The sequence below is a fragment of the Melanotaenia boesemani genome, chromosome 1 (genome assembly GCF_017639745.1).
Source record: "Melanotaenia boesemani isolate fMelBoe1 chromosome 1, fMelBoe1.pri, whole genome shotgun sequence".
NCBI lineage: Eukaryota > Metazoa > Chordata > Actinopteri > Atheriniformes > Melanotaeniidae > Melanotaenia > Melanotaenia boesemani.
In genome coordinates this window covers 20430785-20574963 of record NC_055682.1, presented here as the reverse complement: position 1 = coordinate 20574963, position 144179 = coordinate 20430785, and the positions used below count along the sequence as shown (strand labels likewise).

General features: G+C 37.2%; 1 protein-coding gene across 2 annotated transcripts; it reads left to right on the top strand.

The window, feature by feature from the left end:
• The first annotated feature begins 44110 nt into the window (after positions 1-44110).
• On the top strand, positions 44111-136183 carry galnt18b (UDP-N-acetyl-alpha-D-galactosamine:polypeptide N-acetylgalactosaminyltransferase 18b). 2 transcript variants are annotated; one of them, XM_041994266.1, is made up of 11 exons: positions 44111-44814; positions 85687-85882; positions 88094-88260; positions 96592-96775; positions 98486-98683; positions 98906-99020; positions 116943-117128; positions 120364-120501; positions 126143-126238; positions 128546-128710; positions 135442-136183. In XM_041994266.1, exons 1-11 carry the CDS (start codon positions 44577-44579, stop codon positions 135586-135588), a joined length of 1830 nt encoding a protein of 609 aa, XP_041850200.1. In that variant the 5' UTR covers positions 44111-44576; the 3' UTR covers positions 135589-136183. The 2 variants fall into 2 exon arrangements, with proteins under 2 accessions (XP_041850200.1, XP_041850208.1); XM_041994274.1 differs by lacking the exon at positions 126143-126238.
• Positions 136184-144179: the final 7996 nt, after the last annotated feature.

Sequence of the window (144179 nt, the reverse complement as noted above, 5' to 3'; positions counted from 1 at the left end):
CAGCTAATTAGTATACCACCATATGAACGGTGTAAAAAATGCCATAGACATCTATGGGAAACAAATAAATGATGCCTCAGGGTGGAGATGCTGCATTCAAACAAGAATTATTCACTAGGGATATGAAAGCCTTTGAAGATGCTGCAGCAAAACTATTCAGATGACTGAAAGAATAAGTTAAAACAATGGCTGTCCATGCGTGCTAGAGGTAAAGCCCCGGGGAACACAACAGAGCCATCATCAGAGTAGTGGCAGCAAAGCAGTAATTAGACCTTCCCCTGTGAGCATTTGCATTAATTGGAATTATTCAAGGATGTCACTGGAGGTCAAAGACAAGGTAAAAGAAAGCCAATTAAAGAAGTAAAAGACAAATGTTAAAAAAAAAGTTTGAAGAAAACTAAATCACACATCAGAGACAGATAAAAAAACACTCACTGTCCTGCCTTCAGAATGATGATATACAACAACCAGCAGCCATTGCCTATGGAAAAATACTTGGACTATCAATAAATTATTTCTCATCTAAAAATAATAAGAAATAAAAATCTAATATAGTGTCAACATTTTTCAACTAGGGATAAATAAAGTATTTTATTTTTAATTTAATTTTCAGTTCATTCATTTAATTTCAAAGCTCCTGTTGAGCTCAGTGTTTGTCTGCCTGGGAATTTCTAATAGCTACAAGCCCTTAGCTCATACTTTAGCTTACCAATTTGATATTCTAACCTATAACTTTGCTTTTCAAGGTCATTCTTTGATTATTATCCGGTGAAAACGTTTCCTTGTTTACTAAAATTATTGTTTGATTTTAATCCAAGCAGAGTAAAACAAGGACCAGGAGATAAAGCTATGTGGTAAATCCTGAAAAAATCATTGCAACTTTTTATTGTTTTCGTGCCCAGCTATTTGATGAATAATTATATAAAAATTTTAAATGGAGGCACCGAAGTGCTCTTGCAACTGGGGTGCTGAGCCTCTGAGCCACTGTGTAAATGCCACTGATTCACACACTAATAATTTCAAATAATGTATGTGTGCTCTGTGTAGGTTCAAATTGCCTCATTGCTCATTCCTAGTCTTAAACCAGACCACCCTCCCCTACATCACCTCTACAGACTAAAACCTATTTGGAGACTCTCATTTATCCAGATAGCATACGACTATCATTGCTGGACTAGAAGTGCTGTGTATGCATATCTATCTATCTATCTATCTATCTATCTATCTATCTATCTATCTATCTATCTATCTATCTATCTATCTATCTATCTATCTATCTATCTATCTATCTATCTATCTGTCTGTCTGTCTGTCTGTCTGTCTGTCTGTCTGTCTGTCTGTCTGTCTGTCTGTCTGTCTATATGTCTGTCTGTCTGCCTGTCTGTCTGTCTGTCTGTCTGTTCGTCCGTCCATCCATCGTAAATCTTGGCTCCTGATGGAAGTGGATGTTTTACTTATAAAACAGACAGGGAGATGATAGCAGGGATTGCATAAAGGGGGAAATAAGTGCAGTAGTTGTTTTCATGTGCAACTGTGTGCTTTGATCTTTATCTGGGTATGCAATCAGGATAAGTGGACTTCGCATTTACACTGGGTATAATAATGCATTCTCCTTTTCTTCACTGCATCTGCTTTGTGATTTGATATAAAAATGCAAATTTGCTGTTTGGACTGGCACACTTACACTGTAGTTGTATGCAGTTCTGTTTTCTTCTTTGACAGAAAAAAACATCCATTTGACTTAGCTTTTGTTAAATTTGCTCAATTTGGTTAGAGGGGTCAAAGAAAGGTGGCTCTAAGGTCATAGTTTATGTCATTGGCGTTGCCAGACCCCATTTACTGGGGCACGTGCCCCAGTATAAATGAGCTGTGCCCCAGTATAAATGCTATGATTAATTTTTGACAATAAATATTTATTATACATTAATTCAGATAATTCAAATGGGAAAAGATATATATATTTCAACTCAAACGCATAGACAGAGCGTTAACTCTTGTAACGTATCATAACAGTCAATTTTATATTATTTTTATAAATGAAACCAAATGACCTTATACTAACCGAAACATATTAATGCATGACTTCTATAGATGGATATCAGGAAATTCTTCACGTGAAGCAGAGACAGTGACGCAGCAATGAGAGATGAGAAAGAGGGAGGTAAGACTGAGTAAGACATAAAACAATATTTTCATACTAAAGAAAAGCAGACTTCTGACGTAAACAGAGATAAATAACACGCATTTCTTGGTTTTCATACAGGGGGCCAAATCTTTTGAATTGCTTCAAATCCTAATTGAGATTTTAATAATTTCTTAAGAGAGAAAAAAAATCCAATAGCTTCTAAATTAAGTGACCCAGTCACTTCAAACCTTAGCTGAATTAAAGCAGATGACCATCCAAACAAGACACAACTCTTCCTGACTTTCTTAAAACTGAGTCACAGTCAAGTGATTGACCACTTTGTGGAATTAAAAAATAGACAGTACGCTTCAATGCTCAAAAATTTAACAAACTTGCCATTGTTTGTTATTGCATTTATGCTTTTGCTGCCATGTTGAAAGTGTTCATGTTTGTTAAATATGTCCTTACATTCATTAATATCTCAATTAGTATTTCCATAGGAATGTGGCAGTGGCACAGAGTAGTGTGTGTGTGCGTGCGTGTGTGTGTATGGGAAAGGGGAATATGTGGTAGGGGGGGGCCTGTGCCCCAGTAGAGCTTTATGCCTAGCAACGTCCCTGGCTTATGGACCACTGTATGAAACAATAGGTGGGTGTGACAGATTGGCCTGTGTGAGTGGCTGGAAACAGTGACACGATGACAGCGGAAACCAAAACAAAATTATTTTATTTATTAAATATAAACTTGGACCATGAACTCACACCATCCCATTTTGGAACAGTTCGGCCTCCACCAGCAGCCACCCCCAATGCAAACAAGCCCAATTTATCTCCCCTACTGCTGACTGGGGTAAACCACTTCCTGTTAACAGAGGTGTTTCCCAGGTTATAAAACAAACTCTACATTTTAAAATTTTACTATACAACAACCTCTAAAAGATATACACAGCCCGCTTACTCACATAGTTATATAACACACGGTAAAGTAAACCCAAAACCAAAGTACCAATAATCCAATAATCTCCTCCTATCCACCTATCTCATGGCCTCTCCTGGAACCTTAAAACAGTGTTCAGGCCCCTGGGGAAGTGTTTTCCCAAACACCCTGGAGAGGACATGAGTCAGGTGAGCTAGCAAACCATTGCACTACTAATTTCCTTATGCACTTAACATATACACACAATATGTCCTGTTCTTCACCATTTCACCATTAGAAATCTACACTCTTAATTCAAATATAAAAAATATTTTTTCTTTATTTACCTTAAATTTAAACTTTCTAGTAAAATCTACTGTTTTTATTTTATTATTATTTTTAAATATTTTTCTTCCTTTTAACATTTTCTCTTCAGCCACATTCATTACTCATTTTTTGACATGGGCACATGACTTGATGTGATGCTGCAGCAGGATCAGTAAGGTAGGCCAGGCAATTTTGTCCAAAGCCATCTGCTCCATATTCAGAGGAATCTTCAGGCATGCCCAGACCAGATGGGATGTATACACCCTGCAGTGTGTTGCTGCACCTGTCTCTATAGAAATGTATCAACCTCTTCAGATCTTTCACCTCCAATCCCATCAGTTTTTATTTCTAGATCTTCAACTATAAGCTTTTCCTATTACTAAGATGCTTTACCTTAATATGCTCAATTATATAATAATAGTAATATACAATATATAATAATGATATACATACATCTTTGTACCATAACAAAATACTAGTGGATGCAATAAGATAACATTTTCAGTACATTTGAGGATTGTTGTGCATACTTTACCAGTACCACCTTAAATGACTGAAATGCAGCAGGTGTTGAAAGGAAGACACATGCAACCAGCTGAACACACACTGCTGCCTTAGGCAAGTCCCACACAATCAGATGAGTCTTATGTAAGCAACACTTGACTGTCACACAGCAGACTGGCAGCAACTTTAATGATACAGCCCAGTCTGGATTCCGAATAGTCAGTGGCTTCGTGTAATAATGTTGTGTAGAAGAAAAGAGACTGTGAGAAGAGGAAGCATACCCAAACAGGGTTATAAGACAAAGAAATACACTGCCTTTGAGTCAGGGTTTGAAGATTTTCATTTTTGAAGAATAAGCTGTAGTTGGATCCACTGTTAATAAGCTTGGCAGGAGAATTTTGTGCTCTTCTTTGTAAGAAAGAAAAAATCCTACACAGACACAAATAAACATAAAAGGCCTCTAAGTAGGATGTTGAGCCCTTGCAGTGATTGATACACTGAAGTAGTTTAAAGTAAAATCTGGTTTTATTATGTATAGTGTACTGAAGGGAATCTTTCGGAACTAATCGTTATTCACTAACTGAATAATTAGCTTACACTGGATCATATTCCCGATGGCAATATAGTTAGTTTTTTAATTAAAAGCTTGAGATACACTGAAAGCAGCAGAGACAATCATGATGCTGCTTGCAGAGCAATTTGCCGGATGAGTAGTTTGAACTGGTCAAGCTTTACATAGAAGTCACTTGAACAGTTTGGACCAGAATTTACAGTCAGTATTTTCACAGTAGTTTAGAGTTGGGGGGTAATGATGCTCTGAGATATTTTTCTTAAATGATCTGTTTAAACGATGCTGGTCAAGATGTGTGTGTGTGTTGATTCTGTGGTTTGAAAGAAAAAATATCCAAGCAAGGGCTACATTCCTTCTCTTTACCATCCTGTTTTCAGAGGAGGCAGAAACTGTTATGGATTGTTGTATAAAAGCACTTTATGGGTACTCGATAATTTCATATAGCACTTCTATAACACAGCAAAAAGGATCCCCCCCCATTTTCTCTTATTTTAAACAAGGGAAAAGCAGCAGCAAGTTTTTTTTTTTTTTTGTCTTAACTAAACATCTGTTTTTTATTGCATCTCTAATGATTTTGTCATGCAGTTTCAGAAACAGTTTAGGTAAGCTTGAATAGAGAAAACAACTGGGCTGCTGGGGCCTTGTAAACTCATTAAACTACTTGTTTGACATCCAAAGTGATCCCAGAACCAGTAAATGGACTTGTTGTGGGATGATGTGCAGGGCTGGCTCATCCATTTAAAGAGCAGAAGCAATGCTTGATGAATTCACAAGAGTAGAAAAATAACATGCATGGTTTCAATCTGCACACGTCTGCCATAATTATTTTAATAATTAATTTTAATAATTAATTAGTTTACAAAGCATTGTAAGAATCACTACTGCTTCTACATTTGTTCTAAATTCATCCTTGTATTCAGATTAGAAAAAAGAGTTTTAACTCAACATCTTTCTACAACCTTCTCACTTTGAATAAACATTATTGTAAATTGTAAGCACAAGCAAATATGCTGGCAAGTAAATTCAAAATAACGTTAAAATTGCATTGTTTAAAGCTTATTGCACACCTCTGTGGTGCAGCTCTTTTAATTTTAATAAGATGCAAGTTGCATTAAATGATGTACTTCGAATTTTAGTGAAGGTCCTTCGGTGGACGAGTGCCAGTCGGCTGTTTGTGCAGAACGCTGTGCCCACCTTACATGCTGGTCTTAGAAATTTTGTATATAAATTATTATGAGATTGGAGGATTCTAAAAAATGATATTATAATGGTTTTAACAATGCTTAAGAAAAGCAGTGGAAGATATAACTGGAATTCTCAATTGTTTGTTCATTGATTTCTTTCTAATCATTGAGTAAATGGTCTCTGCACTTTGTCTAAACCTGAAAACTAAACTGCCTGAAGGAAATACAAATATTTGGGCAGCTTTGTGTACAATGCTGTCAAAGTAAGAGTTGTTTTCATTACCTTTGAATAAATAATATGTGTATGAAGACGGAGTGGGCAACCCTTCTCACTCCTATCACAGTGCACTTCTATGTCATCATAAAATTCAGAAGGTGCCACTCAAACAGTGGCTTTGGCAAACTTTTTACATTTCTGATTTGGAGGTTTAGGGGTATGTGAGAAGTATTCAGCTGTCTACTCTGCAAACTTGCCCTAAAACCAAGAGTTTCTGCTCCATGTCTATGTGAAACAATGTAAAAACTAATCTATAACAAAGCATTGCGCATAATTTTCACAAGTTACTCATAGTTTTATGACATAAATATCTAAAAATACAGATGCCAATAGAACTATCCTTTCCTTAATAAGAAAAACAAAGCACATGCATTTAAACTCGGCACTCTAGCAACATTCAGTTGGGGCAATTAGTTACATACCACTTTGATATGTTAGTTTACAATCTGAAAACCAATCTGAAGTAGCCATATGCAGCACTTTTTTTTCTAAATTAATTAAATGAAATGAACCTGTGACTCCACTGGATTCAAGCAGGTAATAATAATAAAGGATTGTATTTAATAGCGTTTTATTTCAGGGCACTCAAACTGTTTTTTACATTGAATCTTTTATTCATTCTCTCCACAGTCCCACTGGTGTTGGTAAGATACATGTGTAGCCATAGCTACCCTGGGGCAGACAGAGAGAAATGTGGGAGCCAATCCACACCCCTCATAAAACTTTCCTTCACATTCATACACCAGTGTCTGACACTGAGGGCAAGGTGGATAAAATGTCCTGCCCAAGGAAACAACTGCTGTACCTCCTGAGCCACAGCCACCCACAAGGTATGAAAAATGAATGTATTGAATAAATTAACTGACATTATATCTGCTGAAGAAGTGATGCAATGTGAGCAAAAAAAAAAAAAAAAAAAAAAAAAAAACTTGAAAGAAGAAGAAGAAGTGACAGATGACACTGAACAAAAACATAATGATGTAAAGGGTTCTAAGATTATGTTGTAAAACACATTGCATTGCTTATTTTGTCTTCAAAATGAGATGAGGAAAAATGTATGAGATAAAAAACAAGATGTAGTAAAATGGAAACTTGCTGAATATCCTGCATGTGTCATGGCCCATGCTCATTTCCATTCCCTGCTTCCTGCTGACCATATTTGGATCACCAATCACTGCTATTAGGACAGTGCAGCTGGAGGATATCAAGTCATCATTCTCATCTCCATATAAACCTCACCCGGACCTCCAGTCATCGCTGGATTATACTACTCATCGTGGTAACCAGTCGTACACGTTATCAGATTCTGTTGTGTCTTCCTGTGACTAACCTGTTGACGTCTCTCTTCCAAAGAACCAGTCCGTGCCTCGCCTGCATCCTGGAAAGCCCTGTCTGCCCGCTCCAGCCCGTCCGTTCTGCGAACCCAGCCAACCTCATCTGCACCCTTCAATAAACTGTTCTTTGTCATTCTCCATAAGCTTACTCCTTGGATCCATACACCACATCCTTGACAGCATGTGAATGGGTTAAATCAATGTACAAGCTTTTCCGTAAACAGCCCAGTGAATCGAAACAGCAAAGGATGAATGGATACAGTGAATATAAAGAGCCGCACTACGATGGATCCACAAATGTATACATGTCCTGCACTGGAGTCTAAAGTGAGACAAATACAAACATTTCATGGAACAAGTTGTTTTCTCTTATTCCAGGCTCTCAATAAAAACAGCTCTAAATAGGGTAAAAGTGTGATATGCATAACCCTTTGTTATGTGTATCACATATAACAAGAAAAGAAGATCAGATAAAATGAGTATGACACAATTTTTAAAGCCAAAACACATCAGTGGCTGCTGCCAAATTACACAAAGAAAGCCAGAAGAAAGCTGCACTTGTAAGTAAATAGTCTAATCGTTGCCAGGTCATTAAAGCCCAGTGGGGATTTTTCCCATTAACACAGTAAAATGTTTTCACACTGAGGCAGCAGAGGATTATCATTTCACAAAGTTTGCTCTGCTGCGTGTCCCCCGAAGGTTGAGCTGATGAGAATGGGATTGCAATTCATCCCTTCAAAATATGCAACAGAAAGTTTCGTTGTGTAAATACACTTCAATGGGGTGGCTTCCTTTTAAAGTCTAAAAGAACTTAATATTTGTGACTACTGATCATCACATTCCTTCTTTTGAGCCCTTGACTCTGAGTTTACAGTATTTTAAGTTTGATCTGCACACCCTGAACAAGTTGGCTTTATGCTGTGTCATTTGTATAAGACAGAAAAGTCACAGCTAAGCCTAACTGTAGCAGGGTAACCCACTAATCCTGCTTTGTGAGGAAGGCCCTTGAAAACAAAATCTTGATGTTACATCTAATCCTGGAAGTCTCCATCATCCAAAGTTTTTTTCAGTTAAGCTTATCCATGTACCCACTTACAGAGCAAAGATGAAACTGAAAATAAGAAATAAGCTTTCATTAGTGTTTCATATACATTTTTATGCATCTCTTAACATTTACAAAGTGGATTCATGCTAATATTTAACATCTTACACTTCACATTATGAAACAAACATGCTCTTGGCAGAAAGACTGAAACACTCACAGTATCAGTGACCAGTAGTAGGATTACATCCTGCAGAGCTGAATTTGAATTTGAAAAGGTCAAATTAAATCAATGCAACAGAAATGTGGCGTTTTCTAAATAAAATCCCGGTTTAGGGGCTAGATGCATCTTTTACTCTTAGAACTATATTTCATAGATTTTTTTTTAAAAATTCAAATCCTTAGTATCTTAAATTTAATTGAAATAATGTCACACTGGGTTCTAAAGATAAAAAAGTTCATATAATTTTCTCCTGCGATGGGAAACAACCTCCCCAGCTGTCACAATAAACAATGCCTCCTTGAGGAACCAACCCACTAACCTCAAACTCAACTTTTTCTGCACACAATGTCTTCTATGTTCTTTTATCAGTACACAGACTCACACTTGGTCCTCATTAACATACCACAATGCCTGAGACACGTGAGACGCACCTGCTCCCCTGTAATCTCTCTGAGTGCAGGTGTTGTAACACGATGCAGGTCTGACTGGTCTTATGTAGTGTGATCTGATTTAAAACAGGTGTGCCACTCATATTGATGGTATGGGGATGGAAAAAAAGTCATTGCTGGTGGCAAAAAACACAATATTTCTAAAGCTGGATGACTTTTAGATGTACTACCCTGAAATAATTTCTATCCTGAGCACTTGATCGTCTAATTTTCTTGAAGTCATACTCATCCACAGCAAATAAGACCTCATTATTTTCAGAGCATAAAATGGAAAAGATCAGTTTAACTTTGTACATTTTTTTCATACAAAAAATGTCAAGTTGTTCATAGCTTTAATTAATGAAGAAATTAAGATTATTCTCATTAACCTCCTCTGTAAAAAGTGTGCTTTGCACTAATGAGCAAATGTTGGCATTCTACATGTGAAGCTAAACACTGAAAAACAAACAATATCCCTCTGTAAAGTTCAGCATTTTAGAGTTCTGTATTTAAGCAGGGTTTTCTTGCAATATAGTTTATTAACTACAATTAATCAATTTCTGTGCACATGCACAAAAACAGACAATTCTGACTGTTTATTCTAAATACAAGAATATTCCAGTTAATGGTGTTTACATAAGCTGCAGATAGGATTTTTCATATCTATTCTTCTTAACAAGTAACATGGTTTAGTCTAATTAATGACTCATCCCACATGACATCACTCTAAAAATTATCACTGTCACTCAAAACACCAAGCGTTGGCTTCCTGGACCTTCTCATAAATCTCAAAAGGTTGTTTTCTTCTTCTGCAGCCTGCAGTGGTGGTAGTGTTGTCGGGTCTTGTGACAGAAACAAGGAACATAATAAGCCCAAAATAAGAATTGGCATTTTAAAGAAAGACAAAAGTCAATAATAATAAGTGGATCTGGAGCCTAGAGGATGATCTGCATTATGCAGAGTGTGAAAGTTGCAACGAACATATAATTGTGCAATTAAGATGCAAACATGTCTACATAATGTGACAAGGAGTGGCATGCACCATACTAATTCAAGCTGAACTGCTGCCTGCTTTTAATCATTTTAATTTAGTTATTTTATAGAACCCTTTTGATTATGTCTTAAAATTATTTTTTCTCTTCATATTCTTTTAAGAACTTTTAAATGCTTCTTCTGCATCCCTCTATAATGTTTTTCATGTTAAATGTAAAGCACTTGTAGTCTTGTACATGAAATGTGATATACAAATAAACCAGCCTTGCTTTTATTTGTGTTTGATACATTTGTCTAATGTATCATTGGATTCCCTACTTCATCCTGCTCCCTTGGAGCCTGCATTTGACTCCTCCAGCTACGCACAAAAAAAATCCTGCCCTGTTGCCCTCACATTCAAACCAACAAAAGCACCATGAGGAAGTTGTAACTTCATCCTATTATGTCCGTTACCAGCCAAGAACTGAATCTCTGCCAAGATGTCTTTGATGGCAAGAAGGGCACAGCTGCATTCTGTAGTCTCTCGTTGCAGCATCTAGACTCCTCAGACAACTTCACCAGGATGCTCTTTTTGGACATCTACTCTGCTTTCAACACTATCCAAAGCAACTGGATTATTCAGAAGCCAGGCAATCTCAATACTCTACTTCATCTGATCCATCTACTGCGGACTTCCTAGGTGACAGATGGCAAATCGTTCTGTTGGCACAATAACATGGATTGCACTCACTCCACCCACACAGGTGCACTTCAGGGTTGCATACTGAAACCATTTCTATACACAGTGCACACCAGTGACAGCAAAAGTCTCTCACCCATCACCACTGACTACAAATACTCTTCTCACAATCTTCTCACAAATAACAATTCTATTCTGGACTTTCATGAAGTTGCACACTTATGTCAACCCTCTATAGCTAGTGTAACTATGTTTGTGTCAGTCTGTAATCAGAAGAAATTATATGACAAGTCAGCCCATCACAGTCTCCTGCTTATGAACAAAATCAAACTCTTCAAATAGGTGACCTGCTCAGGGACCCACTCATCTGCTTTTTATTTTAGTCTATTGGTGTGTAGAGATGATGTAGTGAGCGATGAAAAATAATATCCAGAACAATTTTTTCTGTCAGGATGTTTAGAGAATTAATAAAGCTGTTAAAATAATTAAAATTTTACATTAACATTTCAAAAAAGTTCATGTTTTTTCATGTTTTTCCATCCCCTTTGTGACTGGTGGGATTTTTCCTATTCAATAGGCACATCACTGAGGGCTTTTGCACAAAGCCTTTGTGCTCTTTATCTCCACCCTGTTCCCAGGGTAAAGAAGAACCTGATTTGCTGTCTTAAGCTGGCCCTATTTAGGCAGTTTGGCTCCTTGCCTATATCCTATGCTGACCTGAAAATGAAAAGCATGGAATGAGGGCTCTGGAGAAATGACGGAGCTGTGTCCCCATCTTCCTGACAGAGCTGATCTCTAATGCCGCTTTGCTTCTCCTTAGCTGTCAATCTGCTCTCCCTCCATCCGATAACTGGCTGCTCTTGCCTTCTCCTAATTGTGTCTCTTAAGCTTAGGTTTGTCATAACATATTGGTGCATGGCATCGAGGCAGTTATGAGCATGGACAGCCCTGACCGCTCTGACAGCTTGGTGCTTGTCAAGCTTATGCCTCAGATTCCCTATGGTAAAATTGAAGTTTTTTTTTTTCTTTTTTCTGGATCCATGTCCATATTTTAGTAACATATTTTGTTGTGCAATGGACAAAAGAGTCAGACCATCTCCTACCTCATCCTGTGGTGTCACAGCAGTCCAGCTTTGGTGTAGTGTTTGCAGAGAAATACTACACTTTGCTGTGATCACTGGTGTTTAGGAATCAGTATTCCCTGGGAGACTGTCACGTAAGAGAGGCTTAATCAAACGCGAAATAAGGGAAAAATGGGTATCATTCAGGCAAAGATGGAGGATGGCAATAACTTACTTATTTATATGCATGGTAAGTAAACATATTAAAAGCAATAGTGTGAGAGCAGGGCTTGCCAAAGGGAAACTTAAGCAGCAGCAATATACACAGCTCATAAGCTCTTCATTTACCATGAAACGCATATGAGTAAATATGCATCTCTCAACCTGCATGCCCAAAGTAATCAAATTAATCAGGAGAGGCAGAAGCTGTCTTTCTGATGGCATGATCTGCTAAATGAAAAGTAGCTGAAATATGAAAGAGACTGAAAAAGCAGAACTCTGAATTTTCCAAAATATCAAAAACTGATGTCTCAGCTAAAAAATGAGAAAGATTTAATGACTGAATGAGATTAGCAAATACAATTGAAAACAAAGAATCTAAGTTAAATGAACAAACAAACAATTAAGTAAGTAAGTAAGTAAATAAATAAAATCTTTATCTGGCTCATTGTTTATCAATCCAATAAGTAAGAAACTCTAAAAATATATATATATTATAATGAAAATAGATAAATAAGGTTTTACAAGCGTCATCTTTGTTCTGCCTTTGTTGCTCTATGAACTAAAACCAATAAAAAAAATTACTGATGCTGACACACTTCTTGGCATAAAATCAAACTATCATCATAAACTTACGTCAAATTTAATAACTTCAGTTTTAATAAAGAGAGACCAAATCAAAGGTTGACACAAATGTATTGCCATTCAATGATTAGAAAAAAGTCAGAATGAAGTTTGGTTGGTAGAATCAGATGCTGCATCAAGGCAGAATGTGATGTGACACATGAGAGGAAAGGCAGAGTCTAGATCAGGGATCACCAACTATTGACCTCTTGGGCCAGTGTCCTGCAGGTTTTAGATGTTTCCCTGCTTCAACAATCCTGACTCATATCAATGGGTCATTAAGAGGCTTGTGCACAACTTGACAACAATCTGTTGGAAAAACATTTTATTTGAATCAGGTGAGTTGCAGCAGGAAAACATCTGAAACCTGGACACCAACCTATGAGGTCCTGAGTCAGTGATTCCTCGTACAGACTCTGAGGAGGTTCCATCTTGGGGAACTGCAGAAGATGGAGTTATAGAGGAGGTGGGATGCACCACACACTGTCTGGAAAGAAAATGACAGCAGAGGTGAGATTTTAAAAGGTCAGGAAACAGACTGATTGGCTAGGTGAGGTAGAAAACTGGACCAGAGTTGTGACATCTTAATCAGCATGAAAGGTTTGACAGCATTCAGGAAGAAGCAGGAGGGTAGCAGAGGAAAAGTCCAAGTAACAAGTAAAAGGTGAATGAGATGGCTCGTTTGTCCCTTATTGAGCTTTCACCAAAATTTCATAAAACTGGTACCTTAAATCAATTGCTTATTACTGTATGAAACATTTGTCTATGCATTTGTAGTGCATTATATGAAATCTTCTCAACATTGCAATCAATACATTTGTAGAAATCTGTAATAAGCACCTCTTCAAAATGTGACACTGACACATAATGTGTTGAAACCATGTGCCAGTAACACAGAAACAATAGGAGTCATGTTGGACACACAAATACAGGTTACTCAAGTGATGAATTAAAAAACCCATAAGAGTAAGCTGTTTTGGCCAGAGGAGGAGGGTTGTGTACAATGTTGGTTAAAGCCCATGTAGGAGCATAGTTGAAACTTTTTCCCCAGCACTCCATAACATTTACCTTTCTTTAAGTTAAAAACAGATGTCCAGGTATTGTAGCCCCCCGCCAGCCACCTCCTGCAATCCTGATTTGAACACATAAGTCAGTGTGACGTCACATAAAGAGAGAGAGAAAATATCAATACAGACTAATACACTGTCACAAGATGCTTACAACAATTATTAATGTTGCCATTACAGCTTCTGACTCAACAAATAATGCCCAGAATCATTGGCAAAAAAAAACAAAAAACACTTTACAACATGACATCACGGGAGATGTTAAGTAAACTAACGGCTAACCCAGATGCAATTAAAAAAAAAATCTATTTTTTCAAAAATTCAAGCCTATTACAGCCATTTTCTTCATCTGGTGTGTGAAGGTACGTTTCCAGGGCCAAGGATTCTAAATAAAATGTGGCATATATCCTGATGATATAGATAGTGATGTTAGCTTGAAGTATACAGAAAAGTGTTGAGGTTGGTAACTGGGCGGGCCTTTTGGGCTTTTTGTGTGACCTTATAGCTTGATGGAGGTCTGCGCTCTGAGTGTTTCTAGTTTATACTATGTGCTTTTCTTATGCAGTAGGGAAAATAAAGCCATTTTTCATCTCCTATTCCTAACTCTGGAATTTGAGCTCAGTCGGTTTTATAACTCACTTTAAAGTTTACAGAACAATGACTACATAGTTGCTGTCACTGCAGGGTTTCATGGTCTGGGAGACAGGTAGCCTCTCAAGACTCAGCTTCTCATAACATCCAACACAGTTTTTTGTTGTTGTTGTTTTCTTGCTTTTTTATTTATTTATTTATTTTGCTTCTTTGATGGTCTTGTTTCTTGACTTAAAGCAACAAAATATTTATGCCGAAGGTGGAAAAAGGATTTAAGCAAGTGTCCCTGCTGTTACTCTTTCACAAAATTACTTTTATTTCAGTTTCTTCCTCCAATCCATAAAAACAAGCATGCTAAACTCTAAACCCAATTCTTTATCGCTGGTAACAATTATCTGATTTAGCCCCATTACAGGTTTATTCAGGGTAATGCTGTTTCTGACCAATTTGCATGGTTGGTAGGAACTTTGTTCATTAAGATCCCGGATGTCAAGCTGCTGTCTTCGAGGGCCACAGTCCTGCAGGTTTTAGATATTTCCTTTCTCAACACACCTGATTAGAATCAAATACCTCCAACAGCTTGTTGTCAAGTTAGGCACAATAACATTTTAATTTGAGTCAGGTTTGTAAGCAGGGGGACATCTAAAACATGCAGTAGACCGGAGGACCAGAGTTTAAAGTCCCTTATTTAGATATTCTTGGTTGCATTTAGTAGAGTTGTTGTGAATGTATGTGATTTTCTTTAACCTTTCCTGTTAAGCTACTCTAGGAAAATTTTCCAACCATCTCACCATTAGCCTTCATCATGGCAATGGAAGTAATCATTCGGGCATCCAAGTGGGTTGTAGGAGGAGAACGTCTTAAGAATGGACATCGGTTACCACCTGTTCATGTCTACATGGATGATCTGACCACCCTGACCTGCACTATCCCATGCACCAAGTGATTGCTGGGAAAGCTTCACGAGAACATAGCATGGGCTTGGATGAAGTTTAAACCCAGCAAATCCAGGAGCATATCCATTATCAAAGGAAAACTTGTAGACCACAGATTCCACATTGGTGAACCCCCCATACCAATGGTGTCAGAGCAGCCCATCAAGAGCTTGGGACGCTGGTACAATGGCAGCCTCGGAGACTCAGACCAGAGTAAACAACTGAGGGAGGTAACCATCAGAGGTCTTACCACCATTGACAAGACCCCCCCTTCCTGGTAAGTTGAAAGTGTGGCGCCAGCAGTTTGAACTGCTCCCTTGCCTGATGTGGCCCCTAATGGTCTACGAGATCAGTAGCATCAGTTTGTATGGACAAGGTGTTCTGGAACCACCTGTCTCCAGCCTCACTGAAGAATACAAGTGCACAAAAGTGAGACTGGACATGACTCTGACTGAGTCTAATGATGCAGCAGTACGAGCAGCTGCCCCTCAGACTGGCAACTGGGAGGAAATGGACTCTATCAGAGGCTGTACAGCAAGCCAAATCTGCTCTAATGCACAGAGACATAATGGGGCATGTTCAGCAAGGAAGAGCAGGATTTGGATTTGGGACAAGTCGACAAACATGGCATAAGGCTTCATCAACCCAGAGAAGAAAACTAGTGATCACGGAAGTTCAACACCAAGAAGAGGTAAAAAGATGCGGGTCATGGGGAAGCTGAAGCCTATCCCAGTAATTAGCAGCCTCACAGTCCACACAGGGATAGTGAACTAATCGGGAAAATCTAAAACATCGTAAGCACACCTGGAGGGATTTTTGGGAAATGGAAGCAAGCAGACTCAGCTTCATTATCAGTTCCACCTACGATGTTCTTCCAACTCCCAAAAATCTACACCAGTGGCTGGGAGAAGATCCCACATGTGCGCTGTGCCAAACACCTGCAACATTAAGGCATATCTTTACCGAGTGAAAAACCAGCTTGTCCCAACCAGTTTTTAAGACAGCTGGCTATTACTCTAGAAGGAAGGAGAACCACCATCAATGCCCTCCCTCGTATCACACGCGAACCCCAAAGCATCACTCCTTTTCTTAAAGCGGGCGAAGATCCGGGCAAGACATTGCTGAAAGCAAACGTGACCCTCCTCGACCCCTCCCACGATTTGGAAATGCAGGTCGACCTTGACCAGAAACTTGTCTTTTCAACAGAGATACTAGCAACTAATCTCAGGCCAGACCTCATCCTGTGGTCAACTTCTAAGAAACTCCTGTACATCTTGAAATTATCTGTACCATGGAAAACTGTTACCGAAGAGGCACACGAGAGGAAAAGCTTGAAGTATGTGGAAATAGCAGCCCAGGCAGAACAACGTGGCTGGCGTACTAAGGTTAACCCTGTAGAAGTTGGATGCAGAGGGTTCGTTGCCAAGACCACAACCAAGCTCCTGAAGAGAATGGGGGTCAAAGGACGGGCCTTACAACAAGCAGTGAAGTCACTTTCTTAAGCTGCGGGACATGATATTTATTGAGTCCATAATTTAAAAACTACCACTTGCTGCAGTTTCATGTTTGTTTTTTGCTACTTAACAGCACACAAAACCACCAAAATGAGACAAATTTGTGAACAATAAATTGTAAAAAAAATCTCGATGGGGCCTCTGATTGCACATATTTATTTTTGTCATAAATCTCAGTATTCATCAGTACAATTTAGTGTAGCTGATTGTTTTTTCTATGTCCAATGTCTTATTACAGATCCCACCACCAGCAGCAGGTGTATACCTCAATAACCTATCCAAAAGAAGGAAAAGCATGTTAGAGCACAGTTTAAAAACATTTTAAACACATTCTTAGTTACCCTCTTTGTCTTGTGTCTGTTACACAAGCAATAAAAGCAATCAAAAGCCAGTAGCAATGAAGGCAGTGCATTAATGATCAGTGCAACAGCAATGCTTTTCTTAAAAAGCTGTATTATCCTCAAATACGTATAACCCAAAACCTCCTTATTTTGAAATTTTGAAATTTGATCAAATTTCACCCACAACTGAAATAACTGTTTTTTTTAATACTGCAAAAACATGTGGAGCAGATGCCAATATCCAGATAACTTAACAAGAGACTGCTTACATAATAAAACCTGGTGTAAATGTCAAATGTCCCGAGCCAAGCTTTAAATAAAAGAGATGTTATGAAGTTTTCCTGCTGGAAAAGTAATTCTTATGAATCTTAACAGAACCATCCATCTAACTCCTTCAGTAAAACCAACTCTTCCTCCTGAATGATGAAACCAAGGTCAGAAATGGTGGAATTGCTTTGAGGGTGCTGTCAGATTAAAATTTTAAGACCTTACACTGACAACTGTTTCACTTAAAAAAAAAAAAAAAAAAATCAGTAGTCGGACATGAGCCAGAATTTTGACAAACTCAGCAGCAACCATTTGGTCTTTGTACAGGCTACTGCACCAAAACGGTGCAAAGGCCTATTGAAAATTGTGTTTCTGCTGGGAAAACTGCATTTTGGGGGACTTCATCATGTCATAAAACTCACCATATTCGACATACCCCCTAAGGGAATATAGAAATGTACGTATTTTAGGGTGCTTGTGCATTTTTGGGAAAACTGACTCGATGGTGCCACCCACACTGACAGCACTGTCATTGCATCTCATCAATGTTCATGAAATTTGGCACACATGTTCTACTTGCTAGCACAAATCAAAAATCCTCTTGAAGTAATGCCGTCAGCCCAACAGGAAGTCTGCCATTTTTGGGTGAATTCATCATTTTGGCGATTTACTGGAATCAAATTTTACTGATACCCATTTCTCTGATCGTTACACAACCAACTCCAGATTTGGTGAAAGAGCTGAAAACAAGTTGACAATCGTTTCTGGTTTGCAGCAACTGGTTGTTGCTGTATGCTGCAGGGCGTGTCCATGGCAAACTTCGATATGACCTGTGACATCATAAATCAAATATATTTGTCCAATTTCATCAGATCACCATCTCACAGTGATTAATCAGGGTCATAAATTCTTCCTGTATATCTGATTCAATAGAGTGTCTTCAAGAAACAGACAACACGTTTGGAAACTAATTTTCCATCCATCCTAAACTGAAAGAGGTTACAAGGAGCTCATCCCTAATGATAGAAACCTGCACAAGTATCCTTCAGCCTGCTCAAGGCTGGCTTGAAGTGTTTCCATTAGTAATCGAGCATGTGCCCATCCATGCTCCGAAAAGTGTTGCTTTCACCTTATCTAAATAAAAAGCCTTTTTAAAAAAAATCTGTCTTCAGGTATTTCTTTGGGGAATCTTTATGCAGCAGCCTCTGAATCTTATTCAGAGTTCATCATGATGTGGCCTTCTTTACCTTGACTATGCCTCTGAGCTCTTCACACCTCACATCTAGTCTTTGCACATTGTAGTGTCATGTTGTGATGATAAGTTCCCAGAACCACAGCTTTATGTTTATCTTCTTTTGCATTTAATTTGCACATTTTAACCCTCTTGTGTTTTACGTCAGAAGATAGCATCATCAAGTGGTCAAAGAGTTTTGCAGAAGTCTGGAAAAATGCGGTGGCAGATGTAGAAAGTTTAACATGGTGGCAAAGGAGTAGCAAGAGGTCTCAGCAGGTTGGCACTGGGAGTGCATAAATTCATCCACAAAAACACTAGAAAACTATTCAGGTTACTCCATCATTATCCCTTCTAAGAAAACAAAGACAATATTTAGGCTTTAATTTAAAATCAAAACAGCAAAAGAACTTAAATCAAAGTATAAAATAGATATCAGACATCTCCCTGTTTCTCAGTACTGAGGAAAAGATTCTTCAGATGATCCAGTTTTGTTTTGATAGATATGTAAAATTAAATAGAGAGTGATAATTAAAAGGATATAGTTCTGTTTCACTGTATTTCTCTTCTATGATTCACATATATTTTGTTTAATCATAATTTCTAATGAAATAAACTGCCTACATTAGCAAAGCTTCACATGTCTAACCTTACAACATACCTGTAGGCTTTTACTGATAACATGTTGATTTAATCATGTGAAATCTTATGTTGCTGCACTGGAATTTACACAGAGAATGAAAACATTGCATGTGGTCCATCTGGAATAAAGTGTGAATCTTCTGACTTCCCTCCATCATTTGCCTCTTCCTCACTCTCTGCTTCTGTCCCTCTCTGAATCTGAAATCTTCTCTTCTTCATCCCATCACATGTTTTACCTCATCTTCACTTCTTCATGATTTGCTGTCTCAGTGGCCTTTAACTGTGACGTTCATGGCCTCGCTACTATTCTTTCTCCTTAATCTCTCTCTCTCTTTCTCTCTCTCTCTTTCTTCCTACTCATTTCTCTCTTTTTTCAAGAAGCTATGGTCTCCACTTCTAAGAAGACGATGAATCCAGAGATTATTCATCACACATTCACAAGTGGCACAATCTTTTTCATTTAGACTCCTCATTCTTATTGAAGTCTATTGTTATTTTTCCAGTTTGAATGAGGATGTAACCTGGTTTAATTATCAACCTTGTTGCTGTGATCATATAGACTAGGAACTGTCGCTGAAACTTCAGCCCCTGAAACAGCAATTCTCCATTTTTTTTTTCCATTTCTAAATGCTTCATAAACTGCTCTCTTGTTTTTTGCCATTGACATTATCTTACTGGTGAAATATGCTTCAACAAATTCATGCAGGCAGCATTATCTTGGTGAGATAAGCTGATTTTGGACAGAGGCGACACAAGATCCCACTGAGCATAAGTCACACGAAAGTAGGGTCACTTATGCCACCTGAAAAGGAAATGTATAAAAAAAAATCGATCTCCGAGTTTTATGAATTGATGTTGGTTGTAGATCCACCTCTGAATTGTGTCTTGTATTATGAAGCACTCTTCCAGGAGGAATGTATTAATTAAAAAACATTAAAGATGCTATTTTTAACTTAAAACTCTCTTTACTTTTATTATGCAAGTCATTTTACAAGCCAGTATTAAAGTAGTGTTTTCCATCTATGACTGTAAATGCTGCTTCTTCTTGTCAAATTGTGTCTTTTTAAGCCATTTGTTTCACGAAATTAATTAGTATTGTTCAGGTAAATTGGTCAGCCTCAGTCAAAGTGTGGTAAGAAGAAGCCATGAGTGAATAAGAAGGGGTTTAGACTAGAAAAGGTTGTAGATAAAACCTGAACAATAGAATCACTGAATGCAATTAAGCATCCGAATTATAAGTCTCTGCAGTGAAAAAGAAATGTCCTGCCTCAGTAGAGCCTTTCATTCATGCCAAAAGAAAGACTTTTGGAGTATACACAAAGTACAGGCTTATATTCCCCTGCTCCCTGAGCAACTGGTACCCAAGGATGGGGGAGAATTTCAAACTTAAGAGTCATGCTGTGAGCTCAGTAATATTAAGAACACCTTCACTGACTGTTGCTATATTTTCCTTTCAAAGCTCTTTCAAAAATCTTCCATGTAAATAATAGCAAATATGCTGTGCAGTCCATGATTCTACTACATTTGCTCATGAGTATCTGTAGGAACTGAACCAGACTGAAAATTCTGGTTGAAGTTTAAATGGTAAATTAACTAGTTACATGTTGACCAGTCTAAGCTTTTACACTACATGTCACATTCACACACACTCATACAGCACTATTATTGCTATTATAGGAAAGGCAAGGCAAAGTTATTTGTATAGCACATTTCATGTACAAAATAGTTCAAAATGCTTTACATAAAAAAATTACAGCAGGGTGCAGAAAGCAATAAAAGTGCATAAAAAAACAGATTAAAAGAAATGCACATTATAATAAGTACTTTTTCACTAACACGCATTCATACCCTGTGAGACATATCGAGAGGCAACGAAAGGTCCAGTCTCTTGTCCAAGGACACTTTGGCATTAATTCAGGGGAAGCCAACAATTGATCCATCACCGTCCCAGGTGGTAGACTGCTCTTCAGGTGGACTGCTTTTCCAACTGAGCCACAGCTGTTTAGAGGTGCTTGCACCTCTCCTGAAAAAATGTAATCCCAGCAGAATAATGAATCACTTGCAGTGTAGTCCAGATAACAAGTGAGGATTGAGTGATGCTTTTCTCTGATATGAAATTTAAGTGTTTTCCCATTGTTGCCTCCCCATGAGGCCGTCCAGCACAATGTTTGCAGCATAGACACAAGAAACATGCAGTATTATGCATCATATTAAATATTAAATTCTATGCCACTTTGTTAAAAAAAAAAAAAAAAAAAAAAAGAAAATGAGTAAAGAAAAAGAATGAATTAGGATTATTTTCTGTATATACACTACTCACAAAAAGTTAGGGATATTCAACTTGAATATGAATGAGTAAAATATACGGGAAATGTAAAAAGTGTCTATCTATCTATCTATCTATCTATCTATCTATCTATCTATCTATCTATCTATCTATCTATCTATCTATCTATCTATCTATCTATCTATCTATCTATCTATCTGTCTAATTAATTGAACTAAAAACTAACAACAGCGATGGGTATACCACAGCACGTCTCAATAACATGTCATGTTTTAGGTGTTGTCTTGGTCTGAACAGTATGATGAAGAGACCTGTTTAGATACAAGTGTTTAACTTAATCAGAACAAGTGGTTGATTCATGGTTCAGACGCTTCTTTAAAAAAAAAAAAAAAAAAAAGTTTTACATTTTCTGTATATTTCATCCTAAAGTAGAATATCCCTAACTTTTTGTGAGTACTGTATTCATTGTAGACAACCCTGTTGAAAAAGACAACAAATTCAGCCATGTTAAAAGGTTTGACTAATATTTGTTTTTTTCTCTCACTTTCACATAATAGAAATGATTTGTGGTGACATATTCTTTTAACTAACCAGTGACAAATCAGTAACAAATGTGTTTATGCAGGATTGCTGTGGACTGTGTGCACTCTGTTGCTGATTGTTCCAGTTAATGTGCACATGTGTTTGTGAAGCATACATTCTGCACTTCATTGTAAGTGCTTCAGATCAAAGTGACTTTTGATGATGTAAAGGAGGATGAATAGTTTTCTGAGACAGCGTGTATGTACGTATGTATTTGCATAATTCATTTATTATAGCTGATGTGATGTAAACATGAACACATCCAACAGCACTACTGATGCTGTAATAAAATGATTAATGTTTCAGACCAGCGGGCTACATATGAGGTTTTTGGTAAAGAAACCGTTTGAAATCATTTTGCTTCTAAACACAGAGCAAACAGCAGGGAACGGCATGGCCTGAGGGGTGGAATTACTGCAAATAGGGTGAGGACTGACAGTGCAATCAAGCTCTGCTGCTTGCAGAATGATGCAAACCTGCTTACAACACTGGATATTCACACAAAATATAGATAATTCAAAATCTATGTAAAGCCCTTTATATGATATTAATTGTGTTTTTTTCCTCAACAACTGTGAAGGTAAGAAAGTAAGTAAAATTTAATTGTAGAACCCTTTTCACAGAAAGAATCCAAAAGTGCTTCATAGTGAGATATCAGTCAGAAACACAAACTAATGTTCAGTTAAAGGATTATTAGTAACATTTACCTAAAACAACAGTCTATTTTATTTCTGAAATTATGTCAAAAAAGAATCATAGAAAAAACGGTCAGTCTTCCTAAAAAAATACAGAGCAAGTCTTGTCAGATTTTTTATCTTACAGTAAAATCTCACAGTTGTACATCATCATTCATTCATGTTATTGTCTTTGTCATTTGGCAGATAACACTTTTCAGACAGATGAGTAGACGTACACTTTGACTGATTTGATGTGCAGAGGAGAGACATGCCATACGTGGAACATTACATCAGGCATGCATAGTTAGTCAGCTGGTATGAGACAGATGTTGGCAGGAAACAGGATGACTAAACTTCTAAAAGATCTCCTCTGGTTTCTATTTCCAATGGTAACTCAGAAAAAAATGTGGGTATAACTTGTAAAGTTTGAATCTTTCTGAACCAAACATGATTTTAACATTAAATTTAAGATCACCTCAACACATAAATGTATTTGAATCTGACATAAAGTGGTCAGTTATTTAATTAGGTTTATTGTTTGTAGCTCCAGTTTTTTTATTTAATTGTTTGCAAAGTGGAGAAAGCATGTAGGTATCGTGCTACTGCCTTTAGGAAAAGATTTTCAGAAAAGCCTTGATGTCTCCATTGCCACCGCTTTTCAGGCAATCAGTCATAGCTAAAAGTGTCTCCTTGGTAACCACGAACCAGACGTAGTTTCTGCCATTTCTGTCTATTCAGAACTGAACTTGTATGTTATATCTGACTTTAATCATCAATACAAACACAGAAAAGGATATTTCTATAAGCACATCCTCCAGGCTCTGAATGTTTTGGTGTCAAAGGAAAGAGAAGCCAGTCACTGTCAGGTGGTTGTACCTACTGAGGGGTTGGGCTCTGTCCTCTCAGCAATTGTTTTTCTAAATGAAAAAACCAACAAAACCATATTGTTTCATAGAAAACTACACATTACAAGGCATGCAATAACGAAAAATACCAGTATCCATGAATAAATTTAGTCATTTGAAAATAGTTTCAGAAAAGCTTATTTATTATTGCTTAACACCCCTACTACCCAAGCAATGTCAGATGCCGAGGCACGTTTTTTTATATATATATTTTTTACTTATTTATTTTCTATTAGATTTTATAAAGGTATGCAATTTCTAAAATCTCAGCCTTTTAAAAATCACATCCTGAGCACATTCATTCAGTTCAAGGCTTAAAGAACACCCTTTGTTAATGTGCTGAGCTCTAATACCATACACTTAGAGGATTAAAGCAGGTGTGTGGATGGATGTGGAGTCAGGTAAGTGAGACTGTTGGGTTCAGAGAGGTCCACACCTGAATAAAGCCCTGTCAGTCTGACACAGGTTACTGGGCAGTGACAAACAACATGAATAGCCCTGGAGGAGTATCAGTTCACTGCTTCTTTGGTAACAAAAGACCCAGTAAGATCCAGTTTGATAAAGTCAGCCAAATTCAAGGACTCATTTTTACTTTTAGCTTGCCCTTATATAAGCTCAATGGATTTAAACATTTATGTAGAGGGGATACAACACAGTGGTAAATATTACCCTGTCCTAACTTTTTTGAGATGTGCGACCATCAAAATTAGCTCATATTTTCATTTGTTGTTAAAATGTCTTTTTCCAACAGTTGTATTGGGAATGAAAACCTCAGTTAATAGGATTTGCAAATAATTGCATTCTGTTTTTATTAACATTTTACAAAGCACCCCTCCCCTCTTTTTATTTATTTATTTATTGATTGGTATTTGGGTTTAAATTATTTTAATACATTTGAAATTATATTACAAAGCATCAGAAGCATAGCTTGATTACATGATTCACAGGTGGGTTTTGTTTTTGTTTTTGTTTTTTGTTTTTTGTTTTTGTTAAAACCTAATTAATAGGATTACTCTCTTTGTTGTTGTTACATACCCTTTTGTCTAGGGGTAAAAAGGGTATTAACATAAGAGTCAGAGACTGGTTATAAAAGAAAAATTCCACAATTTAATAACAAAAAAACATTATCCACATAATAAATATATACAACTCCGACAAACTTAAACTCACGTAAACACAGAATATAATCTTCAACAAAAAGACAAAAGGATTAACTAAAGGTGTCCGTTTAAGGAATAAAGCCCAAAATGGCAAGCAAACAAAAAAAAAGAAATCAACCAACTCAAACACATCAGGTAAACTCAGGTAAATTCACACAAACTCAGGTAAGGTTTAGTCCTCCATAATCAAATCAGGTCAATATTAGCACTATCGAGTTTTAGCAAAAAGCACACACAGGGTACTTCAGAACCATACAAAAAAAGAGCCTCTCCCAAAGCTGGCGAACTGTGTACCACCTGTACACAGCTGCCCCAAATGAAGGCAATCCTTAGTACATGTAGACGGTCCTGCGTCATGATTGGGCAGCCTATCCGGAACCTGTAGACCAATCATCCAATCCTGGCAGAGTAAGGGAACTCCAAAGTGTAGAACCAGCCAACCACCGCGAAGCGCTGGCACAGTCCTCTTTGAATATGGCGACCACAAGCCGCCAAGCCAGGGGCCCGTAACAGTTGTCGTTAATTATCCTGTATCAACATACTCCTGTAACACTTTAGTCATGTGTGTGTGTTTAAGATCAAGATTTGTTAATAAAGATGGCAAGACTGAGATGAAAGCTGTGTAAGTGTGCTTGTCACTATGAAGCAAAATTTGACTACTGTGCATATATGTCATATATTATGGCAAACATCAAAAATATATCACAGTTCTACAAATATCTATATGATAAAGCAAAATTATTTACTCATATATGTGACATGTTGAAGTCTAGAATTTTTAATAGTGTGAAGAAATATTTGAGCTTCAAAACTAAAAAAACGGTTGTTGAGGTGAATAATTCTTTACAAGCTGCTAGTAGGCTATTTTTGTTTCTCACAACTCAGAGTGAACATTAAAATAACTAATGAAGATAGCCTTTCAGTTTTAGATTTAAACAAGTCCTAACAGTTTTAGCAACTTACAGAGAATGATGGGATCACGTAGAGGAAAAAGAGGTGGAAAAAAAATCAATAGAAGTTGTTTTGAAATGATCATCGACATAAACCTGCTCAAGCTTTGAAGAGTCCAGTAGATTGATACACCTAAAGCTTAGCTTTTTGGGGAATTCGGGGGCCAAAGGATCATGATGCAAGCACTATGGTAACTTTACTCAGCATACATTGTCAGTGAATGGCAAGACGATCCAAAACTGAAATTGTCAGTGTGTGAAGTATGAAATATATTTATGTACAAAAAATACATGCAGGTGGAGGCAGTATTGAATTTTTTTATATGTTGAAAAGTACTTTAGTTAGTCCTGATCAGTTAGTTCTTAAATCAGTGTACAGTCACCTCTAAGCAAATTATGTTGCTGAAAGCTGCTTAAAATCCTGCTTATCAGGTTTCTGTGTCTTCTCATCCTCAACAACATAATGGTGTTTCTATCAGCAGTAATACATGAACATAATAGACTGCCTAATGTCTTCTGCATCTGTTGCCAGTTGGAGAGTGACACGTTGATTTATAGTGACTTGAAGGAGCTGTAATGAATTAATTAGTTTGATAAGATGTGCTTGTCAAGGTCACAGTCCAGTGATTCGCATGCATCAATCCAGTAACTGTAAATCTCATTAATGCTTGACAAGCAACAAACTACAACCTCCTGACAACTGCCAGCATCATAATGTGTCAGCTTCTTGTTTATTTCAGTGTAGTTTAAAGTCCTTAAAAACTCTTTAAGATTGGCTGTCATTTAGTTTGAGGACTTGAATTCTTGGCTTACGGAGCTGCAGTTAAAGAAAGAATTTTTAACATTTCAAGTTGCAAAGTTTATTCATACATAAAAGATTTTGAGTTTACATTACTTTTGAGTTTTTATTGCCAGTAATCCTGACAAAAACAAGCATTAGAAGCTTTTCATTTAACACAGAGTACAGTAATAAGGCAAAACCTGAAGAGCAGTGAGGTTTACTTTTACATTTATTTGTAATGATTATGATTATGTTGTCATAAGGAACAGAGAACAACTAATTTTAACCATTTTTAATTGACTGGTAGTATGTAATAATGTGTCAGTCACAGATCTCTACCTCAACTCTATCAAATATCTCCTGCTATTAATAGCTAACATAAAAAAGTATTTTTATTTAGATTTTTGCTTATAATATGCACACTTTGATTTAGCTAAAATAGGAAAGAATAGAATATATATAGTCAGTCATCTAGCAACACCTTAAAATTCTAAATACACATAAACTTCAATACCAACAACATACTATTTTGAGCAACTTTTGAATTAATTTGGAGTTATATGTTTGGCTACCCTGCATCAACACTTGGATGTGTTTTTGCTCTCTGTTTCTCCTAATGGAAATATCCAGCTCCTCAGCTGTTAAACGTCACAATATTAGTTGATGTCACTTTTTCTCTTAAAGCAGGTGTCTACCAACTGAACTATATGGTTACAGGATAATACATTTTTAAGATATTAAAACTAAACATACAAACAACAAAGTCATTTTAACTTTTTTATTGGAAAACACAGGATGTACAAGTTTATTTTTTCCTGGCACTAAAATTATTTTATTAGCACACTATCCACCCCATAACAACCTTTTTATTAATTTATTTATTTATTTATTCTGAAAAGTAGGTATGCTGCATAGATTGCAGCAGCTGAAGCTCAGTGGGTGTAGTGGCTGTCTTCGACTCTGGTTTAGATCTCATTCCCCTACCTGTATAGGTGTACATGGACATGAAAACCAAAGCTACTCCATTTGCTTATCAGAGCGTATTTTTAGAACATAAGTGCTGCATATAGATAGCCTGCAAAAGTATAAAAAGCACTGTTTGAGTCTTTATTTGAATTGGTTAAAAAGAGAGACACTATAAAGCACTTAAAATGTGGACCGTTTACTATTTAGATTAAAAAGGAAAAACAGAATGCAATAATTTACAATACTACAAATCATTGCAGTTATATAATTTAACAGGAATTGAGTTTCTTCCGGTACTTTGTGCTCCTGGGAAACAAATCCAATTTAAGCACAAGATGAGTCTATCTCCAGCAGTTATTACCAATTTCATCAGCATAACAAACCCACAGTTTGCTGTGCAGTTTCCATTTATTAGTTGTAGGAAAGTAAGAACTTCCACTTCACTCACCAAAACACCTTGGACTCCTTTCCTGTGGAGGCCATTAGGACTCTGATCAGAGAGAGTTAAAATGGACAGACTTTACTAAAGCTGAGGCTGTTAAACAGCCAGCCTGAGGGTTGCAGCTTTCATTGATGATGTGACTGAGTGTGTTCAAGCTGTGTGACACCTGTCATGACCCAGCAGGGAGCTCAGGGGGAGAAACTATTTAGCCTTCTCGGCATGTATCCAGAGCAGACACCATTATATCCCTGTTGCAAGCACATTCATTGGGTTTTGAAGCTGTTATTTGAAAGATCCAATTTAATTTAGCTGTTTAATATTCCTCAAGGATTGTATCAGTTACTTTGTCTGCAAAAACATTTGGCAGTGTTTTTGCTTTTGTTTCTATAATTGCATATATTGTGTCTAATCTTTTTTAGCCGTAATGAGTCGGCAGCCATTGCTCTGAGGCTCCTGAAAAGGAAAAAATGTGGAGTTGCAGTAATAACCTGCAGCATGTTAGTGTGTGAGCCATTCAAAAGATGGATTATTTTAACTTGATTCTTTATCCAAGAAAGTGAAACAATAGTGTTTCAATGGTGTAAAATTTAAACTAATAATCCTCACAATGACTTTAAATTTCTGCTGAGGAACTGAAAATAGATTGTATAGCTATAACTTTAGACTGCATGAAACATATCTGAGACAATTTATTGTGCAGCTTGTGCACGTGTTCTAAATGCAAAACACTTAATTTATGGGTTCTAAAATGTGTGGAAAAGAAAGCATCCACAACAGCAGTCTGTGTAGGTACAAAAGGGCCCCTTTGTGTCCTTCTATTAAACATAAGTTACACTATTTGTAAAATCATTTCCTGAAAAAAAAAAAAAATAGACTGGGTGAATTAAAAAATTTTTTTGGAATGAAGAGCATATCTGCAGTTACAAAACTATAAGCACTCAGAGAGTGAAGAGCTCTGCCAAGCCATAGGGTCACTCACCTGAGAAAACCCCCAAAATCTCAACAGCCCACCTCCCTATGAATCATCTGGATCACCAGATCCAGAATATCAACATGATTCAGGTCACACAATTTCAGATTATAACATCTACCATGATCATGTTTTGTTGTTGTTGTTGTTTGTTTTTTGCCAATAATTCTGGGCATTATCTGATGAGTTAGAAGCTATAATGGCAAAATTATCCTTATCTCCCAATAGTAAAGATTCCTTAAAAAAATCCTGGATCGAGACGGTGATTTGGGTCACCCTTAACATGTAATCACTTGTTCCTTTGTTCCATTTTGGACATTTCCTGAAAATTTTATTAAAATCTGTCCATAACTTTTTGAGTTATGTTGCTAACAGACAGACTAATGCTGCCAAAAATATAACAATAAAAAAAAAAACAGAAGTAAAAGAACTAATACAGAATAACCTCTGGCTATGCGCCAACAAATGAATGAAGACTCTGATGGGGGGGGGGGGGGATAACTAAATAGATAAATAAATAAATAAAAGTTGCCCAGTTTAGAAAACCCAAAGTAGGTAACTACTGGAAAAAACAAAGAACACGATGTTAGCTTGCAGCTTTACTGTACTGGGCAAACAAATTCTCAGGTCATGGTCAACTTGCAGTTTTGCTTGTCTTGACGGATTTATACATCCCCTCTCTTACTGGAATGAATACAAAGACCTGCAAAAACATGTTTTAAGAGTGGGAGAATGTTGGTGAAGTGGAAAGAAAAAGTTTCTGGCTCATATTTTAATGCAGATGTTATTCTATTTTCATGTTCTTCAGTGTCTCTTTGACATTTTTTTCTTTCACTTTCAATGTATGTTTTGGTAAGGTTTAGAAACTATAATTAACTACTAAGTTTGGGATGGGAATGTATATATATTGGGTCCCCTTGTGCAACCTAGAAGATTATAATATGATTCAACATCCTCCCTTCCTTTAATTTATACACTTCAGACTATTTCACAGAAGTGGCAGTTTCATCACCACCCCATGAAGTGCGTCTCATAGTACTGGTATCCCAACAGATCCGTTTGATAGACATGAAATGAGCATAATCTCAATGCTGTACAGTCAGTGAAGCATAAACCTTGTGCTGAATGTGGTACCAGCGTAAATCTTTTACACTTTATGCTCCTCCACCATGTAACTGCAGTATTAAGAAATCATGTATTTCACCGCCTGGCAATGAGAATAATCCAAATAGTATTTCCACTTTCCTCAAAAGAGATTTGGTAAAATAAATTAGTTTTACAGTTATTATTACCCAAGAGGAGTATTTTTGTGGCTTGTTTGGACTTGTAGTATATGACCAAATGCCAAATGGTGAATCAATTAAAATTCACAAATCTATACTTATACTAACTGCACATAACAATCTGATAAAAGAGTGGCATGGAATATATACCAGGAAATATGTTTTCTGTCCCTCTTTAATGCTTTGTAGCTGAGAGAAAAAGGACAACAGTGATGTTGTTGCAACTGCAAAACATAAAGTCAGGATTCAAGGGGGCTCAATGAAGCCCCTACAAACATGTTTCTAAAGCTTGTAGCAGCCTTGTTTGTCACCTCTTTGCACAATATAGAAAGAAACTTGAGGACCTCTCTCAGTTACAAGAAAAATATGTCAACAAAAGACACAGTTGAGATTAAACAAACTTTAAACAAAAGTGACATTGAAAGAGGACAACTTAACATTTATTCTGTAATCATTTAAATTAGGGTGTTGTCACTCGAGCATAATATTATATGAAATAAGTTTTGAATAATGCCTACAATTTTGGATGGTAATAGTTATTTATTAGGTGTGGAAGGATAATTGCATCACTTGGGATAACACTAAAAACCAGTGGGTATGAAATGTGACTCAAGTGTACAGATTAAATTAAACTTATGCATGCTTTGGCAGGTTAGACGAACCTTTGCAAGAAGATTAATCTTTTTCTCTTGTTAAGTAAGACAAATGAAAAGCAAAGCATGTTGTTGTTTAATGTTCCTATGGGGCTATGCTGTAACAATTTCTCATTCAAAGGCAAACGCTAATTGCAATTAATTGAGTTCCTTCAACATTGAGGAAAAACAATGTGCTTCCTCTGTACAGGCTACAAATTGCATGTTCTTGCTTTTGCTTCTCTTTGCTTCCTCTCATGGTTTCAAGAATGATGTTGGTCATTACACTTTCTCTAGTAATTACAGTTGATCTAAATGAGCTCTTGTGTCCTATCCACCTCATATCTGCAGAATAGACATCTGTGCATGGCTGTCTGCTGAACAAAAAAGCAACATTTGTAGTCATGTTGTTTGTCAGGGGTGAATGGTTTACTGTGAAATAGAAGCTGATGCTGAATTTGCCCAATAAAAGAAAGAACATCAAAGTCTCACTGAGGATCTAAAGACTAGGGTAAAACTAAAGTATATAATTTGGTGTTTATATGTAGGGAGTTGTTAGTGTTTAGTCAAAAAGCAGAGAACCTGTGTTGCATTATATAAATTAAAGAAGCACAGAAAAAAATAATGCATAACGATGTTCATGTGAACTTTTCCCAGCTGTGCAAGATAAAATCTCTAGAGATAGATGTGTTGCAGGCTGTTCTTGATCCAGTTTGATGTAAAATAAATAGTTAATTTTAGTTGTTAGAATAAGGCCAGAGCTGTTTTACGTAATTCAGCATCACCTTCTTCTCTCTGGGGTTAGTCTTGTGTCCAACAAAACAGGCACTTTACTTTTCAGACTTTGAATCAGTATCTAAACTTTAGATCAGGGCTACTCAATTCGGTCCTACGAGGGCCGCAATCCAGCAGGTTTTCCATGTATCCCTGCACCAACACACCTGAGTCAAATTAGGTGACTCTAACAGCCAATCAGGTTCTACACAATGACTCATTAATTTAACTCAGGTGTGTTGGTGCAGGGATACATGGCAAAACTGCTGGATTGCGGCCCTCGTAGGACCGAATTGAGTAGCCCTGATCTAAAGTTTAGATACTGATTCAAAGTCTGAAAAGTAAAGTGCCTGTTTTGTTGGACACAAGACTGACCCCAGAGAGAAGAAGGTGATGCTGAATTACGTAAAACAGCTCTGGCCTTATTCTAACAACTAAAATTAACTATTTATTTTACATCAAACTGGATTTAGATATTTGTTTCCCTTGGAGCAACAAAGAAAACAAGAAGGATAGAAACAGAAGGAGCAACATGACTGATAAGCTGGAGATCAACTTACCGGTACAAGCTACGCCTGAATCTGTAACTTTCCAGCTGTGCGTAGAGAGCGCTCTCCACAGCTCATCCTAATGGCAGAAACAAACTAACCTGTGGTGAATGGAGGCAGCATAGATGCACACTTAGATTTACTTCTATTAAGTTCTCTTGCTTAATGAAAATCAAATCATAACTAAGCCATGGGCCACTCAGTCTCTTTCCTTCTATTTTCCCTCTGTCTTTTATTTTCTCCCTCATCTCTTTTTGCGTTGCTTTGAAGTGTAAATCATATCCTACTTATGTATGTGCAGACTGCACACCAGAGACCATTTTATAGCACTGAGGGCATGCAGGGTGTAACCAGACGTAAATTTGTATTTATCATTAAATGTATGGGTCAACAACTGTGTATGTGTGTGTTTTTACTTTTTGCTTTTGTTTGATTGCTCTTCCTTCATTTGTTCAAATTAAGACAATGTTTTGCTTGAATTTTGTGTTTAAATCAATGTTATTTTTCCTTTTAGGATAAAAAAAATAGTGCACTTAGTTAAGAAAAAAAGAGTTGGAATTCAACAAACAAACCATAGTCTGATGTTGAGTTTAATTTTTTTCTGTTATCCATCTGTCTTCTAATTCCTTTAATTTCCTTATGACAAAACCAGTCACACAAACTACTAATGCTTTAATATAGATCTGAATAAGCTGTGTATTATAAAAAAGAGCAGGTATTTGTAGATCCTCCCAGTCAGTCAGGCAGGCCCAAGAGCTGTTTGGCTCTTATGTCATGTTACAAACTGTCTTGTAATAAGGTATTGATTCACATCTTGTTGTTTATTGTGCAGAGGCTCACATATTGTACAGCACTGGTTCATATTTGAATTCACATAATTTCCACATAAATTTCATAAATCAAGCATGGCATCAACATTCAGTTGTTGTAAGATATTTTTCAAAAATGAAACCACTAAAATCTGAGCATAAATGTGTATCTTGAATTATCTCAAATCACCGGTATCAAATCAGTGTATTACATGGTAAAGGTATAGGCTTAATGGTCCAAATTTGTACTCACTGCAGTATCAGTCCAGAATTTAATACGGCTGTATTAATCCAAAAAACAAAAGATTCTGGATACCAGTTTAAAAAATGTGAAATTACTGCAGTTTGAGGCTTCAGCATCATTAAATGTTGGAGCCTTTAAAATAAGCTTTCTTTTGTCTTTAGAGTGGCACAACTTTTGAAAGATTTCCTTCTTCTAACAAAGTCTTTTTCACCATCCCTTTTGGACCCAATCTCTTCTCTGAGCTCTCTCCAGCCAGTAAAAGCCAGTCTTTTGTTGACAATTGTCTTATCTCTTGCTCTGACAGTCTCTCTCTCTCTCTTTTTCCCTTGTTTCATCTGATATTTGTCTTCTTGGGTTTCTATGCTGAATCAGCCATGGTGTGTGTCAAAAACAGCCTGTGGTGATATCTAGTGACTGCCATTGCTATAAAGCAAAATGCTGTTATTGTGTGATGCACAAAAACAAATCAAAGCATAAACTCACCTAAACATGCTCACTCACACACACACACACACACACACACACACACACACACACACACACACACACACACACACACACACACACACACACACACACAGATTAAATGGACATAGAACCCCTCCTCCCTCTAAAACAAGCTGTCTCTAAAAATTAACCGTATAAACAAACTTCTTGGCACCAGGTGGGGAAACAATATCCTTCCACAAAAAACTAATAAGTAAATATAAAAACTTAGTTATAAGCTAAACTTATATGTAATGTAAAGCTGTGTATTATCAGCATAGCTGTAAAAATCAAAGCTGTCTCCTGATGTCACCCCCAAGTGGCAACATATACAGATTTTAAAATGTTGGGCCTAAAACTGAACCTTGGGGAATGCCACATTTTTTATGGGTCCTTGAGGAGCATGTATCCATGTTTACAAAAAATTGTCAGTCTGTGAGAAAGGAGAGAGATGTTTTAAAAACAACACCTGAGAGGCCCACCAGACTTCTTAGTCTCTTTAGTAAAATCCGGTGACACTTAGATCCAGTAAAACCAGGACAGAAATGTTTTGTACATCCATCCATTTTAAGTTAAAGTGGCGAAGACACACCAGTCTGAAGAGAGTAATTTACTATATTTAAGAGCTCACACTCAAATAAACCATAAAGTGTTTTTAAAGTGGGAATTTAATCTGAAAGGTAGCGTCTTTGCCTCAACCAGGACAAAACAATCACTTCAGGTATGTTAAAATCAACATTAAATTGAGATAAAAGGCTGGATCTGATAGTACTGATTTTATTTCTGAAGTGGACTGCAAAGTTGTTGCATGCAGGAGTTGATTGTGGCATGGAGGATTTGGTATTGTTTTACTTGTCATTTATGAGACTGGCAAATTGACGTGTTTTTGTCCATTTCAATTCCTTATTGTAGATTTTGAGTGACAATTTCATAATAAATAGTTTTGTTTATCTCAATTTTCTTTCTGCTTCCATGAAATTTTGATTCGGTTATTTAATTTTCTCACTTCTCCACAGTGGCTTTGGTTTGCATTTTTTGTTCTCAGTGGAGCTGTTAAATCATTTACTGATTTTAAACTGTTGGTAAAAATATCAACAATAAAATCCCAGGAAGCAGGTAAAATCTGAGCAGGAGTGTGCTTTAAAATGTCAATAAAATCTGCAGCCACTCCAGAAGTAATATATCGTTTCCTCACTTTTCTCACAGGGGCTTCCTATTGGCTAAAACTGGTTATGTTAAAAAACACACTGTAGTGGTCTGACACAGTCAGGTCAACAACAGAGGACACAACAGTGGACAGACCATAAGTTATGACCAGGTCCAGGGTGTGTCCTCTGTTGTATCTTGGCTGTGTGACACGCTGAGTAAAACCCATACTGTTTAAAAGGTTTAAGAAGTTGCTGGCATACATATCACCACTATTTCAGATATACAAATTAAAATTACCAGTTACTATAATCTTGAACTTACAGTGTACAGCTAATAAAATCTCAGAGAACTCTTGGATAAAACCAGAAGGAGGTTTTGGTGGATGATAAGCTGTAATGCAAAAGACTGGTGGGCTGCTAATAACAAATGAGTGATGCTCAAATGAAGAAAGATTATCTAATGATATTATTTTTGCTGCAATTGAGCTATGAGCTAGTAAAGCAGTTCCACCGCCTTTAGTTGTACAGTGGACAAATATTACATGTTAGATGGTGAAGCTTATAGTAAATAGATTTAATTTCTTGTACCTTTTACTGGTTAAAGCATTTTGTTTTCATGTTTTAGGTTTGAAAATTTGTGCTTAATGTTTGATGTTTATTTTACTTCCTGCCGCTCTCATTGACTCCATCAATGACCCCATCATCAATGAGGCTTGTTGCATTTCTCCAATTTGTGCCTCTCCTTGTTTCGTCTCTCCTCTGTCCTCCTGCCTGTGACCCAGAAATCAATCTTAGCAAACTGCTTTAAAGGATGTCTCAGTTCCAAAACTTCAACCAGAGCAGAGAGAATGGAAAAGAAAGGAAGGTTTATTATAAGCTCTGTCTGTCTGTCTGTCTGTCTGTCTGTCTATCTATCTATCTATCTATCTATCTATCTATCTCTCTATCTGTCTGTCTGTCGGTCTGCCTGCCTACCTACCTACCTGTCTGTCTGTCTGTCCGAACATCCATCCATCTATCCATCCACTCATCCATCCATCCATCCATCCATCCATCCATCCATCCATCCATCCATCCATCCATCCATCCATCTTTCCACCCACAACAACCATGTTAAGGCCCATTTATGCTTGACACAAAGATGGATACACAGACGAACACACAGTTTTGTCCATCTTTTTTGCCTCAGTTACGTATGTAATTTGGTCCGTTTTCAGAAAGAGAAGCTATCCATTGCTTGACACAGAAGACATGGAAATCATGGGTACAGTGTTGAGCTATAGATGACATTCAACCAGGGAAAGAAGCAAACTAGAAAAGATGAAGAAAATCATGAAGGGAACAAAAAAAGAAGAAGAAGAATGAAGATGGTTTGTTGGCCGGTTTGAAATAACTTTATAGCGATGCATTACCACTGCCAAATGGTGTCTGAAACTGATATCGGCTCGCAGGAGTGAACTCTAAACTTAGCATTGCTCTCTAGTGGAGGAATTGACTTAACCATGGCAACGCAAAAGGCGAAAGGAAGTATGATGATGATGATGTATGACATGCGGACTCCAATGACTCTCATTTCCATCGGTATTGTGAATGTGGACACCTTGGAGGTCTACAAATACCTTGGAGGGGTCATTGACAATAAACTGGACTTCACCAAAAACATTGATGCCATCTACAGGAAGGGTTAGTGCCATCTCTATTTTCTGAGGTGGCTAAGGGCCATTCAATGAGTCTGTGGTGGCCAGTGCCCTTCTTTATGCTGTAGTGTGCTGGGGCAGCAGATTGAAGGTTGCTGACACCAGCAGACTCAGTAAAATGATTCGTGAGACCAGTCATGGTTTTGGAGTGGAGTAGGAGTCTCTGAGGGTGGTGTCAAAGGGGAGGATGTTGTCCAAGCTAAGAACTATACTGGACAACCCTTCCCACCCTCTTTATTTTCTCCTTTTCTCTTACTGTATGTCATCGTTTTAAGGAGCACTGCAATGCAACAGTTTCCCTCTGGGATCATTTAAAGTATTATTTATTCTGATTCTGATTATATTTATATACAACACAACTGATAAATTACATGTACATAAAGCCCAAATCTTTAGCTGAATATCATCCTGTGCTGTTTAGGTATTTGTGATGCATCAGAACTAGATGACCAAATGGTTTCAATGGGAAAGACTTTGATTTAAAGGTGAAAGCTGGAAATGGTTCTCAGTATGAGCTGTGTGGCAACGTGCCTGTGGAATAATGCTTCATACTCACTTTCACTGTGTGTTAACACATGCTGTGTTTTTGCTTGTTTGCCTACTTTGTATGTTTAGATATTGCAGAGGATCGTGATATACCACAGTGGCAATGATTTACACTTTACATCCTTTTTGTTCTTTTCTGAGAGATGAGTTGTAAGATACAACTATCTGTCATAAGAAAATCTGTTGCTTTTCAAAGGAGCTGTTGATTTGTCCTTAGCAAGAGTGCTACAGATATTTTCTGCTTCAGTGTGAACTTTTATAATTCAGTGTCTCCAAGCACAGAGATTAAGTTTTTAATATCAGTCCAAACAAATGTTTAAGTGGATTTTCTGCTTGTTACATTTTAAAGGTTTTGGTTTTCTTTTTGGCTTCAGATAAACTGGGGTTCAGAAATAACCGTTTAGGCTTGTTTGGAAATGTGAATCACCCCTGGCTTAAAGGCTTACAAACAAAGGGATTTAAAACAGATTAAGTTTTTTCTACAAAACTCATGTAATAAGGATTACACTTAAAGTGCCCCAGGGTTAGGACAGTAAGGCATTGTTTAGGGAAGTAAATGTTAAGGGATAAAAAGGGCTACTTTATTTATTTTCTGTGACAATGACAAAAGGAAACCAATTTCTGAACAACAGATTGGTAGCTAAAAACAGAAACATGCAAATTTTTGATAGGGGGTCCAGGCAGGGGCACACAGTCCAGGAAAAGGGTGGTGTGTGTAAATGAGACCTTATAGGAGGTCTAGATTGAGGAAATAATTATTACAACTAAATGGTAAAATAAAAAGCAAACACTATTGATAATTTTCTCAACAACTTTTTTACTAAGTATGGTCCTGAGCTGTATGACTTTAATCACCCCTGCCCAAACACTAATACTAATGTATATAACAAGAAAGTCATATCACAAGTTTTATTGTGCTTTTTAATATTATTGACTGTTAAACTTTGTACAGTTGGCACATCTGCTGATTTTATGAGTTTTACATCCTTTTCATAAAGTGTGAACAGTTTGACAGACAAATATCTTTGCAGTTATGTAGCAATAACTTCATAAAGACTTTTATTAATTTTCAGCAAAGTGTGTTTTAAACACTCATGTACACACTCAAGCTCCCCTGGTTTCATTATTTGATGTTTTCATAGTACATTGTGTTTTGTTGATTAAACAGATTAATTATATTTGGTTAAAATGATTTGGATGTCTTTGCTTTCTGTCTTTTACTTATATATTACATTTTACACATATTTTTGGAGACCACAATTTTGGAAAAAGTCTCCTTCTTTCTCCCAGAAGCCTTGTCTAGTGTGTGACAATTTTAGGATGTGGTTGAGTCACATTGTAAAGGAGCAATGTGTCTCTGAGTCAAGACAACTTTTTATTTTTTCTCAGACAAAAGAATATTTGCAGGAGTGCAGCCGTTGTAATAATGTATTTAAAGATTGATCCTCTACCTGCAAGTTAGCAGTTCAATCAAACTCTCTCTTTTCTCTGACTTTCCCTTTTTTTTTACTTTTAAGTCCATTGTGTTTAAGTACAATACAACAACAAAGGAATCTATGGATGAGGAAAAAACATGTTTTTGATTGTTTTTTTTTTAAATCCTCCAATAGACACAGATAGACACAGACCTTACTTGATTCCTTTTTGCCACCATAAACAAGCTGTGCAACTTCTGTTTCAGAGAACTAAACTGAAAGAGTAAACTATTTTCTTTAAGAACCCTTTTTTTATTATTATTAATCTGCCAAACTAGATTTCTGCTCTTCCTCAAGCTCCCTGTCACCATGTTTTGATCCATTACTAAAGTTTTCTACATCAAAGAAACACCCCAGTGCCCTCATCCTGAAGAGACTTTTCTCCCCAGCTGAGAAGTTCAAAACCATCATCTCCTTTGTTTCTCTCTGGCTTTTCATATACAGTTCTCTTCTGAGCAAATTTTCTCATCAAATACTTGCCAAAAATTAAAGACACATGTGACTTCCTTGGTCTGTTAATGCCTATCGACTCATGACCGGGTGGGTGAGTGGGTGGGGGGGTGATTACATTTGAAAAGATTGGCTTTGGCACTCCACAGGCAGCTTGTAGAGCCACAGCATGTTAATAACACATTAAACCTTCTGACACAAAATTCAGTGCGAGATGAGATTATTTAAATTATTTTGGGTGACAGAAGGTTGAACTTCAATGAAATTTCACCAGCGGGACATCCATTTGATTGTGCTGCAGAAAGGATGGAGGGCATTATATAAACACGTCTGGCTGTTGTATGCATTAAAAAAAAAAGACCAGACCGGGCCACAGTGTGTTTGTGGGTTGATCACAGTGTGTCTGGAGTTTAATAGAAACTTGTGAAAGAACCTGCAAATATTCAACAATATAAACTGTTTTAACATTTAGTCACCAGACCTACAAAGTTCAGTTTACAAGAACAATTTAATCAGTCTTTAATTTAAAAAAAAAACTATGAAAGGTAAGCTTTAATATGTTTATTTAATTAGTATTCTTCATTGCAGGATTGTTGAATTGTATTAAACTACATAGACAGGTATTTGAGAAATTGGGTCCTTGTAGATTAATTAGAGGTGTAATGCCAGTGTGAATTGTCTTTGTTGCCTTGCATTTCACTTGTTTCATCATGTATTACAACACCTCACTTTGTCATTTGGGTGATCATGATTAGAGCGGTGTGGATGGATTCACTCGTAATTAAAAGAAAGACGGTGCTGACCTGAATTTTGGCCCTGCAGCTGCTGGAGGTGAACACTAGTTACATCTCATGTATCCCCTCAAGTCTTAACAAGACATTGGCAAAAGTCAGACAAACTAAAAGTATGTGAAGAGTCTCCATTAAAAAGAAACACATCTATCTTAATTCTTTGTAAACATGGAATGTATATCACTGCATTTGACGGTTTTTATGCTGATTGCACAGTTGAGAAAATAGTTTATTCTCAATATAAAAAAATCTAAAACTGCACAAGGAACCTGGAGTGCCTTGATGCTTACTTCACATGGGCTTACCACCTGCAGGGAGGAAGTTCGAGGTTGGTGCAGTGCAAGCTGGGTGACAGGCAAAGGCAGTTGTATCCCTAGCAGCACAAACTGGCTCTTTGAACACAGAGACCTGGGGGGAGACCAGGAACATGCTGGAGGGGTTATAAATCCTTTCTGACCTTAGGTAAGACTTGGAGGATGTCTAGGTATCCCTCCTGGACCTGTTGTCTTTGTGATCTAACTTCAGATATGTGGAGGGAAATGAATGGATGGACAGTCAGATGAATGGTCAGACGGATGGTTCAGACGGATGGACGGATGGCTGTCCAGATCCAATCTGGAGTATTAGATCAGAGCCCCATTCAAAGCAAACTATAATGATCATTAACCGAGTTAATGAGTGAGTACACTTCAGCTTTGGGTGCCTGCTTTTCCTTTCCTAAATAAGTGTGGGAATATTCTGAAGTGGAAAATTGGCATATCTACTCAACATTAAGATGTGAAAGGAGCACATTCTTCACATTTGAAATAATTCAGTCCTCATAAACATTAAAAAACTTAACTATCTTCCTGTGTAGCACAGAGGTTTTGCCCACATGTGCATCCCTCGGTCAAAGATTACATGTGGATGTCTTTCCACTGAAAAAATGTAAAGCTTCTCTTCGTCTTTTCTACTACATTATGTGCTAACACATAATGTAACAGATTGTCAGGGGGAAAAGAGGGTTTTCTCACACTTGACATAAAATTATTTACATCATAGCAATAAAGCAACATTTCAGAAGATGGGTGACAAGTCGATGCAAAACTTTCCAATTTGCTACTCATTTCTTTTATGCTTTCAGTCTAAATTTTGTCTAAATTTTGTTAAGTGTGTGGTTTGCTGAATAATGGTTGCTGTCTTTCTGATGAGGGAATTTACCATGAAGTCCTACAGATAAAGCGACTACCATTTTATTTGTGGGATTTTACAGAGATGATTATCAAATAACCTCTTGCACACAGTAATTAATCAGCCAAGAGGAAGTCCGTTCACTCAGACTATGACATTTGGTGGTGAGGCAGATCATTCAGTGAGAGCATAGTAAAGTGTCACCGAGCTTGGCCCCAGTTCAACGATGTTGATGGAAGTCGCATGTCTAACACCTGCAGGTGTTTATGATTTGTCAATTAAAAATGCACCAGAATTTGAGGTTGTCATAGTAACAATATTGTGAAACCAGGATAGCAAGTGATTAAAGGCTTATCAGCAAGCATCATTTCGCATTTTTGCCTTATAAAGAGGAGTTCTAAACAAGAATAGCAGCAAAATGAAACTGGAGCTGAATCTGCACAGATGGTATTCACATGTGATGGTGCACTGGTGTTAGTCAACAAGCTTCTTAAATATCAATCTCATCCAGTGTAAGAAGTTCCACAGGATCTTGGTCCTGTCTCTCTTCACCACCTTCAGAATCTTTCACTTGACTTCAGATGTTCCTGAATAACATTGCTGCCATTCGGTGATTGTACTCCGTGTATGCCTCATCCAGTATAGCTCATTGCCTACTTTTACTGCCATATTTAGTCTTTCTGTCATTCAAACCAGAATTTCTCTGGCCACCAACAGGACTTCTTGATGTCAGCCAGTGTTTCAATCTGTTGGTAATACACACAATGAAGGGGCTTATCCTTCCACGATGGTCCCTCCTCTCCCTTCCAGGGTTGCAGCTGTCTGAGACTTTACTCAGTTGGGGATCATCTTCCTGATGTGATTAACTTGATATATTTCTTGCAGGATAGGGGCCCCGGCTCTCACTTTCCCTCCTTTCTTTGACTTGATATATGATTTGAAGGTGCAAGATTTGGGGTGAAATCCTCCATGTAAGAAACTTTCTTTCTTGTCAGTGGCAAGTTGCTGTAGTGGGATTGTTGCCACCTTTGAAAAAGAAAATCAGTGGTGTGATTTCAGGTGAAAGTATGCCTCCAGGATGTGTGAGCTTTAGGAACAAAATGTTCATGGACTACAATGGAGAATAAAAGAGATATAAAATACGACTCTTCTATTTTCATGTTCTGTAGTGAGCACATAGCTATAGCAATGGGTTACTTTAAATACTACCCTGAAACTGTAAGTGACTTTTCTTTTTAGCTCTCACAGACACACAACATATTTAATGTTACCTACAACAGGACAAACTATATAATGAACATTTATGCAAGAATGGTTTATTTCAACTTTGGGGCACACAAATAGTGTATTGATATTTTTCAGGAGAATCAAATGGCAGAGGACAAGTAAAGTTGGAATGAAAGCAAGAAAATGCTCTTTTATCGCATCTATATAAATAGCAAATAATATTTATGTAGGCAAATAACCTAAACAACAGAAAAAAAATCCTCCATTTACTGCAAAAAAAACAAACAAAAACAACAAAAAAAACAAAACAAAACAAAACAAACAACAAAAAAAAACTTCTATATACTTTGGCAATTTTATAAGCTGAGATGAATGAGCAGAAATCTCCTGCAACTAATCATCTCATAGCTACCAAACAAAGGACAGTTTTGCAAATCTGTGCCCTGAAAAGGTCAACAAAAGTTAAGTATTGCAGAACAAATGTAAACTGTGCTAAGTAACTCAGTTATACTATTACAATGACCGAACGGCGACATAAACAAATTTCAGAAAAAAAAAATTTATACAAAGACTACGTGTTTTTTTTATTCCCCAAAAAAATAAAAGAAAGAAATAAAAACAAAATGTGGTTAAGTGCAAAAGTCTTGAGTCACCCCTCGATTTCCTTCTATTTTGCTTTTAAGGAGGCAGATGTTCTTGGAATCTTTTAAAATGGTCTTGGACATAGTTATCCAGGCTCTATGAAGGTCATTGGCTGCTTTTTCACTCCTTTTTAGTGAAATCCTTGTAACAAGGAATGTGTTTTTTAAGCCTAACACTGACCTATCAATCAAGAATAAAAAGAAAATCTAAAACAATGGCTGAAGGGAGTGTTGGCTTCATTCAAACAAGTGGGAAGAACCTATTTCAAATTGTGCAGTTTTATGTATGCATTTATTCATTTATTACTAGCAGCGCGTCCCAATCAAACATTACTTGTTCATCACTTCTTTGAGTTATATCTACAAAAAATATCAAAGGTTGTTTTGCTGTTTTGTTGCTTTTATGTTGTTCCAGTAAAACAAGACTGGATTTGAAAATAATTAAGCTTTTCTACATTATTTTAAGAGACCACATTACTTACTATCTATAACCCTGCCATATTACCTGATTTATACTGGGATATGAACACTCTATTTATTTTTATTTGAATCACTGGATCCAAAGCTTTTGTTTTGACAGCCAGCTGTATTGTAGCTGTCTGACAGATTGAATGAACTACTATTCTTTGCAAATAATCATCAGCCGATAATGACACTAGAAAACTGTAAAAACATGAGGATTTTTCTCATGAAAATGCAGTTAAGAATCTGGATTAATTCCTAGACTCTGGAATCTGAAATACAACCACAACCAAATTCCAACAAAGTATGAATGTTACCTCAAATGAAAATAAAACAGAAAGTAGTAGTCTTGTAAAGCCCAATAAACAATGTTCAATTCACACAAAAATATAGAAAACGTATCAAATAACTGCTGCACATAACACAGAGTCTTTGCAACACTTTGCACTCATTCTGATATAATAATTTAATGTGCCCATATTCTCACTGGCTATACTTGGCCTAGCCTTCTGGATGTGGGGAAAGAAAGAAGGATGGAAGTTGGCACCTGCTTAACCTTGTCATTTTGCTTTGCCTCAGAAAGATGAGGCGTTCACAAAAACGAAGAGCGCACAAGCTGCCTGAAAGGTGCGGCTATTTAAAGGTTAAGGTCACGGTCCACGCGTGTCTACAGCAGCATGAAATGATGCTGCTTCTTTCCTGCAACCCGTTTACAAACCACTGCCTGCACGTAGATCTCTCGTGCAGTCTCGCTGTCTCCATCTGGTGGTTTGATCCAGTATTGTAGCTCATAGTTTAATTAAGATTTCACTAGTGTTCTCTGCGCAAGCATGGGAAAAAACACCCTTTGAGAAATTAATCATTTCACTACGCTTCAGCTGCATTTGCTCAAGCCATAAAGCGAATACGCAACGTAAAAGTGCAGTGTGTACATGTTGATTTTAAGAGCTGATAATACTCAGTTTCCTGGACTACTCGGTCCGGCCAGATCATTTTTCAGAGAATCAGTGCGCAGCGGAGACGCGTGCAGCAGGGAAGCTGTCAGTCCTCACCATCCCTCTCATTGGCTGCAGCAGGATGCTCGCTGTCCCTCCTGTTTTTTTCAATCCTCAAATGGAACTGAGCTGACGGAGGTTTACAATGGAGCGATAGAGAGAACCTTCACCTGTAGATGTTAGCTATTATCCAGTGTATTATTCAGCAGTGTAAATAAAATAAACCCAGCTGTACTTTTAAAGTAGCCGCTTTGCGCTTCTGACATTGCACCGTCGCTGGAAATAACTTCATTATTCCAGGAGGAGGATTTTTGCCGGCGCCCGTCGCCCAGTGCTGAGGTTTTACGGGAGACTGCAGGCTGTGCTGTATGGAGGGATGTTGGAATGGCTTGCACAAGAAGAACCAAAACTTTGGTGTCCACATGCGTGATCCTCAGCGGCATGACCAACATTGTCTGTCTGCTCTATGTCGGATGGGTTACTAACTACATCGCCAATATTTACATCAAGGTCCCGATGCCTTTAACGGAGAGAAAGTTGGAAGGTGACAAAAAAGGTGACACTCTCCGGATCATGGAGCGGCTCGATCGGCTGGAAAATGTAGTGAACCAGCACATACAAGGTAAAGCTTTAATTATCCAACTTAATGATGGAAGAAAACTGCGCTCCATCCATTACTTCACATGCACCCACACTATTAGTTACACGTTGAGAAAGTTTGAGCTGGTTACCCTTTGCTTCAAAGAGCAAAGTGTGTGTTTAATTGTTTTTAAAGAAGGTTACGTGTGATGCCATCGTTTCATTTTTGGAAAAGAAACACTTCCTTTGTTGAGGGATCAGGTTATATGGAGAGTGTGATATAGGACGAAGCACATAAAAATGCTGCATGCCCTCAGAGGATTAATACAGTGAGGCTGTAACCTTGACAATGATCCTACAGTACAAAAGCAACTGTGAGCTATAAATGAGCTGACATATAAAGATATTTCACTGCAATCCTTTTAATTCAAATAAGGTCTAATCAGCATTTTTCCTGTTAAAACTAAATAAATGTGATTCTCAACTACACATTTTTGCCCTTTTAGTTTATTTAAGATATTCCTGAAGTTATTTGCATACTCTCATAAAAAATCTAACTTGTCATCCCTTAAACACACCTTATTCAGTGCAACATAATCCTTTTTGAGAGTCTAAATCCAATAAATCATACCATGTCTACAGATTAAATCTCATGCACTAAATTTGCACCACAGCCAGCTGTATAGATTTCCGTCTGATTATTCATGTGATAAAGACAATTTAATAATTTGTTCCCTTGTTCATCCCTTGGTTACCTCATCTGAACAAACAGGATTTTCTCTAATGAATCTGTTGTAAAGTAATTCTATTATCCTTAAACACTTTCTAACTCACTCTCATTCTTTTAGGAATGTCAGGAATTCCTTTTTGCTCAAATTCCTTGTTACTGGTGCAGTTACTTTATGCTTCATCACACACAGTTAATTTCTCTCAACCCTGTGCCTTTAAATGAGCTATTCTTGTCATCATGGGTGAGGGGGAGCTCATTCTGGGCAGGTCCCAATCTAAAATGGCACAGAGCTGGTGCAAAACAGAACCAGACAGAAATCTATTCATGCTTCTTTGAGCAGTAAGGCTCTGTGCTAAGCTTGGGTAAACATTCCTCCTGGAGGCAGGTCTCCATTTCAGCTCCGCACCAATAAGCAATGGCGGGGTGGAGCTTTGTTGAGGTGTCCCCAGTGACTCACCTCCGAAGTACAGGTTTCAGCTACTTCTTTTACTGTGGCAGAAAAGACCATTTCATGCTAGGTTTGTGCTAGAAAAATCTACGTCATATACAAAGTCGCTCCTTCAGTGATTTTTTATGAAACCTTCTCTCAAATGGAAACTTTCTAAGAACATGTAAACCTCTACCATTTATACTGCTCATTCAGGACAAAAACGTCAGTCTAAAGAATAATTGATGCTTTGTTTTATGCAACCTTTTATGACAAAGTACTTGGACTTTTTGCCAGTTTAATTGCAGCTTATTTCTGTGCCAGCAGACGCTAAGCCAGTTAAATAAGAAAAGAACAGATTTATTTTTTTTTTTATTTTCAATGTGCATGTAGATTTTTTTTTTTTTTTTTACCTTACTCTTTCCCCAGTTTCAGTACAGTTTAAGTCTTTATCCTAAGCCTGCAACCTTTTGCAGCTTTTACTGTATAGACATGACTTTGGTATTAGTCGTGCCATCTTCTGCCAGAAAGGGAATAGATTTATTTTCCCCAAATCTGAAACTCTTTCATTAAAAATTGTCCGTGGCTCATTGTCTTTTTATGGTGCTTTATAACTGGGACAGTCATTGTGTAATTAGTGTAAAAACGTCATGCATATCAAACATTTCCAGTGCCTCTGCACTCAATTTCTCATAAGCTCAGTCAGTCAACATCATTACCAGCAGACTTTGGTCTCTGTTCTCAGTTCAGATTGTGAATCCTTTTTTCAGGACCCTGACATAAGCTGCATGTACATGACAGAGATCACATTAATAGGAAAAGTCTCCATGCTTGTCAGTTTTTAGAGTTCACATTTTAGGTGAACATTTCCAAAGATAAAAAGTGTTTGAACAAAAGAACCAGTCGCATTAAGTTAGTATTTGGATTTACCAGATAATTGCTTTGAATGTATTGGTTGTAATCACAGACTTATGATCAGAAACTCATGTGGCAAACAGCATCTCATTTACACTTGTGAAGAGTGAGACATTTGACACCCCTAAGAATATTCTTTGATCAGAATTTGAAACAAGTGCATAAAAGAAAAATTTTTTTGCTCTTGCATTCTTTAGATTTTTTTTACACTGATTTTGATACTGAAACAAACATATATTATTCAGGCAGTCACAAACTCTGTGTGTGCTTAGTTTTAGAGAACTGGAAGCCAGTGTGAGTGCCCACTCCATAGAGCATTTCAGTATGAGAGAATGGAACATTCACTGCAAACTGACGCGCTGCAGACAGTAAGAAGAAACGTGTCAGATGTCAGCTTCTCACTTACAGCTGAGACAGAAATATTCCACTATGTGATGAAGTTGAGTACTTACCAGGACAAAGCAACATGGCAACAGCATGTAACCTGAACTTTCTCTCAGCTTAAGTATAGTTAGCTGTGTAGAATTTATGGGAGGGCTGGACTGAGCAGGTTCCCACATGCCCACCATGGGGGCTGTTTGCTGCACTCTAAGCATTTTGCAAAACCAAAAATCAGGGAAAAATGTTGCAGCTGCATGTTATTGCCTTTTTGACAATTTTCGGAACTTGTCATATTATGCTTCTGAAAGTTTAATATTGCTTAATATGTAGTAAATTGTGCATAATGTATAACTTATATATATATATATATATATATATATATATATATATATATATATATATATATATATATATTTTTTTTTTTTTTTTTTTTTTTTCCTGAATATATTAGCATGACTCCCCCCACCACCCCCACCCAACACACACACAGCCACATCCACACACATGCACACATAGTTACATAGTTATACAGTGTTACATTACATGTATAATGGTTCTGAAACAGTGCTATGACCATTCACAGGCTAGTATCATCTGAACTCAAACTCCACCAACTTGGTGCTGTTGAGCTCTTGTTACATTATTAATGCAGATGATGACAAGACATTTAAAAAAAAAGTGGGGCTGTAAAGGTTAAGTGAAGTGCAAGAGCTCACTGCATGAACTTAAACACAAGCACTTCAGGATTATTAGTGCTTTAGGAGAGGAAGAAATCTTTAACCATTGACGCAGATGCCTTCTATTTTTTTCTTTTTTTGCATTGCAAGAAACAAGGACCATTATAGTTCTTATAACTCGGTGCGTAAGGTCTAATGAAGCTCCTTAGTTAAAATAAGTAACTTTCATGTGTGCAGTGACTGATTTAATATGTTGAACAAATGACTGCAGTACCAGCTATATCCATTATATGCACACACACACACCTACACACAGATTCAAACAAAAAAAGAGGACACAGTAAATATCTGTGAATCACTTAGTGAGCATTTAGTGGTAATGTGAAGATATCACTTCATTGGTTGTACTGCTAGTGTGAATGAAATAGAAAAAAAAACCCTTTAAGATCTAAGGAAAAAAACATACTGCCCAGATACCCTCAGGGTTTCTTCCGAGGTCTGAAATCATGTTGTGTCCATGAAATGAGAGGATTGCTTTAACAAATAATTGAACCGTCTTTATGTCTCAGGTTTTGGTGATTCCTTGTATATGTTAACTAAAACAATCAAACCTGCTGTGTTAATATAATTCCAAAACAAAACTAATTAGTCTCATTAATCTACACTGTAAGATGCAATAACATACATATTGTTCTATAAAGTCATGTTTCATAAGGGTTATGTTCAGGAGAACACAGCTTGTTATCCCTTTGACCTGTGATGATGTGTACATACTGTGTCTGCAGTGTTATCAGATATAGCAGCTACAACCCTTGAGAGATAGTCATTACCTCACTGCTGATGTAGCAGCAAATGACTGTAACCGTTCCCATGATCTGCTTCAAGCAAATCTAGTCATTAAGTCAACTGGGAATCTTAGTAAATCAGGGTTTCTGTTAATACTCAGAGGACAGTTATATTTGAAAATGTATCTGATGTCAAATTTCCAGAGGTAATGAGTGCAGCATTGAAAGAAATGATTGACAACATGTTTGTCCACTTGAGTGTGTGCATGTGTTTATGTGCATGCTTGTGCAAGCTGTGGTATGCAGCTATTGGATTCACAGCCCTGTGTGAAGAGAAAAGGGAGGAAGAAAAAGCCAGAAGACTTTCATACAGCTTTGGACAGCGTCAGTGTTATCATAGAACAAGGATTTACTCAAGTTTTCAGTGGCAAGGTGATATGCTTTAACTGGTATAAAGGGTGTATGAAAAACACTCTAAAGGTAAAACAACTTTTCAAGACACAGTCAGCATGTACAGACTGAAATATCAGCATCACGGCAGAGACCTCTTAATTGGTCTGTTTCAATTTATCATGCAACTTCTTTTCAAACTGATTTTCACCTGGGAACTCATTACCTCAGCAGGTTGGAGATTGACGCAGCAAACTAAATAAATGCTGCTGTCATGATTAAGAGGGATATTGCAGCTCTTTCCTGACGTCTACTGATGCGACCTGACGTCAACATTTATCAAGTAAAGCTGTAAATGGATGAATGCTTGTGGTGCTGTTCCCTTGACGCTGCACCTGGTATTAACATGGCTTTTTCATGTAAAAGATTATTGTTATTTAAGCCTGCTCATGTGTTGTGTTGACAGGAAATGTTGCCAAAATAGAAGCTAGGAATGCGCAGTTAATTATTTGGATCTTTCCTGTAGGGTGACAAAAATCAAGCAGAAGTCTGATTAGAGTGGGCATTAACTGAGTGTCTAATTAGTCTGAATGAGGAGCAGGTGCTGTAGGTGATGATCAGGACAGCAAGAACAGCTGCTGGGTGGAGAAAATTTAAAGTCACAGGACAGGTTTAGACAGACATGAAATGATGAAGGGGGTAAAAAACAATCAGAATGACATATCAGAAATCAAAGCCAAATAATCAGTTATATAGTTAACATTTTATTTTAGTAATAACTTTCACTTTGCCTCAAGCAGTGATTTTACATTTAAAAAACAGTTAAGATAAGTATTCATTGAGTGAGCTACAACGCTCATTTCAGCATATCTGGCCAAATTTATTTGAGTTAAACCATGTTACCAGAACACTGTTTACCAGAGAGAATTTCTTATACTCGCCATGTTAATGTGAACTAACATTTAGTAATTAGCATTCAAGTCAAAGTCCAGCAACAGAATATCATTATTGTTGCTGGTATTATAACGCTTTGATTCAACAAGGGTATGGAAAGCAGGGTGTTAAATTAGTTGAGACAGGAAATAATTACAACAAAGAGGTAACCAAAAACTAAAAAGGCTAATGAATGACAAATAACACAGAGGTATTACACCACAGAGCTCGCAGTGGGACATGCTGGAGTAAATGTACAGGAGTAACTGATCTGGATGTATGAAAAGTGGCAAGTTTAAGTAATAAAGGTGGAACAGAAAAAAAAAACAACTAACAGTGACAGGAAGACAAACAAGGATTACCTTTATCCTAGAGATATTTTTAAAACTGACATTTTTCCCTGCATTTCCACCTCTCATCTATTCACAAACAGAATTTTTAGTAAAAAGAAAATGAAAAAAGATATTTTTAATAATACTTTGCAAAGTAGATTTTGTTTTAAATATGAGGTCTTTATTTGGCCCTTTAACAAAATGTAACAAAAAGATTAACTTTTTTTTGGGGGGGGGGGGGGGATCTACCATTTATTACCATGTGATACAATAAAAATATTATAATGTGGTTTTCTGCTTCTGGATATCTATTAGGAAGACAAGTATCACATCGTGTTCAACAGGATTTTGAGTTATACCAAGTTTATACCATAAATTGAAGCAAAATGTCTCAGAAACTGTATGTGACAAATATGTCACGTTGGGCTCTTATGGGTTAAATTAAATAAATCCAACAACTTGTATATTTTTGCACAATTGGTCATTAATTTCAGTCAGGTGTGTTGAAGCAGTGAACTACCTAAAACCTGCAGTATAGTAGCCCTCAAGGATCGGAGATTTAGACCCCTGGTTCAGTGTGATGCCGATTTGGAGAAAACAACAACAGAAATTGCTTTGTTACAGCTTACCTTTGAATCACACTGATCTTTCTGTTTTATGGATGGACTTAGCTCTGTGTGCTAGCAAGGTTTTGGAAAAATTATTGAAACAAAAAAAAAAAAAAAAAATACTGGCTATTACTGTTTTGGTTTTGAAGCCACCAAAAGAGAATCAGGAGAATGAACTCACTGGGCATGCTCAGAGTGTTTGTCTCTTTTATCTTGACATATCATTAATATAGATGTTATCGCTACCTACTAACCTGGCAAGATTAATTCAGCATTTATAGGGATTTCTCTGTTCTGTAGTGGTTGGAATTTTTTGGAAAAGCTAAGCTCAAATGGATGCACAGCCACCCCAGATTTCCCAAATCTGCATGTTACAGAATTTAGGTTTCTACTGAGTGACATGTTTTGCTATTAAACATCATGGTTGACAGTCTAACAACAATTTGTTCAAGATACCACGGTCATATCCGAGCTATGTTTGAGCTTCAGTCACACGTGGCATTATGATAGGTTTATAAAGATTTATATTAATCATCTATATTATTGTAAATTATAGTGTATTATACAATTACTTATTCCCTTTAGTGTCAAATTTTTAACAATGGTACGCTGGCAGAATTTCACAGCCTCTTACAAAAGCAGCAGGCAGAACAGGGGACACATTAGATGGTAGTTTGAGAACTTACTGTATGATAGACCAAGTCTCTAAAACATGCTTGTGAATTAGTCATCATAGAGTGATAATATTTTTCAGACCTCAGAATCTGTTTAAAACGACCTTAAATAAACTTACCGAGCACCTTTACATTACTACACAGGCCTCCACTCTAACATACTACGCTAATGTAACTGTTGCTATAAATATTCTGCTGGAGATGTATTACAAGTCTGATTCATCTGTCATCGCTTGCTGTTGGCTGCCTGTAGGCCGAGTAGCAGATACAGAGGGAGTGTGTGTGGGGTGAGGAGTAGGAATATAAAATGGGGCAATATTCTGTAATTCAACTAAATCGAGAAGATGTTGCAGGGCAATGAATCCACTGGAGAATGTTTAGTAATGAAAACAATTATTTTCACTTTAAAGGGCTAAATCATCATGAAGAGATGAAATCTGACAAGTGAAAGCTTCTTAATTGATTGAAAGGTTGTCCCTCCCTTGAAAATTTAGACTAAATTGATGAGTTCACTACGCAGATGTTCTTCATGTAGTTCCCCCCACTTACTTACTTGCTCAAGATTTAGCAAACACGAGAAGAAAAACCTTGTAAATTAGATGAAAATCTGGTTTATCTGTGACTGCAGGAGACTTACAGCTCAAGTCAATAACATTTTGTGCCACTGTGACACAAGTACAAAATTTCATTAGGGGTTATGATCACTGTACAACCAAAGTGCTTTTTTACATAGAGATATTTCTAGATCACACATATGATTAAGGCTTAACTTTTCAAACTCATATTTCATCTCATAAACATAACTGGTATATATATATATCATTAAATATTTTTGCTTTGCAAGAGACATCATTTTGTACAGAAGCGTGGAGCTGTCACCCAAATAAGAAAAAGGGGACCTTATCACGTTATAACATGATAAGTTTATTGTAAATACTTGAAACGTATCACGTTATAACGTGATACGTTTATTATAAGAACATAGCCTGTACTGTATGCAGATGTTGTTGCGACCTATATTGGAGAAAAATACATTTTATGGAAAATATGCTCATCAAGCAGAAACATTTCAGTTCTTTTTGACAATGATTAATTGTTCTACTCTGGTTTATTGTTGTACATACAGAAATGTGGGACAGTTATGAGAAACACGGTAGGTCACCTGCCTGCGCACAATGAGATGGTGCGTGCGTGTGTGTCTGTATTGCCATAGAGCAGGCATCCCCAACTTGGGAGCTCTTGAGCCAGTGTCCTGCAGGTTTTCAGTATGTCCATACTGCAGCACACCTGACTCAAATAATGGGTCGTTAAGAGGCTGGTGCAGACCTGGTTCATTATTGTACACACGACAGTTATGAGCAACACCTTGCGTCACCTGCCTACGCGCAGTGAGACGGTGCGTGCATGTGTCTGTTGCAGTAGAGTGTGTGCGCTGCTTTTAGTTAATAACATGTTGCCTCCTGAAAATAAAAATAAAAATTATAAAGGCTATATGCACCGCTGGGACTGGGGGAAATAGGTTGCCGACACAAAGACATGGTCCTGTCTACTTAAAGGGTGCAACGTCAACAAGTGTCCTCCAAGCTCCATCAAATCTCTCCATTGAAGTAAAACTTAGTCCCATTTGGTAAATTAGGCATTTCTCTGGACGTAGCACACACAGTTTCCCCATGCAGCGACAAATTTATAGTCCACGTTTGAACCACAAAACGTATCACGTTATAACGTGATGCGTTTCATGTTTTTACAATAAACATATCACGTTATAACGTGATAAGGTCCCATTGTTTTTATTTGGGTGACAGCTCCACGCTTCCGTAATTTTGCAGCAATAAGAACATGAAAAGATTCTTTTAAATGTGTGCAAACACAAAACACTCAGTGTCCCATAATATATTTAAGTGCAAAACATTTTCAGTCACTTCTCTGATTTCTCACAATGATTTTAACTATTTATTATGAGAAAGTTCTGACTATTCCATAGCTGGAAGAAGTAAATAAATCCAGTATATATATTTTAAAAAACAATTAAAATTAATGCATCATTTTTTGCATCATTGTCTTTTCATTTTGTTTTGTTTAGTTTTTTTCTCAATATCTCCTAGTTTTATACCTCAGTGCTACAAATTTCTGCACCTTTATTTAGTGCTGCAGCCTATATTTCAGTAAAGGCTGCAGCAGTTAACAGGAAAGTGAAGTGTTTTGTTGCATTGTGCTTTCAAGATTTGTCAGCAGTCAATTTTTTTTTTTCACTCTTCCACACTTTTTCATAATTAATGGCACCAAATTGGTGAGTGTGCCCTGGTTCAAACACAGTCACGCCATTATGTAGGAATTGTTCTACTTGTTCTACTGTATGAACAAGTGCAGCCTATTTATTTATCAAGCTGCTGAGATTACACGAACAAATTTGCCAATACCAATTTTCAAAATGAGAAAATTAAATGTGTTTTTTTAGGGCAAATATTTTGCCCATTTTGGGGATGAAGCTGTCAAAAGAAAAATACAACCTTTAAACAGCTAGAATCCCTAAATATTACCTCTGTTTATGCCAAAAAACAAGAAGCTGGCTGGAAAGTATTTAGCACTTTCTCATTAGAGATTTAGGTCAAACTAGAACACTTAATGAATGAACAAGCAAACAAAAGCCTTTTTTAGACATGCCTTCCTCTCTGTTGATTTGACAGCATCTAAACATTTCATCATCTGAATAAGTACTGCATTACTTCTCCATAAAAACTGTGATAACAAGCTTAATAAGAGGACATGCCTGTAACATTTATGTACTGAACTGCTTTGTAATGTACACAAATAACCAGCTTATTATCCATTATCTTGTTCACAATTGGTCGTTTAAGACTGTTAATCCTATTTATTTCAGATAAATGTCATCTTATTGTCAAACATAACAGTTTGTGATTGTGGCTCAGAAAATGCAGGAAAAGCAATGCATGAATAAACCAGTAAACAATGTATGAATATGTGTATGAAAGTAAAAATAGACTAAAAAAGCAGTAATACTGTAAAGGCATTCAGTTAAACCATTTTATTTCTCATATGATTACCTTTTATGGTAACTAAGTTTGCACTTACACAGCCTCTTAATGGGTCATGTCTAATGTAAACTCAGTTAACATTACATGCAGATTACATGCCATTTTTTCTTGTTGCTTTTTCATTAACCTGCTGGTTAATTGAATAATATTGACTGCAGCTAAATGGTGAGAAAAGTATTTTTGCATTTTTCACATAAAAAAGACAAAAATGTAGCTCATATTTAACCTATGTGCAGCCCATCAGGTTATGTGTGATGTGAAACCAACTTTATTCACTTCTGATGCCTTTTTTTTACCTTTTTGTGGGAGCTTTTGCTTGTAATCATCTTGTAATCATCTTGTAATCATCTTGTAATCATCTTGTAATCATCTTGCTCCTTTTTGTGATCGGGTAGAAAACTGTAAACTTCTGTAACAAAATATGAAACAGCTTTTTCTGATGTGGTCAACCTTTCTTACAAACATTGTTACTGTAACTTTAAGGCAGTGCTTTGCAATCCTGGTCGTCGGGGACCACTGCCCTGCATGTTTTACAGGTTTGCATAGTTTAACACGCCTGACTCAAATGACTGGCTCATTAGCAGGCTGGCAAAGAACTTGATGAGCAGTTCTCAAGGACCAGGATTCAAAAACACTGCTTTAAGTTTACAGCTTTCTCTCTTCTTCCGATTTGTTTTTTTTTTTTTTTTTTTTTTTGCATCCTTAAATAACACTCATACATTTACAACTCGTCTTACACTACTGATGTTTAACAGCCCCCCCCCCCCCTTTTTTTTTGTTAATAAACCAAATTGAGCATCTGAATGATCTCAGCTTTGTTCTTTTTGTTGCTAACCTGAGCCAAGTTGGTAACAAGAGCTTCTGATATGAAACCTAATAACAGAAGACAAGAGCATAATGCATCACTTTGAAATTTGAGACAAGGGCTCTTATTTTAGCATCTTAAACAAAATAACTTTTGAGATTTCTTCTCATAAAATCAAAGACATAATTAGTATCTGTGAGGGTTTATAGAGATAATCTTATCTTTTACATGACACAAAATGAGGCGAGGGGAATTGTAAGGAAAATGTTTCCTATCCAGGTGTTTATGTATGTTTACTGACCGTCATCCAGCTGCCAGCTGATTGGAATTGCTTTCATGAACCATATGGACCTGCATACAGTGTGCTGCCTGCATGGTAAATGTAAAAAAACACTCCTTATGTGTTTAGTCAACAGTGGTGGGAGTAACAGTGTTAAACGGAGTTACTTTTTTCCAGTAATGGGTAATCTAACCAGTCGTTACAACACTGTTACCGTTACTAGGAATAAAACATTACTGACAGACATTACTATTGTGAGATTCATTTTTGTTTAGGGTAAACATAAGTTTCACATTTGTCCCAGACTATATTGTAAAACTACTATAGTGGAGAGGAGGCAGAGTGATACAGTTGAAACTGGAGAATACACTCAATATTTGAGTAAAAGAGTTGCCGTGTTGTGACTGGGTGCATGCTAAGAACAAAACAGCGTCATACTGTATGTTCGAGCCAGAAGTTGTCCCTGCTTGTCCCTGCTAGCTTGTTTTATTTTCCACCCACTCCACAGATTTTCTGTGCACAAGTAGGCCTGTCACGATAACAAATTTTGCTGGGCAATACATTTTCTCAGAAATTATCGCGATAAACAATAATATTGCGCAAAGCGATAATGTTGTTATTTTGAGACCATTTTCAACTAATATAGTGACAATGCCATAATAATACAATTCCACCCTTTCAAAAAGCAATAAACTTTAATTTCTAAAGAACATTTTACACTGGAATTATCGCGGCTGGCAAACTTATCTCTCATTTTTTCATACCGTGCAATTAATTGACTTATTGCTTATCGTGACAGGTCTATGCACAAGACATTGAATGGCAACTGTCCGTGTTCAGTCTCTATTTCGTGAGTTGTTGCTCATGTAAGGCAGTGATGGGGAAGGAGGAGATGGATCACAGGACAGAGGCAAATCGCCTAGGCTTCAAAATGGGATTCACCAGAGCTAAGTATAATTGAAACCTATCAAAATCCATTTTGCCAACCCCCACTCAACATTAATCCGTCACTGGTGCAGACAAAAAGGGAACTGGATTTATCTGTGACATAGTGGTCAACTGATCAAACCAAGAGAATTGCATTAACAGAAATGACAGTAAGGTGATTTTTTTTCTACCATTTTAAAGGCCACGATTCCTCATTGTTCATACCACCAAAGCATCCTTGAATACACTGGCTGTTCATCCTTACAGCTCATTACACCTGAGCCCTGATTGCTTTAAACAATAACGAAACTGTCAGTCCTCATGTAAAGTGTAATAATCACTTCTTGTAAATCTGCTGGTTTTTTAATCTTTCCCCCCAAAAATAATTCCATATCCATAGAATTTATCTCTCTCTGAGAGGTTTGAATGATTTTAGTATCACTTACAGTTTTTAACCCATTTAGAGTTAATTTTTTACACTCCCTCAGTAATATATGCAGACCAAATCATCACAAATGAAAATATCTTGGAGAGCTATGTAAAAAATGGAAAATAGAAAATGGAATTTATATTTCATGTATTAATTTAAAAAGGATTTTAGGATCCTAATCACTTCCTCTGCTAGGTGTTCTCACAGTTCATTTCCTTTGCATTCAGTTATTAATTCTTATTCTTCTTGTCCTCTGACATTTCTTCAAACTGTCCTGACATTTCAGATCCAGTCACTTCATGTGCCCTGCGCTAAGCCTGCCCTCCCCACTTTTCCAGGTCTGCCTTTCCCCTTAAACCCCTGATTACTTGTTCCTCATTACCTTATTACCTTTCTTGCTCCCAAGTGATAATATACAGTAATTGCCCTACCAGTTTGCCTGGTGAGCCTCATCAGCTGGAGCTCTGAAGCTTTGCCCCTGTCATTTTTTACCCTGCATTCATTTTGTGAACTCTGTTTTTGCCTTTCCTGTTTTGCCTTTGGTCGCCTGATATTTTTGTCTCCCTGCTGACTATTGCTACTGCAAGTTTTATCTTCAATACAGGTGAACTGTTTGAACTTGGAGTATTGTATTATCTGTGTGCAGATGTTGTGTTCTGCCAGTTTAGTAGATTTTCTTAGTGACATGCTTCATGTATATCATTATCTTTCTTTTGAATGTAATTTTATTATATCATACTACTTTTTATAGTCACACCTACTGAGTTGTCAGTAAAGGTTTTCGTTTTAAATAAAAGCAAAGATGACTCATATCTTATTGTGCTAGACGTACAATGATTGTATTTGTAGGATAATAAAGCCCTCTGCATAATGTACGATCAATGATTCCAAAAGTCCCATAATGTGTGAATTTGATCCCTTCATTATATGGCTCTGCTACATTCTCATCAAACACAATCATAAAAGAACTTTTGTCACATTTTAATTTGATTCATAAAAGCATGATATGATTATAATATATTTGAAATGGTTATTTGTACATGTAACATACACAAAGAAAGGATAAGAAGAAACATTACATAAGTAGGATTTTCTCCCTTTTTCTCCCCCATGACATCTTCCTACAGATGGTTTGTAGTATTCTGATATTCTTGTTACATGTATGGGCTCAATATAAAGCTATAAAGATTTTGTGGCTATAAATGGATGTTTGCAATTAATTCAGAATTTTTAATTTTTTTTTTATTTGTAAATCAAGTTTCATCATCCTGAAAAAAACTCTTCCTGAAAAACTGAAGTTTATGAATATGTAGAAAAGAATTTATATGGTTGTAAAAAAAGATTTGTATTTGAAAAGAAAAACAGAAGTGCTTGTAAACATTTTGCAGATGCAAGGCAAGAAACTGCATGCAGGTTGAGATGTGGATTTTTGGCCACATCTTTGAACTGCTTATCTGATTGGATGACGACAAATGAAACCGTCCAATCAGAGAGAGCAGATGGCTTCCCGTCCTTCCACACGGCTGCGCTCTTAAAGGGGAGTTGATAGATTTTAAAGACGGGTGCTGATACGACCAGAGTGGTTTAGTAAATGGTACTGGGTGCAACAACCAGTGACTAAATTATTGTGATTAAGTTTGTAACATTATCAGATAAAACAATGTCATTCATAGTGAATGTGTTAAAGCAATATTACTCAGTCCGAATCTCCAGCAGCAGGTGCTGCAGACTTTCTCTCTGCAAACCAACACCATCACCTCCACCCGGCCAGTATTGGCACCTTGCTCTCCTCTGGCTGGCCTCCATGCACCGCAGTTACTATTTCAACTTGAGATGGGATTTATGGCTCTTTGAAGGGAGCTGGATCTTGAGGAGCCATTCCTTTCAAAGAATCATTCAAAAGACTGGCTCGTTCTTACAATATCTTACAAAATTTCTCAATATATAACAATGACAAACAATCAAAATGTGTCCGTATATAAAATCTACTATACAAGATTAAAAAAAATAGGAAAAAATTAGATAAAAAAGGATAAACCTGAGCAGTCATTGCAAATTCTAAAAATGCTTTGGATAGAACTCACAGTATCGGTTTCCGAACAATACTCTGCCCATAGCTGCTTCACATGAATGGAGTTTGTTGGACATCAGACTTCTATGATGTCACAAATGTGATGAAGGCAGTGTGGAAAATTTTATATAAAAAGAATGGCTCACAAATGAAAGGCTCATAGCTGTGACTCGGTTCCCATCATTCATTTAAAAGAATAGATTCATTCATGAACATCACATCCCATCTAGCAGGTGGTGGGATGTCATGGACCTTAAGATGATCCCTCGCTGTATAATCTCCAACCTCGAAGCTGCTGTCAGGCACAGCTGGATGCCGCCGGCTAAAGCAGCGGCTACCCCGGAGTCAAAGTGCCAATGAAATACTAACTGAGGCGGATGGAGGCCAGGTGGAGGAAAACGAGTTGAGTGACATAACAGCCAAGCAAAACTGGCGGCACCACCATCCGTCTCTAAAATTTATCAACCTCCTTCTGCAGTGGTGCAGGAGGACAGGAAGCCGTCTGCTCTCTGATTGGACAGTTTGATTTGTCACCATCCAATCTGACAGAAGTGGAAAGAGGGACAAAATTCACAATTCCAACTTCAGTCTTGCACGTTTTATTCTTTGCATCTGGGTGTTCAGAAAGATCTTTTTCTTATTTTAATAAAAAATACAAATCTTTTTTACAACCAAATAAATCCTTTTCTACAATTTGCAAGCTTAAATTTTCCATGCAGATTTTTTTACAGGGTGACAAGCTCGATTTACAGGTAAAACACTAAAATTACATTGCAAACAGCTGCAAAATCTTTATGACTTTATATTGAGCCCATATGTATCCAAAATATGATCCGGTTCCTCTCCTTAAGTCTTTATGGTTCTTTTAAGGCTCAAATCACAGGGATAAACTTTAGATCTTGAAATAAGGGGCTCTCCTGTTAAGTTACCAATTCATCTGCACTCCTCACTCTGGATAATATTTAAGACTTGAAGCATGTTAGTATGTGGGCTATGTATGAGCAAGTTTTAACACGAGTTGTCTTCTGTTGTTTCTCACAGTGTGAGCGTCAGATGTCTCATGTTCATGATAAACTTTGAGTGATGCTGTGAAGAAAAGGCTTTCTCTTTAACTACTTGGTTTCACTAAAGACATAGTAAGGACATAGTATATATTGTAATATATATATATATCTATATATCTATATATATATATATATATATATATATATATATATATATATATATATATACACTCCTCACATTTTTGCTAATATTTTATTATATCTTTTCATGGGAAAACACTGTAGAAATTAAACTTTTATATACAGAACACCAAACTATAGAAACTAAACTGATATTCTGTATGTCAAAATTTCACTTTTATAGTGTTGACCCACTGTTGCCCATTTGTATTACACCAGCATCAGCACTACCATAAGCACATAAAAGATTTTGGTCACATTGAGGAGTAGCTGATGCCTAAAGCTCTGCACCAACATCCCCTGCCTGTCTGATCCACTTCCTGGTGTAAGTACAAGTCATCAAATATTCACAAATGTCTCTTGAATGCAAATGCTTTGCATAAAAATAGATCCAATCCTTTTTAAGGAGGTATTTCAGTGCAGAAATGAAGCCATTACATATTCTCTCAAAAGATCAAAGAGTTGGTTGTGTATGTGCATTAGAATATTTCAGATGAATTGTAAACTCATGAGAAAAACATTTAGTGCATCACAGCTCCAGAAATATTTCGTCACAAGAGTTTACATCTGTATCCCTAAGAAGGATGAACACTTGTTGTTTTTAGAAATATTAAATACATCATTTTATACCTTTTTTGGTTTAATCATTTGTCTTCATTTTGTTATTATTTGTATGTAAAAGATGAGAAGTCCAAACTAAAGGAATTCATTTTCTTGGGAGGAAAATACTGCTCTTTAACTGCCTGTGACAGTTGAGTTTTCTTGTTTTACTGTTTGACACAAAATACGTTTGCATAATATCTACCTAGCTGTTAGTTCTTACATCCTGCCATTTTTGCCCAATCAGAAAAGATTTGATCATGCAGGCTGGTGGAGAGAGCTGCTTTAGCAATGCACAGAAACAAAAACATAGCCTGTTTTTTTTTTTTTTATATAAAACTTAAACCTGTGAATAAGCATAATAAGATGTGTTTACTGAAAGATTAATACATTTTGTCCTTACATGCCACAGAAAATCTTGCCTTGTGTGTTTCTGACATTTTCTGGCAAAATGATTTTCAGATTTCTTTTTATTACTTCATCAATAAGAAAATAGGTTAAAATACATAGTGTCAGTATTAATTTAGAAACAATCTTTATTTTTTCCCCCCCTTCTTATTTGACAGCTTTCTAAAAGATTTTTCATTTTCTGACAGCGTAATGGGGATTCAGACTTTTGACAGCCTGGTTCGGGGGTGTGTCACTGTCATCAGTAACAAGCCAGCAGCTTTTTCGTCTGCCTGGTTGGAGGTGCAAACAGCTCTTGCAAAAACTCCCCTGACACAAGCCATTGTGGGGCATCTGCGCAGTGGTGATAAGCACTTGGCTGTTTCACTCTTTGTAACAAAGTACCAAGTTTTAGAGCTAATTATATATCTCATTATGTTCTTGCTAGAATTAATGTTCAACCTATACAGTCATGACCTACGATAATGTGAGTACAGAGCTGGATGTAAAGCTTTTTTTTTTCAGTGATGAGAAAAACGAAAACGCACATCTGCTCTGCTGAGATTACAGACTGGAAGCAGAGCACAAATAAATTTGTATGCTTCTTTATGGAGTGCTTGCTTTGGCAGCTCCTTTAAATCAGCAGTCTCAGGTTTGGTACAGACTCACTGTGGCTATAAAGACTGGATTATTAGTCAGGGGACCCTGGAAACAACAGCAAGTTGTTTTTGTTCTTTTTTTCTATTATTTTATTATTTTATTTTTAGATGATGAACAAAAACAGCTTGACCTTGTATTGCCTGAAGGAGCAAACAGCTAAAAAAATGTAGCTTTCTTTTCTGTGGAGACAATAGATTGATGACGTGTGTTGTTTTAGTGTTTTCAAGGATAACATGAATAATGTCAGAGGGAAATTACGTCCTGACAATGAATATATGCCCCTAATGGCTTGTTTTGACTTGCGTATTTATCTGATCTGTTCCATCACATAGAAGAAACTTTACATTTAGTATATTTTTCTGTAGCATTTGGGCCTCTTTCAGTTAGCTGGTGATTTTGATGGTGCCTGGAATTTGAGCAGTTTAGCATCTGTGTAAACGGTCAATAAAAAGAGATTTTAATTGCACTTTAGCTCCAGGAGTGATATGGGCTGTTAACAAGCTGAGTGGTGTCGATACTTCCAATGCATGAATTTAGTTTTCTGTTTCAGCTCCCATGACTCTGCATTGCTCTATTGTAATTCAAATCACTGATTAACACAGCGTCTGGTTATCGCTTTGCCTGCTTGCATCATCTTATCCGTGTTGGTTCACTGTGTTTTTCTGCTTTAGTATTTCTGGTTTGAACTTTGTTTGGGTTTTGAAATCTGTTTGAAATCTTTTTGCCTCCAAAAGTTTTATTCTGTTTTTAGATGTTGTAGGTTTTTTTTTTTTTTTCACATCTCAGCTTTCTTTACCAACAAATAAACAATATGTTTTTTTTAACATTGACATGTCCATTGAGAATGGAGCATTGTTGAAAAATGGTTGTCAACGGTGTATAATCAAGGCCTGACTGAGCTGAGATCCCCCCTCCCAAACCAATCACTGCACCATGTGATTTATTGATCTCTTGCCTGAGTCACAAAAGTCAAGTATCAGAAGAGTGTGCAGTCACCACAGCAGCTGACTGTTGCTAAGCCTTTCAATCATTTTTCACGTGCTTTAAATACTATTACTTTATACACCTATTTATAAATAACAGTAACTAAATCTTTTATAAAAATTTTCCTGCTAAACAATTCATTTTTAACATGAATTCTATTATACAGAGGCGAGGGGAGGAAGTAAACAAACAGCTGAGACAAAAGAAACCTCATGGGTCTCTTTTACAAAGCTCTCCAATAAAGACAAATAAGGACACTGCCTGATCTAAAAAAAACGAATGATGGACAAAGTTAACAAGGAGGAACTTAATTTATTTAGCCTCCATAAACTGTGAAATTATACAGGATGCTAATATAACATCAGCATATAATTGTCATAAAAACAGTATATATATGAATTAGATCTAACAGCTACAGTGATTCTTATCTTACATCAGTGTGGTTGGAAAAGGACAGAGATGTCAAAGACCTTTAAGAAAAGCATCAATGTATTGCTGTTTATTCTGTTAATATTGAGGAGGCTTGCACCATGCACTGTTATTAATGTGCATGTTTTCATTTAAGCAGCAACACCTGATGTTTGGTTGCAGTGGAAACCTGATGAGATTAACCTGATGAGTTACTTTTTTTGCCCAGGGCCCAGATCCATAAATCTGTGTGTAGTTTAATAAGTAAAACCATGTGTATGTACAAAAAAAAAAAAAATTCTTTTCCAAAGTTAGCAAGCCTCACTTATGGTTGATTCTTTTTTAACAAAGCTCTATATGAACCTGAAAGATGGAATTTCTGCTCCCATTTTTGACAGTGAATAGATGACACTGATTAATCATTTGCATATAAAATGTAGATTTCACCACAATTCATTAGACATGATAATGAAAGCAACAGTGAAGTACAGTAAAATTATACAGTAAAATTGGACTCTTCAATGAAAAGTGTCAAATTATTTGCCAGAGCTTATCCACAACAAGAGCCCATTTCCTTTACCTCTGTATTTGTCTAACTTGTCTCACCTCATTTTCTTCTCCACATCTTCATCCACTGTAATGCTGCTTTAACAACCACTGATTTTATAACCCACAGGTTTGTCTCACATGCTTCACACTGAATTGTCCCGAGTCTCTGTCCAGCTTTGCTTTAGGGAAAGCTTTGTCTTGATGTATCTTGCTCTCACATTGTCCATATAAATTCCAAACCAGTTAAAGCCCTTATTGTAAAGGCAAACAAACTTATTATAACCTGTGTCTTATTCTTTTTTTTGTTTGTTTTACGCAAAGGTAGCTTGTTTTTCTTTTACATTTTGCAGGGTTTTTATTTCAATGGGCACTTTTTAAATTTCTGTCAAAAACCCAATACTGTTGAACATTTAAAGTATGCAAATCTAATCGAGAGCGAGCTGATCTGTCTCCAGTAGCTAATTGTGCAACAAGACAGCAGGCTTTGTGGGAGGTAGCTGCTTTTCCTGAAAGTGTGAATGAGCAACACAAAGTCATCTGTTCAATGTCAGAAACTGACTAACTTGAATGTGTCGTGGATAGTTGGGATTCATTCTTTTCATGTGTTTATTGTATTTGCAAGGCTGAATTTTGCTGCGCTGACTGTTTGAAGTCTTTGTCATGTGTACATGATGCCTGAATGGATAATAGAGGGAATATCTATAAAATTAAGTTTGTGGTAGTGTGAATGGTAACATTTTTGTGTTATACAGGGTCGGTCAGCTTTTTCATTTTAAAATACCTGATTAAAAGAGAGATATCCACATGAACACTGACCTTCTTGACTAATATTAAAGCCAGTAAAAATCCTTCATGTCTTAGAAATGATCAGATATTATCATTATGTATTATGTAGTCAGAAAAATCCAGGCAACAAAGGTCAGGGGGGCGGCCGGAAGGCCACGCAGACAACTGGGTCAGTCAGGTGGTCGTCCCGGAGGTCTTCTGGAGAACGACCCGGACGACGAGCAGACGGGATCTCCGGAGGCTGAGCAGGCTGGATCTCCGGAGGCTGAGCAGGCTGGATCCGAGGAGGGCTCAGTATCCACATTGTGACGAGCCCCAGAACCAGAGGCAGAAGAGGAGCGATCTCCTCAGTGCTGGGAACCAGAAGCGGGTGAGAAGCATCTCGACCAGAGACCCCCTCTGGAACATGGACTCGAGCTGGGTGAGGAGTGTCTCGACCTGAGACCCCCTCTGGAACATGGAGAGAAGCATCCCCCCTCCCAGGGACCTCCTCAGGGACAGGGACATGAAGAGAAGCATCCCCATCAGGGACCTTCTCAGGGACAGGGACATGAGGAGAAGCGCCCCCCTCAGGGACCTTCTCAGAAGCAAGGGCAAGAAGAGGAGGCTGGATCTCCGGAGGCTGAGCAGGCTGGATCTCAGGAGGGCTCAGCATCCACATTGTGACGAGCCCCAGAGCCAGAGGCAGAAGAGGAGCAATCTCCTGTTATAAACCAGAAGTGGTTTATAACATAGAACCATCTGGGAAATATTCCATTGAAACTATTTTTTAAAAAGCAGGAGATACCTAGAACGTGATAAAAACAGCTGTCTATCGACCAATCAGATCAGTGAAGCAGTACATGGGAAAATAGTTCCTACTAGTCACATGTTTCTGCACCTAAAAACTTACTATAGCTGCGAGCATTGGATGCTGATTGGCTCATACTTTAGTGTTTTGGCCTACATATATATTTGGAGCTTGGAGCCTGGCAAGGGGGATTCTCTTGTTTGCAAATTTATTAAGAATCCAGCTGTCATACAAGGTAAGACCGACCATCTAAACTGACTTTTTCTCTTCTTAATAATTCCAAATGCAGACATTGATTTGGGGGCCAACAAGGCATGGTAAATTTATTTACAAATATTTTTTTTTATATATATTTTTAAAAATAAGGATCTTTAATATTCTCAGGACTCTCAGGACAAAAATCCTGTGACATAAAAACAATATTGATTGTAACAAAGACACCTCCCAAAGGTTTGGACATATTAGAAAATCAGTAAACACCAGCTCTTAACTGTGATGTGTTGAAAGGAAGAAAAATGTGCCAGAGTAAAAATCTATGTGACTTAGGCAGGGAACAAATAACAGCTAGATGAGTGGATCAGAGCATCTTCAATAATGGCAGGTCTTGTGGGGTTGTCCTGATATGCAGTGACTAATACACAGTAGTCCGAGGAAGGACAACTAGTGAATTGCGACAGGGTCAAACTCTCAATAAGACTCAATGGCCTGTGTTATGCAGTCCCACGGAAGAGTGTAATTTTTTTTTAACTTATACTGGCTATGAAAGATGTCAAAACATTGTTCATTGTTGCATTTGGCTGAGCCGCCAGGTGCCCATATCTGGTCCATCCTCTGCAGAAAGCAGCTGCAATGAGTACATATTATAAGCATCAGTAATGGACCTCAGAGAAATAGGAAAACATGACCTAGTATTAAATTATGTTAACATTTGTTCTATTTAGATGGCTGAGTGCTGGTGAGTGCACTTTGGGAAGAGGTCGCAGCAGGATACATAATGGCAAAAAGCCAAAGCAGTGAAAACAGTGATACTCTGGGCAATGTTCTGCAGGGAAACCATGGGTTCTGGACTATCGTGGTGATGAAGCTTACTGCAAAAATGTTTGTTCAGGAATAATTTGAAGAACATGGCGAACATTTTAACTTCCTGCTTTTAAATTCCCCAAATTTTCCCCAAACACATTTTTTTAAATGCATTCTCCACCAATAAAATGCAAAGCAAAGGAAAACAAAGCCTTCTAAAATCACAGCATGCCCCTGACAAAATAATAAAAAGAATAATGCTTAAAAAAATTAATAAATAATAAAAATGAAAAATGTCAGGATTTCTTGTTTTAATCTTTTTGTTTCATTTCACTTGCACATAGCTTAGCCAGTAAAAACATTTATATTATAACAACTGTTAGTATTATTATCATAGTAATATTATCATTTTTATGGTTATATGACAAAGCAGATGAAAAATTGATATGAAGCATCCCCCTACCTCTGCCCCCCCCAAAGCAACATTGGAGGGCTCAACATCACCACAGCTGTAATGCCTAAATAAGCAAGCATGCAATATTGCAAAATTGCATAATTAGAACTGAAACATGAACAAGTTGTCTACAGGAAATAAACTGACTTAGCTGACCTGCTGTAGCCTCAGCTGAATGCAAACCTGTACATAATCAAAAGCAGAGGTGACCTTTGTTAGGCTCTGTCTTTGCTCCTGTGACTTAGCATGGCTGTTCAATTTTGCTCTAAAAGCTGAACTCCTGCTCTGCTGCAGGTGTTCAGCTTTCCTGGCCACCCGAAAAAAAAGGTATTATCATTGCCACTTCAGTATGTTGTGCTATTTCTTGACAATCAAAGTGCTTGCTTTACTTGTAGTCTGATACCTCTGTCTTGAGGTCACCATTGCATCCTCCTATGTTTCGGTGTGGTCATAAGGCCTCCAGTCTGTTGCCTTTCACTGCCCTGTCAGCACCCAGATAGTGAGATGCACTGAATAGCCTATGGTGTGGAGGTCAGCAATGGTGTTTAAATGAGCCGAACAACAGCTAAGTAATATTGCACAATTGGCCCACACTGTACTAGAGGTCTCCTACAAGTGATCTGCAGGTGCAGTTGTTGCTTGTGTTGCTGTGAACTGCATAACAATATGGTACATTGCCCAATGTTCAATTCAGTCAAAAATTATGACAGGGCTTTCAGATTTTTCTATCTTAATTTTTACTTTAAGGAAAATGTAAGGCAAGGCAAGTTTATTTGTATAGCACAATTCAACGACAAGGGGATTCAAAGTGCTTTACAGAATACAAGAAGCATAATTTAACATTAAAAACAAAAGATAAAGGAAAAAGAAAGAACACTGGTTAAAAACAATATTAAAACATGATCAAGTTTAAAAGGAAACAGATTCAGATTTTGGACTTTTTAAGTAAAAACTATTGAAATGCAGCAGAGAACAGCTGGTTCTTTAACTTGGATTTAATTAATCTGAGTGTTTTAACTGAGCTGAGGCTTTCTGGGAGTTTGTTCCAGAGATGTGGAGAATAGAAGATGAATGCAGCTTCTCCACGTCTAGTTCTGACTCTGGAAACTGATAAGAAACTGGATCCAGATAACCTGAAGGGTCTGGCAGGTTCATACTGGGTCAAAAGGTTATTGATGTATTTTGGTTCTTAACTATTCAAAGCGTCATAGACAAGCGGCAGAACTTTAAAGTCTATTCTCTGACGAACGTGCAGCCAGTGTAAAGATCTCAGAGGTGGACTGATGCGGTCCACTTTCTTGGTCTTAGTAAACCCAGATTTCTGGCCTGGTTGGTGGTTTTTAGGAATATAGACTGGGGGGGCTGTCCCCACAACACTAAATTGCAGTAAAACCGCAAAAGTATTTTAGCAATCCACCCTTTCATCCTCGCGAAGCCTGGGATTAGCCTCCATGAAACCGACCATGTCTGAAACCAGGAACCAAGGTGGATAGGTTTGAGACCTTTACTGTCTGTGGTACTGTGCAGACAGCGTAACCGCACCACTAGAGGATATGACGTCAGTGTGATGAACACGCACCAAACACAGCAACAATAATGGTGTCGATCACCATCTGTGTTGTGCTGCTGCTCCAGACAGTCCTGGCTTGTGAACAGCTTTATTACAAAAATGCACTGCTTTTACAACACAGTATTGTGCTACTGTACCATCAGCAGGGGAGCAAGCAGATACTTCATTATTTGCGCATGTGCTACGTCTTGTTCAAGGTCTAGAGTGCTACTTTTTAATCATCGTATCAACCCCCGTACTACAGCAGTACGGGGGTTGATACGACCATTTTCACACCTGAACCGGCTTCAGTGCCATGTGGACACCTGAAGGTCTGTGGCGACCTTTAATTGTTTCACTTTGGCTCCAAAGACAATCACCTCAGTTTTGTTTTTGTTTACATGAAAAAAGTTTTAAAAACATCCAGTCATTAATCACCTCAATGCATTTAACAAGAGCCTGTATGGGGTCTAAGGCTGGTGTTTAAATTGGTTTTCAGTGGACATATGTACTGGATTTAGGTGAATAAGGTTAAGTTTTTTTTTATTATTATTATTATTATTTTCATTATTTTCTAAGCTCTAACTTGTTATCTATTGTCAAATTTGAGCCAAAGAACCTAATTGGAGCCGGTCACTCTAACATGTCAAATGTTGGTTAGATGATGTTAGCGATTCAATCATAGTAAACTGAGCTAGAAAGTAATCACATCATATCTATTTAGATGAAGGGCATTGCAATGTTGTGGTAGTTTTTTTTTTTTTTTTTTTTTTCTCTCTCATTTTAAACAAAAACTATAATAATTAATTTGAAGATAATGCTTAGTTCCAGAGGCTGATGGAATGACTTCCATTACCATCCTGTTTTGCAAGGAACTTGATGAAGTCTTTCACTGAACACTTTTGTTTCTTCACTGTGTTGTCTAGGGGATGGGAAGAATTTTCCATTATGTTCAGCAGCTTGTGCAGCATTCCTCTCTGGACAGTCAGCTCCAGCAGCTTCAGAGTTATCTCCAGCACAGAACCAGCCTTCTTCACCAGTTTGTTCATTCTTTTTAAGTCTCTGATGTTGCTGCTCCAGCAGATGGCTGCAAAGCTGATTGCAATTTACACAACAGACTTATAAAGATATATATTTTGGTGCAGACATTGATGACGTTACGTAGGGTCTGCTCTGCTGCTTCTTGTAGATGGCCTTTGTGTTGTATTTCCAGTCCTGTCAATTGTGTAGATGAGGTGATTGTTTCCACAATCTCTCATTCTGGCTGACTTTGTGGTGCTCCAGTGTTGCTGACCATCAACTCAGACACAACCTTTCAGTCTCACAAACTGTGGTCTGTTTGTTAGGTAGTCATTAATCCAGGTGCTTGAGGAGGAATCCACCTGGAATTTATGGAGCTTCTCACATACTAGAGCAGGCTGAATTATATTAAAAGCACATGAGAAATCAAATAATATGATCCTCAAAGTTCTGTCTGATTGATCCAGATGAAAGTGGGCTAACTGAAGCAGGTAGATGATGGCGTCTTCAACCCCAAGCCCGTTACAATAAGCATGTGTAATGCATCCTAAAAGGTGTTCGCTTGCTTATTGAGGTTAGCCAATAATAGTTTCTCATAGACTTTAGCGATGTGAGATGTTAGGGCAACTGGATGTTTTCCACAGCACAGGAACTCTTTTTTCTGACTCAGGTTGGTGTTGAAAAGGTGTTGACGATTTTGACATGGTTGTTCTGAGCAGTTTTTCATAACCCTGAGGCTGGCACTGTCTGGATCTGCACCCTTGTTCCAGTTCAGTCTCTCTAGCTGTTTCTTCATCTGACTGCAGGAGACAGACAAGCAAGAGGAGGAGGCAGAGGAGGTCTTGATGTGTTTTGATGCGGAAGGAGATGAGGCTGAGTTAAGGTCCATGTCTTAGCTGCAGGGTCACAGAGTGGAGGTGTGACAGGAAAGCTGTAGGTTCATGGAGAGTGTGTGGTCTGTTGGGCTGAAGACCTTTTATTTTATCAGGTAAGTCTCATTGAGATTACGAGATCTCTTTTTCAAGGGAGCCCTGGCCAAGACAGCAGCAGTCCAAATTCCATTACAGACAGTAATCATTAAAACAACCATACAAAAACATACAATATAAAACATACAGTATAAGATATATAAAATATTATAATCCCAAAAGAACAAAGGAATAGAGAATTCATAGCTGGAAAAGCATTTACAGACACCTTTTACAGACACTTTAGGTCTATTTTAAAAGCACTAAAATCAGCTTCTGCAGTTCTAAGTCAGTCTGTAAGGCCTGGTACACACATAAGGATTTTCGGGCTGTTTTTGTCCTGATTTTGCCCCTTCCCGACCAAGGACGTCAAACGCCCGATTATCGTGAGTCTTATAAGATTTCCCTGTACAATTATCATGTGGTCTGAGATGTGTTACGAGCAGATTTGTCCCAATAGTCTGCTCCGAAACGGGTCATAGCCAAGAATCAGAAATATTGAACATGTTCAATATTTACGACCCTATATCATCATGTGTGTGAGGAAAGCTGACGACTCATGAATTTTAACAGTGTGGATGGTGACGTGGGCCAGAATGTAGCCAATCAGAGAGCGAGCCGGCTGGGGAACAAGGAAGTATATACAGTCCGTGTTCACACCGTCTCCAGTCTGTTATTTTTTTCAGTTCAGGCTTTTTCTGTTAACAACAGTCCCAAGACCACCATCATTCCCTCATCCCATATATACCCCTCCATGCTGTGTGTTTTGTTTTCCGGTTGTTGCTATGTTTCTTCTTCTTCGTTTTCTGCCGGTTGTTGCTATGGTTCTTCTTCTTCGTTTTCTGCCGGTTGTTGCTATGGTTCTTCTTCTACGTTTTTGTTAGCTCACGTTTGGTCATGCAAGATGTCTGGCTCGGAGGATTAGATTGTAGATCACTTGAGGGACAGCATCATTATGTGTGTGTTGTTCTGTGGTTCGATTATCGGAGCACACCACACACATTATAATCAAAATTGTTTAATGCCTGATTTTTTATCTTCACATGTGAGGTCTCGAACCAATAAAAAAATCTCATAAGATTAAAAAAATCTTGTGTGTACCAGGCCTAAGCAGTTCCAGGCTACAGGGGCAGAGAATTTAAAAAGCCTTTTGTAAAGTTCAGTATGAGCTTCAGGGACTGTCAGTAAAATAAAATCATTAGAGCGCAGATAATAGTTATTCAACCTTTATGAAATATATTCACAAAGATAAGAGGGAAGCAGACCAAATATGGATTTATAGATCAAATAATACCAACTTGAAAGTCTGTATATGAAGAGGGAAGGCCACTGAACTCTGGTATAAACTGGTATAAAGGGTGCAGTGGTGAGTGAGAGCTTTTCTGCCCGTCACAAACCTTAAGGCACTGTTGTACAGACTGTCCAGAGAGTGTAAGGACTGAACAGAGGCATACATATACAGCAGCTCTCCATAATCTATCAAAGGGAGGAAAGTAGCTTCGAGCAGCTTTTTTTTCTGTCAAGACAGGATAAGCAGGATTTATTCCTATAATAAAAGCCCAGCCTAAACATGTTCAGCTCATTAGATCTGTCAAGACTTGCAACAGTCTGATCCCCCTTTAACATGAAGCCAATGATCTTTTTCATACCTGACCACACATCCCTCATGTTGTTCTGTTAGAGCTGACTTGCTATTTCCTGTAGTCCTCCCTGTCTCCATCCCTAAATGTTTAGCAGCTCTTTCAGGTCACTGGTAATCCAGGGCTTGTTATTGGGAAAGCACCACACTGTTCTTGTTGGGACGATGCTGTCCACACAGAATTTGATGTTATTTGTCTCACATACACACAGTCATGGCACTGATGTCATCTTCATGTGGTTCTAGTCTGTGGCCTCAAAGCACCTTCTCAGAGCATCTTCAGCTTAATTAGACCAGGTTTTAACACAAGGTTTAACATAAACATGTTACCCTTGGTGGGCTGCTTAGTGGTGTGGTGGTTAACACTGTTGCCACACTAAGAAGACTCCTGGTTCGAACCTCAGCTGGGCCTTTCTGTGTGAGGTCTGCATTTCTCTGTTCATGTGTGGGATCCAGTCCAAACACATGCTTGTTAGGCTAATTTGTGATTCTAAATTCTCCCTAGGTGTGTTAGCCTTGTAATGACCGTGCAATGGATTGGATACCTGTCTAGGGCGTGCCCTGCCGTAATATATTTATTTATTTATTAATAGTGAACATTAGTCTGTTTCTATCTTTCAGACAGTTGGAACAACCATCATCAACTTGGTTTGATGGAAAATTATAGTAAAAGTTGGTCTTGGAACAAAATTTCCAGGGGCTACTTTAAAACTTGATTGCAAGTTAATGATTTGTATTGACTTAGAATGATAGATACCCTTTCAAAGAATTCCTTTGCCCTTGATTTTTCCATGCCCTGGGCTAAGTGTATATTTCTTATTTCATCTTTCTGAACTATTTTTATTTATTTATATCTACATTGATGAATGCTACACTGAGAAGGGACTACATCCAAAACTTCGAAAACTCTCCTATGCAGCATAAACAGTGTTAAATAAAGATAACAGATCAGACTTTAACGATTAAAAGGGAAAAAATACATTGAGAATGATTCTTTTTATTTTTTATTCCCACAAGCTCTGCTGAGGAACTTAGATCTGATAGATAGACTATTATAGAAATTGTATCTCAGATGACCAGATTTAATGGAATGAAATAACGCACCTATTTAAGTCCATCAGTGAGAATGAGAAATATGACCTGAAAATATTCAGAGCTTTATATCAAATAAGATCGGAACTGTCTCATGATATCGGCTGTTCTTCAAAAGAAGAGAAAGATTGCTGCTAAGTTGCTCAAAATATTTACCCGTTAATGACATTGATTTTCTGGAGGGGAATTCTTCTCCTAAAGGATGGAAAAACACAAAGAAAGCCTTTGTACACATCTGAAGGGCACGAGTGATTTCACCGCTTTAATGAGGAGGAATGAACAAAAGGGGTAGAAATGACAAAAGCTGATCCAAGTAAACATGACCCTCCTCCTAAATTTTGACACTCTTAGGAATAAACAAGAGGAAAGACAAAGCCAATACACCCTTTTCCTCTTTTCATGGGGAAAATGTCAGTGTGACGGGCCAGCTACTGATGCGTCCTAATGAGAGTATTTCCCCCACTTCCCACTGCAGAGATTGAAAAGGCAGCTATACAGTTGCGGACTCAGCCTTTCACCAAGTAAACAGACCTACTGATTATTAGTTTTTTTGTTTTTTTGTTTTTTTCTTAAGATAAAGGAGTGTAACAATGCTGAAGAGCAAGCAAAGCCCACCATACTGTGTAAAAGCCATGCTGTGTAGACACAAGTACGACATGAACACGTAGGTGGCGAATCAGTATTACACATACTTCTACAAAGCTCCTTCTTTTATTTCTCTCCATCTCTCTGTCAGCACAGTATTTTTAACGTGCTCTTTTAAATAACGGATTTTAAATCTTTGATGACTTAGGTGCAAAACCAAGTGATAAAATAAAAAAATTCAGATCAACATTGATGAAGTCCATTTTTCAGTCACACAATGTCTGTAGGTAAATATTCCTTTGTTTTAGCTCCGTTTTGTGCTTCACCATTGTCTTTGAGAAAAGTGCAGCTAAAATCATGATCAAGAGTCATGTGATTATTCCATGTGAGTTTGTTAGTATTAAATGATTACGTAACTACATTCAGTTGTATTTCTTTTTATACTGTTGAGCTCTGTCTTTCTGGGACACTCAATGAAACTGGATCATTGTTTTAAATGTCCCTTTTCCTGCTTATTCAGTGACAAACAAATATGATATTTCTTGTGTTTCTGCTAATTTATTTTCTGTTTCAGTCAATATTTTTTATTGAATATTCCTATACCCAGTCAAAATGACTATGATGACCATAATAGCAAGATAGACTTCTTAAAATCAGACTTATAAATTTTGGTGTATTCAGAATCTGGACTTAATGCTCAGTCCATCTTTAGTCTAGACTAGGGATGAGCCAGAATGGTTTTTTGTGATGATCTAAGACCCATTTGGGGACTTGTAAAATGGTTTTGAACCAGGTATTGCCAAAAACAATTAAACCTTTAAACTCATCCTAAACCTCAGAGACAGCGCAGAGATAATAAAATTGGAGTAATGTGATTGTGTCATTTAGCTCCTGTTAAGCGACTATCAGACATATTTTGTAATGCCTTTAGCTGGCAATGGCAGGAACAGAGAAAGTTAATTTACACAGAGATGAAAGTGTGATTGACCTCTAAGTTGCTGTGAGATAAGAGCAATCTATATTTAGAAACTGAAACACGATTGAATTTTTCTTCATCAGCTTACATGTCAGGTGAGACTAAAAAAAAAAAGATATTCTTGGACGCTACACTTTCAGACAAAAGCGTTTGAATGAGGTTAAGGAAGTCAAGCTGTTGCAAAAATCAAATTGTTTTTTTTCTCTGTGAGGCTTTTTTTATGTTAGCACTTAGCTATTGAAGCGGTAACAGTGAGTTGCTGCTGGAAACAGAACAAGAAGGTAAACAGCCATTAGTGATTTAAGAATCAGTTTCCACATCAGCTCTTTCTTCACTTGAACAGAATCACTGAGTTGACACTTTGAACTGAGTTTAGCCTGGCTTAAGAAAATGAGGTGTCACATATTTGAATTGGTCAGTCATTTATAAGTAAGCGCTGATTGCTCTCCAATTATGTGTAATTAGAACAATGTATTTTCGCTTTTTACCTCATGGTTGTTAAGGGTGAAAGAAGCATAGGAGTTTTGCTGTTATAATGATTTCACAGAGCTTTGCAGTCCATCATGTGAATATTGCAAACTGCTCTAAATCTCTTGATGAACTGTTTCATTATTTCTTAACATGTTATTGGTTTATTTGGTCCAGACTTCAATCTGGATATTTTTAAGGTATAAATTCAAAATCTTCATACACTTCTCTTTTCAGGGGTTTATTTTGATAGGGATGTTTTTTTTTTCTCTCCATTCAGGATTGACAGTAGACATAGTAAGAGATGCAAAGATTTACTTCACAATTCATTTAAGCTTAATGTTTGCAGACTGGTTGTGTTATTTAATTACACGGAATGAACTACTGTAAATGTACACTTTTCCAAACTGAAGTAATGACAAATCAGTAACATGTTTTTAGCACTACTGATAGAATTAATAGAAAAGTGATGTGCTGATGTGAAAACTCATTTAATATTACCTGTACAACACAGAGACCTTAGGGAAAAGATGGCCAAACTATTGTGCTCTGTTCCCATCCATATGTGCTAGTGAAGAATTCAGCATATCTATTAAAATTAACACCAAAATTGTGTTGTTTTTTTTTTTGTTTGTTTTTTTCTTCTTCTTTTTTGTTTACTATATTAGTATTAGTGGAGGTATGACTATGGTATGAAAAAACTTGAGTTGACTGTATAGGTGCTTGTTCTTGAATCATATTTAATCACAACCAAAAGTATTAACAGAACGTTTGTGTTTATCCATTTCATTAATGACCATCAAGATAATCAAAATCTAGAAAAACAAAAAGAAGCCCAGCAGAGGTCCAGTTACAAACACTCCAGTCTCACAATTAGCATCACAATAAGCTGCTTATTTTTAGCTGGGAGTGAAAAAACAGCAGTGTGAAAATATCCAGCAACAACATGTCATATGGCTAAGTGAAATGAAGACACGACAGCAGAAGCTGTGTGACAAAGTCAGGTGCAGGAGCACCAGAGCAGATTAAAATCATACCCAACAACAGGAGATGACACAGTAAGTCAGCGTACAGACATGGCCCAAACAAAAATCTACATACAGGTGTTCTCCCCTGGCTTTCAGTCATCTATAACATCCTTCAGATTGAACTGGCTGGTCTCACTCTTTTTCACTCCTTTACAGCCATCTTCTGAAACGTCCTGTTGTTTTTGTGCACCCTTTTTTTCTTACTTTCTGTCAGGCCATCTGTTGTGGAGGTGTTGCTGCATAGTTCTACATATCTATGGCATGTCTGTAATTGTCCTAATGCATTTGCATCAGTTATTTATGCAGTATTTATTCCTGTGTCTGGAGCAGAAATCATTGTAAATTCTGTACGAGTGTGCACCCACATACAGCACCATACAGCATGACATGTTTACTGTTGACAAGAATGTCATTAAATGCCCCAAGAAAGAGCTGCACTCACTTTACATTTGTGTGAAACAAACTTGTTTAGAAAAAAAATTCTGAAAAATTTTAACATCACTAAAGAACATGCTCATATTAACACCTTTCTTACACAGTACTGGTACAATTTTTACCACTGATATAATAACCTTTATTTAATCAGAAAAATGTGGAATTGAAACCAAAGATTTATTTCACATTCAGACATTTGACAGAGACATAGAAATTTTACAAAGTTTACGTAACACTAAATGTTAAAAAGGAATGTATTAAACATAAAAATATATGTACAAGTCAGAAAATTATAACATCAATAAAAAAAGATCAGTCCAAACATGCATATCATGAATTATCTGCCTCTGATGATAATTTAGTTTCATATTCTGTAAAACTGTACTTCTTTAGACTTAATCTGTCTACTTAATCATGGTTCAAATTATAATTTTGTATTCAAATGATGAATAAGTAGTGTTTGTATCTGTAGTAGTAGTGTGTATCTGTGCTATAAACGGGAATGATTATCAGTTTTTAACAAGTTTGTACAATTTAGCAATAAAATTTGCAAAAAAAATGTGTGGTTTATGATCTGGTGAAATAATTAGTATGCACAACTATAGCTTTGATTGTTAATACGGTTTCAATCATGAAACTATACACAGTTTTTATGCAAATTTTTAGACGCCTACAAATTGATATCATTATGTCCAAGTTTTCACTGTGATCAGTTTTATAGTGTTTTCTAATCATTACCCACTTAATCGAAGCACCTTGAATAACTTGCATCTGAAGCTGTAAAAATGATCTAAATTACTCATTCTCTAAGCTTTTAAAATAGTTTATCTCTTTCAGCTGACAGCTTCTTTGATATGAATATGGAACAACACTGGTGTGTACTTAAATATTTACATGGATGGTGAGCCTGCCTCCAAATCAAGGTTATCTCCTCCTTCTGTGTCAGTGTCAGAACGGATGTACAACGATTATTTAAACTGCAACAAAGCATTTGATGTTTTGGTTTCTTACTTGATGCTCATTATTTTGGATGTAACAAAACAATTACTGGAGAAAAACTGTGTTTTAATCTGTGGGTACTAACAGACTAACAGACAGGCAGAACTGCAGAGTTGTCTTGAAATAGTAGCTTGTATTGGAAAAGAAGAAGTATTTTGACCTGATTAAAGCAACATTTGCTTTTTGAGTTCTGACTGGAGTAAAAGAAAAAAGAACTTGACTTCTAAAGCAGATGCCCACATGCAACCTTATCTTTCCATGTAACTGTGAGGACTCTGATGTTTTTGTTTCTAAATCAGAGTTCAATGCAAATGCTAAATTATTAAGGCAAAAAATTAACTTGAGAGTTGTCAGAAAAATTATTTATAGAAACTCTTTTCAGACAATTCAACAAAACTGACCTGTAGTAACTTAATAGTCATGTTGCAGCAGCTCGTACCAACATAAGCATGGCAAAAACATTTTTCCCTATTCAAATAAATTATTGGCACCACTAACAGTTAATGAACGTAAACCTGTCTTAATATAGGTCAATCTCAAATGTTAGAGACTTTTACTTTTACCTATTTTCGGTCAAGTTTTAACTGTTGAAAATCACTTGTAAAGAGTAATCCTTCTGACCCATTTTAAACTTTAAATTTGATGTGCTTTGGGAAATCTCAGACTGCAAAGAGAAACTATATTGTATAAAAATAGAACTGCATTCTGCTGACTTTCTTACCTTTGGTATTTCTGAAAGACTTTTTTTTTTCTTCAGTATTTTTGGGATATTTCACCTACTTAACATCTAAAAACAGAGCCATTCAAACACTTTTTTTAGAGCTTGCCAGAAAACCATGTACTCTAGCATCACACAATTACCAGATAATGAAAGACTGTCATAATATTGTTTTGTCATTTTAATGCAGATCATATTAGTGCTCTTCCCCTTATTTTAGGCCTGAGGTTCAGACAAACACACGTGGATTTAAAGAGATTTGGAGGAAGAGTTGATCTTCTTTGATAAACATCTGATTCAGCTGTAAAATCATGATCCTAAAAATAATCAAACCTTTAATTATTATACATTTTGAAAAATGTATTTTTCTGGTATGCTGCTATTGTTGCTGACATGGCAATGCATTCTGGGTAATTACGTGAAAGCGTTGCTACGGCCCCGTGTGGCAGCACATTGTTTCAGTATTTTCTGTTCAGTCTTTTCAATGTAAAACACACACCAAGAGAATAATGATAAAAAAAAAAATCTCTGAAAATACACAAAAAGATGAGGAGTCAGTGGACTGAAATATCTGCTGTTTGTGCAGCAGTTGCTTGTGAAGAGTTATTTAGTGTTTATCATTCTTTATAATATATCTTTATGTAGTAAAATGTGCTCATTGTCAACATGAAATGCATATGACAGCAGATTCTCAGAACAAGTGTGGAAGAACACTGTGTCCATTGTTTTGTATTTCCTGCTCTACTTCTTTCTATATGCTGTATCTGCAACTCACAGATGTACTGGACCTCCAAAATGGAAGATGCCTCAACTGACCAACTGACTCACAGTTGCTTGCAGCCATGTGTGATAACAAGGAGTACCTTCCCAAAGATCCACCTACATTCTATAAAAGCCTTAGAAAATAGATGGACGGGTGTTCAGACTTCTTGACCTGACCTACATTCTGTTTGGTTATGTCCTCTGAACCCAGAGACTTTGTAATTAAACTGCTTTTGATCCGTTAATAAATTGTTAACTCGATCCTCAACGTCACCCTCCTCATTTCTGATTCAACAAACAGCAATGAATAGGTAAAGTTTCACTGGAGTCAGATATTCTATGTTAATGTTTAACCTATTCTAAATTCACTTGCCAACAACTCAGTTTTTCTTATACAGATTAGAGTAGTGTGTTACGTGATAATAATAAACATAGTAAATCACACAGACAAGCTGATGACATTCAACTGTGTCAACAGATGTACATATCTGTACATCTGTCTTCCTCTGTTCCACCTGCATAAATATGATCCATAGTTATCAGGTAATAAACATCTGTCGGCCACTCTGTGCTGCATCTGATGCGATGTCGTCTGTTTGAGTTGTGACCTCAAAAATTGGACACTTACAGGTGTGCCAGGACTAACCGAAATGGTGGGTTGTCAGGTCCCTCCATGTCCAGGGTTATGTCCAATGGTTCAGAGGCTGTGACAGGGTTTAGCAGCTTGTTTATATTCCAGCAGAAGGACATCCAGTGTTGTTTTTTTCTCGCCACCCTGAACTGCGGTCTGGTGTCTTGTGAAAGAAAATAGTTGATTTTTAGCCTTTCACTTATAACTGCCAGTCCTCTTAGCTTCTTAGCAGCTGTGGTCAATAACTTGACTAAAAAGCACAGAGAAAGAAATGTTAAAAACATAAACATGGGTCCTTAGGAAGTAGCGTCCATCCCCAGGGTTTCTCCCATTCAACCCTCTGATCAGAAAAAGACACCTAATGTTTACCAGAGGGCATCAGAAGTTTCCAACCTAATTCTGTTTGAAATTTGTGAACAAGAAGTCAGGTTTGCTGATTCTGACTTAACCTTTGTAGCCATTGGTGTGTTGTGAATGTGATCCATGTGGATTAGTCTGCTACTTTTCTTACATTGTAAATTGTGAACAAAAACACTTGTATAAAGACAACAAGGCTTTCAACAGGGACTCCCGCTGAGGTAGATATGGTTGTTCTCCTACTGCACTAAATTTTTATTTATTTATTACAGTTTGCAGTATTTGGAATACAGTAAAAGTTATGACTGAGATCTTACACTGTCATCGCTGCGACTGATTCCTGCTAGATTAGTAATAAAAGTGCAATGCTTCCATCTTTCCTCCCACTGTAAGTTGGAGTTTGCACAGGCAGGTAAAAAAAACAAAAAAACACTTTTACTGCCTATAGCATTTTTTATCAAGAGTCTACATCTGTGCCAGTGAGAGTAAATGCTGCATAAATTTATCTCACAGGTGTAAAAAATGATAATGACTTTGAAATTCAAATCATTTTCTTCTCCTCAGGCTGGCAGGGAGGAATAAATATAATTTGATCAAATCTGTGGTTTAGTCAATATGGGAACTATCTTGTGGGATCAAATTTAATATATAGACATTTAACAATAAAGCTAAGGTTTTATTGTCCTCTTACAGTCACAGCTTTGTTACATTGTGTATGTTAAAATGTTGATATTTGCAGTTAGGGTAATTGCAATAAGTGTATTCCTCCTCTATCTTTTCACCAATCTCTCCCCTCTGCCACTGCTTAAGCAGACAGCTATAACACAGTTTCTTTGCTCTGTATGCAATGAAAACACACTTGGTGCTTTACCACACATGGTAAGAGTGCTGCTGGAAGCTTATGGAATACTCGCACACATGCACACTTATACTTGTGTGCTAATCTTCCCCTCAGGTATCTTTCTATGCTTAACTTAAGTTAGTACCCTGGTCAGGCGACTGAAAGTGTAGGAGGAAACCACTTCTTAAACACAAGTTTGAGGTCTCGGGTTCTGACTGATAAAAAACAAGTCAGGTGGTGCTAGCATGTCTGTCAGCATACGTTTTATACACTCTAAACCAGGGCTACTCAAGTCGGTCCTACGAGGGCCGCAATCCAGCAGGTTTTCCATGTATCCCTGCACCAACACACCTGAGTCAAATTAGGTGGCTCTAACAGCCAATCAGGTTCTACACAATGACTCATTAATTTGACTCAGGTGTGTTGGTGCAGGGATACATGGAAAACCTGCTGGATTGAGGCCCTTGTAGGACCGAATTGAGCAGCCCTGCTCTAAACAAACCAAGATGCTAAACACAAGATGTTCAAAGAACACCAACCTGCTACAACTGCTGCTTAAGTTATTTGCAGCTGAGGGAACAATCTCTGTAGTCTTAATTAATCACCACTGCAAGCATCAGATGAATGGTCCTTCAGGCAGACTTGCTCAGATTGAACTACTCGTTGGACTTTTATTTGGTCTAATCACAAGGTTGTCTTATCAGGAGCTGAGAGTCTTCTCCTCTGGTTCACAGCAGAGAGACTTTTAATAACTGCGGTGGATTATTAAGCCCTAGGCTCATAAGTTCACTGTGTTTTTTCAACTTAGATGCTGATTGGCTTTTTGATTTTTGATTGTTAATGTTTCACTGGATATTTTTTAATGCTATTTTTTGTCTTTGTGATGTTTAAAAGATTAATGGCTGTGAGTGGAACACTGCATCATTTATATAGGACAAAAGAGACAAACTGCAAGCTTTCATTACAGATAACATAAATGCATCACAAATGTGAATAACTGCTTTGATAGAATTATATGCTAAGCACTTCACAGACTTCTGAAAACAGTCGTATCATGACATTTAATACAATCCTGCTGTATTTGTTTGTCTACATTATTAGAGCTGTGTGAACCAATAAAAATCCCTTCATATCTTTATACTCAATGTAAAATTACAGGATTCAGCTAGTTAACTAAACCCTGGTAAATCCAGAGCTTAGAGTGATTATACCTTGGATTTTACACATTAAACAAATTGGAAAAACATCAGGTTAATCTTAAACCTGTTGCTTATTATGGTCTGAAAGATTTTATTATGTTTTGAAGGACTTTGCATCTTAATGCTTAGCTAATAATATTCTGACTACTGTCTCACATTTAACAACATGAAATGTTTTTGCGACTTTGTTGCAGCAGGATGTGGGAGACTGTCCATAGCCCTAAAATACGTGAGCTATAATTACAGTTGAAGAAAATGCAACCTCAGGTGGTCATTAGTGACTGCATGTACATTGTAAAAATTGTATTCATTAAAGGGGACTTTAATGCAGAACTTTGACAGATTTTCTCGGTGATGCGTCCCATAATGATGACTAATCTATCTTGCATCCTACAAATACTGTGAGCTCTCTCCAGACAGTTAAAGCTAGTCCTATGTTGACTTTTGTCTTGTCTCTTGTTCAGTCTCTTCCTTTTCTTGTCTTCTTCTGATTATGTCATCTTACGTTTCTTTGCAGAATCAGCTGATGCACATGTTCAAAAGGTTGCTTGCTAGCATATGACGAAGTGCGTAAAGCAAAACTTAACTGCAACGTTGCGCTGCATTCTGTAAGCAAAAGTTTTGAAGTGCAGTTTCTAGGCAGCAAGGGCTCCAGAAATGTACATCAAAATGTCCCTGTACCATCAAGCGAGTAAAGAGCAATGAGTTTTAAGGCTGGGAAGTTACATAGTACAGACTTTAAGTCAATGACCAACTAGGAAGCAAGATATAACCAGTAGCATAATATTGTGTAAGTATCTGTCCAATAAAACAGTTCTGACCTATCAAGGTATTTACTTAATAAGTCCTCAGCTGTTTTATAGTATCAGGCATTAAGACATGAACAGCAGATGTTTGACATACATGGTTTGTTCAGATGGAAATGTGGATCTCAAGTCAGCATCTTGAACTCTTTGTGATGTTTGTCAAAACATTCCTAAATGTGTTCTTGCCATGTGGTACTATGTGTTTTCTTAAAACAGGAAATACTGACACTATGAGCTACAAGTAGACTATCAGGGTTGTATGTATGTGGTCCATGTCAAACATCCACATGAATGCCTGGACCCAATGCTTGCCAGCAAAATATTACCAGCCTCACAGTACCTCTGATGGCTTCTGCTCTACCCATTGTGCATCTGAAGCCTTCTCTTCCCCAGATAAATGATGCTCATACACACAGCTGTCCACATGATGTCAAAGAAAAATTTAATTCATCACAACAGGCCTCCTTCTTCTATTGCTTTTTGTCAAGAGTTGATACCGTTTTCACACATAGAAGATGCTTAATGCAATAGACAGGGTCAGCATGGACAATGTGACAGGTCTGCCACATAACTTCATATGCAACAACGTAATGGTTTTTTTTATTATGTATATTCAACAGTAGCTCTTCTGTGGCAGCTATTGAAAATTTTTTATCTTGAGGCTGCTTAACAGTCTAATGGAAACAGGATTATGTCTCTCTAGAGGTTAGTAAGAAGTACTGCAAATTATCTTACAAGATAAAAATCCAGTGACTTCACCAGTCATATTAGATTTTAAAGAAATGTTTTGTAGTTGCTGCTTTTTCCAATGAAGTTCTTTGTGTTTTGGTTTATAATGTAATCCTTTCACACCTGCTTCCCCTCTGTTGTTTTCGTTTGCTTCGGTTGACACGGTTTGTCATTTCAGTGTTAAAACAGTCGGCTCATAAATATTAACTACTCACAATCTGCTTAAATACAATCTGCTGAAACACACTCACATGCACATGCACACATTCTAACTTAACCTTGTGTTTTTTCAGTGTCACTAAGAACTCAATGCCCCCCTACTATTTACTTTTTTGTTTCGTTTATAAGACATTACAATTAAGCTTGATCCTCATCTATTACCCTAATCTTCATAAATCTTTATCTTAATATGATAAACTGAAACTTTTGACAAATATAATGAGTACAAACAGCAGAAAACACAAGCATGCCAGATAATATAAATACACTCCTCTTGTTACTCTTACTGGTTTCATTTTACTGTGAGAAAGAAAAAACTGTTTATGTCCACTAGGATGTGAATTATTCTTACTAACCTCAATCTGTCAGCAGCAATGTGAAATACAAACCTTCTTTAATGAAATGTGTCTCCTTTTTATTGTCATATAGCCTCAATAAGCTGCTGAGTCCTAATACCTTCTCTTTTAATGGAATTATTAACACATGATACATTTTTATTACAATTTCTGGCAGATTAATACATTTTAATAAAAATGTACTGTTATTATTCATGCATTGGAGGTTGATTATTTGTAAATATATTGTTTTCTGATAACATTTTTTCTTATAATGACTCCTTTTCAAAGTAAAGGTTTAAATAATTTTAAGCTAATTACTTCATGCATGTAGTAATTCTACTATATTTAGCTTGCATTCTTATTGAATAAGTCAGAATTGTTTTATGTTTTCATAGATTAAAAATATTCCCTTCAATATTCAGACCTGACTGTTTCACACTATTAAATCTCTGCATATTGTCCCAGCACATGGGCTCAATAAAATTCCTGTATTTAAAAAAAAACAGCATAAAAGCTCAGGCTGCTCTTAGATTTTCAGAGGTAGACGTAATCATGCCCATGCAGCTGGAAAACCTTCCCTGCACACCCTTCTTGATGATTTTTGCTTCATTTTTATCCACATTGTGCACTGTATTTTTGGCGTTTATAACACTTTCTTATGGATAAAGCTCCTTTGCTTTTCAGCATACAAGTTTTCATCAAAATATTTAGCAGATGCCAGCCCTGGTTTATAAAGTTTGGACGTGAGGTGAGTCTTGGAACAGAAACAGAAACAGTAATGCAGTATTTGTCACAGTAAACTGTTTGTTGGATGCCACTCTGCTCTTTGTGCTGGCACTGCTTTTGAACCACTATGTGTGATGAGAGGAAATACAGAGAAAGATTCACATACCTCAAAGGTTTTCACACATTATCTCCTCATTAATTATTAAAGGAGGGTGGTGTGTTGCTGTAGCGAGACCTTCAGGGAAATTAGTTTCACTTTGTCTTGTCTGTGTATGTCAAAGAGCAAAGTCACCCACAGAACAGCCTACCAGCTGCTGGCAGCAAGCAAATCTTTAGTTCAAGGACAAAAGAGCATCTCATCATCCACATGGAAAAGATGGTGCTTGTGCTGAAGGACAGCCAGTCAGTCTCTTTAAATAACAATTCACCCTTCACCTGCTGACATACATTACAGCACAAGGAAAGCAGCATTTATTCTATGAGCGCCATCATACTTTAAATGCCATTTTAAGAACAACCTTACTAGTAGGTTATGATTCAGTGACCAAGAGAAATATTCATAATATCTGTGTTTCTGTGCCTGCTAGAGACACCAGGGAGGGGAGAAGATGGTCAGCCGGACTCATCCTTCTCTGACTCATCGCTGTTTGCCCACTGGGGACAGGAGCTCAGTCCAGACAACCGGCGAGTAGCTCTGAAGATGTTCCAGTACTACGGATATAACGCCTACCTCAGTGATCGTCTCTCTTTAAACAGGCCAATACCAGACCTCAGGCCTGATGGGTAAGACTGCAGGTAGAATAGTGTTCAAACACGGTTTATATACAGTCTCTGCAGTGGATGTTATTTAATGACATAGATCTGAAATGTTTTTTAAAATTAGTGCCACACCAGAATGTTGAACAACTATGTTGGTCCTCTCTGCAAAAGCAGGTTTACTGCAAAGGCACAAAAATGGTCTGAAAACTCTGCTTGATGGGGAAGGATTATGTTAAATGTGTAAATAACCATTGCCAAGACACAAATGAAGAGGCTTGTTCATATTTTATCAGTTTTAAAAAATGAATAATAATAATTTAATTTAATAATAATAATAATATAAATTTTTCATTCACACCAGTCAGTCCCTTGACACCTCCATCTCCTCTTTAATTGTCAGTCTTAACATATCTTACAATCTGCAGTGGAGACCGACCCTGAGATAACCAAAAAAAGAGACAAAAAAATAAAACTTTCAGAGTACTTGACCAATCAGAAATGTTCAGTGCTGCAAACTCATACCTGAAAGTATTGGGTACTCCTTTGGGGGTTTTCCACTAGATAGCTCTACTTTATTGGTTTTCCACTATAGGTAGTATTGCAAAACTCATACTTTTCACAGCACTGGCTCAGCTAAGCAAGCTGAGCCAACACTGCAGATCACTAGAGAGAATACACACCTGTGGGCATAACAAAGTCTCTACAGCCGCACTGAAGTCCGGCACATACAGCCACATTTCTTTGTTTTCTGAACTTATTTAAAAATCTCTGCGGATAAATGCAGATCTGTCATCAAATTTATTTGCCAAGACTATGGATTTATCCATTACTTGTTTTTTTGCTCCACCGGTTGATTTCTGTCACGCACAGTTATGATCCCAACGAAAAGATTTTGAAACCCTGTTGTACTAAAATTCTGTCACAAAATCACTAAGTGCGATAACTACTACACTTCAAACACACACACACACATACCATACACACAGGGAAATTGCAGCATGCTGAGATGTAGTGACATGGAAACAGCTGATCCTTCCCACATGTAGGGGATTCTGTCTGTAATGGAAACAAAGCAAAGAAGAGCCATGTCGAGTGGAGCTGTAAAGGGGAAAACGCTATTAGAATTGCAATAATTACTCCCAAACATGGCCAAAAGAAGGGAAAATGTATTTGAAACTGGGGTTTTCATGGAAAGTACTTGCTGGAAGTCCTTTGTCCCTGGGGAAAATTCATGTCATCATATTTGATTAAGCGTTGGAACATAACCACCATATTCCTGCAAAGTGACAACGGTTGACACTGCGCCATGTTGGCTGTGACCCAGTTTTAAGGATAGCTTACATGTTCAAATCACCAAGGTTACAAAAAAGAAATTAAATAAGTGGTGCAAAAGTTCACATAGCCTAAAGATCTTCAGGGTATTTTCTTCACATCACTTGAGCTCCCTACAGACCATTCATTCCCGCTAAATACTGGCTCTGTACACTGATCTGAAACTGTTGCAGGGGAGACATTAATCAGACACATTTTATATCTTTTTCACATTTCCAGTGCCAGCAGGAGGGAGCAGCAGTGTTATTTTACAACATTCTACAAGATTATGTGAACAGATCTCTGTCCCAACACCACTCACTACCTATGAATTTTAATAAAATGAATTAGTTTATCACTATTAGGAAGAAATTATATTCTTATGCATGTATGTTTTTTTCCATGATCAGGGTTTTATTTTTTATTTTTTTTAAGTTTCAGTTCAAACTGAAACATATGCAAACTGAAGCATTGTGGTTTTATTTCTGCATTTTGCTTTCCTGCAATTTACTGAAATTACTTGAGGCATCTGTTTTCTTTTGGAAGGAGAAGCTGAAAATATCAACAATGTAGTGACAGAAAAGAGTGTTTAAAAGGGAGAGAGGAGCAAGACTGATGACTGACTTTACCACACCATCTATTTGTTCTCCCTAAACTGACCTACTTTTATAACATTCACTATTACTGCAGGACCGTGCTAAGTGTTAAAAAAAAATCAGCTGGCCATGAATCTACGACAACCCCAACTGTTAAATAACACGATTAAAAAATTAAAAAGTCTGGATCAAATCCACCGAAAATCTGCGTTGGCAAAAAACCAAAGAGACATTTCTTTTTTATTATTCAGAATGCATCTTTCAGTTCTTTGGACAAACAAAATGTCTACAAAATGCTTCACTAATTATTTGCTATTTATCCCCACAGGTGCAGAAATGTCACTTATCCTCTGAACCTCCCTCAAGTGAGCATTGTGTTCATTTTTGTGAATGAAGCCTTGTCTGTCATCCTGCGGTCCATCCACTCTGCCATCAACAGGACACCCTCACACCTTCTCAAAGAGATAATCTTGGTGGACGACAACAGTAATAACAGTAAGAAGCATCATTTTCTACAGTAACATACAGCTGAGTCTTCATCAGTCCCCCCAGGACTTATTTTTTCAGGACTTATTGTATCTTAAGACACACTTTTCAAACTCTGGAATTTTTAAGAAATGTTTGTAGATCTGTAAGATTCCTTCCGTATTCCATACTTTCTTGTCTTCCATGCTGTTCTACAGGCTACTGAAACGTATTACTTTTACAGTAACACAAGTTAATTCCAAACACTCAGCACAAGTTTAAGTGGGTAAAATAAACCGGGTAAAATTGTTTCAGTTCAATATGATTACTGTAAATAACTGAACTGAACTGAGACAAATGATGTTATTTGTTGTAAGATTATTAAAATTACAAATTTACAAATTGCAGAGCAAATATTTACTTAAATTCATAACCTACAGGTTTACCTTCAGAGAGACAAATGGAAAAATAGCAACACAGCAACATTTGATCAATCACTGAATGGTTTTCTAAAATAACCATTTATTTTATGGCAGGGAGGCTGGTTGCAAACTGATCAGAGGTCATTTTATTAACTTAGGATTTTGATGATGATCTGGCATCAGTTCATAAAAAAATATGGTAGGACAGGGAAAAAAATCAAGGAGTTTTCTTTTATTTGCTTAGTTACCTGTTGGATTACATTGCAGCTCATAATCTGACAGATGCCAAACACTAATTTCCTTGAGTAACAAGTCAGTTCACAAACAAATCTGCTACCTGCCAGGATGCGCTGGCCTTATATCCTGACGTATGTTAAGTTAATGAAGTTAATTTAGAGCCCCAGTTGGATGAAAATTGTCACAGCTTGGGGGTTTGCTCAGAAGTTCTGCTGGTGGGTGTGAAATGAATTCTAAATAAAATAGACTGTGACAGACTGACAGGTTGCAAAGGGCAATGAGCATATCCACTGCTCCTCTGATGGCTTCTCGACTCTTTCAATGTTAATTAGGGGATGAGTTCACTGGATTGAGTCGGATGAATAACACTAATTAGCTGCAAAATAAGGAAATTTGCCCTGAGGCACATAGCAGTCCAGCAAGGTGATGAGGTGTTTGTATGTTTCTTGTCTACATTTCTAAGCCTCATTCTTACATCTGCATGCATGGGATATATAGTAAACAGTGTCTGGTCAAAAGGTAATTGTGTGACTGCTGAGCTCTTTTAACACTGGGCTTGATTAAAGTGGGAGGTTGTTGACTTACAGTATGTCTGCCATGCAAAGCAGAATAAAAACAAAGTTGAAATTTCCTGTGAAAGGTGAAGGTGGTAATTTACAATGCTAGACTACATTTAAAAGGGAGAAAGCAGGAAATAAAAAGGAATGATGCTATGCCAAAGTCATTTATAGGTTTTACCATTTTAAATTGGCTGCCTTGCTTGTAACAAGGACCAAAACAATCAGCATGGGAAATACTGTTTACTAAAGTCAATAATGCAAAACATGCAGCGTGTCTTGCAGCACGATGAAACAGAATTTAGATCAATGTGGTATATTTAGTTAATTTAACACAACATGGTGGAATTAGAAAGCTCATGTTCCCTCAGGATATTGACTCGAAAGTTGAATATATCCAAAGTTTAAAGAAATAAAAAGTTTGAAAACCCAAAAGTTTCCTTCCATTTCTTTGAGTGCAAGGGGATTACCACAACACAAGTAATAAACATTCATATTTTAGCACGTAATTGAAGAGCTAAAGATTCCTGATCTTCAGCTCCTTCAGAAACCCAAGTCACGCTTTGACATTTAGCTGATGGCATTTCACACTGTTTGCTTAAGCACTCAGTCACGCTGCATCTGATAGGCCCGGTGTTATCATCATCACCATGACTGTGAATCTCATCTGCACTAAATGTTGTTAGCCTGTTGACCTGTGATTCTGCTGTGATTGTTGAATCAGAATCAGAATCAGAAATACTTTATTAATCCCTTTGCAGGGAAATTCATGTTTTCGGTACAACCCGTCCAAGACTAGACAAAAACATAAACACATAACACATACAGGAACAGGCAGACCGACGGAGCAGCCGTTTCCACAGCGCTCCTTGTCCAGACGTGCCGTTGGCCCCGGTGGCGGTCGTCATGTCGGAGGCAGACGTACCGTTGGCCCGGTGGCGGTCGTCATGTCGGAGGCAGACGTACCGTTGGCCCCGGTGGCGGTCGTCATGTCGGAGGCAGACGTGTCGTTGGCCCCGGTGGCGGTCGTCATGACGGAGGCAGACGTACCGTTGGCCCCGGTGGCGGTCGTCATGTCGGAGGCAGACGTACCGTTGGCCCCGGTGGCGGTCGTCATGTCGGAGGCAGACGTACCGTTGGCCCCGGTGGCGGTCGTCATGTCGGAGGCAGACGTGCCGTTGGCCCCGGTGGCGGTCGTCATGACGGAGGCAGACGTACCGTTGGCCCCGGTGGCGGTCGTCATGTCGGAGGCAGACGTCATCATCCACAGCCAACCCCCCAGGCATCCACAGCTTTACGTTAGTCATCCACCATTGTCACAGCTCACCTCGGAGAGGCATATTAGCATGCAGGAGAACGTGCAGCCATCAATGGAGAAAAGGGCAAATTGACCTCGTTGATTTCTCTTTAATTGGATAATGTCCCAAGCTGTGACCTGAGAAAGACTCTCAGGTGTAAGAGCTGGGTTTTTGGCAGGGTTGGGGACTGACTTATTAGACAGGCTGTCCAGAAAATTTGTAATTCTATCCTTTAACTTGCATGCAAAGAAATCTGTAATAAGCTGCTATCTTCAAGTAGAAGTAAAAGGCAAGGCAAGTTTATTTGTAAAATGCAATTAAAAGTGCTTTACATAAAACAATAAAACAAGGGGCAGAGGAAACATTAAAAAGTACATTAAAGACTACTTTAAAACAAAGAACAAAGTCAGAAAATTTTTAAATAAAACAAGATTATCTTTTGATAAAAGGCAGCAAGTAGAAAAGCTTTTAACCCTGATTTAAAACTGCTGAGAGTTTCAGCAGAACTGCAGTTTTCTGGGAGTTTGTTCCACATGTGAGGAGCATAAAAGCTGAAAGCTGCCTCTCCATGTTTAGCTCTGACTATGGGAACTATGGGAATAGGCCTGACCCTGATGATCTGAGGGGTCTGGTTGGTTCAAAATGAACCAGAAGATCCTGGATGTATTTTGGCCCTAAACCATTCAGTGCTTTATAAACTAACTGCAGGATTTTGAAGTCAATTCTTTGACAGGAAGCTAGTGTAAAGATCTAAGGACTGGAGTTATATGATCCACTTTCTTGGTCTTAGTGAGGACTCGAGAGTCCCCGTTCCAGTAGTGGTCTTAATGTAACAGGTCTGAGTCCATGACAACTCCCAACTTTTTGGCTTTGGTGTTGAATTTAGCTGTTTGAAGCTGAGTACTGACTTTTTATCTTTCGTCCTTGTCTCCAAAAGCTATTATTTCATTTCAAATAATGTAATAGAGAAGTCTGTGGTTGCTATAAAGGACCGTCACTACAGGATCATTAATTATCTAGACATCTCTCTTTATTTTATTTATTTAACCAGGAAGTCCCATTGAGACTAAAAACCTCTTTTGCAAGGGAGTCCTGGCCAAGAGGCAGCAAAAAGTATCAGTTACAACTAAAATCTCAATGAAATTAAGAGAATGAGCCCTTTGAAGTACTCACTAAATATATAAATAGATGGTTGATTTAATCCTAAATTTTTAAATCTATTTTTTAATCTATCTGTTCACTTAGGCTGAGATTTGATATGTGTTTGATATATTTGATGCAATGGTTTGATTATGAGCCACAAGTCAATAACTGATGTGAACTTTTTCCTAATAAATTTACCATTTTATTCTCTGAAATATCCAACTTTTTCTTTGTAATTTTCAAACTTTAAATTCTTAGATCCTTAGTTTTCTTCATGTCATGTTAGTCTCATCCTTCTTCAGCTGTAATTTATGCTTTAAATGGGAAGGTAACATGCTGGTTGTGATCTGCAGCTTTATCACTAGATTCCGCATTACATCCTATACGTTGTATCTTGAGAATTGTAGTAAAAGAGTGCATTTTTCTTTGGTAATACAGTAGATCAGTGGGATACAGGATTAATGCAGTTTGTGTTATATTGTCTTTCTGGCTTGAAAGAATTCATCTTCTGTCCAGCAATGTGCATCCCTGTTGGAGTACCTAGAAGTGGATCAAATGAACACCTCAGGTGTGCAGAGACGTTCTACTAACAGTTTGGAACCAGCTGGGTAGCAAGCAAGCAGTTGTTGGAGGTCCAGCTAATGAAAGCTGGAGGGTACACAAACCTGGGATGATATAAAAAAAACACACAAGCTGAGTCTGGGTAGTTTAGCCAAGAATGATACATCTATCCTGGAACTTTTAACAGTGGGCAATGGGTTTGATTATGGAAGAGAAGCCAGTGTCTGCTGGGTATTTTAAACACAGATTTTTCAGCAGTAGAGCTGTGTTGTGAGGAATTGCCAAGTGGCGCTGTGTGAACCACACAGCAAGTGAGACCTGTAACCATGCCGGTCTACCATCTGCTGTGCAAGCAGAAATGTCTGGATGGTGATAAATGGCATTTTGTATGAACAAACAGAAATAAATCACAGAATAATAGTGGCATATAAAGACAAGCTGATGCCGGACACATGTGAATATTCTGTACAGTTATGAAGCAGTAGCATGTCATAGATCAAGAGAAACAAATGATTGAAAATTCATTCATTAATACAGTATCTTTTACCTGTTGAAGACAGAACAGCCCAGAACTTTGGCACACTCACAATTAATTCACAGCAAAGCCAAAATCTTTTTTAGATTAAGATTAGATCGTTTAATTATGTATAAATAATGTTAGGCATTATAAATAGGTTTTTTACTTTCTTTTTTTTGTGCTGTACGTTCAGATAGTTGCACAACATTTTTGCTGTTACTGTATCATATCTGACTGAGGACTAGGCAGAGCTGAGATAGATGATGGGCTCATGTTTCCACTCACCATTAGCTTTTCTCAGTATCTTCTGAGAAGATATACCCTGTTAGATTTACAATCTAATATTACTAGGTTTTCTTCATGACTACTTGTTGACTTGTTGTTCTAGTTCAACTCCATTCCAAAGCCCATATCTTTCCAGCAGAGCTTGTGCAGGATATCAGTCCTGAGTGCTGGCCATCAGTCGTTTCTGGTGTAATGAACTGTCCTTTATTGTGGATTTTTTCCAAGGCATTACACTGCATCATTCTTATTTTCAATTCACACACAATAAAATGTCTTAATTACTGATTGATTAATAGTTATAAGATTTGCTGCAGCAGCTTATGTGAGTCAAAACAGCTTTTGTTCAGCCAGAATTATGCGTTGAGAGTAAATGAATTATGATGCTAATCTTTCGTACTAAAAGTCCCAAAACTTGATTTAGTACAAAAACCCCACTGCTCATTCAAGAGCAAATTTTAGCCTGAGATGTCGAATGATTGCATGGAGTCTGGAAGCTTAAAAGAAAACAAAACTAGAATCTGATCCCTTTGAATGTGCACGACATGTAGCGCACCACAGAGATTCATGTTGCATGCTGTACACATCCAAAAATGTTCAGAATTATTCTGCTGCAGATTTGTCAAGTCCTTGGTGGGAAGTAGCAGCAGACCTTGGTGTCTCAAGGCTCTGCATCTCTGACAGGTATCCATTAAATATTTATGCATATATTTCCCCTGCTGACTCTTTACTTTTCCAAGAAAATGTTTTGACAAATTGACATGATCAAACAATTTTATATCCTTAATGTAAAGTTATTCCTCACAGATGTTTTCATTCACACGAACCAACTCATTTTGTCTTATGACAATTTGGGTGTGTGTAAGCTGTCACCCCCCCTGGGGGGACATGAAGGCATGTTACACAGGGGTTGCAGGTTTCCACTGTTATTTCCTTAGCATTTGTAAGTTGTATCTAAAAGGTTGGTCAGAATTGTCCAATCTGGTGCTAAAGGAAAGAGATGGAACAAGAAAAAGAGGGAAACAGGCCCTTACTAGGATTCTGACTTGGCTGCACCCCCTCCATTCAGATTCTTGTACTGTACAAAATACATCCTTGGGCTGCATGGACACCCTTAACATGCACACTTCTGCTCATTAGCAAGACAGTGTTTTGCCAAAATCTGGCCCCCAATTTTAGTCCATTAAATACAGGAAATGTTTTCAGTGGGCTTATGAAAACATAATCCTGAAGGATGGAACACAGGGTCCCAGCAAACATAAGACAGCCACTGTGACAGAAGGAATGGACTTTTCAAAATGTCATATAAACAAACCAAATTACCTAAAATCCTTGTTAACCTTTTGACTGGCTCTAAAAGTTCCTTGATAGCAAATAATCTCCACCGAACTGTAGCACCATTCATAGACAACATGAGTAGAATAATCTGCAAAGTGGAATATTTTTTTCTGCATGTATACCAAAGGGATATGTGCATGGGTGCAGCAAGGACAGATTTAAATTATTCCAGTTTGATTTAAATTTAGATAAAGATATAATTATATCCTCCATTTTTTTGCATTCAAGAGGTGTCATTATTAAAAGATGGTTTGAACAACCTAATCTCATGAAGTAGTGTATCAGTGTGCTAAATCATGTTGCATAGATTTGCTTTACATCTTTCATTGTTTCATGTCATTTTGCATTATTTACTGTGAAGAGTTGACGCTTTATCATTAACCTTTAACTACACAATAATTACTAATTTCAAGACTTTAGCATGATGTGGCTACACAATAGAATATCTTCAGCTGATAAAATGTCCCCAGACAGGGTGCATGCTAATTAGCTAGAGAACCTGAAGCAAAAGCTTTAAGAAAAAGCATGCATTTAGCATCAATAGTAAAAACTGCCAGCCAGAGTGTAAAACTGACTCATTTCTCATGTTACTATGATTTTAACTATAACCTTATTTTTAATTTTTAGGCCTATTGCTTTAAAATCTTTAACACCCTGTGTCCATTCCTTCCTTAAAAAGCTAAGATTTCAGTTTCCCTTTTTATTAAATACAAGCTATCACTTGGATTATGTTTACATATAGACATGTAATACACAATGTATTTAATGTCAATGGTTTTGCTTTAATATGCCTGTTAATTAGAATGAATAAAAATAAAATGAAAACACTGAAACGCCTCATCTGGACGAGAAGTACTGCTTTTCCAGTCCTCAAGTGGACTGCAGCTAATTAGACATGATCTTCATGCATATGCCAGCTTTTGCTGTTTCAGCATTGCAGACAAATTGAGTGATATATTTTCTAATAAGTGCCAACAAGACATTTATGTGGTTCTGCTACGTTTTGTGTAGGACGGAGTGAAATCTCTGCACTCAGTCTGTGGACTTGAAATCTTCAAGATAAGAGGCTGCTTTACTTTTGTACAGTTGAAGAAAGTTGGACTTTGCTACTTAAAAAAAGCTGAATTTAAAGTGTTTTCATAAACTTTATCAGTTATTATATCTGCTTCTCCTACAAAACTTTCTCCACTGTGGTTGTTTTTTCAAACTTTTTGTGACCTTATAAAATGTCTCATGCTGTTTCTACATAAGCCAGACACAGCAGGACATCGTGACATTTTTTTTCTTCGTCTGTTCGCAGCTGCTTCCTATCCTCTTTAAACTCAAAATGCACGACTGTTTAAAGTGGAATACTGAGAAGATAGCCGTAGGTGATTTATAAATATATAAGAAATGATAAAACACTGAGCTGATAAAGGTTTTCTTTTTTTTATTCTATTCCAGCTTTATTCGATTGCTAGTACAGGGGAACATTGTGATATGAGGGTGGCTTATTGGATGCAGATGTTTTACAGCAGACTTTAAAGCTTTGTCCTTTTTTATGTCAAGAATTATTCTTGACATTTTCTGAATGAAACCTAGAAGGTATCTTTAATACAAGCCATTATATTTTTCAGAAAATAAGCAGAAATTCTGCTACCACTACACATTTAAGTAGCACTAACTCATGTCCTTTGGGATATGACTCATCATAGAGTACATAACTCAGGTAATAATGGAGGTAAACTTTGAAGCCAAACATACCTCATGTTTTGAAAAGGATTGCAGACTCAGCCTTCAATATTGCGATACTGTGCTGGCTGCTTCTGCCTATTTGGTTCACTGATCAAAGCACTGAAGCATGAGTGCCTTTGGCCTCTGACCATTGATATTCTGCCCACTGGAGGAAGACTTGATGACGTATTGCGGGTGGAAGTTGACTTTACTCACCAATCGCAAATGAGATTTCCCAAAAACTCTTCAGATACTGACATAAAATGCATGTGTGTCTGTGTGATTCATTCTAGATGAGCTAAAAGAGAAGCTGCAGGATTTTGTGTCAGAAACCAACAACCAGCGTCCAGGGTTCATTAAGATGGTGCGGCATGCCAAGCAGGAGGGTTTGATCCGGTCCAGAGTGAGCGGATGGAGGGCTGCCACTGCCCCAGTTGTTGCCCTGTTTGATGCCCACGTTGAGTTTAATGCCGGCTGGTGAGTCACTCACATATAGTGTGAGGTGAGATCTAAAACCAACTCAAGAGTTCTGTTTTCTTTCAGTCATTTCATTTGTGTGGGTTTGTGGAAAACTGATTTAATTTAAAACAAATTAAAACAAATTTGTTTTGATAAATTTAAACAAACCTTGCAGAGTTTAGTCTGTTTTTAGTGCCTGTGTTATGGTGTATGGTGAATAACGTTAAGCAAACAACACACTGTAAAACAGAGTAATACAGTGGACTGTCGTACAGCTTTGATTTAAATAAATTTGGGAATTTTTATAAAATGAACAAAATAAATAGATTTATAACTTAGTTAAACGCATAGAACTAAATCAAATTTGTAAATAAATCTTAACACTTTTTTGTCAGCAAGTCAGTATGCTGAGATTTTTACAAGGTAAAGATGGAGCAATTTCAGCATTCTGTGAAAGACTGTGTGGACAATTTTTCAACAAATGTAAGTTAAAATATTAACATATAAAGGAAAAAAACTGATCCTGATTGGTTGCTGTCTTCTCTGGACCAAAGGTTATTTAATTTAATTTTTCGTCAGGGTTAGGATGAAAGGGGCAATTCAATTTGCTGTTCCACGCAGTTCAAAAGCAAGCCTTTGTAAAGGTATGAAGTTGCACTGGTGCACATGTAGAACTTATAGATCTTCAAAGGCCCCAATTATTCTGAGCAACATACGCAGGATTTTGAACAAAGTATGCTGAATCAAGAAGATGTTTTTTTCAGGCAAGACCTTATTTTGTTTTAGATAGACAATGGTAAACCCCATTCTGCATGTATTAATATCTTATCTGTGATAAGAGTCTGGGTGCTAAACTAGCCAGACAAAAAAAACTCCAGCAGTTTAGCAGTGGGAAAACATTTCATTAAAACGACAGCAATTTCTCCAATGCATGATTTAATTTTGACAACCGGTGTGGAGTCATTGTGTACCTGCTGCGATCAACCACAGGTTGGGAACAACTGACCTAGATACATGTAAATTTTAATATTTATTTATTAGTCCTGCAATATCCACGTATAAAATCACACCAAGCAAACTCAAATTTACTTTTATCCTTCCACACATTGTTCACAACAGTTACACAAAAAGTTTATAGAAATTTCCACTTTTAACAGATCTTGAAATGTATTATCTTGTTGGTGTAGATGTTCTTATGGTTTCTCCTGGACTTCCAAGCTTAAACTCCTGCATATGTGCTTTGCTAGTTTGCAGATTTAGCACATCATCTACACAAGCAGCACACATCTGTATCTTCCACAATCTGTTGTTGTTTAGTGTCAGATTTACTGTGTAATAACTGCATTTGTTTTAAGCAGATCTCTGGTGTGGGCTATTTCCACATTCTTTTTGTGCCATTTTTTCATTTTTTCCACGCATTTAGTGGAGTGAGCTTAGTCACATAGCCATCTATCGAGGTAAAGATGAGTCTTCTACACTTTTTTATTTAGCCTTTGCAAATGAGTAAAGACTTTATATCACCTTACTTTTAATAAAAATATAATCCTATCAATTATCAAACAATAATGCTTTGTCAAATAAAGAGGTAGAATTGAATCTGTTCTGAATTTTCCTTTGCATGACAAACACAAGCTTGACAAGCAATCACAGAGGTAACAAAGGTAATAGAGAAAGCTTGTCACACCAAATACACACAATGAAATTACTTTTTCTCTCGATGTTTCATAGGGCCGAACCTATTCTGCAGAGAATTAAAGAAGACAGAACCCGAATAATATCCCCATCGTTTGATAACATCAAGTATGACACATTTGAGATTGAAGAGTACCCGCTGTCTGCCCAAGGCTTTGACTGGGAACTGTGGTGTCGCTACCTCAACCCCCCCAAGTACTGGTGGCATAAGGGGAACAAAAGTGCTCCAATCCAGTAAGTAACAGCAAATCTGACTTATTTGGCTGAATCAAATAATGTTGCATGATTCATATTTGACATTATATAATCAAATGTCAGCCTAGCTGAATTGGTAATTCATGCAGTGCCTATGAACAAATTATATATGCTGTTCATGGTTCCATTTCTTTCCTTGTCCTCAGTGTCACTATAGCAACTGAAAAACAAAACTGATGTTCATCATCTTAAATTCTCCAGGAGTCCAGCCCTAATTGGCTGCTTTGTGGTGGATAGGCTGTACTTTGAGGAGATTGGTCTGCTAGATGAAGGCATGGAGGTTTACGGAGGAGAAAATGTGGAGCTGGGTATCAGGGTGAGTAATAATGTCACACCTGTGGTCATGGAGTCCATTGTTCATCCAGATAATGTGTGGAAAATTAAATGTAATAATGGCACTTAATGGTTGTTAGAAGCAAGGACAGAGGGCTTTACGCACTCATTTTTTACATGAAACACTGAGCCAAGATTAAGAAATATGCTGTGTGCATTTAAAAATAATGCTGGAGAAAAGTTGAACAGGGATCAGGAGCAGTAGTTTGGCTGACACTCTGCACACAGCAGATGGTGATTCTTGCTTAATGCTACACTACAAGGTTACAGAACAAAGTTGTGGTACTCAGCTTCTGATTCCTGCCAAGACACAGTCCTATTTTAAGGCCATGTAGGTGATAAGCTGTCATTCAAATTTTTAATTGAAAAGATGTGCCACCTATTTATGTGTTTCTCAATATTTAACATGCACATGCACACCAGCGGTGGCAGAACAACCATGCAGCCATTCTCCCATTGGGAGCAACTTGGGCCAGGGGTAAAACCACTGAAAAAACATTGAATATTGTATGGCTTGCTCAAGACATGGATTCAACCCCCTGAGCCATGGATAGGAGTTACACTGTGATGGGGGCTTTTCCGGGCACAGCCCCAACACTTCTCCTGTATTATTCTGATTTTTTTCTTTTTTCTTTTTTTTGCATATCTTCAATGATGCTTATATTTGAACCCTTTTGTAAGGCTTAACAGCAAATAAAGCTGAAAAAGAATATGGCATGATTTATTGTGTAATATTGTGTAGTGAAAGAAATTTTGAAAAAACATTTAACAAAAGAAGATTAGACAGCCAATCAGCACTCTTATCCCAGTAGCTGACACCAAGTGAGTCTCAGGAATTCTCATGTTGAAATGGCTGCAGTCTGGCAGACAAAATTAAATAACTCAGCTCACATACAATGCAAACTGCATGTGCCAGAATTAGTCAGGTGCATTTGTCTAAGTCCAGGTGCTATAATTAAAAAAGAAAATCTGTATGTTGAACTGATAAAAGCCATCAAATTGGTATAAAGTTAGGCCAAATAGAGATAAATGGGCCAATTATCAGCCCACGCACCCAAAATCTAAGTATGGCAACTATCACAGGACCAGGCGGAGGGTTCACTTCAATCTGTCTGAATTATTTGACTACCGGGGTTATGTTTCTCAGTTGTCCTGGAGTTATAATATTAAATTTTCCTCTAGACCCTTTCAGGTATTTCCTTCACTGTAGACTTATTGGACAACACTGACTGTTAGCAAAAATATGTGACAAGGATGCTGACATTGTTCAGAGGAGATAGACACACTCTCATTCCTCTCACTCTGTGATAATTAATTTGTACACCATCGGTTCTGGCTGGGAGCTTAAAATTCCTTGGTGTATGTTCATTCACAGAACCATAAGAAGATAGGCCAAAGTAGGAAACAGCTAATGAAAGTACACTCATGGTGTACCAAGATCATTAATGGAGCTATTAGTCTGTTCAATAACATCAAGAGGCAAGGGACATCTCCACTTCAGCTGCACTCTCACTAGAATGCATTGTGTAAAGGAAATTGAAGCAAGTTTATTACAAGACTCTGGATGTTGATGTATGTGTTCTCTCTAAGGACAGAGATGCTATCATCAGTAAAAAAAAAAAAAAAAAAGAAGATCAGTCCTGGAAGTCATTTTCCTCTAGAAATTTAATGCTTCTAGCATTGCTGGGCCAGACATTGCTGGGCATAACTTCAGGTCATTGCTTTGTTTGATTTGAGTTTTTCTTTGCTATTTTCTTGCTCATGTTAAAGGTACAGTTCTGTTGTTTACTTGCTCAGTGGTGTTGGACTGAGGGAACTCGCCGCTTGCCTGGAGGTGAATGTGGTTTATGGTTTTGTAGTGGCTTTAAAACAGATGCTGACACAGTGAACTGAGAGCTACAAGACTCGAGGACCCTTCCTTGGCCTCAGATTAGAAATCCCATGGAGCCCCTGCAGAGTCTCTCTGTCTGTATGCCTGCCTGCATATTGGTCATGCCCCCAGACCACCTGCCAGCACTCAGACTGGCGACTGACGGATCCTCAGAGATGCATTCAAATCAGGCCAACAGTTACAGGCCTTGGCTGTGGTTTTAAAGGTCTGTCCTCAATGGCATTATAAAGGAATGAACCACGACTCTCTGTTCACATTTGATCATATTGTTTAAGCCCGATATGTCAATTATGATGCATTATATATTGCTTTCACAGTGGTGTGTGTTGGACTCAGCTATTAATCTTTATTAAATCCTGTTTGGATTTATATAAGACTTCCAGCATTATTTTCTTGAAACTAAGGGATTTTGTTATAGTTTAGAAATTCAGAATTAGTTATCAAAATACCATGAAATGACAACTCAGGTTAAATTTAGATAGTTTTAACAGATAAAAGTAGAGCTGGCTGATATTAACAAAAATTCTTATCCCAGAATTTCTATTATAAAAAGCAGCTTGTAGTTTAAAAATATACAGCTACTTGGGGAAATAACACACATTAAGACTTTCTGATATACCATAAACTAATTCTTTGCGTCTTATATGGCACTCATTTACATCTGTTAGAAGAGGTCATCTGTAGACTGCAATCATTAGATATTCATGCTTCATGCTGACAATGAATGTTTATTTGATTTTGCATATTACCTCATTTAGATAATTAAAAAAATAGAAATTACTGATGTTCATGTGTGTCAGCTCATTACCGAATGATATCTGCAGGTTTCATTCTAAGGCTACTAATACAAACATCAGGTTATGGTGTTACTGCATCATTACAAAAATACACAGCTGCAAAGCCAGCTGGTAGTAGAGTTTTTGTGCCAAGATGTAACCTTTCTTTGCATACTAAAAAGAAAATATTGATTGCGTATTTTGGAGCAAATACATTTTGAACAGATATTACTTTTACTGGAATTACTGAAACATTTACAAATTGTAACAGTGTTGTGTGTAACAGTTAAACAGACATGGTCTGTACAAGAATTTTCATAGGTATGATTTATGTATAACCATAACCATAAATTAAAATAAATTAACTTGGAATTTAACAAAAAAAAAACAGATGATCACCTGATGCTAATTTAACTCATCATTAGCTTTTAAAAATTACAATTATACAAAGTCTTAGTTATATATCAGTTATCCAGATACCCACTGGTTAAACTGTAAGCCCAGAAATATTAGCCATCAATAATAGGCATAGCCATTAGACAATGGCTGATGGGTATCCAGATCAATATAGTGATATAGGGAAGTGGTGATGATGGTCTACTTCAGTAACAAAGTCAGAAACAATGCTGTAGTGAAATCACTATATACTACAATACTATATATTACATTGTAGTATCAGATCCACAATACAAATCTGACTTGTCACAAATATGTTTGTGTCCTGGCTGTCTTTTTTAATAAAATCTACCAAATATATATAAATGTGCTGCAGACCTAAAGGTGCAGATGTCTGAGGTGATCCTTCAAGCCTGACACTGGCAATAGAACACACAGCAAATTACCACAGGACCATGGAACTGAATTATAATTCAAGTGATTTCCCAAAACACCTGTGAATACTGGATATCGCACCTCTGAACCAACCTGGGACAATGCATCAAAAAGACCAAAGCAGACATCATCACTCTCAGTGAGTGCCAGCAAGGTTGCTATGAGGAATGAGGATCATTGAGGACTAAGGAAAACAATTATGCAGAAGGCTTTGTGAACAGGATTTATAGAAGTGGCAATAAAACACACTTACTGTCATAGTAATGATTTACACAGTAGAGTTCAACCACAGCATTCATATTCAATATAAACAAAGTGTAATCTGTATGAGCATTTTAAAAGGCTATGTGAAAGGCACAGATAGTATATACAATAAATCAAACTCAGAGAAAGGCAGGAAAAAACAGGTGCTTATAATGATTTATTACCCTTCTGTAATATGTAAAATTGATAAATAAATACAGCTGACATTAGATTTAATATGATATATCAATCTGTATATATATATATATATATATATATATATATGATTATTTCTTTCATTTACCACATTAACTTTCATTAGCATTAGCAGTAGATAACACAGTAGATAATGTGTCTATTAGTTCAGATTCAACATATCACACATAAGCAGCACAGCATGTGCAAAATCACTTTATTTAATTTTAGTGAGGAAAGAATTGTGAGTCTGAACTCACTTTCTATACCAGCATTTTCCCATCACATGGAAAGTGCAAAAGGCTGACTTCCATGTTATCATTCAGGCTGGGAAACAAAACGCTGTACCATAATGACTTGACTGTAATTGTAGAACAGCTCTGATTGAGAGCCATGACCCCAGGGCTGCTGAAAATCTATCGAACCCACTGTGTAATCTCAGACCAACAGGACAATCAATGAAGGAGCCTTTTGTCTAACGAAAGTGATGTGAATACTGATTCAGGGTTGTAGTGCAGAATGAAAAATATCACAGCTACACGAATCCCTAGATGAGTTTTGTTATAACTAAAATCAAGTACAAAAACGGACCATTGTTCACCAGAAATGGCTGCACATTTGTCCTTTAATTTTTTTATTTTTTTTGGTGAATAAAAAAGAGATGGATAAACATTATTTAAAAAAAAACTGCAGCAGGCATTAAATTGGCAAAGCTCCAGAACTTTATTAAGCAACCTTTTCAGACCATGCTACCCTGCTTTTGATTTGCTTGTGAAACTGAAAGAGAGAGCACAAATAAAGGTTATTATTTCTAACAGCGACATTCTTAAGCTGCTTTCTCAATAACCTTTTATATTGTTCTAGGTCTCATTCTACCCAGCAGAGAGCTCATTTCCATCCTGTATATTGTAATTTGAAAGAAGAGAAGCTCTATTTTACACAAATAAACTTGGCATATGCTCACACAGCTAGAAGTAATAAGAAAGACATAGTATGTACATTTATTTGCAAACTTGGTTCTAAACACGAGTAAAAGAGTGTTTGAATGAATGCTATGCGTTTGTAAGTCTTGGTCTTATGATCAGATTTTAGTGGATAATCGAGAAATGTTTCCCTCTAGAAAATTTCTTTGTGCAGGAATTTGTGTAATATGCCACCATGTCTGCAGATTCCTGTGATGATAATTGTGAAGCAGAAGGATATTGTTTGAATTTGAAAAAAAAAATAAAAAATTTTAAAATATCAGTAGAAACATGTAAAATATGCCAAAGAAACATGTCAATTAAATTCTTCATATTATTGCCTCTGGAATTGGTATCACTTGACAGCAATCACAGCAACAATTTCATATGAATTGCCCTGCTCATCTTGTAATTATTATAGTGTTTACACAGTGTTTCCCCTACTAAATTTTGTAGCCATGGTGGCACCAGTGGTCGAACTGGGGAGAAGGGTGTTGGGGTGGGGGGGACTGGCGTAGGGCACAATGAAATCCATTAGATAGATCAATACATTTACATTAGATGATCACTTTAGTTGTAATAATTAGTTATATTTAGTATATTTCAATATTTCATAAAACCTAGACCTTAAAAACAAGGTCTCATTTGTCACCCCTTGCCCATCCCTCATCTTCCCTGGTCCCACATCGCTATGGACTTAGTAAGGGGTCTTCCTCCCTCTGATGGCAAGACGGTCACCATGACTGTAATCAACAGGTTCTCCAAGATGGCTCATTTTGTAGCGCTTCCTAAGCTGCCCACAGCCAAGGAAACGGCTGCACTGCATTCCACTGGATGTAGTTTCCGATCGAGGTCCACAATTCACCTCCAAGTTTTGGGCCGAATTCTGCCGTCTACTGGGGATCCAGGTCAGTTTGTCTTCCGTATTCCATCCCCATTCTGACGGCCAATCAGAAAAAGCCAACCAGATGCTCCGGTGTCTTTGTTCCGACAACCCCTCAGCTTGGGCCAGAAATCTGCCCTGGGTGGAATATGCTCACAATTCCTTGCCCTCCTCGGCCACGGAGCTCTCCCCATTCCAGGTGGTTAATGGTTTCCAACCTCCATTGTTCAGCAGAGGTCAGTGTTCCATCTGCACACGCGGCAGTCCGCCGCTGTCACTGGGTCTGGCGCCGCGCCCGTGACGCACTTCTGCAAGCATCCCAGCGCTAATAGGTGGTGGCCCCTTCCTACCAGGTTGGTCAACGGGTTTGGTTAGCCACCAGGGACCTCCCGCTGCGTTTTGGGGTGTCGGAAGTTGGCTCCATGGTTCATGGGGCCCTTTCCCATCACCAAAGGGGTCAACCCGGCGGCTGTGCGCCTTCGTCTCCCTGGATCCCTGCAGGTGCACCCCACTTTCCATGTGTCTCGGGTCAAGCCTGTCTCCTCCTGTCCGCTGTTTGATTGGATTTCCTGGATTACTGACCTCTGGATTGCTCTTTGGATTTGGATTCTGGATCACAGACTTGGCTTTTCTGACCCCAACGGAGAAAACACGGAAGCGCCCGCCGCTGCCTTCCACCACTCGCAATCCCTGATCTCCACCAGTGACATCATCACTGACCTCTTCTCTATTCAGCAGTTATCAACCCCACTCCAGCAGGATCCCTCCAGGTTCCTCCGGTCCTGTGCCCGGTTCTCACTCACCACCTGACGCACAACGTTAACCGGTACGTGAAAGCTGACTATCCTCTTCGTAAACTCAGACTTCCTGCCTCCTAACGCCTGTTCTCGTGCCCCCTCAGATAAGCAGACCAGGATTGACCGGACCTCACGCCTAATAATATTCACATTGTTCAATAAAACTTCTTTACGTTTCCCTGGGTTACTGATATTTATTGAGTCCAATGTGACATAGGGGCTTTGTAATAAATTAATCTTGATAAATCACATTTTAATCGCATAACAATATTTGCACCGAAAAGCAACACTTTTTAATTTAAATGGATTCTAGTGGGCGACTGAATCAAATAATCGACATAGACATTAATATTGTAAACCTAAGCTCTAGTAAGGTCTGGGAAAATGCATTTAATTGCATTTCAATTCCAAACAGTATAAAAAGAAATAGAAAATATTCCTTGCCAAAATTGACTAGACCTAAAGTTAAAGTGCCATTTTAAGTACTTTAACGAACATCTCCAGCTGTTCCCTGATTAAAAGTCTACATGTTACAGTACTTTTAACTTTTTAATGTTTAATGAGAAGAGTAATATATATATATATATATATATATATATATATATACACATATACTGTTGAAAAGGCCCAGCCTGTCAGCTACTTCTGCCCTGAGACTGACGACTCTTTCACAGCAGCCAACCAGAATTCAGGCTCAGCCCCACGTGACCACGTCTCACCAGCCTGACTCGTAACAGCGTAGCGAGTGTGTGTGTGGGTGTGTAAATTCTCCTCCTGAGCAGTCACCTTAACGTGATGGGGGAGTTTGCATGTCCTGGGGCATTATGCTCCTGCTAGGGTCACGTGGTTTAACAGAACCCTATGATTAGTCAAATCAATGGATCCAGGTCTCCCTTGCCCGGATGTGGGTCACTGGGGCCCCCTTCTGGAACCAGGCCTTGAGGTGGGGAACAGAGGCATGTGCCTGGTGGCCGAGCCTTTGCCCATGGGGCCTGGTCAGGCTCAGCCCAAAAGGGTGACATTGGCCCCACTTCCTGTGTACTCGCCACCTGCTGGAAGGGCCGTATCTGTCAAATGCAGTGTGAGCTGGGCGGCAGCCAAAGAAGGGGACCCTGGCAGCCTGGTCCTCAGCTGCAGAAGCGTGGAATGTCACCTCTCTATCAATTTATTTACAAAGTGCTTTAACAACAGCAACAGCTGAACAGAGTGGTAAACAACAAGGATAAGTAAAATAAGTAAAATATCTACTTTATTGTTATTCTAGAATTCATATACTTTATTTCTTTCACTTTTAGTGGCTTTAACATGTATAGCAAAAGAGACCAGAATCAGACTTGTGGCTATTAAAAAAACAAAACAACAAAAGATAAGAAGGCATGTTGTGTTAACATCAACACCCCCTAAATAGTTAAGCAGCACAAACCAATCAACAGTCTTGTCAACAAACCCCTAAGAAAACTGCTAAGACTATGTAATGGTCGGGGGTGCATTAATAATTCAAGGTTACAGTATGAAATTTCTCGTAGCTGTCTTTATGGATTACTTCAGGCCTATTTCCTACAATTTGCATTTCTGTTTATTTATTCTTCATTAGCAGTTTATTTTCAAGGGTAACAATCAGAGCTAAGAGAAAAATACCAAGAGGATAGGGTGGTGGATCATCATGTAAAACACTAGCCAACGACCACAGGAGCTTGTTTTTATGTATTTTCCATGTCAGTCTTACTGTTGAGAATTTTTTTTAATTTTTCTTTCACACATCACTTCCCTCATAGATTGTATTTACTGTGTTCATATGATCCCAGAAGTGGCACTATGACAATTAGCTGTTTATGGGAGAGTGCGAGTTTCTAAATGAAGATTATTTGAATCAAACTTTATTAAAATGTAATTGTATTTTGGTCCAACTTTGGATCCAAGTCTTCGCTATTTGGTTTGTGGAATTTAACAGTATAATACCCAGACTATTGTGGATTCCTGTGGTAGTGAATATAAACACTGACTTGAAAATAATTAACTTGTCTTTATCAATAAAGCTTGTCTGAATGTCAGTTCAAATCAAAATTACCATTTTTTTTTTATTGAATTATTAAAAGAATGCTTTTTCCTGGGGTGACTCCTCAGGGAAATATTATTATCTGTAAACAGCTTAGCATTTCTGAGGCGATTATAAAATAATCTAAAAAGATATATGAAATTATGAACGTATTAGCCTATATGAAAAAAAAGCAACCTGATATAAAATGGAATCGTACCAATCGTCTGCACTGCCTCAACTAGCACTGTGGGCAGCAAGAGAATGAGCTATGTTTTACCTAAAAAGTGAAGTCTCTGCTTTGATGTGAAGAGTTTTGTTATCACTACATACTATGAAAATGTTAAATGAATGTAGTGGTAAATATTAGGATTTTTAAAGCCTGTCCATTTGTGGAGGAACAGGAAGATGAAAGCAGGTAGCTTCATATACAGTCAGAAATTAAAAGAAAAAGTGCCTGAAACACATTAAATCACTGGAAAATACGGTGAAAACATTCTTGAGGTTCTTCACATTTTATCAGGAGATTGTGTCGATTGTTTGATTGTTGCATCTCTTAACAAGCTTCAAATGTAACATATACAGTAATGTGTCTCCTCATTTCCACATCAGAAACTATAAGAACACTTATTCCATCATGTATGTTTCATTTAAAAGCAGCATTTAATAATTTGCAGTAGTTCACATTCCAGTTCCTTAAGCTCTATCCAAAAGGTTTCAAGTAAAAAGTCATATATTTACATCCGGTGCCATTGAACTATGAGCCATAATATTTAACATGAAAAAGCACACCACCTATTCAGCTAGCAGTGATGACTCATGGTAGGACAGATGCATAAATTCATGGTTCTCTAGATTTCATTCTGCTCAGCCTGAGATGATACCACATCATTTAAAATAAATAAAAATAAATACATAAAAGGTGGCTCCAGTCCATTCCACATCCTCACTGAAATAAAATAGCCTATATTATTTCAGACAAGAACTGCAAAAAAGTACACCTCACTTAGAAGTTAGATAGACTGGCTGTAAAATACTTTTAAGGAATTACATTGATGAGATTAATTTAGTAGGATTAGAATAATAGGGTTACCATTTTGTGTGTGTTTTGATAAGTAAATAATAGAAAAATATCCCAAGGTCATAAATGAAGAGATTTATGTAAATTGCTTTGAAACATAATGATCAGTAGGCAGTTAATAATTTGATAGGCTTAACTCCTTTATTTACTGTTACTAGGTCAAAACTTGACATTTTCATATGCATAAGCCATTATGTGCATAACCATCAGATTTATACTTTGTGACATTACAATGATTCACTTTCGAATAAAAAAGTTGTCAGATTTTGAGATGCTTTTTTAATAATGAATATCATCCCACTGAAGGAAGTCGCCTGATTAAAATAACACTTTTATTAAGTTAAATCCTAATTCACTGTAGTTTAGTAAATAAATGGATCAACTATATTGTGTCACTTAAAGTCTGTTTACTTTTTTATTTTATATGATTTTTTTTTTTTTTTTTTTGGGATAATTTAGAAATACGAACATTGTAAAAGTTTCAGCACTTTTTAAAGGTCCTATATTATGCAAAATTCACTTTCTATAGGTTTTCTAATAGTCATATGTATCCTCATAGTCTGTGTATGAGGCCCAAAAATAAGAAAATTGTGTCACCTCTCTCATTTGTTTGCTTTACTTTTTAGCGAATGTGTACTAAAATAGGTGAATCTGAGATCTTTCTCTTTGTGACCTCACAAAGCAAAATAACCACTGCCCCCGGTAGTGGATACTGTCATTTACCTGCCCCCTGGCTAGCTGAACCTGCCCTCTAAAATTACTGAGACGGCACCAGAAAAAGCCGGATCCTCTCCCAGAGAGGGGCGTTCACAGGCACCACTCATGAACATTTAAAGGTTCAGACACGGACACAGTCCGTTCTCGGTAGAGCTCACTAGAGCCACTTTTGTAGTGGCTGAAATTAAGAACGAAGGCTGAATTTAGGGTACCACACTTTAAAAACAATGTTCTTAGACCTCTGATACCAATATGAAATTGTTGAAAAATTGCATAATACAGGACCTTTAAGCACCACTTTAAGGTTGCAAAGCTTCACAAATCAACCCACAAAAATGGTGAAATTATAAATCATGTGACAAATATTGATCTTACATTTGTATTTTTACATTTTAATTACAGCTACACAATGAAAAAGGTCATTTTGCTACGCGTCCCCTTTCGCTGTTATAAAATAACTTAACACATAACACATAATCCCCTTCAACCTACTACAGACTACTACAGACTGGCACCATTACACAGGAAAAAAAATAATTACCCACTTCCACTCACATTATATTTACACTACTGGTATTAAGTGCTTACTTTTATCCAAAGCAAATTATGATGAGGGCAGCAATCTGAGCCTATGCTCAGACTGATGGAGCCCTCATAATAGTTCTTAGCAAACACAGCTATAGGCAGGCTTGATGGTAGAAAAGTTCCCCAAAAAATTTAATTAGAGGAAAACCCTTTACATGATGAGGAAAACGAGATTTAGACAGCAGTAAATTTGTAAGAGGATCTGGCAGGCAGCGGTTTCATGGAAAATGAAACAGAAGATGTCAGGTATTTCTTGAGATAAGTTTTTCTGTTTACAGGAAAGGAAAAGATTGTGCTGCCCTGACTGAGATTGCTCCACTGCTGTGGAGTCAGACATTGTGGAGAGAGGACCTGACTCAAATATGAACTTTAAATGACAGAGTGGCGATTTTTTTTTTTTTTCTATCACAATGTGGGTTAAATATGCTACCATCCGTTAATGATACAGAGCAAGTGTCAGCAGTTATGATAACACAACATTTGACATTATGGAAATGGAGTGTAATGCCGCATTCAAGATTGTGAATGAGTAAAGTGTTGTGTAATTATTTGCTGCAGTGTTGTTTTCACTTCACCAGCACACCGAAAAACAGATTGCATGAATCATCATGCAAATTAGGTAGTGTTTTGATCGTTCAAGAGGAATGCTCTATTAGGAATGTCTGATGGTATAAAGCTGTTGTGTTTTGAATGGACATAACAATATGGCCAGCGATAGTTGCGGAAGTCTCAGAGTTCGGTCTTGACAGTAATTGCCCGTTTATGGTGATGAATTTGGAAAAAGGCCACAGACAATTAGAAGTAAACTGCACAGATGTCATACTGCAGGCAAAAGCTCTGAAGCATTTGCTTGATACTAAATGATGGAGAAAGAATTACTCTTCGGAGCAGGTTGTTACAAGCTGTGACGGTCTTTTTGATAGTGCTGTTTTGACTGTTTAAGCTTAAAATAATGCAGTAAAGTAAAGTATGGCAGCTAATCTTGTAAGTTGTACGTTAACAGTTGATTTGTTGTTTTTCATCCAGTCTTCCAGCATCATTCTTTAAATCACTATTGATGTGTCATTTGCGTTAAGACTAAATATCTAAACAAGTGTCTTATTAACGTTGTGAAATGTGGTGCTAATACCCTTTGAGCTTAGAGTCATGCTACTGCAAGGTTCACATTTTTAGTTTTATGGGAATTGTCTCAATAGCAGATGCCATTTAATGACTTCTAGTTTGGAAAATCCTTTTTCCTTTTTTATTTTGGAAACTCTACTCTAACATGAAAGTAATGTGGCATCTGCATAAGATCGGTTACGGCGCACCTGTGTGTCCTCGCACTTGAACGTAGGGGTTACATGTTGTTTTTTGTGTCGGGTTGCAATTTCTTTTCATAATCTGAAGGTGGCAGCAGGGGTGGTATCGGCCGGTAAACTCAACAGGTCAGAGTTCTTTTGATGGTTCCCTTCAGTTCTGTACGTATTTCCTGTTTTAAAGCAACAATGGCGTCCAGCATGGTACAGTGTGTTCATGAGCCTCTCATCAGCTTGATCCATTGGGTGTTGTTTTAAAAAATTACCACACAAATTCAGCGAGAAGATCCAATATTCGGAAACGTGTAATCCTAAACTGACCAATCACAAGGGGGTACTTCCGCGTAACCATCTGCGTAGCAGGGGTGCACTTCAGGTCTGGAAGAGGTGCGTGTTGAGCCTCCACGGACCTATGCATCTCGTTGTCTATGATGACCAAATAAAAGAAAAACACTGATACCCCCTGACCGGTTAAACACATAATGTTTTCATGGTTCAGCAGCGCAAATCTGCATGAGGTTTATATTTTGCAAAATACTGGAAGCGTTTACCCTGCTCCCGTGTCTGATTTCCTGTCTGCCCCTATCTGAACTGCGTAAATCGACACATTCTGGGTGCATCAAAAATAGACTCGGCATGTAAATTTAGTGGAGTGCCGCGACAATGCGCTTCTGGCACGTGTCTGATACGTGCTGCGGCGCACCTGATGGAAACCAAACCACTGACTAAAACAGCTGCAAATAGTGGAGGCCGAGGCGCAGCCTTAACATGCTGCACACGCACCTTGTGTAAGTTAAAGCCAGGAAAAGCACACTTTTCATCAGCATACTGGTCATCAAATGTTTTGATGTGGAAGACCTGAGTGTGTGAAACTATACAGTTCTGAAGTCATTTTTCAAAGTTTTAATACTGTTCTCAAACCTGCTATCTCTCTCTGTCTTGAGCCAATGGCTGATAACTGTGAGGATTTCTTAAACCTTTTTTCCTCCAAGACTGATCATATCACTCTCCAGCAGTCAGTACAGGCTTCACAGCTAATCATAGCACAGATTCTGTCCTACTCAAAGTCTTCGTTGATCTCCTCTTGTTTTTGGTAAATGTACATATTTCATTGTTTTTTAGCTCTTGATACAGTTGTCCACCATTTTTTTTAAAATCATCTGAAAGATAAAGTCGGTATTCAGCATACCATTCTTCAGTGGTGTGCCTCTTACTTAACTGACAGGACTTTCTCTGTTAAGATAGCGGATTCTCCCCCTTCACAGCTCTGGTCACAAGTAAATTTCCATAAGGATCAATTTTTGGACCCATTTTTTTTCTCACTCTTGGGCTGTATCTTTCCTAATTACAATATTACTTCCATTGCTACATGGATGATATGCAGATTAACTTTTTCTTAAATTATGAGGAATCCACAGAAGTCACATCTATCCAAAGCTGCCTTTAGGAAGTAATATGCTAGATGGCGAACAGTAATCTAATCAAACATATAAATTAATATAGATTCAACTAAAAAAAAAGAAGAAATTCCAATTGAATATCAGCTTGTTGTGGTAAATACAGCCAGATAATGTATTTTGATCTCTCTCATAAATTTGGAGGTTTGCTCTGAAAAGCAAGCATAATTAAAGCGAAGTAGTCAGTCTTAGCAGAAAAATATCAGTGATTGTTGGAAATCGGTTCCAACAAATATGCTAAAAAAATGTTGAAATTTGTTGTCCAGTAAATGTCCACTGGGTGATAACTTGTATTGAACCTGCTGTCTGACTGTGAACTTCTTCTACAATGTGTTTTATAACATGAAGGCTAAACACTTTTTTGGTGGATGGTACTACCTGAAAATTTTTTTTTCTAGTTGATACATTGGATTAAGTTATTATCTAATGATGTAACTGTTGTTACATTATTCGCTTTATTATAAAACAACCCTTTCACAAGATAATATATTTTATTATAAGACATTAAATCTGACTCATATACAGACAGTATGCCGACAGAAGGTCATAATAATCAGACTGTCTTACTCATCATTCATTATGGCCTTAACGTTGAAACATTCCTCTATGTTTCTGTTTTGTTGTTCTGTTTTATCTTTATTTGCATCTTTATCCTTTTACTTCATTTGTACTGTTTTTATACTTTTTGTTTTTTTATTTATTTATTTATTTTTTACCTTTATTGTACTGCGTTTTGGTCACCCATTATGTTGTTTTTTGTGGTTTTTTATCCAGTATAACCCTAGTTTAAGTGTTTGACAGTGGCAACTTCACAATCCTGAGATCCCAAAGACTCCACTGATACTCAATATGTCCTGACTGATTTCTGGGAAAGGGATAAAATAATGATACAAAGTCGAACTGTTTTCTCTCCACATCTCAGGGTCAAATAATTAGGGGTAATAACTTTGACAAACTTTGAATAATAATTAACCTGCGTTGTCTATAAATGAATCCTAACGTGCTGCTGATTTCAGCTCAGACTGTGATAGTTCAGGTGTGCTGCTGCTCACCTCTCTTCTTAAAATAAAAACAGGAAGCACCTGCTTTTCTCGTTTTCTCATTCTCTCCTTTCTTTTCTTTTTTGGTAGCCTGATTTTTCTTTCTTGGGAAAGACATGGCATGTAACTCAGTTGAAACAGCCAGTGCAGGTGTTATGCGCTGCTGTAAAAGGCTGAGAGGAGCTTCAGAGAATATCCATAATTATTGTAAATGGAGTATTCAGAGCAAACTGCAACTTTTATTTCCATAAACTTCATTATTTGAATTTTTATATTAGTCTAAGATAACTGTCTTTGCTCTTGTTACTGTTATATCATCTTATCCTTCACTGAAGGTTAACTCCTGAGATTATACCTGGGTACAGAACTCTTTTACACGTGCCCTAGTAAAAGAGTTCTGGCTATGTAGTAATGTCCAGCACGGTCTAAAAAGTGTGTTTTTTAGGAGTAAGTAAGAAAAGTAAGAGAACTGTCCACAGTTGTTTGTTTTTAGCAGATATTTATATTTGCTCCACTCACACAAGTTATAATTTATTCCTGCTGGTAACAGTTGTTGTGTAGCTGGAGTTTGCGTTGCATAATAAGTGAATATACACGGCCGGTACACCAGCTATGATGTGTTAATATAAATATTGTTGGTGCTACTGTATTGTTGAGCTATTTAAGGTATAAAGAAATATACAATTAAAATAATTAAATATCACTTGGAGAAATCTATTTGGACAAAGATGGCAAGTATATTTTTATGTCTGACTTAATATGAGGCAGTGAACACACCATTATCTTCATCAGATCAGGGTCCTTACAAAGGGATCTCACTGATGCTTAGTGCATGAATGATATCTACAGTGCATTATTCTATATTCAATTGTCAGCTTGTTACAACTATTATATTGAAATCTGTTATTGGGTTGGTGTGTAGCTCAACTGGTTGAGTAGCCGCCCCATTTAAAGAGGCTACAGCCTCAGTGTAGCTGGCCCAAGTTTGAATGCCGGCCTGGGGCTCCTTACTGCCTGGGGCTCCCCAACCCATCTTTCCTGTCCAGCTACTGTTAAAATAAAGGCCACAAGAGCCTGAAAAATCCTTAAAAAAAAACAAAACATTATTAATATGTGCTGCATGGTGGTGTGGTTGTTAGCACTGCAGCCTCGCAGCAAGGAGGTTGCTGGTTCGAGCCTTGGCTGGGGGTGGTTTGAACAGTGGCATTTTTGTGTGTTTGCATGTTCTCCTTGTGTGGTTTTTGTCCTGGTTCCAAAGACATGCATGTTAGGTTAACTGATCACTATTAATCACTCCCTAGAAGTCAGTGTGAATGGTTGTTTGTCTCTTTGTGTTGGCCCTGCAATGAACTGGTGACATGTTTAGGTGTACCCTGCCTCTCACCTGCTAGCTGCTGGATATTCCACTCCTTCAGAATCAGTTTTTCAGATTGATAAAGATAGTTTTCGCTTCTTAAATGATTTTCACAGCCAGATCTGCTTGACAGTTCAATGTGTACCAATTGTGTGCCATCATGAATGTCTAATTAAAGCAAAGGTTTTTCACATCTGACATTTGCTCCTTATCCTTGTTAACTGTAGTGGCAACATAACTTAAAAAACAAAAAACAAGGAAAAATTTCCATCACCACACTTGCAGAAGGTGAAATTTCTGTGTAACTCCAATAAAGAAAAGAAGCAAAACTGATATAAAAACAAGATCTTTTTAATAGAAAACTTTTTACGATAAGAAATATTCATGGTCAGAAAACTGTACCTTCTCCTCCTGCTCCATTAACCTGCTACAGACCTTGATCATGCACACTCTTAATTGTTAAACTTGATTAACTGCAGGTCATTAAAAGAAGCTGGAAAATTAATTTAGATATAAAAATAAATAAACATGTAAAGCAATACAAAATGTAACTAAATGCCTTATAAGAAAATAAATAATATAAATAAATAAAACAAACAAAACCTAATTTCTCTGTGGCTCTAACATTGACTGTTTTCAGGTTTGTTTTTGATGGAAGTGGCAAAAATGTTGTGCACAATCATCTAAGCATGTGTTTGGTCCCCACATAACAACTCAGTGAGGTGATATTAGCCTTATTCATACTGAATCATAGAATGCCTTGGCCTAGCGGTTTCTAAGCATCCTTCACAGGATCTGGTAGTGACATCTCCTTTGATGACTCAACAGTCTGAGCAAGTAAACAAAAGAAAATGTCATCAATAGTTTGAAAACATAATTTACTTTTTTTATAGTTACTCATCAACAGCATTGTGTGGTCTAAATTATTTTCTAATCCTTCCACATTAAAGCTTTAATTCTCTTTTTTATGTCTGTCATCTCCCAGTCATAATCAGACAGTAACTTAATGCATTTAAATGCTAATTAACCACATTTGATGGGTATTTCAAAGACTATAGGAGTATAAAAATGTAGAATTTTAAAGACTGTAAGAATCACAATCACATGCTGATTCAAAACATTTTGAGGATTTTTGTTTTTTACACAGTAAAAACTCTACGAAGAACTTATACACATAACATACAACATTCAGCAAAATTTCCATTTTGTCGTAGTGAAAATATTGTCACTGTTATTGTCATGATGGATTTACTATTACAGATGAGAAAAAAATGCAGAAGTTATCCACTGTTCTGAGCCTCCCAGAGGTCCTCATAAAAGGTTCTCAAAAGTAGATACTACTTTTTAATAAAGCCTAAGTTTTCTTTCTTAGCATAGTGCCTGTTATAATGGGTAGGATATAATGAGAAGCAGAGGTGACGAGAGGCATCTGCTTGTCAGCCAGTACAAGTTAAACTCCTTAAACTGTCTTTACACCTGAGTAAGTCAGTCTGGTGTCAGTATCAGCAAAGAGAAAAATTAACTAAAATTATAAATAATTATTTAAAAAAAATGTGCAAGGACTCAACCTTTATTTTAAACCTTTTACTTTCTCACATAATCTGAAGACATTTACTCAGTGCTTCATAGGCCTTTTTGATTGAATAAACTAAAAGTTTATGGTTGTGCACTGTGTTGAAAGTATCTGTAAATGCAGGGCTTTTGAATCAGCTTACTAAGTGTTTTTTCTTTTTTTTTTTGTATATAATATTTAAAACCAGGTGTGGCAGTGTGGAGGCAGTGTTGAGGTCCTGCCGTGTGCCCGCATCGCCCATATAGAACGTGCTCATAAACCCTACACTGAAGATCTGACGTCTCATGTGCGGAGAAACGCCCTCAGAGTAGCAGAAGTTTGGATGGATGAGTTCAAAAGCCATGTCTATATGGCTTGGAATATTCCCATGGAGGTGAGTGATAATGTTGTTTTATAGGTTTGCATGAAAAGAAAAATGAGTGCATTCCTTTTTTAACAGTTAATTCCACAAAATTTCAACAATTATGTTGTTCCTTTTTGGAAATATGGTGCACCCTTGACTTCAGTCATGTTATTTACCCTTTACTTTTAGCTGATATTTTGCATAACGGTCCACAGGTCTCTAACTTCAGTTTACTGTTATTTTGAGCCTTTTTTGAATAAAAAATATCTTTTAGCTGCAAAAATTATAAGGTTTGTTAAGTGTGCTGATGTTTAAAATTCCCTCGCAACACTTTTTTCTTGATTCCTAGTGTCTTGAAGATTATTATCCTGTTTAAATGTTCAATTGTAGTTAAAATTTTTTGATACATGTCCTCATGATATCAAGAACTTTATTGATACTTTTTACCTTTCCAGTTTGAAGCAACAAAAAGCTGTAACATCTTCCAGGCTTCACAGCTGGAATTAAGTTTTTCTCCTGAAAAGAGACACCATGCGTGCAGACATATCTGATTCATCTGTCTAGAGCACATTGTTGCAACAGACCTCATCTTTGCCTGTATATTCACTTGCAAACTCTGGTTTTTCTCTAATGGTTTGGCAATAGCTTTCTCCCGGCACACCTCCCATGCAGTTCAAATCTGTGGGATTTCTTTCTAATTGTAGACACATTGCCCTCTAGCATCAACAGTTACAGAGTTACCTGCAGATCCTTTGATAGAATATGAGATTCTGAAGGAGGATTTATTTTGAATAGTTTATCATTCTTTAAAAATCATTTGGCAGACTCATAGGCATCAACTACCTTTTTTTCTGAAGTTGGGCTTTTTAGATATTGGCCTGATGCCACCACTCATGTTAACAACAGAAAGAACACTAGACCTTAGATGTAAGAGGTTTAGAAAAGAGAGCTTCTATCTGTTTCTCAGTTAAGAAGATCTAATTCTTGACCTCTTATCTGCAAAACCCAGTTAATTTTTTTTATTAATCTGAAGATGTGATTAAGTCTTTTTTTTTTTCTTTTGTACTTTTTCAATAACACTGATCAATGTATCAGTCATTTAAATAATGATAATGAAATTGTCATGGACCAAGCAGTAACGCAATGCAGACAGAAAAAGTAATTTAAAAAACCTGGGTTTTATTATTGACCCAAAATCCAAAATAAATACAAAATCCAAAATAAGGCTTAAACCAATCAATGGACGAAGGTCATGTGGTCTGATGAGCCCAGATTTACCCCGTTTCAGAGTGTTTGGAACATCAGGGTTAGAAGAGAGGCAGATGTAGTAATGCAGCCATCATGCCTAGCTCCTATGCCTGTGGGGGAAGTATTATGATCTGGGGTTGCTGCAGTTGTTCAGGTCTAGGTTTAGCAACGTTATGTGCCCAAAAAATGAGGTCAGCTGACAACCTAAATATACTGATTGGCCAGGTTATTCCATCAATGAATTTTTTTGCCCCTGATGGCATGGCCATATTCCAGTGCCAGGATGCATGGGGCTCAAGTTGTGAAAGGGTGATTCAGGGAGCATGAGACATCATTTCCACACATGGATTGGACACCACAGAGTCCAGACCTGAACCCCACTGAGAATCTTTGAAATTTACTGTCATAAATCTTAGGACATGCAGAAGCTTATTGAAACAATGCCACAGCAAATGCATGCTGTAATCAAAGCTAAATGAGGTCCAACGAAATGTTAGTATGTGACCTCCTTTTTTTTTCCTTTAGTTGCGACCCAGCATAAACTGCATCAATGTTAAATATTAAAGTGGTTAGTATCATTTGTCCTCCTCTTATCACAAATGTCCATTTGAATGAAGCCTCTGACACCTCCTGAAAGAGCATGAGAAATGATTTTCTAGTTATATGCAGACTGGCCTTAATTGGATACATGTCACTGCATAAATACCCACTTCAAACGATTCCATATAATGTTCTAAACGGAGACATCAGCATGTCTCACAATTATATTTTCAATGATAAATTAAAGAAGCAAATTGGATTACAGCTGTGACCTGGGGGGGAAATAAGCAATAATACATTAACAACAACAATCAAGATCCAATGCTACATATTTCATTCTGTTTGGTTATGCATTTTTTTCCAGCAGAAATGAGACACTTTCTCTATTTAAAAAATGGGGCTTTATCACATTATTTGAAATATGCAGGTGCAATGACAACAATCTCTTTAGTACCAAATGTCTTGCACGTCTTGTGTTTTTTGTGCTATTATTTTTATTTCAGGCTTTTTTTTTGGAAGATTCACATATTTATTTTACTGCAAACTGGATTCAGTCGATTAAAATGAACAATCCTGCTCTTACATGTTGTGTTAAATGTAGCATCCCCTCAAAGGCTAAATCAAATGTTTGCTTTCTGAATCTTCTTTTTTTTTTCCTTGTTCGTCATGATCTGTTTGAAAATGTAAATCCAAGTTATGAATAGATGAACATCTGCAGGCAATTCATTCAGTCAATAATGAGGCATTTAACACAGGCTGAACTCAAGAAGCATGAAATTTAACCTCAGCTTTAAGCCCATAAATTATCTATGCAGCTAAATCATGGTAATTGAGTGTAAAAATTAATACAACATTCAACTTAAGTTTGCAATATGTGAGTTCACATTTTGAGTGTGGTTGCACTCAAAAGCGAAAGATTTATTTAAATCTTCAATTTAAGTAAAATTGTTTTGTTTTTTTGGTTTTTTTATATTGAAAGAAATACTGCATTTAAACACTCACAGTAAGTTAAAGTACATGATTATTAGTCTCTAAATCTAAGGGGCTGTCAGATGAATAAACACATGCGACTAAAGTATTACTCTTTAATACTGTAAAATAATTTTTAAAAAATTTAGTGAAGCAAAAAGTGCTTCTGCCTTGTGGGATGTTTTAGGTCTAAAGTTAAATTAATGTCTTAAATCATTTAAAACTAAAAATAGTATGCAAATGTAGTCAGTTGTTTTCCATGACTGGAACATGAGACTGACCTTCAGTGCTGCTGTTTGATTTTACAACTCAGTAGTAAATAATTTTTAAGTTAGAAACAGGACAAAATCAAGTATTATAGAAGCTTCTAAACACACTACAAGTGGCTGCAGATTTCTCCTCAAATGCCCCTTATCTGATTCACCTCTCCACGAACCACATCTAATCGGCTTAATTCTTTGTGTGTGTCTGTGTGTTCGCTGTGTGCATGGCTGTTTGTCCATCTCAGGACTCAGGGATTGATATCGGTGATATCTCTGAGAGGAAGGCTCTGAGGAAGCGGCTGCAGTGCAAAACTTTCCGGTGGTACCTGGTCAACATCTACCCAGAGATGAGGATGTACAGCGAAACTATTGCATATGGAGTAGTAAGCTGCCATTTTCCTCTTCATCACAAATACACATTAATGTCTGCAAAAGCCAGAAAATAACTACAGGTCTGCCTGAGCAAATCATTTAAATCCCTTGTGTTTGGATGTGGAAGACTACTGTCAGAAGTACAAATGGTGACAAATGACAAATTTTACTGTGGGAAGACTGTCCCTTTCCTTTCCTCTCAGATTGTTATTCTCGTTTTATTATAGACTGAGATGCATAGATAAACAAATTAACTAAAGCTTACATAATTATACGTGTATTATACTTCTCTGGAGGGATTTGGTGCAAGAACTGCCAAAAAATTGCAGCCAACGGGGCATGCTGGCAGTATTTGTATGTGACCATTGCTTGTTGTTCTCAAACAGCTTTATGTCCACGGTCCACCCACCTTGCATCAGTATGCTGCACCCCACACAGCTGCACACAGACCACACTGTAGTGGCACTGCTTTCTATGTTTTATGAATATTTTTCACTTTTACATGTTGAAAAATAGTAGCCTCACATAAAGAGTGCATAGAAGAGCCTCATTACATTAATTTCTCTGAGCTGGTTGACCTCATTATTCTATATTAGTTGGATGCATTTCAGGAATTAGTCAGGATTCATTACATAATCAGATTCTCCAAATTGCCATATATATATATATATATGTATATATATACACACATATACACAGACAGACAGACAGACAGACAGACAGACAGACAGACAGACAGACAGACAGACAGGTAGATAGATAGATAGATAGATAGATAGATAGATAGATAGATAGATAGATAGATAGATAGATAGATAGATAGATAGATAGATAGATAGATAGATAGATAGATAGATAGATAGATAGATAGATAGATAGATAGATAGATAGATAGATTATAGTTCATTATTGCTCATTATTTCATTATTTATTTAAAAGTGTATTCATTCCTAGATCTTGAGAATGTATAATTACTTTATTTTTATGTGATACTGGATGACTATCTAACCCAAATCAGCAGATTTGATTTGAGCTGATTTGACTTGGTTGTCCCCAACGTGTTGTTTCTCATTGCCTAGGGTAAAAACAGCATTTCACCAACACGGGGAAATAAATGCTACAGTGAGATGTAACATACACGGTGCCATGCAAGCTTATGGATTACAAACAATGTGTGTAGGGATCTTAGCGTGATTAGCCAACAGTATAATAATGCAATCAGCTCTATGACTCTGTTGTCACACAAAGCAGTGCTTTGAGTTAAATGCTAATTAGGTGTGTAGATCAGTGATGTCCATCTCCAGTCCTCAAGGGCCACAATCCTGCAGGTTTTCAATTCTTCCCTGCTCCAACACACCTGATTCAAATGAATGAGTCATTGTGCAGAACTTCATAGGCTGTTGGATCCATTTAACGTGAGTCAGGTGTGCTGAAGCTGTCACGGTCTGCGGTGGAGGTGAGGACCCAATTGCAGGCAGTCAGGGCAGGAGGCAGAATCGGTGCAGGTGAAAGGTTTATTTCCAAAAACTCAAGACAGGGAACCACACAAGACTGGGATAATCCATACAACACGTACCACATATGACCACATAAGAGCACATACGAGGATCTGACAAGGAGTGACTGAAAACCAAGGACATATACACGGAGGGAGTAATGGGGAACAGGTGAAGTGGATGAGTAATTAGACCAGGTGTTCTAACGAGGCAGAAACAGAAACCACAGAGCACACAAGGAAAAAACTAATAAAAACCAAAAACCCAAACCATGATCTCGAAACAGAAACTAATGACAAAAACCAGAACCACTACCCAAAACTACAACCAGAAAATGACGAACATGACCCCCACACAGCCCATGATCGTGACAGACGCAGGAAGACATTGAAAACCTCCTGGACTGCGACCCTTGAGGACCGACTTTGAACACCCCTGACATAGAAGTTTCAGAGATAGCCTATATGTGTGTTTATCATGACATTTCTTTTCACATTTATAACTTTCTTTAGGGGAATAAAGTATTTTTCATTTCATTATATACTATATAATATGCTAACATTTTAGCTAATTTGCAAATTAGCACCATTCAAATTCCAAAGTTATATTTATGAGAACTGTCATTGGTTTCATGGAGGTATGGTCATAAACATAAATAAATAAATTAATAAAACATTTTGATATTTAGATATAGATATACAGCAGAAAATCGTCTTTATTTTGTTATATAATTATAACTGACTGTTTGTAGCTGTTATCATGCTGCAGGAATAATTTGGGACTCCTGAGATGCTTTTCAAATTACATTGTTTGACAGATTAGAAACACAGACGCACATTGTGCATGTTTTTTAACCTATTTTTGTTTTGTGTTTTTTTGTGTTGTTTCTTTTACAATGCTTAGAAAATGTGTTGCACATGAAATGAATTAACATTTACATGGGAGAGGGCTAGGTACTTCAGCTTCCAATTACATTCCAAAGACATGCATGTTAGGTTAATTGGTCACTCTAAATTCTAGGAGTGAGTGTGAATGGTCAGTTGTCTTTCTGTGTTGGCCCTGCAGTAGACTGGGATCTGCTAATTGCTGCGACAAACTCCAGTTCCCCCTGCGACCCTGCACTGGAATAAGTGGGTAGCATAGAAAATGGAAGGATGGAATTTGGAAGTCGTCCCAAATATTGTTGTATATTTATCGATCAGTGCAAATGGTGTCATATAAATGCGCAGATTAGTCATGCCATGTATACTAATGCAACCCGGTTTCACCAATAATGATTTTGTTAAGCCCGAAAGACGTGTTACAAAAGAGAAATTTACATTTTTAACTTTATAATTCATCTCATGGGTAGAAAAGTTGCTGCATCTCTGAATCCAGTTTAGGTATGTTTTTTTCATGGTGCATTTTTAACTTAGATTTGTGGATTCAGGAAATTGACAGATTTGTCTGTCAATCAAAAGTGGTTCTGAACCCTTCCAGTTTTATTCACTGAAGAATTTGGGTCAGTTTTTATTGCTGTGATGCCTGAGAGGCTGAAGATTGCAATCATTCATATTGGCTTTCAGCCATATCTATGTGTAGACCTGTGTGTAGATCTACCTGGATACTCTAAATCGTACAGTGTAGATAATTAAATCACCAGACTGTTTGCAATACTATGCTGACAAACATCACTCAAACTGTTAAACTATTGATCCACTCAGTCTTTCACTATGTAAAGACCCCCTCATTAGCTATACCTTTGAAAGACTCTCAGATGTTCCCATTACATATAATCACTTTGTTGACCTGTTCATCATTAAGATGTTTAACCAGCTATTTAATTCTTAGCATTCCACAACTTCTTGTGACAGCTATTTTTTTTAATGTTTCTGGCATTAAATTTAGTTTGACTATATGTTTTTTTTAGAAAGCATTTACATTTATTGGTTTTTAACATGTGAAATGTGGACAGTATTTAATTAGTTTTTTTTAGGATCGTAGTATTGCACATCTCCCTCCACTTAGTCTGGTTGGAAGGTGCAAGCCTAAAGTCTTCTGTCTAACTCCATATTGCTTTGATTTTGCAAAGCTTATGAAAGCCATTTGATTTAATCTGAAGGACAATTTTAAATACCCCCCCGCCCCATCCATACTCCACCCACATACCTCATTCAGATATACATTACATTACAGAACCTGAAGAGCTTTAAATACCATTGCACTGTGACTTGCCCCCACAGGTGTCACTGTGTTGCATATTTATTGTTTTTTTTTCACAACACGAGCAATATTCAGATGTGTTCTGTTGACAGAAGCATGTTTTGCCTGTGGTTTACTGATTATCAGATAGAAGTAGACATCTCCGGAGCCAGTGGGGAGTTGAAATCATTCCCAACTGTGTATTTTTCTGATCTCACATGTTTGCCTAATTCACTCCTCACACAAACTGCTGTCCCTGGAGCACCCTGCAGAGCAGTTTTTATCTCGCAATCAGTCAGACCTTTGTCAAGACGAGCATGAATAACCCTCTGGGTCTGAAAGACTGAGTCATGTTCATAAAACACAGCACTTGTGATTTGCATTTTTATAAAGCAACATTGAGTTCAAGCAGAGTCAATGTTTCATGTTTTAAATGTGCCAGCCCACTGCAGTTTCTTCTATATTTTCTGCAATTATGTTTTTTTTTTTATTCTATGAATCATCAGAAAGGTGCCTGGCTGATGCTAGAATGAGGTGGTAACTGTGTGGTATAAACATAATTTCCCTTTCTCTTTTTTGGCTGTCCAAACTCCAACAGTCTTGTATATTTTCATAGACAAATAAACACTGCTGCAAGCAGTGCATAATGTTTGGATCATGATTTAGAAACTGTCTGCAGCAAATTTGGGAGAAAAACACCCATTTATATCTGCTATGAACATGCACTCTGGGCCATGCGATCACAAGTGGACAGCTGAAAGTGTGTGTGTTCACAGCTGGCATTAGAATACAACCCCACATGTGTCCAGAGTGACCGCCTGTGATCAGATCACAGTCACCTGCTGTGTCGCCTACAGCTAACTGTCAGCGGTCTGCTGATGTTTCTGTTAAATCACAAATACATTCAGTAACTGAACTGTATATTTGTTTGACTTAAACACGTTGCAGAAATACCTGAGTCACATTTGTTATTATTCACAAACATTTCATGATTAGTAATGTGACAGAAATGGGAGAAATTAATAAATAAATTATTGGGGATGTTACAGAGTTCATCCTCAGCTCAATTCTGCTGATAAATTTGTGATGGTTCACCAACAGGCCTTCAGTTGTTTTCTAAACAGCTTTATTATGTATATGTGGGTGCACATGTAAGAAAATCAAGATTTTTTATTATCTGATTAGTGCAGTATTTTACTATATTTTGACCACAGCAGTTAAAATAAATTAACATTGAGGCAACTCACCTACAAACCTCCTTGTGATCCGTTGATAGTTTTGTTTGGTTTTTTTTTTCTGACTAAACTGTAAGCCAAAAATATAACTTCTTTAATAACTGTCCATCATTTTTAATTAGCCAGAAGCTGTAATCATTCTTGAAGCAGTAATTTTATTGGTGCATTGACAAGTATATTCTTTGAACAAATTTGCACTTCACTGAATATCAGTTGCCCTGGTAATACCACACAGACTTATAAATAAATGTGGATAGATATGTCCATATCTCTTCTTAATGAGGCCTGAGTAATCAGATATGAATGTGTCCTTAATGCACCATGAACTTAATGCTGTACCTATGCCATCAGCTTACCCAGGATGCAAGTTAATAAGAAGTGTGAACGAGCACTAAAAGATTCAGAGTTGGATCAGCCTTTCCTCTGTCAAACGTTTATCAAACTGATAAAAAGATTTGCTGAGATCCTAAAAATGGGTTTTGTAATCTTATCATTAAAATATCTACTTAATGCAAATATGCAAGTTAATGCAAAAGTGGGTGTTTATGATGTGTGTAAAACAAAATTCTTAAAAACCTTGGTTTGCTAGATAAGAACTTCAAGGTCCTACTGACCTACAACAATCTCCATTTGTTAAAGTTATTGATGTGTCAAATATTCTGGATCTCACTGTTAGGTTGTTATGGGAGATGTCTGGTCAAAGACAGAAAATAACTTTTGTTTGTGTTTTTATCTGTCAGTTGAAAAACTCCTTGAAGAACGATCTGTGTCTGGACCAGGGACCAGACAATGATAACGTCCCCATCCTGTATCTCTGCCATGGGATGACACCACAGGTCAGAGCATTCCTGAACCCTCACGCTGCCTGCATTACTGTAGAATATCCCCTCTGTATTTTATTTTTATCCTGAGGATTTTCTCTTTTAGTAGATTTCTTTCTTTTGATCTGTATTGCACTGCTTCCGTTTAGAGCTGACTCATCCAAAGTGAATCTAAACAAATTTCCACATTTTCAGCTAAACATCACATCTGTCAAACTCTTCTATGTTGTCCCAGAGTTTTTGTCTTTATCTCCAGCTTTCTTTAATTTATTGGCGGAATGATTATTTTCCTCAAGGTAACAAAAGAGTTACAGATTCAGACTGACACACAACTTTCAAGTTCAAAACAACTTGCTTAGTTTTGTCAAATTAGCCCTTACTCATTCATGTTTCTTTGTTGTTTTATTTTTTAAACTCTCTGAAGTTCTTGTTCAGGATATATTTCAGCCCAAATAACCTTGTTAAAAAGGCTTCAAATATTAGCACAGCACAATAATCATTTACCTTCTCCTGCCTCTTCCAGCTCGTATCGATTACTCTGTCCCATTACGTCTGAGCAATTGTTTTCAGAGATCGTTAAAGCTTGCTGTGACAGAGATCTAGCATTGCCTCTCTTAATTCAAATAAATCTACAGGACGTAGTTCACACTCATTACACTTGTATTGATGTTAACACCAATGTACAAATGAAAAAGTCATTCAGGAGAAAACGCCATTGTAGCATCTGTACAATCATATTGAATTTTATTATCTTCTTTTCAGACTCAGACCATTTTTTACAACTCCCTTTGGTACCTAAATAACCTAAAAACTTATAGAAAAATAACTGGGTGTTCTGTACTGCACTAGACTATGTAAATGTTTTCTGTGGTCAATCAAAGCATGTCACTCCATATTTCAGCTGCTTTTAGTGGGTGTAGCTTTGGGAGAACAATAGACTTTGTGTTTAAGATGGTGTGGTGAACACAGCACATCAATGCCTGTTGCATAGGTAAACATGAAAGGTTGAGTGTTATAAATCCCACTGTTCAAACTGATTTTATGGCAGCACATTGTCAGCAATCAGACAGAATACCACCTCAGCTCAAATGGTAACAAAACATAGTGACTTAAGCAATAAAAATCACTGCCACTTGCAGCCTGGCAACCTGAGCCGCTTCAAAGTGAGCAGCACTGAATAAAAAAATAAATAAATAAAAATCACACCTCCACTGAGAAAAGTCTTATGTGAAGGAAGCAGTTTTGGCATTAAGTGACACAGAAGATAAGACTAAAACAGCGACATGCTCTAAAGGATAAAAAAGCTTTAGAATGAGGAATTATGTTGTTTGGGGACTTTATAAAGGAGGACATATTCTGATCCTTAAAACTATGTAAAAATACTACGTTCAATAATTTAGCCATTAATTACCAGCAAGATATGAAAAGCAATATTGTTCATTTTGTGCAGAAAGAGGCTCATAGACATTAATACATGTATATATATATTTTTTTTACTATTTTAGCTGTGTGAGGTGGTCTGGATCAATTTTAACTGTTTTCTGCAGCGCATTGTTGAATACTGCAGTCCAGCTGACGTAGGCATTGTGCCCTTACTTTGGGTCACCAAATAAATCTGTGAGGTCATGAGTTGATGAGTGGGAAAGAAAAGAAGAAAATAAAATACTGCCAAACAAATTGGTATTCATTGCTTTAAGCTTCTCTCTGCTCTTCACTTTTTAGTTACTGGCTAGTATGAAATCACCCAAAGAAGGGGAAAAGAAGATGTGTTTTTATTTTTATTTTTTTACATTTTTATTTTAAACTAATTAATTTCTGCACACTCAGGTTATGTAAATACTTTGTAGTGCAATTTGTAAAGTATTTAGATATTTGAAGGAAGTTATCTCATTATTCAGTACACAGTATATACTGTTGTACATCTTTGTCTTTTACATTTTGTTTTGTGCCAGTGAATAACAAGCTTTTTTTTTCTTTTCCTGCCAAAAGATTTTCAGCTTTTTTTTTCATTTTGTACGAGCAAACAGTTGCCCTGAAAGAAAGTAATTGGTAAGGCTTCCAACAGCGAGACAACATTTATTTTGGATTTCTCCCCATTCCTAAATTAATCATGAGCTGCTTTGGTTTGCATTACCAACTCTTTCCTTGTTATCTGTTTAGTCAGGAAAGTGGTAAAAGTAGGCATATTTATTGTATGTATATCAACCCTATAGATATCTATTTTATATTAAAAGAAAAATATGAATACACCAAATGTACTGCATAGTTAAGCACCTTTTATTTATTTATTTATTTATTTATTTTTTGTGGCATTTCTTTCAGAATGTGTACTACACCAGCACCCAGCAGCTCCACATCGGGCTGCTCAGCCCCACCGTTGATGACGATGACAACAAGTGCCTGGTGGATGTGAATAGCAGGCCTCGTCTCATTGAGTGCAGCTACGCAGCAGCAAAACGTATGAAGCTCCATTGGCTCTTTACTCAGGTAATACCTTATGGCACAGTATAAAGTATTGCTGGAAAACAAGGTTGAAATTAAATTTAAGTACTTTATTAATCCCTGAGGGCATTTGCAACACTCAATTGGTCGTCTTCTGTTTTTATTAAGCACCAGTTTAGGTAATTTGTCAGAAGTTACAGTGGAACCAACCATGGGGTTGGCTTTACATCATGGATGTCCTTATAGTTTTGTTACAAACTGCATTTCTTATGTTTTTCTTCATTAAGAGTCACTCAAATGTGATTGTTATCTTTTTACATTTGTGCCTCTAAAGTAGTAAACTGTATTATATCAGAATGTTATGGAATATGTTTTTTTTTTTTAAGCGACATTATTTCTATCTTGCATTGGAATCGTGTATTGTATTCTAACGTATATCTAACATATATCAAACATGCATTCTAGTGTCTCATTTTCTCAAACACATATTGCAACAATGGTAGCCGCCGTGTCTCAAAAAACTTTGACAGCGCAGATGAAAACATGTCATCCGATAGTTCATGGAGTGTTCACTCAGGTGAAAAAGTTCTTGATTTCATAAATATTGCAAACTGTATCCCATCAAACTGTCAGATATCAATCCTCTGTGTTTAGAAAGAAGATTGATTCATAAAGGGGGAACAGATCTTTGTGGGGCCTCTATGGATGGCCTGAACACAGCACCGGCTTATTGGCAGAGTAAAAGCCAGCTTATGAAGCCTTCTAACTGACTTTTAGTCCGGCTTTACCACAACTAAAGGCCAGTGTTTACCGTGACTATGAAAGCAACTGAAATCACATAAACACACACTTCTGTACCAACAAGGCTAGTGTATGCTGCCCATGGTAACGAGCAATACTGTCTAACAAAACCAAATGAAAAAAAATTAGCTTTAGGCTAATTTATGCAGTACCGTTGACTTACTTGTCGAGAAGAAATCTGGCAACTTCAGCATCCCTTTTAAAATCTTTTTAAAATCTCGTCCTTTGGACGAGATTTTAAAAGCCTTCCCCAGCGAAGGCTAGCCTGATGTTGATCCTCCTTTTTGTATCGTCTGGTCACACTGTCTTTTAAGTACGGTGCACAGTATATTGAAAATGTATCTTTATCACAATGATAGCCTGTGCGATACATATATTGCAACAACTGTCTAAACTTTGATTAGTAGTCCAAATTTGCATATTTTAAAGAAGTGACAGGACGATGTTTCAAACGTTGCTGAGCATTCATGGTCTGTGCGCGGCACCTCTGTACGTTGTTTGCCAACCACCAATAAACTGCAGAAGAAGAGTGTCAATGGTGAATCAAATGGACAGTTACTTTTCTTGATGCTACATGTAGATGCTAACGGCTGCGGCACTAGAGCACATGAAGTCACAGGTTGATAGGGGAAGGTAACGAGAGGAGCAAAGGAAATGTGGATGCAGAAGAACTGGTGGCTAAACACAACAGCAAGTCAGCTATGTTGATTGGATAAGAGATGATACACTATAAACACAAGTACTCTACAAAGCATGTCTGATACTTGTACTAAACACTAGGGGACACATGTTTAATCTCCGCTGCCACCTACAGTACAATCACAAGGAGCTATAGACTAATCTCCCTGACACTTTGTGTGTTGCAGTGCCGTCTCCTTTATTGCGAGTCCTAATTACCTTGTATCTGCAGACAAGGACAGCGCTGTGGATATCTGGACTGGTGATGTTGGTCCACAGTTTTTGATGAGGGCATCTTATCTGGCGTCATCAAAGTTATTCTGTTTTTTATATTAGTCATCGGTCCATTAATGTCTAAAACTCTGCTTCATCTGACAGAAACTGCTTTTAACAATCCACAATGGAATATAATAAAATCTCCTTTATGATTCACCATCTTCAAACTTTTGCAAAGGCTGTCAATGTTCTCATTTATCTCTAGTTTTTAGGCTGAAGGACACCAAAGTACATGATCTGTTTGTGTTTCAGAACAAATTATTCCTATTATTAGAAGAAAATTATTATTAGAAGTTACTAAAATCTAGCGTTAGCTAAAACACACTACTACCATTATCATAGCACAAGATATAAAGACATCTGCACATGAAAGTTTTGCCAGTGGAGCTCTATATGAGAAAACATCAGCTTTTTTTGTTTTATCACAGATCATTTCGTCATCAGAACTTTCAACAGTGTGATCACATACCACATGTTTTCCTGATATCGTGCAGCCCTACTTTTGAGTGCCCGTTTTCGCTTTCTTAACATTTGTAAAATGGCTCCCTTGCAGCTACTGCGTATGCACGGTCCTGCATTTTTGTGAATAAGAGATTTTCCAACTTGCTGAGATAGTAAGCCTCTCTCATTTTTCTTTTCCTCCCACGTCTAAATCACTGTGCGCCGGCTTGCATTGATGCTATTTGTCCCTTGCTGGCGGCTGTACTTTCATGATGGCAGACCGTCATGGCGCTTCCCTTCTGGCTTACCAGTCATATGTATGCACAAATCTAAACTTCTTTGCTTACGTGAGTGTGTCAGCTCATTAGCAGAAGTCATAATACACTAATGATAATACATATATACATGCAGGCATCAATTTTGGCAAGTAAACAACAGAAAATGTTACACATTGTCCCTTTATTGTCACATTGCTGCCAAGCTGCCACTACTTATGACAGTGTAGTGTCATGAATTGCAAGCAAATTTTTCATGCTCAAACTCGTGTTACATATTTTCCTTCCGATCTGTTTAGATCATTTGAATCAGTAAACTTGACTGAAAAATATCAGCAAGGTTGAAGCATATTATGTCACTGAAAGCAACAACTGACACATGACTGTACACATGCGAAGTATCAAGCTCAAACAGAAATGGATCACTTCAAAGGAGATTTAGCAGCTTTAGGAAGCAAAGCACTGTACAAATAAAGGGATGAATGTTTGCTTCATCTCACTACAAATACTGCACTATTTTGCGCAAAACCTGTTTAACTCATTTGAACTATTTCTGTTTAGATATTAAAAAACAGTTTTACCTTTTCACTGATTATAACACACACTTTGTTATGTGAAATAAATGCGATGTGTAAAGCTGTATGTTAAGACTAGTTATACAGTATGTTGAGTGGGTGATAGCTCACAGTTTAGTTGTATGTTTGAATGAGTTCCTTTTATTTTCCTCACACAAATACCAATGTTTCTGCATATAATACAGAAACATTTATACAACCCCTAATGGAAATTAGAAATATTCATGTGTTATATGCCTACATGTATATTCAAAATTTTTTTGACTTTTTTGAGAAGCACTACGATTTCATATGTAAACTGCAACAGTGCAGCTGCTTTTATTGGTTAATATTACAGATTAAAAGAGATACTAAGTTTAATATATTGAAATAAATAAAACAATTGTTGTTGTTTTTTTTTTTTTAATAAAAATAATAACTAAAAGTACTCAGAGAGTTCAGACCTCCACCACTCACCTGAGAAAAAAATCCATTATTTTTTTAGCTATGTTGCTAACAGACAGATAAATGTATGCTGCCAAAAATAAAACCTTAAGTAGAATATGAAGAAGATAGGAACTTGGAGTTGAAGAAGCCTCACACTGAACACACTGTTGTTTCTTCACTGTGTTGTGTGAAGAATGTGAAGAGTCGTCCCTTATTATCAGCAGCTTGTGCAGCATTCTTCTCTGGTCAGTAAGCTCCAGCAGCTCCAGAGTTATCCCCAGCACAGAACCAGCCTTCTTCATTAGTTTTTTTAGTCTTTTTAAGTCTCTGGCTCTGATGCTGCTGCACTAGCAGATGCTCCAAAGCTGATAGCACTTTCCACAACAGACTTATAGAAGATGCAACATCTTGGTGCAGACATTGAATGATCTTAGCTTCCTAAAAAGTAGAGTCTGCTCTGTCCCTTCTCGTGGATGGCTTCAGTGTTGTATTTCCGGTCTAGTCTGTTGTGTAGCTGAACTCCTAGGTACTTGTATTCATCCACCACCTGCACCTCTTATCCCAGCATGTAGACAGTGTTTTGTTTACTCTTGTTCCTCTTGAAAGTCAACTATTATCTGTTTTTATTGGAAGTATGAGGTGTACAGTGTGAAGAGAAATGGTGAGAGTACAGTCCTTTGTAGAGCTCAGTGCTGCTGACCATCATTTAAGACACACACCCTTTCGGTCTCAAAAACTGTGGTCTGTTTGTTTGGTAGTCATTAGTCCAGGTGCTTGTGGAGGTATTCACCTGGAATTTATTAAACTTCTCATAATAGAGCAGCTGAATTGTATGAAAAGCTGAGAAATCAAAGAACATGATCCTCAAAGTTCTGCCTGATTGGTCCAGATGAGAGTGAGCTCACAGAAGCAGATAGATGATGGTGTCTTCAACCCCAAGCCTGTTATGATAAGCATGGACCCAGTATGGGTCCTGAAAGGTGTTCACTTGCTTATTGAGGTGAGCCAGTAACAGTCTCTCAATGATTTTCATGATGTGAGATGTTAGGGCAACTGGTCTGTAGTGATTTGGTTCTGATGGTTGGAAGTTTCGGACTCAAGCTGGTGTTGAAAAGGTGTTAAAGAATTTGACATAGTTGTTCTGAGCAGGTTTTCAGAAACCTGGGGCTGACACCATCTGGACCTGCAGCCTTGTTCCAGTTCAGTCTCTTCAGTTGCTTCTTCATCTCACTGCAGGAGATAGACAGGTTAGAGGTGGCGGCAGAGGAGCTCTCAGTGTGTTCTGATGTGGAAGGAGATGAGGCTGAGTGATGAGATGAGGCTCCATGACTGAGCTACAGGGTGACAGAGTGGGAGTATGACAGGAAAGCTGTGGGTTCGTAGAGGTTGTGTGGTTTGTTGTTACTTCTTTAACAGGATATGTTTATTTTTTTGTGTTCATTCTATTCTAATTACTGTAATCTTTAATTTGTGGATCACTTTGTTCTGTGTTGTTTGTTAAATGTATCCAGTTAATCGCAACTGATTTCATATGGTAGTAAGAAGATCGTCATATGAGCACAACATATCTGTATTTACAGTTCTATTTATCTCTTTCCTAAGTTGTTTATGAAACACAAAAATCTATTTGAAAAGAAAAGATAAAGAGGTGCATGAACTATTCTTTAATTTGAAACTTAACTGTTATGTCCAGCAAACTTAAATAAGTTTTAATTATAAAAATAGGTTTTAATTACTTAAAATTGTTATTCCACAAATAAGATCAGTAGATTTTGTACATAATACTTGATTTAAATAAGAATATACTATATCTGAAACAAAAACCCTCCAAAGGTTATTGTCAGAAATCTATTGTGTTCTCAGTGTTTCACATCTATATATTCTTGTGCACTGAAATCTTAATTTTTAAAGGTTATTTAAATTGAATTATTGGCAATTGTTGATATAAGCTTACACTGTTCAAATTATTAATATCCTGGCTGTTGTACTGATTTGATGTTATGTTATGTTATAGCAGTGATGACCCTAGGGCTCCACATGAGCTTTGACTGGAACTGATTTGGTGTTTTTCAGCAGTTATGCTACAAAGACAGTATATTATATGTATTTGTTTTGATGTTTTGGGCAGCAGACAAAGAAATCCTTGAAATTCTTTGCAATTTAGCATTTTTTTAAAATGTAAAATTTGCCTTAAATTCTATATTTATTATTCCAAGTGTGGTGAAAAAACTCCCAGATTTTTATTCTTATAAAAGACTCAGCCTCTCTGGGACATTTTTTAATACTAAATAATGGTAAAAGTTTGTTTCCAACCAGCTGAAATAGTTATGAGAGGTTCCACCTGGTGCTGTATTTAGCATTACACATAGTATTTTACTTTATAATCTGTTGAGGTTTTTCACGCTTTTTTTAATCTTATTGAGTACTCAAATAGCATCTGAAATAGATCTGTGTCTATATACCTAATTTCCTCTATTTTATTGCCTTTATGGCACCACAAACTGCACCATTGGTTGACATAAATGACCACTTGCAGCATTTACTACCATTCTGCTATCCATCAGAAATGTCTTTTGGACCTTGCAGAAAGACCCAGTGGAGATACAGAAATAATAATTCATCTTACAATTTTTGTAGCCTGTCAGGTCCTTGGGTCTTTTTTCATCCCACATCTTACTTCATTCCTCTCGCCACATTGAAAAGACTTCTCTCTTTACATCACTCACACTGTATTAATCGTTGAAGGCCTTCTCTACACTCACTTGCTCTTTGTCAGCCCAGAAACTGTAATGAGAAAATTCTGCTTCATTTTATGAGATTGTGATGAACTATTTTTAGTTGTCAGATATGCAGCTTCTCTCCAAACTCTCTTAGATTTGTTTTTATGTTATAGTCTTCTCACCTAACACCCATGTGCCTAAATTTTTAATTTTAAATAGTATTATAATAGTTTTTCAACCTTATATGAGGTGTTCTTGTCCTTATTGAATTTGTTTGAGATTTTTTTTTCTGTAATCTGTGTTTGTGTCTTTTTCTTCTTCTGATTCAGTCTTGCTTTTTTTCTAAGTTCTTTGTCTTGCTAAGGAAAAAAATTAAAAAATAGTAGTTTTTACCTTTAAACCATGTGGATGCTATCTTGTGAGCCTAGTGTAAAAGGGAGTGTGAGTCAGCCAAACGCTCCTATAGCTCATATCGATATCCATTCTCAGCATTGGGGTTTTTGAGGAGGGGAGTTATATTGGGAACACAAATTGTTCTTGTGGAGCCTAGTATGATTTTAACTGGCCTGTTTTTATCTTTTCAGGGAGGATCCATTCACAACAGAAAATCAAAGAGATGCCTAGAGCTTGTAACAAGCACTGACAATGAATTTGGCTACCAACTGGCTCTGCAGAAATGCACTGGACAGAAATGGTTCATCACAAATGTGCTGTTTAGCAGTTCCCTGTGACTGAAGAAAGGAACACCGGATTGAGTTGTTTCTTTTGTGTGCACATGGCTGAATATCTGTGCTGTACAAGAGAATGAGGACCAGGAAAAAGGAGCATAGTTGAACATGTTGAGTTTGAGCGACTTGATGTCCTCAGAGGAGCGGTCGACATCTCATCTTAAATGTTAAACATTTTATTTTCTCAACAGGATCACCCAGAGGTGGCCGATATTTTGCAGATTTGACAAAGTAGTATATTTAGTATATTTTGTGGTAAATACAGTACAGTCAGATTTTTGTTGACTTGAAAGATGTAATGGGTCTGATGAGTTTTGTACTTTGTTCAAATTTGCTACCATGTAGCACACTTTCTGAATCTGTCCCTGCTGTAATTATTTGATTTTAATGTCTCGGGTTTGTAGGTTTATTATGCGAATCAGCTGTACAGTTGTGGGAAATGTCGGGATAAATTGGATAATATTTTCTAAGTGTGAATATTTCAAATCTTTGTAATGTATATCAGTAAAGTAACTGATGTAAACTACTGAGTATAAGTGCCTTTTTTGTTGCCAAAGGCACAATCATTGTCTCACTGACTGAAATTAAAAAGATTCCAAACTGCTAATAATCCCAGTTTTTTCCTATTGTCAATTGTTTTTACTATTTTTGTTTTTTAAAAATGTTTTCAGCATAAATATTTAAAAAAAATGCTACTAGGGACAGAGAGAAAAAAAAAACAGAATAGGAAGAAAATGTTGGTGTTGTTGCTATGGCTTCATGTATTCATATATATATATATATATATATATGAGTATATATTTGCCACAGCCAAATATCTGCAACGAGTAAGACAAGTCCTGTGAAGTCAGCCTAACGGCAAAAACAAGATCCAGGCAGTTAACAGCTATGCTCTGCCAATGATCAGATACCCTGCTGGGATAACAAGCTGGCCAAAGAAGGAAGTTAAAACCACAGATGTTAAAACATGGAAGCTGTTCACCATGCATGGAGGGTTCCACCCCAAATCCAGTGTCCAGAGGCTATACACTAACTGTAACGAGGGAAGTCGAGGACTAGTGAGCATCAGGGCCACTATCCAAGATGAAACATCCAAGCTCCATGAATACATCAGGAAGATGGCCCCAAGGGGTGAAACCCTGAGTGAATGCCTCAAGCAATGGAACCTGGAGGAGAATGAAATGGAGGAATCATCATGGGAGGACATGGCCGTACACGAAATTATCACCAACCGATAGCTGAAGAAGTGGTTATGAACAAGTCCTACCAATGGCTAGAGAGGGCTGGACTGAAAGATAGCATAGAAGCGCTCATCATGGCAGCACTGTAGCAAGCTTTGAGAACCAGGGCAACCGAGGCCCAGATCTACCACACCAAGCAGGACCCCTGGTGCAGGTTGTGCAAAGAGGCCCCTGAAACAATCCAGCACCTCACAGCAGGGTGCAAGATACTGGCAGGCAAAGAATACATAGAACCTCATAACCAAGTAGGCGGCATACTGTACAGAAACAGCAATGAAGAAAATGGACTGGAGTCTATAGGTCACAATAGGAAACACCTCCCAAGGTGGTGGAGAATGATAGGACTAAGATCCTGTGGGACTTCCAGATACAGAAAGCCTGGAAGGTGAAAGCAACAGTAGTACCAGAGGTCATCGGAGCACTGGAGCCACGTCCCCCACACTGTAGAAGTGGCTCCAATAGATACCTGGAGAAACATCAACATCTCCATCCAGAAGAGTGCAGTCCTAGAAACAACTAAGATACAGTGTAAGACCCTCAAGTTCCCAGGACTCAGGTAGAGGACCCAGCAGCCACACAGCCTACCCAGGGAAGATGGGAGGTTGGGTGAGGGAAGAGTTTTCATATATAGTGTTGTGACAAGGTGTTTGCCCCCTTCCTGATTTCTTATTTTTTTTGCATGTCTATCACACTTAAATGTTTCAGATCATCCAACAAATTTAAGTATTAGTCAAAAACATCACAAGTAAACACAAAATGCAGTTTTTAAATGAAGGTTTTTATTATTAAGGGAGACAAAGTGATTTGCAAGTTTGCTTTACTATGCTTTACTAATTTGGGGAATTAGACTGTTACACTGCAGAAGTCAGATCTACCTCGACACGTTTGTTAAGAACAGGCGAAATGGACCATTTTTACTATGCAGCAGGAGATATCTGTCATATGATCCCAGCTGAATAATGCTATTAAGCTAGTTCAGAGGTGGATGTTGATCAAAATATTTAATATCTGCAGAACATGATTGGGATGTCAAATCTAATCATTTAAGTTTGGTTAAAACAAACCTCAATCCATTTGTCACATTAGTGTTGTTCAATAAAGCTGGTTTGAGATCTTTCAACCAGTGTCCTCACTGGACTTGTCCCCAGCATCAGAGCAAAGATAACGGCTCATTTTCTAATGATTTTGAAACCTGATGTTGTATACGTAACAGCTTAAACACACACTTTTCTGTGATGTGACAAACTTAAAATGCAGTTATTTTCTGTTTTATGCAGACTTTAAAAGGAACATTTTATTCAGCAAAGTGAAATCACAGAGACTCAAGTACTAGCACACATACACAAACACACACACAGAGTTTAGAAAGTACAAAGTCATGGAAGTGGCGTTGTCAGTTTGTCATGACAAATATGGGGAAACTGAGAACGAGTCAGGTTTCTCCTGTGTCGGCTGTGTGCACCTGGGGAGGAGATGAGCAGCACAGCCTCTTTTCAACATGCCAGTCCTCATTACCATCCACATTCAATCAGAGCTCGGCAAACCGTGGCATTAAATTTACATGAAAACCCACTTTCATCAAAATGACGTCCCCACAAACACATTCTAATATAGGCGATAAGAGCGCCTCTGCATGCGTGAATTTCTGCACTTTACTTACATCTTTTAGCTGATCACTCGCCTGCTGGAGCACTTTGCAAACATTACATTCAGCTCTGAACTAGAGTGCAGATAGGAACTGTGTGCATGAACATTTGCTTAATATTTTTATTTCAGTACATACGTTTTTCACCCTAGTTGCTTTGGTATGGCGTCTGGTGGCACAAAATAATTTTATGGTGCTTTTTTTTCTCTTTTGGTTGGCACTGCACATAGATTCCTGTAACCATGGAGAAAAAAAGATGCATCTAACTGTATCCCACAGCGATGGAGCTCTAGAGCTGAGTCTGTGTGAGGATTAGTCACGTGCAATATCTCAGAGAAGTGCTGGCCTGATTTCGATGAAGCCAGGGTGATAATATGTCTGTCTTCCCTTGAGATGTAGCATTTGCGAAAATGACTGTCATTTGCCTTGCTATTTGAATTAAATTCTCACTTTTAACATGCACATCTCCTGCCTCTCTGAAAAGGAACTGTCATGAAAAATTCATTCGTTGTATAAAATGTTTTTATTTATTTGTGAATTTAATTTTAATGGAAGAAATTCTTTACTTTTTACTAACAGAAATATACTGATCTGGTTTTGTTTTACACTTAGAAGAAATTCATGGTTCATTACATGAATCAAAAGGGCCCTGGGTAATTCCTGGGTGAAACGTGTTTTCTGTGTTCCAACCACAAAAGTACTTGATTATCAACCTTTGTGGTTTTCTTTGTTGTACAATAGGACTTATTGTTATAAGACATACTGTTTAAACATGAAGCAATGTTGTATATTTGTAGGGGGAGAATTAAATTACTTCATATAAATTACAGTGTCATTATCCTGGGGTTTTGGGGGCATTAGTAAAATAATTTATGCTAGGATAAATATTTAAGCACTAAAGAAAGAGTTTAAGAAATGAGGAAGCAGCAACCCGGAACTAAAAATAAATAAATAAATGAATCAAGTATTTCATGAATTATTTCACAACTCATATTTGTGAATAATTAATATTGTTACTGAGTGAGAACACATTAAAACCTTTAAACTCATCAGCAGTATAACAATTAAGAAATTATTTTAAAATTAGCTTGTAATTACAGAAATTGTTGTTTTGAAACCCACTTGAAGATCTCTTTGAATAAAACTGCTGCCACAGTTCATGTTTATTAATGCTGTGGATATCTGTGCTCTCTAGACCTGACCTGTAACTTTTTAATTAACTATTTACTGGGTAGTTTGAGCAATTATTTATAGCATAATATGTTTGCAGATCCCTTCTGTTCTTTGTACTTCCTGTCTTTGTTAAGAGTAGTTAATCATTTTTTATATATTTGAATATCTTTGCAAATATGTTAGTTGCTATCTATCTATCTATCTATCTATCTATCTATCTATCTATCTATCTATCTATCTATCTATCTATCTATCTATCTATCTATCTATCTATCTATCTTCATTAATTCCATCCTTCCTTCATTATTGTATCATTTTGGCCTACTGAGTTGATTTCCGATGTTTAGAAAATAAAGTTTGAGCTAGTTTTACTTGTGCATTTAATTATTACTTGTTCATTTAGCGCCATTTTAAAGGTCACACAATATTTCAGATTTAATTGAATGAATTATTTATACAAAGAAAGATTGCTTAATACATTTTCAGTCTGTTAAAGTCATCTGAGTAAATAAGTAGAGAAATGGATAAATTATTAGAGAAAATAACACTTTATTGGAGCGTGGAGAATTAAATCAGAAATCTCATAGCCTGAAAGAAGTCTGGTACAGATTGGATATTTCCATATATCATGCAAAAAGTTACAAGTAAGTGTCTTTGGGTTCTGTGTCAAATTCCTGATGTCACAGATTAAGTTTAACATGTAATTTTGTACAACAAAGTTATTAAAGGACAGTGACTTATGTGTTTTTAAGATGACATTTAAACTTGGAAGATAACTCTGTATTACATGGAAAAGTTGTACAGTTATGTGAGAAAAAAATCCTGTAGTGGCTCAAAACATGTAATTCTTAGCAGTTAAACTTTACCCAGTATTGTTTGTTTTCCAGCTTGGTCTTGGGTCATATTTTCATCCAGTTGTTTGTAGTGTGCAGCACAGCCATGAGTCTTATTTTCCAACTCTAAACAAGAAGGCAAACTGTTGTATTTCCCCAAATGTCAAACTATTCCCTATGTTCTTAGAATAAAATGTAAGTCACCTCCCCTTTTTATCTCGCTCCCTCTATAATTCATCTTTTTACCTCTTGTGGGAGCAAGCTATGTGAGGCAACCAATCACATCTTGTCATTATTTTCTGCCCTCGACTCAGACATAAAACATTAAAGAATATGTCATTGGCAGAAGCTGCAGTGTGATCTGGGGAATCAGCAAAGGTTTGAATTCTATAAGGCAAAGGGAAGCAGCTTGTCACAAGTAAGAATATCTGCATGCCTCCTAGGACAGAAAAGGAAATTGTATCTCGTGCAGGGGAACCACAGGTAGCAGAGGGGAAGCTGTCAGTGCTGTGGGAGATATGGGACATCACACACTCAGACAAAAAAGAAACTGGAAATTGTCCAAGGAGCTACCTCGCCATTGAAATCGTAACCCCTGCCAAAAATGAAAAGATTTGTCACTTACGATCGACAGCTTCCCAGCAGTGTTATTGAAAGCAGAAAAATAGATTCACTAGAACAATGTGTGTGGGCGGCAAACCTGTGCTTACCACACAGTCAAAAAGCTTCACATGAAGAAAAATGTCACTGTTAATTTTTTCCATGAGAGTGAATCTGAGTTGTAACAGTGTTGCCACGGATACAAGTCCTAAGCCGCATATTCTTAGACATCCCCAGGCATCGGAGCATAGGTGAACAAATTAGCTGAAAAGACTTGACAGGGTGTAATTGCCTTCAGATGCAGATGAATCTTTAATCTCTGCCCTTTTTATTTTGCACTTGAATGCTTTGACAAATGAACTATTTGACAAATCTGTTTGTTTTGGTTTGTGTCTGTCTCAGCTGAACATGAGGCTGAACATCATAATGATGGGTGAAGCAGAAATGAAGTTCTCCACATGAGAAAGTGGAAACACATTTTCACCTATTAAAGTGAGCACCTAGGATTCCCAGGGAATAGTAAAATCTCAGAACTTATTATTTATTTTCATTAGTAATTATTTAAAATTAAACTTCACAAATAAAATATAATGAAGGGCTGGCAGTTTTACTGTTCCTCATATTGTATCCTCAAATGTTTTATCATTTGTGCATACAGTCTTATTAAACCTGATTTATCAATCATTGCAATTTTAAATTGGTACGTTTCTCCTTTAAACTGTGTTTATGAATTATTTACAATGTGATAATAAGCAACGAACAAGCTGTAAACACAACACTAATGATGATAACTTGTTAGGATATAGGTCAATCTTCTTTTTGCTGTCTGGTGCCAAATAAACTATGATTTCAGAGCTCCGAATATATGCCCTTATTACTTTAAGAAATTAGGTTTAAGTTAAAGTGAACAGTGCAGAGTTGAGCTTTAAGGTAAAAGTGCTCTGCAGCAATTTCCACATTGCATAAAATATTTTAGCCTATTGCTTATAAAGAAAAGCCCATCAATTGAACCTTAAAATATTTGTGTAAATTTCAAATTTGATACTGTGCATCAAGAATATGCGTATATTCCATTTCTATGAAAGACCAACTCAGATTTTTAAAAGGCTAATACATGAACAAGCAATCTCACTGTTCTCCACTTATATTGCCTGTTATCCTCATAAGTTGTGGCATTTTATACATTACAATTTAGCTGACTTGTGACAGTGATGGATGAGGTTCAATTGAAAGGGCCATAATCAGATTAAATTGTGAAGATAGGTATTGATTATAATATCTGCAGCCTGTTTGAAACTTCATCAGCCACTGGTTGAATCAGCCTCTATGGAACGCCTGTGTGAGTTTTATCCTTCTTTTAAAGCATCCACCAGCTGACATTCATCTGCTGATTCTCTTGTTATTTGTCCCTAAAAATAAATAAAGGCTAAATCATTCTTTAATACTCTTCTAATTTATAAAAACAGATTGGCAACCATTTTGATTGTGTTGTAATTAAGTTTGAGTGAGTGAGTCTGTGGGTTGGCATAGATTATATCAGATCCACACATACAGCAACATCAATGCCTCTACCGCAACCTGTGCAATAGAATACAAATGACTGGGGGTCTTTGCATCAGTGAAAGTTTTGTCATAGTTTAAGAGCTGATTAGCTCATTCAGAGCTGTAACACATGTCAATATAATTGCAGACAATGGGGAAGTCCAGGAAGCAGCTCAATGCAGATCTGAGCTGAACCAAAAAAGCAAGTATCAGGTTAAATGTCCAAACACCTCCAAAAAAATAATTATATAAATAAACAATACATTCTATCTTAGGCTTTACATTCTTAATTAAAAAAAATAGTCTGCTGTACAATCAACAAGTCACAGAAAAAAGAGGGAGGAACAGAAATAACTGAAAACCCTATAAAATTAATAAACTCCCTTTAAAATCGATCCATAAGAGGAACACATTCACTCAGTGGGGGAGTACCTGTGAAGCTCAGAAAGAATAAGGAGATTCTGAGACAGCAAGGGTTAATCAAAATTTAATCTCACTTCAAAGGCCGATTCAGTCTGTATTTGTCACACCTGCAGAGCCCTGAGTTGGACCAGGCACAGGTTTATGGTTCATTTTGCTTTTACAACAATTTGCTTTGTGACTGCTCACAGACAACACTCAGCCCTGGCATCACTGGCCCGAAACAGCTGCATTCACCAAAGGAGGAGAACTCACATCGCAGACACTTCCTAACAATGTCCTATCTTCAATCTGGATTTAGAGTCTGCCCCTCTGCCTCCGCAGCATTATTGAGAAAGACATCTTGTGAGTACTGGAGCAAAACTCTATTTCTATTCTTGTCCTCCTGCACACAGAGCTACATCTGAAACAGCAAACAGACAAACTGACAGTTGTTATTCTGGTTCTTCTTGTGAATTTAGATCTCTCCCTAAGAGATTTGAGGTAGTCTAAGTTCCTGCAAAGTTTCCTGTTTTCATGTAGATTTTTACATGAAAGTTTATGACTTATCTGTTTTAGGGGGATTCATAATAAACCATAAGAAAAGAAAAATATTAAAGAATACCAAATGCAGATAAGACAGTTGACATGCCTGTTCCTCTGCACCTGTCTCACATACCCAGTCTCTTTCTCCCCGTTGTTATATAACTTTCAGAGATGGAAAATAACTGCATCTACTCAAGGACTGCCTCCCAGAAGACATTGAGGTATTCAGTTTTGCTGTTTGTGTATATCTAATAAGAAAACATATTATAAATAAAAAAGCCACGAAGGTCACACCTAATAATATTTTTACCTGCGACCTGGTACATAAACGCACCCACATGGATTCACCATAACATTCAAATACCTGCTCTAGACAGAGAGGACAGTCTGCATGATGTGAGTCTGATCAACCAGACAAATGTGCAGCAGAGCTGAAGACAAAACTTTAGAGTAATACCACACGTCATCTGTAACATTAGCTGAATGAAGTTAAAGGAAATCCTCTGTATCTTTCTTCTGAGTCCTTTTTGAATGTAATTCTCATGAATCGTGTGTTTGATGTTCAAAGCTATGAACAAACGCTCTGACCTAGATGCAAAATTAATCATTTCTGGC

Bases quoted from the DNA above. Each gene is read 5' to 3' on its own strand.
- galnt18b (XM_041994266.1), top strand. From the start codon at position 44,577: ATGGCTTGCACAAGAAGAACCAAAACTTTGGTGTCCACATGCGTGATC. The intron at 85,883-88,093 runs GTAAGACTGCAG...TTATCCCCACAG, and splicing joins CCAGACCTCAGGCCTGATGG to GTGCAGAAATGTCACTTATC. The intron at 96,776-98,485 runs GTGAGTCACTCA...GATGTTTCATAG, and splicing joins GTTGAGTTTAATGCCGGCTG to GGCCGAACCTATTCTGCAGA.